The following is a 144,179-nucleotide window of genomic DNA, read 5'->3' as shown; positions in this document are numbered from 1 at the left end:
AGTGGTGTATAGTCCACATGTAGTGGTGAAGAAACCATTTCAAGCAGAGTGCTGCTGTGTGCATCTTTTCTTCCATCCTGGAAATAAATGGGGCATATTCCCATCCAAGAGCTCTAGGAAACAGCTATCTATATTACAGATGAATGGGCCCCAACCACTTGTGCCGGCACAGGAATGTATTGTACAATATATTTGACATTTATGTCTTCCTTCATACAGGCCTGAGGCCTGCTACTCTCCTTTTTGACGCATATTGTGCTTGCTCCATTGCATACATGTGAGATATATATTTACAGCATAATTTTTTGGATTTTTTGATAGGGATTTGCCATTATGGTTACTGTTTAATCCCTTATATCCTTTATTATGGTATGCCCATGGCATAATTTTTGGATACACCTCCCTAGGGAAGTGTTCACCTGTGTGTTTGTGTTGCAGGGACACTAGACTCATGTAGCCATTTTCCCTGCTACACATACATTTAGACCGGTTTTTGTGTCATTTTAAATGGTTTTAGGTCTGTGTGTATTGTCTCATACTGAGGTGATGGTAAACCAGGGCAAATGCCCATATGTCATATTCATTTGTGTGTAATAAAGCATAATTTTTGGAAATTATTCCCTTAGTGTCACGTTCTGTTCATTATGTAGCCGCTTTTCTGTGAATCTCTTTTCACAACCCTCCTTTTTTGTATGCATCTCATGGGGCCCCCTACTGACCCCAGGCCCTCGGGCAGTGCCTGAGTTTCCAAATGGTCAGTCCACACCTGGGCTCATTCTATTACTGTAGAACCTGTCCACTATCTTCTACACAGGGACAACGTTTAGTGTTTCAAGAAGCCAGTGTAGTGTCCTCAGGTATGTTCTAACATGTTATTGGAGTATTCTGCTTTTCCCAATTCCCATCCAGTTCAACCCTTTATTTAAACATCAAAACCACCAACTCATGGGGTCCTGGCCAGTAATTACCCGCTGGCACCTGGTGATTACCGATCATCTCCGACGGCGAGAAAGACTTTTCTGTTTACAAACAGTCTCCCTCCCTGTCGGCTCGGGCACAATGCTCTGGATGGCCGTGCACATCCATCCAGAGCAGTGTGATTACAGCGAAGTACACACATCCGCCCCCTAGTAAAACACTCCCTACACATAGTTAACCCTTTGATCGCCCCTCATATTAATCCCTTCCTGCCCAATGCCATTAGTACAGCGCCAGTGCTTTTTTTATTTAGCACTGATCACTGTATTGGTGTCACTGTGGATGTCACTGACACCAAGTCAGTTCCCCCCCAGTGTCAGAATGTCCGCCACAGTCCCACTAAAAGTTGCTGATCGCCGCCATTACTAGTAGAAAAACAAAATCTCAATATCTATACTGCCATTTGTAAACACTATAACTTTCACGTAAACCAATTAATTTACACGTATTGGGATTTTATTTTAGCAAAGATGTAGCAGAATACATTTTGGCCTAAAGTTATGGTGAAATTTGATTTTTTTACTTTTTTTACTGGACATGTTTAATAGCAAAGTCCAAAATATTTTTTTTCTCAAAATTGTTGTTCTTTTTTTGCTTATAGCGCAAAAAATTAAAAGCGCACAGGCAATTAAATACCACCAAAAGAACGCTCAATTGGTGGGAAAAAAAGGACGTAAATTTATTTTGGGTGCAGCGTTGCATGACCGTGCAATTGTCAGTTAAACTAACACAGCACTGTAACGCAAAAAATGGCCTGGTCAGGAAGGGGGGGGGGGGGTAAATCCTCTGGAGGGCAAGTGGTTCAAATGCCCAGTGTGCATGGAGCCTAAACTGTTGGTAAGGTGGATGAGTCTGGAAGCAGCATTCATTATAGACCGACGAAGGTATAGGCTAAGTAAAGGTTGGCCAACGAAGAGAGAGGCGTAATAGTAGAGGCGAGGGATAGCAAGGAGTGAATGTGGTGTTGTTTAAGTACAGGCAAAACGTTTCTTTTAACTTCGAATAGAGTGGAAATAGATTAGAACCTCTATCAGGTTTCTTTTCTGTCTGTTCCCCCGTTAGCATGGAGGAATAGAGAAGGCATCTTCCAATGGGGACACTAGTTCTGGTGACAACCAGGGATTCCCACACTTTTGAGAGATTTCCTCTCACTTCCTGTTTTGGCTATGGGTCAGGAAGTGAAGGGAAATCTCCCCAATGGGACACTTATTATCATCCCTTACTGTATCCAAAATGAAAAAAAAAACATATCTATACATAAACCTACTTTAAGAATGGGTGTACTTTGGAGATATTAGGAAGGATAAAGTGGTCTCAAACCCAAAATCAATTGTATTATATTTCATCTCACCAATTCTTAGATGTGATGGCTGCATTAGTTTTCTTTTTTAGGCTTCCTTTTTTCTATTTTTATATGGTGATCTGGTCAGTAAGTCTGTTTTTCAAAAGCACAAGCTCTCCAGCAGAATATATCAGTTACAGAGCTGAGACAAATCATTTAGCACTAGCAGGGGTGCTTCCAATGATCAGCTTTTACTTATTTACATAAAACCTTTATTGTAAAAGAAAAAAAAACTGCTGTAACTGCTTTTTAAATAATTAGGTGGAGTTTGGCTTCAAATTGTTAGCATATTTAAACCTGCTGTCTCTACCCTCCCCCCAAAATGACAATGCTGCTGTCCAAAAGTGCTCCCTGTGCTTCTTCATCCAGAGTGAATTCACGCTTGAGCGATTGGTAACTTGAAACTCGAAGCTCCAAAAAACACTTTTTCAATTGTTCTCTAAGGTGCTTATAAACACCTGATCGCATGAACAGGCACCATAGAGAACAATTGATATATTTTTTTTAAGTTTGAGCATTTTTGGAGCTTCAAGTGTGAATCCAGCCTAAAGCTGGCCATACATGGGTCTAATTCTGAAAGAATTTTCTTTCCAAAAACTTTTCTAAGAATTTTCACTTGAATTTCGCACCGTTAGTGGGTCACAGAAACGGCCGATTTTCGTGTGACCATCGAATTTGAGTGATCGGGGCATGTTGGAAATTTTTTGAAAAACGAACAAATTTTGAATCAATGATGGGAGAATCGTGCAAGAAATATAAAGCTGTGACCTGTAAAGAAAAGAAAACTCTTGGCCACTAAAATTATTTTCTGCAGTAACACGAGGCGGAATTGAAGGTTTGGTTGATAGAACTTCTAAATCAATGGTGACGCCATCGCATTACAAAACGCACAAAATGTCTGATTTTCTAAAGAAAATTTGTTCGGAATTCGACCCATGTATGGCCTGCATAATACAGAAGGAGCATTACTGGCCAGATCAACAGATGAAAACTGAAGGAAAAATACTAAAGCTGGCCATACATGGATCAAATTCCAAAAGAATTTTCTTTCGAAAATCTTTTCTAAGAATTTTCGTTTGAATTTCACACCATTAGTGGGCCACAGAAACAGCCAATTTTCATGTAACCATCGAATTTGAGTGATCGGGCATGTTGGAAATTGTTTTTAATACGAACGAATTTCAAATCATTGATGGGAGAATTGTGCAACAAATATGAATGAAAAAGAAATAAACCTGAGCTTTGACCTGGACAGAAAAGAAAATTCTTGGCCACAAATTCTTTTCTGTAGCAACATGAGGTGAAATTGAAAGCTTGGTTGGTGGAATTTCAAAATCAATGGTGGCACCATCGCATTACAAATTGCACAAAAATTCTGATTTTCTAAAGAAAATTTGTTCGAACCCATATATGACCTGAATAAAATAGAAAACAAATGCAACCACCACATCTAATGATTGGTAAACTGCAATACATTTTTGGTTTTGGGCTTAAAACCGTAAGATTTGGACTTTGATTGGATGTAGAGCCAAAAGGAGAGGTCAGAGTCCAGTATCACACCTGGACCCCCTTATCGAGACCTTGGAAGAAAATTTCTCGGGACTGGTCCACCAATGTTAAGGCTCCATGTACACGGGACTTTTGGAAAACACTTCTGAATGATGGAAACTGACTGCTGGAAAACGTAGGTTAAAAAACGTCTGTTTAGCTGCGTTTGCATACCGCGTTTATGTGCGTGAACGTTTTTTTAAGATAACCTCAAGAGACATTCCCAAATGCCCAGAACGCACTGAAAAACAGTAAATACTTAACTATTTCAGACATTTTGAGAGAAATAGAGAGAGCAGAAGCAGAGAGAGCAGTATGGGCAGCACAGTGGCTAAATGGTTGGCACTTCCGCCTGGCAGTACTAGGGTCATTGGTTCAAATTCCAGCCACAGCACCTCCGGCCTGGAGTTTGCATGTTCTCCCTGTGCCGGCGTGGGTTTCCTCCTGGTACTCCGGTTTCCTCCCACACTCCAAAGACATGCTGGTAGGTTAATTGGCTCCTGTCTAAATTGTCCCTAGTATGTGTATGTATGAATGTAAGTTAGGGACCTTAGATTGTACACCCCTTGAGGGTTAGGGACTGATGTGAATGTACAATATACATGTAAAGTGCTGCGTAAATTGATGGTGCTAAAGAAGTACCTGAAATAAATAAATAAATGTGTTGAGATGACCTGTCTTTTCTGGTTGTATTAACTATGGATCCCATCATGAGCATAATGCGGCGCGTTCTACCATTTTTTCCTTCACGCGAAACCTGGAACTGACTGCGCTGGTGTATCCATTTGAATACATGGAAAATGCTTTGCATGCATTTCTGATGATGAAAAAAGGCTCTGGACACCATCTGGACATGGAACAGTTAAAAAACGCTTCTAAACGCAAACGCTTATAAACGAGGTTAGCTGCATTTACATGCGTTTGGCATTTGAAACACTGATAAAATCTAATCCTGAATGCAAGTTTGATGCGTTCAAAAAAATGACTAAACTCAACTGCCTGTAAATGACGATGTGTACATGGACACAGGGGCGGACTAATCATTAGGAAACTCAGGCACTGCCCGAGGGCCCGGAGTCAGTAGGGGGCCACATGAGATGCCCCTGGTACCTTTTTCATAGGCTTTTTTGAGTTTGGGCAAGGACACAGGGGCCCCATGATCCTCTATTTCCCGGGGGCCCCATGAGTTGTCAGTCTGCATGGACACATAGGAAAACATTAGGGAGAGTTCAGGAGCTGCTGAAAAAATGCAGAAAAGCTCCTGAACATCAGTTTATCAGCTGCAGTGTACATTTATTTATTTATGGTACTTATATAGCGCTGTCAATTTACACATATATATTATACATTCACATCAGTCCCTAACCCTCAAGGGGCGTACAATCTAAGGTCCCTAACTTACATTCATACATACACATACTAGGGCCAATTTAGACAGGAGCCAATTAACCTACCAGCATGTCTTTGGAGTGTGGGAGGAAACCAGAACACCCAGAGAAAACCCACACAAGCACAGGGAGAACATGCAAACTCCATGCAGGAGACACCATGATCGGGAATCGAACCCATGACCCATTTACTGCAAGGCAGATGTGCTAACCACTAAGCCACTGTGCCGCCCACTACATGTGGATTGATTAAACTTGCAGGCATCCCAACAACACCTGCCAGCTTTGGATGGACATACACATAAATTATACACTGCAAAACAAATATTTGCTTTCACAAATCCATAGCTAAACTTCACAGTGTCAGTATGACATCCAAGACAAATACCAGCAATTACACGATTGGCTGCTGTGGTTTACAGTTCACTTGCACAAAGGATTCCATGACATTAGCTCAGGCTGCAAAATTCCGAGTCAGCAACCTCCAGAAAAGATGATGATGTGTGTTTTATTTAAATGAGATGGAATGAGTAATCCAATAACTTGAAAGAGAGATATCCTGGGAAAATGCTACAATATGATGTCCATTAAGGTAATAGATGATTAGATTTAATAGATCTTTCCGGTCACGTTCCTAAACAGCGATACAATTTGTTTCCATTCGTTTAGCTTGGTGCATGCATTAACAAGCGCATTTTACTTCTTTGGTCCTCCATCTTTACCATAAAGGCACTTAATAAAAAAAAAAAAAGTTTGGCATTATTTATTTATCGTTTTTCTACCGCTGTTCATGCGCAGCAACCACAGGTGGCCGGTATGCCTATTAAGCAGCCTTAATACCGTCCCTTCAATCATTGTTAAAATAAAGTGATATTAAAACCTTAATCTAATAAGCCTTTTCAGCAGCTGATTTAACCTCTCGAGCTTCGGTAGGATTTACCCCTTTCATGACCAAAGCATTTTTTTGCTGTTCCGCACCAAGCAACTTTAACTGGTAAATGCGCAGTCATGCAACACAATACCCAAAATGAAATTGTTGTCATTTTCTTCACACAAATAGAGCTTTTAGTGGTATTTAATCACTACTGGGTTTTTTATTTTATAGTTATATAAGTGAAAAGAAACTGAAGATTTGAAAAATGTTTTTGTTTATATGTTTTACAAAACATATCCAATAAAAAAAAATTTAAAAATCGAATTTCTTCATAAATGTCGGCCAAAATGTATTCTGCTACATGTATTTGGTAAAAAAAGAATCTCAATAAGTGTATATTGATTGGTTTGTGTGAAAGTTCTAGTGTCTATAAATGATGGTATAGATGCTGGAATTTTTATTTTATTTTTTATACTAGTATTGATGGCGATCGGCAACTTATACCGTGCGGCGGGTAATCTGACACTAACTGAAGCTGGCTGGGAGGTACATTTTTTTTTTCTAAATTTTCAGTATTTTTTCATTTGTTTAGCAAAAAATAAAAAACCCCAGTGGTGATTAAATACCACCAGAAGAAAGCTCTATTTTTGTGAAAAAAAAATAATACAAATGTCATTTGTGTACAGTGTTGCATGACCGCACAATTGTCATTTAAAGTGCGACAGTGCTGAAAGCTGAAAAATTGGCCTGGGCAGGAAGGGGGTAAAAGTGCCCGGTAGGGAAGGGGTTAGTCCAGTGGTGTATTTAGGTTTTGTGCTGCCCTAGGCAACACAAAATTTGGTCCCCGCATGAGACCCTGACACAGACCAACACCCCCCTCCCCCATGAAGAGTGCCTGACATTGACCAACAACACCCCAGCCCCCCCCCCCACAATAGAGCCTTCCACTACCACGTCCTCCCATACCCTAGCAACCCCCCCACCCCGCTGAGAGAGAAAACACTCACTCTCACAGCTCCGGACATCCCCGGGAACAAGAGTCAGGCTCTGCATACACCATCAAGCAACCTGCAGCTTCTATCAGATCCCACCTGGTCCCCATGCTGCTTGTGTCTCTCCTTTCATCCATTCTTTAAGGGAGCAGCATTGCCTCCCTGAACAATGCTGCTGCCCCCCTGAAAGATGCCTCCCTAGGCAAATGCCTTGTTTGCCTTGTGGTAAATACGCCCCTGGGTTCGTCTCTGTGTATCACTTGAGGCCAGTCACTTTGCTATGTGTAAAGGTTTTTCAACCATTTGAAACCTACAAATCCCCCATTCCAGCCCGTTCCAAGGGAGGTCACAAGTACAGAGATGAGAGGATTATGTAGACACTTGGATAAGACCCAGGTCACTGTCTGCGTCCTTACAATACAATACCCTGCTGGAAATAAAAGGGGGAAATGGGTAGACCGGGGTGCACATGTTCTGAGACCAAATACCGATAAAAGGAACGTGCAGAAGAAGCGGAAGACCGAAAACCTGCTCTGCACGGAAGGCTGGGAACATGACTGGCATTGGTTAGTCGCAGACACAAGTGTAGGTTACAATACCAAAGGTGAGCCAAACAACCACAAAAGAGGTATTGCCTAATGCTAGGTTCACACCTATGCAGTTTGCGTTTGATCCATTTCTGCATTGCATTTTGCGTTTTTGCACATGCATTTTTGATGCGTTTTGACGTGTTTTTGATTCGTTTTGCAGGTTTTAAAAAAAAACACAATATCTTGTTGCTAGGCAGATTTAAAACACAAAATGCAAAAACACATCAATAACGCAGCAAAAACGCACTATATATTTTTCTGCAGCATTTCCATTGAAGTCTATAGAACCAAAAACGCAACTTTAAAAAATGTCCCTGACCCTTTCCAAAAAAACGCACCGGGTGAAAATGAAGAGATGTGAACCTGTCCCATAGGAAATCACGTTAAATGGACTGTACTGCGTTTCTGCAAAACGCTACGGAAAACGTTTAGGTGTGAACCTAGTGTAACATTTGGGAATGGGGGGGGGGATGAATTGGAAGATCTTGTTGTACATTGAGATGTATCCCATAGCTGTCCTGCAGATGTAGAATTTAGAGTCTTGAGACAAACCGTTTACCACAGACAGGGTTGCTTACAATGATCAGCTTTTATTCATGTACAACCTTTATCCCAAAAGAAAATAACACAGTTGCTGTAACTGCCTATAAAGTATTAGCTGGAGTTTGGCTTCAATTTGCAAGTGTATTTAAATCTGCTAATCATCTAACACTCCCCTCCCCCCGAGACTGACAAGGCTGCTGTCTGCTGTGCCCCCTCTGCTCTTTCGACCAAAGTGTGGACACTCTAATACAGGAGGTGTGTTACTGGCCAGATCACCAGGTGAAAACAGAGGGGGGGGAGCCTAAAAAAGAAAACTAATACAACCACCACATCTAATGATTGGTAAGCTGCAATATTTTACATTATTTTTGGTTTGGGGTTTGAAAAAATTATCGGCTTCAATATTAAAATACACACTAGAGGGCAGCAAAGACTAATCTATAAATCCTATTCAGGGTTGGCAGTAGGATTGGAGTTGAAGTTAAAGTGGTTGTAAAGGCCAGACGTGCTTTACCTTAATGCATTCCCATTGGTTGTATTGTCCCCTCACCTCCCTTTATACTTACCTGAGTCCGATCTGGATCCAGCACTGTGCCCATTTGCAGCGGAGCTGCTCTCTCTCTCTCTCTCTCCTCACAGGATGAGAGACAGCAGAGGGAGTCATTGGCTCCTGCTCCTGTGAATCAACTCTTGAGAGAAGGGAATGAAGGGCAGGGTTGAGCAGCACTGTGTGTGTCAATGGACGCACACAGCCTGGCTCAGAAGGGTTTGCCACCGTAGAAAGTGGCTTCCTATGAGGGCACACAGAGAAGAGAAGAAGCCAAGAGCGCCGGCAGGGGACCCCAGAAGAGCAGGTTCTGGGCTGCATTGTGCAATACCATTGCACAGGGCAGGTATTTATTATTTTAATAAGAAAAAAAACCTTTCAAATCACTTTGATCCCATAGAATAAAATGTTCAAGTATGCAATTTAGCTGCAAGGACCAGCAATCATAGGCTGCACAATAAATGCATCGCAGAGTGAGCCATAATTGACACATTCAGCAACAAGAACCGAATACAACAATAAAGTAAATATAGTAGAATCATATGTAACTTATACATCATATATGCTCCAGTATAGAGTGCCCAGCTGGTGTCTGCATTAGTGCGAAGATACAGGTATTGATTCCATAACATGAATTAGTAATAACAAAGAATAGCAAAAGAAACCATTCCATAGGATTTACATTGAATGTGTATGGCCTTCCCGAGGTAGACACTCAAGATAGAACAATATAATGTCACTTAGAAGTAAGGCCTCAAGTACTTTTCCATCACTGGAACAAAGGTGTCCAAGAGAGGGAGGAAATGTCCTATGTGTGTGAGGCCTAAAAGTATCCTAGAGATATGCATGACGAAAAAATGTATTTTGAAATTCAGATTCATTTGTTAAGTTAATAATTTTGTTTCTTCATATGTGTTATGTTGGAAAGATTCATTTTCAAAATTCGTTTCATCTATTCTTTATCTTCAAATCAAGTTGAAATTCAAAATCTAATTTGAATTTCGAAATTCATATTCATTTGTTAAGTTAATAATTTGGTTTCTTCATATTTGTTATTTTGGAAAAATTCATTTTCAAAATGTGTTTCATATATTTTTCATCTTCAAATTGAGTCGAAATTCGAAAACTAATTCGAATTTTGAAATTCGAATTTCAGAAGATGGCTATATTCTTTCTATTTTATCCTATTCTATTTTTTCTTCTACTCTTTTATATTCTATTCTTTTATTTTCTTTTATATTCTATTCTTTTCTATTTTTTATTTTCTCTTCTGTTCTATTTTGTTTTATTCTGTTCTTTTATATTCCTTTATTTTCTATTATATTCTATTCTGTTTTATTCTAGTCTATTCTTATCTTTTATATTTCTTTATTTTCTATTATATTATATTCTTTTATTTTTTATTCTATTTTATTCTATTCTGTTCTACTCTGTAAAGCAGCCTAAGTAGAAATGATCATCCTTTTTCACTTTTATACCTTACTGTATTTATTCCAATATGTTTCCATTTCAAATTCGAATTTGGATAATTTGTTTATTTATAGTTTATTTCTGATTCGTTGAAATTCGTCACTATTGTGATTCGGAAATTCAGATACAATAATGTAAATTTTGTCCAAATGTCTATTCATAACGAAACAAATTGCAAACACAGTATCTAAATTATTTTCATTCAGTTAGGGTATAAATGTATTCACAGGGAGAATTATATAGTGATCAAGCGTATCTGTCCATTGTGAACTGGCTCAGACCATTTAATAAAGTGTTAGTAAACTCGTTTTTGTGATTTTTACCTACAGGTAAGCTTATAAAAAGCTTTACATAGTTAGTCTGGCTGAAAAAAGAGAAAAGTCCATCCAGTTCAACCATTAAAAAAAGAAGTTATAATCCTATACCCACAGTTGATCCAGAGGAAGGAAAAAAACCCAACAAAGCGTGATCCAATTTGCTCCTGCAGGGGAAAAAATTCCTTCCTCATCCCCCGAGAGGCAATTGAATATTCCCTGGACCAACTTTACCTATAAATGTTATATCCAGTTATATTCTGTGTATCTAAGAAACAATCCAGGCCTTTTTTGAAGCAATCCACTGAGCTGGCCACAACCAACTCTTGAGGGAGTCTATTCCACATTTTCACAGCTCTCACTGTGAAGAAGCCTTTCCGTGTTTGGAGATTAAATTTCTTTTCCTCCAGACGTAAAGAGTGTCCTCTGTGATGACCTCAGAGTGAATAACTATACACCGAGTTCACTATAGGAAACAACGATTGAATTTATACATGGAGAACATATCCCCCCTTATGTATTAAACATGGAGATCATATCCCCCCTTATGTATTATACATGGAGATCATATCCCCCCTTATGTATTATACATGGAGATCATATCCCCCCTTATGTATTATACATGGAGATCATATCCCCCCCTTATGTATTATACATGTAGATCATATCCCTTCTTATGTATTATACATGGAGATCATATCCCCCCTTATGTATTATACATGGAGATCATATCCCCCTTATGCATTAAACGATTGAATTTATACATGGAGATCATATCCCCCCTTATGTATTAAACATGGAGATCATATCCCCCCTTATGTATTATACATGTTGATCATATCCCCCCTTATGTATTATACATGGTGATCATATCCCCCCTTATGTATTATACATGGAGATCATATCCCCCCTTATGTATTATACATGGAGATCATATCCCCCCTTATGTATTATACATGGAGATCATATCCCCCCTTATGTATTATACATGGAGATCATATCCCCCCTTATGCATTATACATGGTGATCATATCCCCCCTTATGTATTATACATGGAGATCATACCCCCCTTATGTATTATACATGGAGATCATATCCCCCTTATGTATTATACATGGAGATCATATCCCCCCTTATGTATTATACATGGAGATCATATCCACCTTATGTATTATACATGGAGATCATATCCCCCCTTATGTATTATACATGGAGATCATATCCCCCCTTATGTATTATACATGGAGATCATATCCCCCTCCTTATGTATTATACATGGAGATCATATCCCCCTTAATCTCCTCTTCTCAAGAGAGAAGCTTACCTGTAGGTAAAATGAATATCTCCTAAATGTGCACTGTTAAGGAGATATTCCATCGAGCTGCAGTCGTTGGTGTCACGGGTATGCCGTTCCTTCAGAGCTTTGTAGCGGGGCTTCTGTGCGTATGTGCGGGGGTGACGTCACTGCGGCTTGGCCAGTCAGATGGCCAGAGCCCACGGACCCGAAAGGAAGACCAGGTGAAGATGGAAGCCCTGTCATCTGTAACAGCACACCAGGGAGCTTTGTTTTCAGGTAAGTTTTTCAGAATGTGCTTCTATGCCATGCATACTAGGACATTACAATATTACTTTATTACCTTACATGGGGAAAACTTTTTTTTTAAGCATTACTACCGCTTTAACCATTAACAGCATATGCAGTTTCTGGGAAAATGTCATCTGATAAGCAGAAATACAGTCGACATGGTCAACTGACCAAAAGAGACACAAGGACATTGCGCAGGATTGTGACCCGGAATAAGAAAACAACTGCAGCAAAAGTGACTGCAGAGCTCAATCTCAGTCTCCAGAGGACTCAGTCTTCATGGGACTGAGATTGAGCTCTGCAGTCTTTTTTTTCTTTTGTTAATTATATCTTTTATTAAATTTTATTGCAATACATAGATCAACCATATATCATTTATCAAAGCACATACATTCCCAAAAAACAGCTTTAACCCCATTCCCACCCGCCTTATCTCTCCCTTCCCAATACAATCACCCCTGTCCAAATATTTCCTACCATCTCTTTCCTTCCCTGTTTACCAACCTATGTCTACAACCTTATTTTCTGTTACCTAGTTAACCAGTTTGATTCTCCAGCTCTACTACCGGCTCACCCCTCACTTTGACGTATTTTTCGGATGTTTTAAATTCATACTACCTTCTCCAATCCTTTCTATATTTTTCCATTTTGTCCTCCATATGATGTAACTCCTCCATCCTATTTATATATTTGATTCTATCTATCCAGCCCCTTGTTGTTGGAGGGTCTTGTACCTGCCAAGATTTGGAAATTAAACTTTTTGCCGCACTAATCAGATGGTAAAAAATACTCTTTTTATATTGTTTCACTTACATCTCTGACTTATAGGAGAGGCACACCCACGGATCCTTCTGAATAGATATCCCCAAAATCTCCTGTATATATTGAATTATATCTTGCCAGAGCTCTGCAGTCTTTTTTATAGCAGTTGTTTTCTTATTCCGGGTCACAATCTTGCGCAATGTTTTCTTTTGATCAATTGACCGCACTTATGCCTATCAGACGATGCTTTCTGTACATGCCGTCATAACCTTTGATACTGCACCTCGAGATACAGCAAATAAATTGGCAACTTCAGTCACAGAAGCACTAGCTAATGCAGGTCATAGATGAGTCAAAAACCGGCCGTTTTTTTTTTTTTTTTTAAAAACGAAAAATCGGTCGTTCAATAGGCTGACATTACCACCAATGGTAAAAAAAAGGCCGATTTTCGTCCTGTCTACGGCCGGCATTTAATTACTTCTGTCCCTGCAGAGAGCTCCGCTATTATATTTTGACATTAAAAAGTATTGCGGTTGCAACAATGTATCTATTTGTATCCATTTCGGATACACATGTTTTTATTCAGATACAAATAGATACATTGTTGCAACCGCAATACTTTTTCATGTCAAATATAATAGCGAACTGGAATTCTTCTTTTTCTTCTTCTTCATTTTCTTCTTTTTCTCCTTCCTTTTCTTCTTTTTCTCCTTTTCTTCTTCCTTTTCTTCTTTTTCTTCTTCTTCTTCTTGCAGGTCATGGCTCATGCACAGATTATTTATCGGTAAAAAGATCGACCAATTTGCTCATCATTGCCGCGAAAATCGGCCGATCGGCAAAATCAGCCAATTTTTTTCCAACTTTACCAATAAAAAAAATGTGCCAAAATCCAGAAGAACGACCGACCTATTATCCCATTAACAGTGCGAAAATCGGCCAATTCTTTTTTGGGCCGACAAATCAGCCGATTTTCGACCCATCTATGGCCTGCATAAGCAACACCAACAATTTGTCCTCTTTGAAGCTCAGTACGCTCTGACATGACTCCATACTACTAGCAGGGCATGCAGCGAGTAACGAAAGTGAGGCTTCCCACCTGTTAGCTGGGTGTCTCATCACATAGCAAAGGAAGCAAAAGAATGCTACATCACTTCCATTTTCAATGCGAAATATGTTGTCACTTTCACACCTGCAAATCATGTAGTGTTTCCATTTTTGTCTAGCCCCTGTATGTTTACCATAATCAGTCCTGCCTGTACTGTGCTGGTAGAACTTCTTTATCAGTTTTAAACCTGATGTGCACACTGTCTTTCCTAACAAAGGGTTAAAGATACCAAGGCTTGGACAGTAGATTGTATAATATTGCACATTAAAATCTGTCCCGCAATCTGTCCCCAATTGCACATTGGAAGCTATTCTAACAAAACAACAGAAGCTAACTACAGAGCCTGATGCATAAATCTGCTTGAAACTAACTAGAAAAGAGAGAAATATTTTTATTTGATCATTTTTAATGATGCTACGTGAATGGGAACACATACCAAGCATACAGTGGGTGGATCTCAAATTTGGCTGCAAAAGTAGAAATACACTTTAGCAGATCTTCGCTCAAAAGTAACTCTGACTCTTTCAGTTTTGAGGGATTTTTTTATTTTTCCTTCTGGGAAGAAAGTGCCTTTTTTTGAGAAACCACTCCCACTTCCTCAATTCGAGAGTGGCATTGCTCATTCTGCCCAAATCCAAATTCCAAATTCGGGATGGTGGCACCAGGGACCTGCAATGGTAGGAAGATCCAGCTGTGAGAAGACAGAACTGGACTCCAGGGACTGGTAAGCGCCATGTTTTTAAAGGGATAGTTCACCTTTACCAAAAGATTGCCTATGCAGATAAGGGGCATCTGTACATACAGGGCTGCTGTATAGTATGGGGCCCTGTAAAGCCCACCTGAGAGCCCCCCTCCGATGATATTTTGCTAAAATGCCACAGCCGCGATACTATGCTTTCCAGCCATTGCAGAAATGTTACTCTCATTGAAGGGTATTGACCTATTCAAGTGTATAGAGTTACTCTGCAAGCGGTTGCAGTCCATTAGTGCGGGGTTAAAATAGGCAGTGAGGAGGCAAGAGCGATCCAAATGCTGACTATTCTTCAGAGAGCAAAGTCCAATTGGACAGGTCCTTAAAGGATAAGTTCACCTTTGGGAACATGTTACATGTTATTTCCACTCGCCAAATGCGAGAAGGTAAGTGGAAATTTTGAGGCCTGGACTATGTTCTTCCAGACAAACTTCTTAGCAAACACTCAGCTGACCTTCTAACACACAAGAGGGATGGCAGCAGCACTGCAGTGCTCTAGGCAGCAGTCTCTAGGATCTGCAAACATATAGGTTGTGCCACCTCAGTGTTCACAGATCTCTCACCCTATGAAAATGTAAATGCGCTTGTAATGATTGATAAATTAGGGTTCCTCCACTCTTCTAGTCCTCCACCATTTTAGAACCACTGAGGGCCCTCACTCATTTTTCTTTACTTCTGAAGAAGTCACGTGGGTGTGACATAACGCGTAGGGCGTGGCCGTAGGCAGACGTGAATCGGAAGTGACGTACGCGGAAGTGCTGTCTGTGTTTGTTTGGCTCCAAATTATTTTAATGGCATTTTTTATGCATTAAACATGTAAGTGCATTACGTTTAATAAAATCTGTATACTGGAACATACTCCACTATTGGAGATTCCTCTGTTTCCTCTACATGAGTGTAGGAGATTTGATCCCAAGTGACCCTTAAAGGGACCGGTTTCCATTGGGTCCAGAGATTAAGAAAAGGATGGAGGGCCCTCAGTGGTTCTAAAATAGTGGAGGACCAGGAGAGTGGAGAGACCCTAATTTATAAATCCTTACAAGCACATTTAAATTTTCATAAGGTGAGAGTTCTGTCAGCACTGAGGTGGCACAACCTATATGTGTGCAGTACCCTAAGAGATGGTGATGGTTATATGAGCACATGAGGAATCCTATGGAATTGTGAAGGAAGTTGATGTAAAACTCTATCTATGTTCACCGTTCTATTTCAAATTGCACAGACTTTCTTTTGTGGACATTTTGTTTTTATTTTATTCTATTTATATGGTTTATGCATGTTTATATGAATATTTGATGTTTTTCCTTACTAATTGGTTGATGATTTGGTATTTATGCTCTATATTAGCAGCGCAGCATTAAGTTAATTTGTTTTATTTATGTTTATGTTGTCATCAATTTATAGCAATCACTCTGCTTTAAAGTGTTGCTTGTTATACTCCCTGTAGAACCCAAGAGGTTAATCCTCTGCATTGTGTAAAAAGGCTGTTTGATCCTGTCTTTTCTGGTCCTTCCCTTCTTCCACTGGCCCCTGTCCATCTGCTGATGGTACAGAGCCCTAGGAGGCATATGCTCAGTTTCATGTGTATTACTAGAGATTTTTTTTGGAGGGTGCATGTGATCAGCACAGGGCCAATCAGCACTGTCCAGTCAGAGGGTCAGAGGTCATGCAGCCTCATAGGACAGTCAGAGGAAAATGAAAACTCCTCCTACAAGCTGTAACCAGTGCTCAGCTGGACACTGATAGAAGTCCCAAAATTGCTATATACTGCTGATGAGAAAAGGTATTTAGCAGTTTATATTTACTAAAATAATTGCACTTCCATGTTCTGTGTACTGTGGGAGGCCGGATATAGTGGATGCAGGGTCCTGGGTTTAGTGACAATTTAATTTATTTCATTATTTTAATTAGACTACCTTTGCCAACTATTCAAATGGAAGTAATGGAAAAACAATGGATTTGGCTGCTTTTATAACTGAGAATCTATAGCATAAAGCTGCAAGGACTCAGAGCTGATGACTCTGTTGTGCGCCTAGATGCTGGAAAGAATTATTTGCCCAGACTGAGTTATGTATTACGTTGTAGCATTAATCTGGACACTGTCAGAATTGACAAACATGTTACTTTATCTAATTAGTGAATTGTTGCTTAGCCAAGCATTATTTTCTTGGTGACAGATTCCCTTTTACAAAAACAAGGTCTGTGCCGTCATTTGGACAGAAGTAAAATGCCCTCCTGCAGCACAGATCCTCGCTGATCCTAAATTCAAGCATTCCTATATCTTACCACAAGAGGGAGTGAAGTAATAAAACATTTCTAAGCACAGTAGATGGAAAGCAATCGATTTTTTGATTTTTCACTTATTATTATTATTATATTATTATTATTATTATACAGGATTTATATAGCGCCAACAGTTTGCTCAGCACTTTACAATATAAAGGGAGAGAATACAGCAACAACACAGTTCAATACAAGAGGGTTAGAAGGGCCCTGCTCCTTGGAGCTTACAATCTAAGAGGGAGGGGCTGGTGGTACAAAAGGTAAAACTGTGGGAGACGAACTGATAGGAGGAATAGAAGATTTGGTTTTTAGCTGAAGACAGGATAGGCTTCTCTGAAGAGAGAGGTTTTCAGAGATCACCTAAAAGTGGGCAGAGTAGGCGATAGTCGGATAGATTGGGGTAGAGAGTTCCAGAGGATGGGGAGGCTCTGGAGAAGTCCTGGAGACGAGCATGGGAGGAGGAGACAAAGGAGCTAGAGAGTGGGAGGAGCGGAGAGCACGGTTTGGGTGGTATTCGGAGACAAGATTGGTGATGTAATTTGGGGTAGAGTTATAAATGCTTTATATGTTACTTGTTCAATTCACATTATTATTATAATATAGGATTTATATAGCACCAACAGTTTATGCAGCGCTTTACAATATAAAGGGGGGTAGTACAATTACAATACAGTTCAATACAGAAGGAATAGGAGGGCCCTGCTCATGGAGCTTAAAATCTAAAGGGAGGAGGAGGTGGTACAAAAGGTAATGGCTGCAGGGGACAATCTAAAGGAGGTGACTCAAGTACAGTTCTCAGGTAGAGGTGGGGTAGGCTTCCCTGAATAAACGAGTTGTCAAGGATTACCTAAAGGCAGACAGGGTAGGAGCTGACTGGACATACTGGGGTAGTGAGTTCCAGAGGATGAGAGAGGCTCTGGAGAAGTCCTGGAGGCAGGCGTGGGAGGAGGTAACAAGGGAACTAGAGAGCAGGAGGTCTTGGAAAGAGCAGAGAAGATGACTTGGGCGAGATCTGCAGATGAGGTTGGAGATGTAGCTGGGGGTAGAGGTGGGGTAGGCTTCCCTGAATAAATGAGTTGTCAAGGATTACCTAAAGGCAGACAGGGTAGGAGCTGACTGGACATACTGAGGTAGTGAGCTCCAGAGGATGAGAGAGGCTTTGGAGAAGTCCTGGAGGCAGGCGTGGGAGGAGGTAACAAGGGAACTAGAGAGCAGGAGGTCTTGGAAAGAGCAGAGAAGATGACTTGGGCGAGATCTGCAGATGAGGTTGGAGATGTAGCTGGGGGTGATGTTGTGGATGGCTTTGTACGCTGTTGTTAGTATGTTGAATTTTATACGGTGGACTAGTGGAAGCCAGTGAAGAGATTGGCAGCGAGAGGCAGCAGTCATGGATCGGTTAGTAAGGTGTACTTTAACAGAACATTTAAATGGCAATATAAAATAGATCTACAAAAAACAGTGAATTGCTCTGCAGCCAAGGTGACAGCTGGCATCTCTTGGCATGGACTGACTGATTTCATTCCAGGACCACTTGTGAGTTTTAATATGTTGCTCTATTTTGCCATTAAAGCCTACTGTCCTGCAGTAAACAGGGGCCCAGCACTGCTTTCCATTTCCTCCTTCATCTGCAGGGACAATATTATAAATGCCTATGTAAGATACTAAAATAAAAATAATTTTTTGTTTAAAATTCAGGAAGAGCAGACAGAAAGCAAGGATATGATTTGGTACGAGCGTGATGGCAGGAAGGCATGACGTTATTCATCCGACGCACCCAACCCTCCCATTGTGCAACCTTATGCTGCTCAGGGAATAAACCTCCTTCCATATGCTGCACAACCAGCTCAGCTTTCTTTACCTCTCCGATTCTTAATAACCTTGGCTTACTCCAAATTGCCGGGATCCAGGTAGGACAGTCATGATTTCTAGATAGCCAAAGGGCCGTCATGATGCCCTAACAAGTATTAACAAAGACTGGCTTTATAACTTCTTGGGGGTTTTTTTTTAACCACTTTAATTCCAGAAGGTTCTACCTCCTTCATGACCAGGGCATATTTTGCTATTCAGCACTGTGCTACTTTAACTGGCAGTTGCGTGGTCATGCAATGCTGTACCCAAATGAAATGTATATCCTTTTTTTCGCACAAATAGAGCTTTCTTTTGGTGGTATTTATCACCACTGGGTTTTTTTTATTTTTTATGATATAAATGAAACATTTTGAAAAAAAAATGTTCTAGTTTCTGTTATAAAATATATCCTATAAAATTTCTTCACAAATTTAGACCAAAATATATTCTGCTACATGCCTTTGGTGAAATAAATAATCCTAATAAGTGTATATTAATTGGTTTGTGAGAAAGTTATAGCATCTACAAACAATGGCACATATACTTGAATTAACGCAACTATGACGCTGTACTGATAATGGAGGTGATCAGGGACTTATAGTGGGGATGTGATAGTGTGGCGGGCAATCTGGTGCTAGGTGACCCTGGACGGGAGGTACATTAACTGACTAAATGACACTGACATCAATAGTGACACTAGTACTGTGAGCAGTGCTAATACTGTACACTGTCACTGTACTAATGGCACTGGCCATAATGCAGTATTTTCCTGAAGTACCTTAAACAGGAAAATAGTACATTAACAGCCACCAGATAGAACTGATTAAAAAAGTAAAATCCTCCTGCACTAAACAAAAATAATAAAGTGAACCCAAGCAGCTAACACCCTAACCTATACCAAAGGTATAAATAAATAATATTGGTGTAGCGCTATACAAATTAAATTATTATGAAGTAAACATATACAAAAGACCTATATACACATAAATAAGTGATGGATCCTTAAAGGATAAATAAACGTGAATCAACAAGTGATGATGTGTATGCTATACCTGGTCCCAACCTGGACCTACAACACAGTGCCAGAAAACACCCAATCCCAAATTGGGATAAATGAATAAAGTGACGCAGTGAATCCCAATGGGATAATCTATAATCAAAAGTGACTAGTGCTGACACTCCTAATAAATATCAAATGCATATATCAAAAAAACTCATGAACACAGTGATAAATATGGATAAAAAATATATATAAATATGTTGATAAAGTCCAGAAAAACGTGCAAAAATATTGTGCAAAGATACAAATAAAAGCGCTTGGGATTGGGTGTTTTCTGGCACTGTGTTGTAGGTCCAGGTTGGGACCAGGTATAGCATACACATCATCACTTGTTGATTCACGTTTATTTATCCTTTAAGGATCCATCACTTATTTATGTGTATATAGGTCTTTTATATATGTTTACTTCATAATAATTTACTTTGTATAGAGCTACACCAATATTATTTATGTAGATAGAACTGAATGTCAAAGAAAATAAACATACAGGAACATTACAGGGATTATTGGTGATGACTATGTGAATGCTGAGGCATTGGCACAGAGAATTCTTTATAGATGAACCCCATAGCTTTGTGACTTATAATGCTGCTCTTACATTAGGACACATGCAGCTATATGTATGGGATGAGGTCTCTCTATTCCCCCCCCCCCTCTCTCTCCCTCTCCATCTCTCTCTCTCTTCCCTTTCTCCTCCCCCCCCTCTCTCTCTCCTTTTTCTCTCTCTCTTCTCTTTTTCTTTCTCTCCCTCTTCTCTCTCTATTTCTCTCTCTTTCTCTTTCATTCTTTCTCATTCTTTCTCTTTCTTTCTTTCTTTCTTTCTTTCTTTCTTTCTCTCTCTCTTTCTTTCTCTCTTTCTCTCTCTCTCTCTCTTTCTTTCCCTCTCTCTTTCTTTCTTTCCCTCTCTCTTTCTTTCTCTCTCTCTTTCTTTCTCTCTCTCTCTTCCCCTCTCTCTCTTTTTCTCTCTATTTCTTCCTCTCTCTATTTCTTTCTCTCTTCTCTCTCTCTCTCTCTCCCCCCCCTCTCTCTATCCCCCCTCTCTCCCCCCTCTCTCTCTCTTCATCTCTACCCCTCTCTCTCTCTCCCCCCCCCCTCTTTTCCCCTCTCTCTTCCCCCCCCCTCTTTTGCTCTCTCTTTTCCTCTCCCTCCCCCCTCTCTCTTTTCCTCTCTCTCTCTTCATTGTGGGTTGTTATGTTACATAAGTCTGCATTTTAGTCTTTTTTGATGTAAGCTTTGACAAAGGCTGTAGCCGAAACGCGTCAACTTTTATGGATTCCATATTTTCCACTGTGTGCCAATAAAGTCAATATGATAAGGATATGAGTTGCTGGCTACCCTGTCGTATATTTTGGATCTAATTATCAGCCTGAGCACCAGCACCCCACTCACATCTTTTTGATGAGCAGTAGAGCTTTGGTGAGTTGTTGTCTACATCTTGAGTAAAGGCAGATGATTTATGTAGCATTTACTTCCTGGAATCCATCTGCCCTTAGCTCAGACATTGGCTGAGCTGAGAACCCTCCCTCTCCTCCTGAAGACTACTGGGATGTATGACATCATTGGCCAAGGCATGGAAACCAGGAAGTAGCTGAAGAAATGTAAAAGAAAATGTTTAAAACTTGTAAATATGATATACTTTCCTATTTTACTAATGGTAGCAGCATAGTGAACACCTGCCCTCCAGAGGATTTACCCCCCTTCCTGACCAGGCCATTTTTTGCAATATGGTGCTGCGTTACTTTAACTGACAATTGTGCAGTCATGCAATGCTGCACCCAAATGAAATTTGTCTTTTTTTCAACAAATGGAGCTTTCTTTCAGTGGCATTTGATCGCTTGTGCATTTTTATTTTTTGCGCTATAAACAAAAAAAAGCTGACAATTTTGAAAAAAAACCCCAGTAATTTTGACTTTTTAGTATAAAACATATCCAGTAAAAAATTTAAAAAAATATACTGGAATTTTTTTTTGTATACTAGTAATGGCGTCGATTAGCGACTTATAGCGGGACTGGGGCGGGCATTCTGACACTGGAGGGGAACTGACTGCCACTGGCATCCCCAGTGACACTAATACAGTGGTCAGTGCTAATAAAAAGCACTGACACTGTACTAATGACACTGGACAGGAAGGGGTTAACATCCAGGGTGATCAAAGGGTTAACTGTGTGCTCTGTGTTTTTTACTAGGAAGGCATGCTGCTTTGTATTTTTTCTGCTATGCAAAGCAATACAAAGTAGCATGCTGGTGCTGACAGGGGAGAGATCTGTGTTGTTTGCATACAGACACCTCCCCTGTCATTGTTCCTCGGCGATTACCGGGTGCCTGCAGGGAATCTCTGGCTGGGACCTGGTGATTGACAGCTAAAGCTGCCAATGGCGGAACGCCAAGGTAAGGCACGCCCCCTACACGGAACTGCAAAATCACATATATGTGATTTTGCGCAGCCCTGCTGCCCTGTAGCGGTAGTTCTACTATAGGGCAGTAGGGAAGCGATTCATTACAACTAGTAAATGTCATTTGAGAGAGTGAAGTTCCGCTTTATGTGGATTTGTGTATTTTTCACTGACATTTGTGCATTTCCTAAACTGTTGCACTGACACCGTGTGACATGAACAATGATGATAACCACCACTATTTTATTCTGTAAAGTGTCTGCTTTTCGAAAATATAGAATTTTGGGGGGTTTTACGTCATCTTCAGACATAAAATACATTTTTTAAACATGTGAGCACAAAATGTAAATGTGGATCTGGCAGCAGATGGCAGGTTGGGTATCCGTGTACTCGGCGCAATCTCATCTTTTATCATTTCCCAAAGCATTGGGTAATATGTGTCTGTAAAAATTTATTTTAGGGGTTTTTTTTTATTTATTTCAGGTACTTATATAGTGCCGTCAATTTAAATAGCGCTTTACATATACATTGTACATTCACATCAGTCCCTAACACCGTCAAGGGGCGTACAATCTAAGGTCCCTAACTCACATTCATACATATACATACTAGGGCCAATTTAGACAGGAGCCAGTACACCTACCAGCATGTCTTTGGAATGTGGGAGGAAACTGGAGGCAACCCACGCAGGCACAGGGAGAACATGCAAACTCCAAGCAGGTGGTGCTCTGGTTGGGATTCAAACCCACGACCCTAGTACTGCCAGGCAGAAGTGATAATCATTTAGCCACTGTTTATTGAAAGAACATGTGTGTTAAAACCATGTGGCATAAATATAGCAGCTGCTACCATTTTATTCTCCAGAATCTCTGATTTTAGAAAATATTAGGTGCCAAAATGTGCAACTTGTGTGCGAACACCTGAACACGGCTGTGGTAGTGAAGTGGTTGATGATCTCTGACTCTCCCCTCGTGTGATGGATGTCTCCTCTACTATCATACCACGGATCTCTATCATCGGAACAATGTTTCTCTGTGATACAAGGTGACCAATCAGAGCGCTCCTCACCTCCGGAGAGAACAAACTTCCAGCTGAGTTGGGATGACACATTTCCCAGAATCCTCCGCTCCTCCCCCTCCCCTCCTCTGTGTTGTGTCCTGAGACCCAGGAGTCCCCGCCACCTCCCACGGTGAGCCTCTGCTTCTCCCACACCGACCCGCCCCCCACCTCTCATTGGATGCCCCAGCAGACGCCGCTCCCATCTCCCCTTCCTTCTGTGCGGCCATTGGCTGCGCGGCGATGCCAGTCTTCCCAGCCCGCTGTGGGAACTAGTTTGTTTTGTGGTCCGCTCTCATTGTGGGTGATGAGCCCGGAGGAGGAGGAACGGGGCTGTGGGGTAAGTGGAGCCGGGTATGGAGGGGACAACACTGGGGGTACCATACCCGGGGACGGAGGGCAGTGCTGGTGATGGAGGGGCTGACAGTGTGCGGAGGGATGGCTGGGGATCCGAGCCTTCATGACATGGATGGATGGATGGGGGGGAGTCATGTTGTCATCGCAGTGTCAGCATTATAGGGTGACGGTCCCTTTAAGGAGATGGTTCCCCTCCCCTCCTGGTCCCCGAGATCAGAGTGACATTTACTGAACTATACGGAGTATGAGCCCCGGACCCGGGTGACCCCTCCACTCCGAGACCAGGACTGCTCGAGTCTCCTGCAGACACTTTGCGGCCACTTCCCCTCTGTAGACCCATCAATGATTACCGCAGTGTCTTGTCCCAGGGGCAGACTTTCCTGATCGCCACCAACCCCCCCTTCCGCCTCTACGTCTGGGGTCCCCCCTTCCGCCTCTACGTCTGGGGTCCCCCCTTCCGCCTCTACGTCTGGGGTCCCCCCTTCCGCCTCTACGTCTGGGGTCCCCCCTTCCGCCTCTACGTCTGGGGTCCCCCCTTCCGCCTCTACGTCTGGGGTTCTCTTCCCCCCGCCTTGTCTGTGGTCCTCCCCCACCCCACCCCCCCCTTACCTCAAGGGTCCCTATCAGAGTCTTCCCTCCCGCCTTACATCAGGGGTTCTCTCCCCCCGCCTTACATCAGGGGTCCCCCCTTCTGACTTACATCTGGCGTCCTTCCCCCGCCTTACGTCTGGGGTCCTCCCCCCTCTGCCTTACCCCTAGGGTCCCCATCAGAGTCTTCCCCCCCCCCCCCACCTTACATCAGGGGTTCCCCCCGCCTTACATCTGGGGTCCTTCTCTCCCCCCCGCCTTACATCTGGGGTCCTTCTCTCCCCCCCCGCCTTACGTCTGGGGTCCTCCTCCCCCCCCCCCTGCCTTACCTCAAGGGTCCCCATCAGAGTCTTCCCCCCGCCTTACATCTGGGGTCCCCCCCCCCCTTTACGTCAGGGGAACTCCTCCCCCACCCCGCCTTACATCAGGGATCCCCTATTCTGCCTTACACCTGGGGTCCTTCCCCCTCCCCCCCTCCTTACGTCTGGGGTTCTCCTCCCCCCCGCCTTACGTCTGGGGTCCTCCCCCCCCCCCCCCCCCCTCTGCCTTACCTCAAGGGTCCCCATCAGAGTCTTCCCCCCGCCTTACATCTGGGGTCCCCCCCCCCTTTACGTCAGGGGAACTCCTCCCCCGCCCCGCCTTACATCAGGGATCCCCTATTCTGCCTTACACCTGGGATCCTTCCCCCCCCCTCCTTACGTCTGGGGTTCTCCTCCCCCCCGCCTTACGTCTGGGGTCCTCCCCCCCCCCCCCTCTGCCTTACCTCAAGGGTCCCCATCAGAGTCTTCCCCCCTGCCTTACATCAGGGGTTCCCCCCTCCCGCCTTACTACAGGGGTCCTTCCCTCCGCCTTACATCGGCGGTACTGCCCCCCCCCCCCCGGCCTTACATCGGGGGTTCTTCCCCCCCGCCTTACATCGGGGGTTCTTCCCCCCCGCCTTACATCGGGGGTTCTTCCCCCCCCCGCCTTACATCGGGGGTTCTTCCCCCCCCCCCGCCTTACATCGGGGGTTCTTCTCCCCCCCCGCCTTACATCGGGGGTTCTCTCCCCACCTTACATCAGGGGTTCTCCCCCCCCCCCCCGAGTCTCTTCTCCCTGAACATTACAGCCCCTCTTATATCATGGTACGTGCAAAAGTTCCTTTTACATCAGAGTCCCCCCCCCCCCCCACCTTACACTTTTTGGAGCACAGGCAGCCTTGGTCAGGGATAGGTCACGTACCGCAGCTGGGGTCACACTTGTGTGGATCGGGAACACACTAAATCGCTGCTCGTGCCATTCTGCAATTCTGTGCAGCACGATTTTCAAAAAGGGTCGGGGGCTTCCCCCCATGTTCTGCGAGTAGGGGGTCTGTTGAAATGAATTGGCTACCCTACCCACAGGGCGCAGCCCGCACATGTGAACCAAGGTGAAATGGACTGCATCCAGCTGCCCATAGATCCTGGATTTTTAATACATAGGAGTTTTGCAGAAACGCACTATAATCCCATTAAAATGATTCCCTATGGGACACATTCACATCTGTGTTTTTCAGCTGCTGCGTTTTTTTTGGAAAGGGTCAATAGCCTTTAATGGACAGAGTGTAGTGCGTTCTTGATTCATTATTTATTTACTTTTTTTTTTTTTTTTTGGGGGGGGGGGGGGGGGGTGGCCACCAGGAAAGTATTGACTTTGATGCCCCTTTTATGTGACTTTTAATGAGTTTCCCTGTACATCACAGCCCTTCTTGTATCATGGTACCTGCAAAAGCCCTTGTTACATCTGGGTCCCCATGTGGTTTCACATCAGTCCAACCGGACCCCCCCCCCCCCCCCCCGCATTCAGGGCTCCCATCACAGTTACCTCCCCCACACTTACATCAGGTCAGGGACTTGTATAAATGCAACAGCGTGCAGTTTTGGTTCAGTAGACTTCAATGAACAAGCAGCAGAAACACGTAGTGTGTTTTTGATGCTATTTTTGCCATTATTATTATACAGGATTTATATAGCGCCAACAGTTTGCTCAGCACAAAATGAAGGCAGACATTACAGTTACAATACAATTTGGTAGAAGAGGATACAGAAGGCACGGCTCATTAGAGCTTATAATCTAGGAAGAAGGGTTGAGTGATACAAAAGGTAATAGCTGTGGGGGGGTGAGCTGATGAAGGAAATAAATCAGGGGTGGCGAACAAGTTAGACACAAAGAGCCAAAATTTTAAACTTGTGAAAGTCAGAGAGCCACACCACGCAGTGACCTGCCAAAACAGACAAACGCTCACACAAAAACACATTAAAACCATATTATTCACCATAACACTTTCTTCCCCTTACAAAACAACAATGTGTTCATTTCAAGGTAAGTGTCCACCCTCAACACACACATCAAATGCAACTTAGCCAGAGTTAACACATCAACTACCCTGGAGGTTGTTGTGGCACCTGTCTCTCTCTCTCTCCCTTCTCTCTCTCACTCTAACACACAAGTATACAAAAAAAAATTCTGAACTAATGGACTGCGGACACAGTACAGGAGATGACCAGAGACTGCGGACACAGTACAGGAGATGACCAGAGACTGCGGACACAGTACAGGAGATGACCAGAGACTGCGGACACAGTACAGGAGATGACCAGAGACTGCGGACACAGTACAGGAGATGACCAGAGACTGCGGACACAGTACAGGAGATGACCAGAGACTGCGGACACAGTACAGGAGATGACCAGAGACTGCGGACACAGTACAGGAGATGACCAGAGACTGCGGACACAGTACAGGAGATGACCAGAGACTGCGGACACAGTACAGGAGATGACCAGAGACTGCGGACACAGTACAGGAGATGACCAGAGACTGCGGACACAGTACAGGAGATGACCAGAGACTGCGGACACAGTACAGGAGATGACCAGAGACTGCGGACACAGTACAGGAGATGACCAGAGACTGCGGACACAGTACAGGAGATGACTGCTGACCTTTGGGGAGGTGGGGAGCGGGTACCTGAATTTGACAGGTACCCGCTCTTACTTCCGCAGAGTTTTTGTTTGATCTTACCTGTTCCTCGATCCAGCCGCGCGCTGTCTTCCCGGCTTCTGTAATGGCGCTCGGCATGACAGCCGGGTGCCCAGTGCGCATGAGCGAGAAGCACTTGCGCTTTGTGATTGGTCCGGCGGCTTCTGGGATCTGTCATGTGTCCCAGGTACCGCCTTACCATTCACAAAAAGCACCGCTTCTTGCGCATGCGCACTTGGCACCCGGCTGTCATGCCCAGTGCCCACACTACAGAAGCCAGAAGACAGCGCGCCGCTCGATAGAGGAAAAGGTAAAAAATAAGAGAAACATGAAACTTGGCAAGAGCCACAGTATACAAAATATGATAAGAGGCAAAGGGCCGCATTCATTTTGGCCGGGAGCCGTACGCGGTTCTAGAGGCCGCGTGTTTGCCACCCCTGAAATAAATGATCACTAGTTAGAAGCAGGATAGACTTCTTTAAAGAGAGGTTTTCAGGGATTGTCTAAAGGTGGATAGATTAGGAGATAGTCAGACAGATTGGGGTAGGGATTTCCATAGGATGGGAGAAGCTTGGGAGAAGTTCTGGAGGCAAGCGTGGGAGGAGGAGACATTGAAGCTAGAGAGCAGAAGGTCTTGGGAGGATCGAAGAGAGCGGTTTGGTTGATATTGAGACCAGGTTGGTGATGTAGCTGAGGGCAGAGTTGTGGATGGCTTTGCATGTTGTTGTTAGTATTTTGAATTTTATTTGTTGGGCAAATGGAAGCCAGTGGAGGGATTGGCAGAGAGGGATGGAGGCCAGTAGAGCGATTGGCAAAGAGGGGTGGAGGACACTGGAGGCCAGTGGAGGGATTGGCAGAGAGGGGTGGAGGACACAGCACGGAGGCCAGTGGAGGGATTGGCAGAGAGGGGTGGAGGACACTGAATGGAAGGATGGCAGAGAGGGGTGGAGTACACTGCATGGAGGCCAGTGGAGGGATTGGTAGAGAGGGGTGGAGGACACTGCATGGAGGCCAGTGGAGGGATTGGCAGAGAGGGGTAGCAGACACTGAACGGTTGGTAAGGTGGATGAGCCTGGCAGCAGGATTCATGATGGACTGGAGGGGGGATAGCCTATGTACCGGTAAGCAAATGAGGAGGGAGTTGCAGTAGTTGAGGTGAGAGATAACCAGGGAGCGAATTAGGAGCTTTTTGGTATCATTGGTTAAAAAGGGGTGTATTCTGGAGATGTTGCGATTCTGGAGATGTTGCGGAGGTTAAGGCGGCATAATTTGGACAGGGATTGGATGTGGGCCTGAAAGGATAGTTCAGAATTTAGGGTTACCCCTAGCACCCTGGCATGCAGGGATGGGTTGGTGCTATTGATCCTGACCAAGAAACCAGGGGAAGAGGCGCGTGGGGGAGGAAATACGAGCTCAGTTAGATTGAGTTTTAGGAAGTGGTGTGACATCCAGTCTGATATGTCTGTTAGTAAATTGGTGATACGTGAGGAAACTGATGGGCTGAGCTGAGAAGTAGAGAGATTAGTGTGTCATCAGCATAGAAATGGTATTGGAAACCATAGGAAGCTATCAGCTGACCCAGGGAAGAAGTGTAGATTGAGAATAGGAGAGGTCCAAGGACAGAACCTTGAGGGACCCCGACAGTAAGATGAGGAAGTAGAGTTGTCGGTGACACTGAAGGTGCGGTGAGATAGGCAAGATTCAAACCAACGGAGAGTATAGTTACATAGACCAATTAAAATATATATATATATATATATATATATAATAAATATAATTTTTTTTTTTTTGGGAGGAGGGGTTGGTTAACTGTCAAAGGCAGCGGAGAGGTCCAAGAGTAAGAGTACGGAATAGTGACCATTGGTTTTAGTGGTTAGGAGAGCAGTTTCTGTGGAGTGTTGTGGGCGAAATCCAGACTGAAGGGGATCAAGAAGGTTATTCTCAATAAGGTGGCAGCTCAGCTGGTTGTAGACTAGACGTTCAAGGAGTTTGGAGACAAAAGGGAGTAAGGAGATGGGTCTTAGGAAAGTATTGACTTTGATTTGACATTTCATGGGTGTGAAGTAACATCAAAGTCTCATCCAACTCACACCCAATCCGAAGTTGCACCTATTCAAAGTCATATCAAAGTCAATACTTTCCTATTGAGGACAAAAAAAAAAAAACGTGCTGGAAAACACATCAATTGCAACACGCAAAGGTGTGGATCTGGAAGGCTCCTGATGCAGAAGACTGAAAGGACATGGATGGCACAATAATATCTGCTCCATTTTTCTCTGATTCACCCTGGAGCAGGGCGGACTGATCATTTAGTCACTCGGGCACTGCATCAATAGGGGGCTCCATGAGATGCCCCTGGTACCTTTCATAGGCTTTCTTGGGTGTGGTTTGAGTGTGGGAGAGGACACGGCCCGATGCTTTCCTATTGCCCGGGGGCCCCATGAGTTGTCAGTCCGCCCCTGCCCTGGAGTCTCTTCAGATTCCCTTCTGATGGCACCAGACGGCACCCGGCCAAAAGAATTTGATCCATAAATAGTTTTGATTAATATCTGAATCATTGCTGGGGCTCTTGTTACCCAAAATCAGATACAAGGATTGGAAGTTCTAATCTGTTTTCATACAAGAAATTGTCCGTGTGTGGATGAGATACCATCCTGGAAAGTGTAGGTTGTATTTGTATCCTCCAATATCCATCCTTGGTGCTATATCTGGATGGATGTGGTTAGAAGGAAAATAAAGAATTGCTTGATGGTGGAATCATTGATTAACCACTTGAGGTCCAGCCTGTAATACCCCTTCCTTTCTGGGCAATTTTTTCAGTGTGTGATAGTTTGACGGACAATTACTGTCATGTGACACTGTACCAAGATACATTTTAGATCCTATTTGGGACCAATTATTTTTCATTATTTAATATATAATAGGTTTGTATGTAACTCCTTTTTTGGTATTGGTTAAAATGTGGCATTTAGTAATGAAAGGGTTAATAATAAAAATTAACAATAACCTATATTAAGCAACATTCCCCCCCCCCCCCCCCCCCAAGTAAAAGCAGCACACATTACACATTGTTAGGCACACAGTTAACTCCTTGATTGCGCTTAAATGTTAACCCCTTCCCAGCCAGTGTCAGTATAGAGGCAGTGTACATTATTAGCACTGATCACTGTATTCTTGTCACTATTGATATCCGTTAATGTACCTCCCAGCCAGCATCAACTAGTGCCAGATTGCCCTCCACACTATCACAGTCCCACTATAAGTCGCTGATCACCGCCATTACTAGTATAGTGTCATAGCTGTGTAAATTCCAGTAGTTTGTAGGCATCATATCTATGGTACAAACCAATTAATGTACACTTACTGGGATTTTTTATTTTTTCTCCAAAGACATGAGGCAGAACACATTTTGGCCTAAATTTATAAAGGTTTTATATATATTTTGGCCTAAATTTATGAAGGTTTTATATTTTATTCATATATATTTTGGCCTAAATTTATGAAGGTTTTATATTTATTTATTTTTTATTGGATATGTTTTATAACAGTAAAAAGTAAAACATATATATTTGTGTGAAATAAAAGTTTAATTTGGGTTCAGTGTTGCATGACCGCACAATTACCAGTTAAAGTAGCGTAGTGCTGAATGGTGAAAAATGCTCTGGTCATAAAAGGGGTAAAATCTTCTGGAGGTTTAGGTGGTTAAACGGTGATCCAATAAATACCACGTATACCGTGTGTGGGGACAACGCATGAAACGTCATACAACAAGAAAAGCTGGATTGCAAATATAAAATGTGTGCATGTAGTCAGTATTGAATACTAAAACAGAAAACTGCTTTCTGGATCCTGCTGTATACAGCCAGGGCAACAAGAAATATACATGCTAGTCTGAGTTTATAAAGAGATCAGGAAAACAGAAGTACAGTATAAATATTTATACCATTAAAGTAAGCTCGTGCCCTGAAAAGGCGAGCTAAAAGTTTGGGAAATGTATTATTTAAAGTGGTTGTAAACATCAAACATGAAATATGAACCAAGCATATCCCTCTATAGTGTATACTTGTCTCAGTTAATAGCACTGAGTGTCATATCTGTCTGCTGCCTCCTTCCTCTATCAGCATGAACCACTTCTGACAATTTTTCCTGACACCAAGAGAAAAAAGGTGACGGGAGGGATCTCCAGCAGGTTCACAGGCTCAGCTCTGTTTCTGTTTGCTTTGTGGAGGGGGTGTGTCTCCCTTCCCTCCAATCAGCTGTCAGAGCTGTCCTTGCTGAGCTCTGCAAAATGTAATTTCAGCTCTCCGTTCCTTTTTTTTTTTTTTTTTTTTTTTTTTTCTCTTTCTGAACTCTCAGACAAGTTTTATTGTTTTATTCTGAAATTTCTTCTGATGAAGAGAAGACTGCAGATAAACCGGTACAACTTATTTAGGAGGATATAAGTGTAGCAGTTATCACGCACAAAATTTCAGTAACAATACACTTAGCCCCAGTTCACAGCCGTGAGACTTGACTTGTTGGGCACTTATTTAGTAAAAAATTTTTTTTTGATTTGTTTTTTTTTTTCTGTGCCTCTGTTGCATTCAGTGCGCAATGCGGTCTTCCGAATGTTGCGCGTTCAATTGAATGGGGACTCCCTGTAACCACACTCAGTTCAGTCGTGTGGATTTTTAGGGGTTAAAGCAGGTGGTCAGATGCCCTCTGAAGAGCCTTCCACCACGGAAAGCTTTTCACATGGTGATGCCAGCGTGTAGGCGCCCTGAAAATGCCAAAACAGCCTCCGAATTCCTTGGGGTACACTCTGCTCCTGTTCTTCTACCCGGAGCTCAGTTGGGTGTACAGTGAACAGAACCTGACTCTATTGCTTCCATGTTTCTGGACCAGGGGCGGACTGACAACTCATGGGGCCGCCGGGCAATTGGGGATCATGGGGCCCCTGTGTCCTTGCCCACACTCAAAACACACCCAAAAAGTCTATAAAAGGTACCAGGGGCATTTTATGGGGCCCCCTACTGACCCTGGGCCCTCGGGCAGTGCCGGAGTGCTTGAATGGTCAGTCCGCCCCTGTTCTGGACTTCCGAGTACAAGACTTTTTTGCATTTAGTGATCATTCCACAAGTTCATATAAACAGACATGTGGGGTCAGTGAACCCAGAGCCGCATCATTTATTTTGCAGCAGACTGAAATGAGATGAATTCCTGCTACACAAAAAGCAAAATGTCATGAAATAGAAAAGTGTTGTTTTTTTTTTTTTTTTTTTTAAATGCTCTGACTTCTGTTAGAGGGTGGCTACATCTGTTCTCCATGGTCCCACTGTATGTAGGAATGTAGTCACCCTCTCTTGCTCCCTCCTCAAGACTATGTGATTTGTAGAATGCATAGAGCATGATCACAACTCATGTGCCCCGCTCATTCCAATCCAACAGAAGTGTAGGGGAATAGGTGAGGTTCGGGAGTTCACAAAGGACATTACATGGAGGTAGAAAAACTTACAATTTCATTAAAAAAAAAATACAGGGCCATTAAAGTTGTTGTAAACCCTTACTTATACCCAAAGAAGTGACTGGCCTTAGGTGATACACAGAGATGAAACAAATTCTCCTACATAAGTTGTATCTGTTTATCTGTAGCTGCCTGTCCCCTCTACATCCATTCAAAGTGCAGAATTTACACAGGAGCTCTCAGCTCTGAAAAGCAGGAGGCAGGAGCTAAAATGACTTCAGTGAGGAGAGCTCTGAGAGCTGATTGGAGAGAAGGGACCCCCCCTCCCCCCTTCACACAGCACAAAGGAACAGAGCAGAAACTGTCAATCCCCTGTCACCATTATTCTCTTGGTGTCAGGAAAATGTTGGAAGTAACTCATGCTTGCAGGAAACAGAAATTATAGTTAGGCTTCATGTGTGTTTTTTAAGCTAGAAGCGGTTATCAGCATTTTTTTTCTACTCCTAGAATCTGAATAGTGTTACCCTATGTGTCCATGCACACTATTTTAGGCTAGTAGTTTTTTTTTTTTTTTTTTTTTTTTTTTTTTCAAGCTTAGAAGCAGAAGAAAAATGTGTCTGTATAGTTTTTGGGAGTGTTTTTCCCAGAGAAAGTGTTAAACTCTCCTAACAGGTGTAATTTGTTTTTAGTTTTTTGTTTTGTTTTTTCCTACATGTACTGTAAAAACATTATTAAAATGCTGCTAAAAAATGCTATTACCGTTGTTTTTATCCAGCACTTTTTGAGCTTAAAAAAAACAAAAAACAAAAAAAAATGCTAGTGTGCATGGAGCCTTAGTGCTTTGGATTGAGACAAGTACACACTGAAGAGAGATTTGCTTTGTTCATATTTCATGTCTGAGGTTTACTACCATTTTAAGCAGTTGATGTTTATGGATTATTTTTGGTAAATAAGGAGATCATTTAGGCTTCATGTACACATGTTTAGGAGCTTTTGGCAATTTTTATTTATTATAATTATTTTTTTTGCCAAAGCCCCTGAGCTCAACTCAATTGAAGCCTATATATTCATGCACACATAGGCATTCACCAGAGTTTAGGAGCAGTTAAACGTTCCTGCAGCAAAAAAAAAAAAAATGCTAAAAGCAGCAAAAAAAGGTCGTAAATGTGCTTCTTTTAGCTGTTTATTCACTTGATTGGCCAGAGTATTTTCCATTAACATGACAAACCGCGCCTAACGTTTAACCGCGTTTACACACTTGTTTGGCCAAAACATTCCTCTCCTGAACGCAGAAGAATCGCGTTCAGGAGAGGAATGTTTTGGCCAAAAAAGTGTGTAAACGCGGGTAAACGTTAGGCGCGGTTTGTCATGTCAATGGAAAATACTCTGGCCAATCAAATGAATAAACGGCTGAACGCAGCACCACATTTACAACCTTTTTTGCCGCGTTTTTTAGTTTTTTGTTTTTTTTCTTTTGTTTGTTTTTTTCCCCCGCTGCCAGGAGAGCTTTAGTGTCTAGGGGGGAATATGTGTACACAAGGCCTTGGTGTCACTTTAATTCTTCAATAAATTGTGTGTATTTATGAGGTTGTCACTTTTCAGGCTTTAGATTGAAAGCTCAGCTCTTTGAGAGATAAATTAATGATTACTTAAACGGCAAATAAAGCCTTTTGGTTCTGGGAATGGAAATCAATAGGTTCCCAGGTCACTGGATTCTGATTTGGAAGCGTTTTACCTTGGTGAGCCCCCCTTCACTGTACTGCGGGGAAATCTCGGCACCCCCTGAACGGTTGTTTAGTGACACCTCTTGGGTCCAGTAAAAAAAAAAAAAAAAAAAAAAAAAAGATTAGTAGGGTAATCACAGCAGTAATAGGAGTAATTCATTTATCTCTGTATTTATGATCTCGGTGCAGACAGACACATTGATTTCTTTCATCCAGGAGGCTAATTCCAGCAAATCAATATAGACTGCAGCAAATGAAGAGGCAGATCAGATATACTGTATACAGTATTTATGATGGGTTTTTGTAGATATGGTTTCTATAGAAATAAATACTGTAGTGTGTTGGGGCTCATTCACACGGATATATGCATATTTTCCTAATGACAGGTTCTTGCTGGCAGAGTCTAATATGCACATAAAGTACTTGAATTTGTACACATTTATTATGCGTTTATGCGCATAAATTCTGCAGCTGTGTATATTTTTGTATGTAAATGAAACTGTGTGTATGGGCTGATTGATTATTGTAGTGCTGCATTCAGATCCATGCAAAACTATTTGCTGTACACCTCTAAACACAGGTTTTTTGTTTTTTTTTTGGGGGGGGGGGGGGCGCGGTCCATATGTATAAGCTCTTGGGCCTCGTTTTAGACTTGACATCACCAGAAACTCCTCCCAATGCGTTTTGTCCTCAGGAACAGGCTTGTTTAGACTTGCTCTGCTGTCTGAAGTGTGTTCTGCATTCAGGACTGTGCTTCAGACAATGATAGGCAGTGAGGAGGCGTTGGATCACCTCCTCGTTTGCCTGCTTTAACCCCCTAGCTAGGGCCCATTCACACATGTGCAACTTGTCATGGGACTTTCGGGGCCAAAGTCGCATGACAAGTCACACCCCATGTTTCCCAATGAGTACCATTCATGTCTGTTCGACTTCAAGTTGAAATGAGTTCCTGCACTACTTTGGTGCGACTTTCATGTGAACCTGAATGTTGCACCTGAATGATATGCATGCGACTGGTTTATGATTTTGGACAGCACAAACAATCATCCTCGGTCAAAGCCAAAGTTGCATCAAGTCGCAATGAAAATCGCACGATTTTGAAGTTGCACAAACGTAAGTGGAACTGGACAACCGTATACGATGCGCGTGCATGTGTACACCACCAGGCCACTGCCTCAGCAGCAACAGGGGGAGCAGTTGAGGGGCAGTAAAAATGTGGCTCAGCCGTGGGGTTTTACCACCCCTCAATCACAAGTGTAAATGAGGCCTTATAGTAAATATCTTAAGGCTCCATGCACACGGGGCGTTTTAATAACACTGGTAATGTTAGCTGTGTAACATCGCGTTAAAAATGAGTTGTTTTTTTTTTGTTCGCATTTTAGCATTAGCGTTTAGCTGTGTTTTTGTTTTTTTTTGTTTTTTTCTTCTGCGTTTTTTTTTTAGCTTTTTTTTTTTTTTTTTTTTTTTTTTTAAACAAAAAAAATTTTTTTTGCTCAAAAAAAAGTCCAAAAGCTCTGGTTTGCCATGTTTTGCTGCGTTTTTCAGCGTTTATTTCAGGTACTTATATAGCGCTGTCAATTTACGCAGCACTTTACATATATATATTGTACATTCACATCAGTCCCTAACCCTCAAGGAGCGTACAATCTAAAGTGTTAGAATGTTTTTACAGCTAAAAAACTCTAGAACCCACTTTTTTTTTTCCCCCAGCCAAAAACCGCTGATTAGTCTGTGTGCATGGACACATAGGATAACATGCTGGGGAGTTTACTGGCTGTAAAAATGTCCAGTGTGCATGAAGACGTAGAAGTATGCAGAATGTTTGTGTTACTGTCAGAGTTCTTTCTTTCTTTTGCTCTATGTAGGTTAAATAGTGCGGCTTACAAAGTGGTTATAGAGGCTGAATGCTATTTTATCTTCATGAATTCTATGCATGAAGGTACAAAAAGACCTTCAGTATGCAGCTCCTCCCTCGGCTCCCCTAATGCGTACCTGAGCCCCATCTCTCGATCCAGTGATTTGCATGAGAGCCTCGGTTCTCCAGGGACTCTCCATCCTCATTGGTTGAGACCGCAGTGGGAATTACTCTGATCTGTCCCAGAAGAAAAAAGGGGTAAAAGAGCAGCAAATTCATACTGCACACAGCTATACCGGGTGCCTGGGGGGTGGCGAGGGTGTGTGCACTTGAAATAGACAGCATGAAATGGACATCTTTTGACAGCGTCACGGCATAGAATTAATACTTTACCAAAGCTACAGGAAGACTGGAAGGAACAGACCCCATTGGAACCATAATGCACAGGGGGTCGCGGAGAAGCCTTAAACACAACCAATTTGATGAGCCCATATAGCCTTGGCAAACATCCCAGCTTCAGAGCGTCTCCTTGCACATAGGAAGGCTTCCAACTTAAACGCGTTCAGGCCGCTCATTATATAGCCTGTTTCTGGCACTTTCCTGAAAGGTTCCGTTGGTCACACCCAGCCACTTCACTGGCAAACAACGTCTTCTCTCGTAATATCATACTTTTGCCACAAATCGATCACCTTTAGCCTAGAGAAATGATATCAATGTTATTTCTCATGCTTATGGCATCTGGGCAACGATGCTTTATTGTAAAGATTCCCCAAGAAACAAAGGGTCCAAGTCCAAAATATTTCATAGGCATTACACCCCCCCCCCGGTCCTGTCATCTTTTTAGTTGGAGCTCAAGCTCCTGTTTTTAACACCCATCCTTGACGCTCATGTAAAGGAGACATAAATCACTCCCTGGTTATCTCTCACTTTGACTATTGTAACTCCCTCCTCATTCGCCTACCTGATCGCAGGCTATCCCCTCTTTAGTCTATCATGAATACTGCTGCCAGACTCATCCACCTTACCAACTGTTCCATATCTGCCATCCCTCTCTACCAATCCCTCCACTGGCTTCCCATTGCCCAATGAGTAAAATTCAAAACATTAACAATAAAGTATAAAGCCATTTATAACTCTGCCCCAAATTACATCACCGATCTTGTCTCCAAATATCACCCAAACCGTACTCTCCGCTCTACGCACGACCTCCTGCTCTCCAGCTCCCTTGTTTCAGTTGACTCGTACAGGCACAGTCACATACCTGTACGTTGGCAGGGTCTACAGGTTTTAGGGCGCATGCGTTCTTCACTCCCCTCCCCAACTCCTGCTGTGATTGGACACAGCTGGGTTTTGTCAACAGGTGTCAGCCAGTGATCCATGGCTGATACCTGCTGATTGCTTGTGTCCAATCACAGCCCAGAGCCATGTGTTGACAAACACATAGGGCTCTGTACAGAGGGAATGACCATGTATTAAATTAAATAGAAATTCCAGTATATATATACCATAGGTTTTTAAACACTATAGCTTTCACACAAACCAATCCATATACACTTATTGGGATTTTTTTTTTAACTGAAGATTTGTAGCAGAATACACTTTTGGCCCTAATTTTTTTTAAAGAAATTTATTTTTTTATTGGATGTTTTATAGCAGAAAGTTAAAAAAAAAAAATATATATATATACCGTATTTTCCGGCGTATAAGACGACTTTTTTTGACCCTTGAAAATCTTCTCAAAAGTCGGGGGTCGTCTTATACGCCGGTATACGGCATGCTGACACTTTTTAGGGGGGGGCGGTGCGGTAACGCCGCCCCCCCCCCTCCAACGGAAGGGAAACTAAGTACAGGGGTGGGCAGGGGCTTCTGTTTCTTACCTGGCTCCGGTCCCACGACGATCCGGTCCAGGAAACGCGGCTGCTCCTTCCTACAGTTCGGCCACTGGATGTTCGCGCGGCTGCTCGGCTCCGCCTCCTCACCGGTGATTGGCCGCCAGAACTGTAGCTCAGGAAAGGCACACAGGCGGCCAATCACCGGCGAGGAGGCGGAGCCGAGCGGCCCCGCGAAAATCAAGTGAAAGTAAGTGTGCCGTGCACAGGTGCTGCTGCAACCATATATGCTGGCTGCAGCAGCACCATACTGAACAGGGGTCAGCAAGTGTCATTGGTGTCAGTGGGAGGAATAGTGCCCCATCATTGGTGTCGCTGATACCAATGATGGGGCATTATTCCTCCCACCAACACAAACGATGGGGCACTTTTCCTCCCCCCCACTGACACCAATGATGGGGCGCTATTCCCCCCACTGATACTAATGATGGGGCGCTATTCCCGCCACTGATACCAATGATGGGGCACTATTCCTGCCACTGACACCAATGATGGGGCACTATTCCTGCCACTGACACCAATGATGGGGCGCTATTCCTCCCACTGACACCAATGATGGGGCGCTATTCCTCCCACTGACACCAATGATGGGGCGCTATTCCTCCCACTGACACCAATGATGGGGCGCTATTCCTCCCACTGACACCAATGATGGGGCGCTATTCCTCCCACTGACACCAATGATGGGGCGCTATTCCTCCCACTGACACCAATGATGGGGCGCTATTCCTCCCACTGACACCAATGATGGGGCGCTATTCCTCCCACTGACACCAATGATGGGGCGCTATTCCTCCCACTGACACCAATGATGGGGCGCTATTCCTCCCACTGACACCAATGATGGGGCGCTATTCCTCCCACTGACACCAATGATGGGGCGCTATTCCTCCCACTGACACCAATGATGGGGCGCTATTCCTCCCACTGGTGTGCATTGGAAGAGGGGTAGTCTTATACGGCGAGTATAGCCAAAACACTACATTTTAACAGGAAAAACAGGGGGGTCGTCTTATACGCCCAGTCATCTTATACGCCGGAAAATACGGTATATTTTACTTTCTGCTATAAAATAACCATATATAAAAACGAAGACCGAAAATCTTGAGGGAAAAAAAAAAATATAGATTTTTGTCACTTCCTGCTATAAAATATATATATATTTTATAGCAGAAAGTGACATAAATCTATATATTTTTTTTTTTTTCCGTCAAGATTTTCGGTCTTTGTTTTATATGAGAAAATAAGAGCCAGTGGTGATCAAATACCATCAAAAGAAAGCTCTATATGTGTGAAAAATTACATAAATTTAATTTGGGTACAGTGTTGCATGACCGTGCAAATACCAGATAAAGTAGTGCAGTGCTGAATAGAAAAAAAAATGGCCTGAAGGGGGTAAAACCTTCCAGTGGTCAGGTAGTTAACACTCTTTAATATCCTTTTTGTAGCAAATTTTGCCAGCTTTTACCTATATACATAACATGGTAATTTTACGTCCTATTTTCTTTCCTTCTTTTTGAATGCAGTGTTCTAGGATGGTTCTGTAAAATAAAAGAAAACCGGAAGTAAGAGCACAATGCACAAAGAGAAGCATGCTGTCACCCTGGAGGCCGGGATATAAAAGATGTCAAACAGGCAATGAAAATGCAGAACATTCTTTCCCTCAGACCCAAAGAGCAGCACATTCCTGACGTTCCACTGAGGTCTGGACTAAACAGAATGTGCTTGTTGCTACAAATTTATACCTAGTGTAGACAGTCACGGGGAAAATGGGCTCAGCGAAATCGCAGGACTAACTGAACATAAACCAAAGCTCATCTAAAATACCCCGTACAACGCTACAGCGGGTAAGTTTACTATTGGATTTGCAGCAGATGTGTATGAGTGAAGGTGGCGTCTGCTGGCAGAGACAGCACAATGTTTTCCATTGTTTGTACAGCCTAGACATATGAAGCAATCAGTACAAGATCGTTTCTGATGTAGGAAAGATCAGTCTTGGGGGGAGATTTACCAAAACTGCAGAGTGCAGCATGTGTTGCAGCTGTGCATGGTAGCCAATCAGCTTCTAACTTCAGTTTGTTCAATTAAGCTTTGGCAATAAAACCCGAAGCTGATTGGTTTCTATGCAGAGCTGCACCAGATTTTACACTTTCCAGTTTTAGTAAATACACCCCTTCATCTCTTTTTTTTTTTTTTTTTACCACTGGCCCTCCAGAGGATTTATGCGCCCCCCCCCTCCCCTTCCTGAACAGGCCATTTTTTGCGCTATAACACTATGTTTATGTAGCTGACAGTTGCACAGTCATGCAACGTTGCATCCATATTAAATTTGCTCCTTTTTATTTTTTTCCCCCCACAAATAGAGCTTAATTTCGGTGGTATTTGATCACCTCTGCATTTTAAAATTTTTGTGCTAGGAAAAAAAAAAAAAAGCCCGACAATTTTGAAAAATAAAAACCCAATATTTTTGACCTTTTTGCTATAAAACACGTCCAGAATTTCTTCATAAGTCAGTGACTTATAGCGGGACTGCAGCGGGCATTCTGACACTGGGTGGGAACTGACTAACTGCCGTTGACATCCCAATGACACTAAGGCAGTGATCAATGCTAATAAAAAGCACTGACACTGTACTAATGACACTTGGCAGGAAGATGTTGACATCTGGGACAATCAAAGGGTTAACAGTGTGCTGTTTTACATGTGCTATGTGTGTTTGATTAGGGAAACATGCTGCTGTGTATTTCACTGCTGTGCACAGCAGCATGAGAAATACGCAGCAGCATGTCCTTGCTGGCAGGATAAAGACATGTTTACATACAGGTCTTTCCCGTGTCAGCCTTACTCTGCGATCGCCGGGTGCTGGTGGGGAATCTCTGTCCGGGACTCAGTGATTGACATCCCTAGCCGCCAATGGCTTTGCGGGTAGGGAGGCATGCACACACCCCCTACCCGGATATGCAAATTGTGTGTGTGTGTGTGTGTGTGTGTGTGTGTGTATATATACATGATTTTGTGCAGCCCTGCCACCCTGTAGCAGTAGTTCTTCTATAGGGCGGTGGGAAAGCAATTAAACCTGCTTTTATCCCGTATTATTCCTATAGGCTGCTGGTCTGCACCATTATCAGGAACAATGGTAGTGCACCATTTCCCATGCAAGATAATGGGTTTGATTTGCTAATGGCAAGCAGGCTGCACTTTGGAAGCGTAGTTGCTCCAGAGCTTTGCAAAGTGAAGCTTTGCCACATTTTCTAAGAATGCCCAATCACGTGCAACAAAAATGTAAAAAAAAAAATTTTGCTTGCTCATGATTGGATAATGGAAGTCAGAAGAGCTTCCCTACATTTACTAAGCTCGGGAGTAACTGCATTTGCAGAGTGCCCAATCTATTTGCCATTAGTAAATCCACTCCAATATATGAAGAACATAATGAGTTTCTTCCTTCGTATACTGGCAGAATGTCAATTCATGAAGTGTTAGTCCAAGTACAATGATCGTTTAGATGGTGAATTAAATTTTATTTTTAATATCCAAACCAAAATCCCCCCTCAATCCATGTCTCCATGCTTTATTTTGTAGAGAAATCACTTTGAAAACCCCCCCCCTAACAGCTCTAGCCTCGGCCATCTTGAGTAAGGGCAGATGATTCATGTAACAACTTTCTGGATGGGTGAGCTTAGCTTAGAAAGCCCCTTCTTCAGGTAAAGGGGAAAAAAGAAAGCTTTGACTCCTAGGATGAATAACATCATTTTGGCCTAGGCCAGAAACCAGGATGTAACTGAAGAAATGTAAAAAAAAACTTTTAAAGTAAGTAAATTATAATAAATCTTTGTATCTACACTACTCAAAAAAATTAAAGGAACACTTTTTAATCAGAGTATAGCATCAAGTCAATTAGACTCCTTGCATATTGATCTGGTCAGTTAAGTAGCAGGGGGGGATGTTAATCAGTTTCAGTTGCCTTGGTGTTAATGAGAGTAACAGGTGCAGTAGATGGGCAACAATGAGATGGCCCTCAAAACAGGAATAGTTTTACAGGTGGAGACTGTTTTTTCACTAGTTTTGCATTTGGCTAGGGTCAATGTCACTACTAGTAGCATGAGGAGATACCTGGACCCTACAGAGGTTGCTCAGGCAGTCCAACTCCTCCAGGATGGCACATCAATACGTCCCATTGCCAGAAGGTTTGCTGTGTCTCCCAGCACAGTCTCAAGAGCATGGAGGAGATTCCAGGAGAGAGGCAGTTATTCTAGGAGAGCTGGACAGAGCCGTAGAAGGCCCTTAACCCATCAGCAGGACCGGTATCTGCTCCTTTGTGCAAGGAGGAACAGGATGAGCACTGCCAGAGCCCTACAAAATGACCTCCATCAAGCCACTGGTGTGAATGTCTCTGACCAAACAATCAGAAACAGACTTCATGAGGGTGGCCTGAGGGCCCAACATCCTCTAGTAGGCCCTGTGCTCACTGCCCGGTACCATAGAGCTCGAATGGCATATGCCATTGAGAATCAGAATTGGCAGGTCCACCACTGGTACCCTGTGCTTTACAGATGAGAGCAGGTTCACCCTGAGCACATATAACAGACATGGAAGGGTCTGGAGAAGCCATGTAGAATGTTATGCTGCCTGTAACATGGTTCAGCATGACCGTTTTGGTGGTGGGTCAGTGATGGTCTGGGGAGGCATATCCATGGAGGGACGCACAGACCTCTACAGGCTAGACAATGGCACCCTGACTGCCATCAGGTAATGGGATGAAATCCTTGGACCCATTGTCAGACCCTACGCTGGTGCAGGGGGTCCTGGGTTCCTTCCGATGCACGGCAATGCCCGGCCTCATGTGGCGAGAGTATGCAGGCAGTTCCTGGAGGATGAAGGAATTGATACCATTGAATGGCCCCCACACTCGCCTGACCTAAATCCAATAGAACACCTCTGGGATATCATGTTTCCATCCATCTAACGCCACCAGGTTGCACCTCAGACTGTCCAGGAGTTCAGGGATGCCCTGGTCCAGATCTGGGAGGAAATACCCCAGGACACCATCCGTCGTCTCATTAGGAGCATGCCCCAACGTTGTCAGGCATGCATACAAACACGTGGGGCTACACAACAACTGAGGACCATTTTGAGTTGCTGCAATGAAATTTCAGCAAAATGGACTCTTCTGCTGCATCATTTTTTCCCTTTGATTTTTGGGGTGTCTTTGAATTCAGTCCTCTGTAGGTTGATAATTTTCATTTCCATCAAATAATGGGGCATCCTTATGTTCCTAACACATTACCCAGTCCATATCAGTATAGAGATCCAGCATGAGATTTTTCCCCATTGAGATCTGATGTGTTTTCAAAGTGTTTTTTTCAAAGTGTATTTACGAAGGCTAGCAGCATAAGGATTAAAAATAGTTAGTGATTAGTAATTATGTTCTTTAAAAAACAAAAAAGTCATACTGCTCTGTGCAGTGGTTTTGTACCGGGCAGCCATAGCACTCTTGGCTAGTACTCCCCCCCAATAACAAGCCACTTGCTATGGGGGCACTGGTGTGTGATCATTCCCAAACCCCGCTCTGTGTGTCCTTAAGACACATAAAGCCATACCCAAACCAAAGTGTTAGCTGGAGTTTGGTTTCAATTTTGTTAGTGTATCTTAATCTGCTAGTATATCTAACATTCCCCTCCCCTCAGACTGACAGTGCTGCTCTCTGCTGTGTCCCCTGCTCCTTCAACCAGAGTGGGGGCACTTTAATACAGGAGGTGTGTTACTGGCCAGATCACCAGGTGAAAACAGAGGGGGGAATAAAGCCAAAGAAAAGAAATCTCATGCAGCCACCACATCTAATGATTGGTAAGCTGCAATAAAGTACATTTGTGGGTATATCAACATGCATCACACCACAAAAACTATACTGTTCTTGAAAAAGAAAAAAAGGAAGGCAGAAATGTTGGGATTTTTCAGGTGCTACAGAATCATAACATCTACTCAAAAGAAATATCTTGGGTCTAGACATACGTGCAACTTTGTTTGCATGATCATATCATCAATATATTGAGTTTAGTCCAAGACAAATTCTCTACCAAGCTAGTATCCCTCTCATCCTTTATATGTGTCATATGTACACTTTATCATTTTTTCCCACATATAGCCCCATTGTGGATTATGTCTAGACCAGAGGTCTCCAAACTTTCTAAAAGTGCCAGTTTACTGTCCTTCAGACTCTATGTAGCTGGACTGTGGCCTATGGGAATAGAAAATGCTCTGACTTCAGTGGAAGTAAACGGCGCCCCATCATTAGTTTAAGTGGGAGGAATGGCGCCCCATCATTGGTGCCAGTGGGAAGGAATGGTGCCCCATCGTTGGTGCCAGTGGGAAGGAATGGCGCCCCATCGTTGGTGCCAGTGGGAAGGAATGGCGCCCCATCATTGGTGCCAGTGGGAAGGAATGGCGCCCCATCATTGGTGCCAGTGGGAAGGAATGGTGCCCCATCGTTGGTGTCAGTTGTGGATGGAGCCATGCTCTAAGGGGCAGATAGAGGTAAGAAAAGGGCCACAGTTTGGAGTTCACTTTTTTTTAGTTTTGTTTTTTATACAAAAAAAAATTATTTTTAACGAAAGTGATTCTTATGTTAGTGAATAAAGGATTTCTTAGATGTTGCTGTATGTGTTATGATTCTAACCAGCACCTGAAAAGTCCCAAACATTTTCTCCTTTTTTTCTTTTTTTTAAAGCAATGGAACTGTCAATGTTGGTGGGAGCTTGAAAGAGTCTTACTGCCGAGAGATTTTCTTTCACTTGGCATCATCATAATCCTGCTCAGTTGCATGCATCCTGTGATTGCCTTACAGAATAGCTGGTAATCACGCCACCGCACTTAAAAGAAAACTGCGGGAAGCACACTACATATGGTCATAAATATGGAAAATGAGCAATTTATTTATGTAAAAATATTTTTCTCTATCCTTCAAGGAGGGACACGGCTCTATAGATTTTATACCGTGGATTATATTGTACCCTATAGGAGGATTTGGACACAAAGTAAAATTAATGGGGTCAGTGCACTATAGGCTCTAACCACATCCCTACCAAGTGTGTTCACTTCAGCTCTTCTGAATTAAGACTTTTTTGGCTAAGATTTTCTTTATTTAATTGGTAACTCTACTTTTGTGGAAAAAAATATAGCATATACCAGTGGTCTCCAAACTGTTGCCCATGTAGCTCTTTGCCTACCTTATCTGGCCCTTTGGGTACCACTCCCCCCACCGTCGCCAGTGATGGGGCGCTATTCCCCCCACCGTCGCCAGTGATGGGGCGCTATTCCCCCCCACCGTCGCCAGTGATGGGGCGCTATTCCCCCCCACCGTCGCCAGTGATGGGGCGCTATTCCCCCCCACCGTCGCCAGTGATGGGGCGCTATTCCCCCCCACCGTCGCCAGTGATGGGGCGCTATTCCCCCCACCGTCGCCAGTGATGGGGCGCTATTCCCCCCACCGTCGCCAGTGATGGGGCGCTATTCCCCCCACCGTCGCCAGTGATGGGGCGCTATTCCCCCCACCGTCGCCAGTGATGGGGCGCTATTCCCCCCCACCGTCGCCAGTGATGCCAGGATGTTTTCTATTCCCACTGGCCACTGTTCAGCCCCCTTAAAGTTTGAAGAACAGTAAACAGGCCCTTTGGTTAAAAGGTTTGAAGACCCCTAGCATATACAGTTGTGACACAAATCATATTGTAATTGAATGTTATTAAAAATGACCTTTCCTTTTTAATCTGCAGCTCTGTTCTTTTCTGTAAAATGCAATGTTCTCTACACCTTCTGTGTACAGAACTACCCCAGAAATTTCCATTCCCTGCTTGTGTGATTGGCTTACTGCTTTTTCTAGAAATTTGCATGAAGATACAAGTCCGATTTTGAGCATCCCCTGCAACAAAAATGTTGGGGAGATACTCCCAAAGGCACATCGTATCTAAAGGGATGCAGACCCTACCACTTTCCTCATTAGAGCCCTGCATGTGCAGCAGCTGATTGATTATAAATTCACTCCCATTTACATTCATTTTGCACATGGACACAGACAACAGCTAAATCTTCAGAATAACAAAAGGTAGGAATCTGCTACAAAGTTTAAAACCCCCGCAATGTACATAGGACACTCAGAGGGAATGTTTTTGTTTTTTTTTTTTGTTCATTTGTTTTTCTCAACAAAAATTGGGTTTTTTTGTTTTTTTTTTTTAAAGTGAGGCATGACCAAAGCTTAGCTGAGGGACTCTCAAGGGTCACAGGAGTACATTTGCTTTTAATCTCCCATGGCCAAGAATTAGCTGATAAGTCTATTGGCTACTATTAGCTGATGAGGTAGAGCAGTGCCAGGCTCCAAAAGAATCCTGACTGTATTGTCGGGATCCCCCCAGTTGCCAGATTGACAGGCACCTTTCAATGTACAGTTGAGAGTTTGAGCCAGTTATACCCACCCCCTACCCAGTCTGGCGCTTCAGCTGGCCCTGGAAGAATATGAAGTTATTCAAAAAGGTAACTTTTCCAGGTTTAACTTGTATCTGCTTGTGGGGACTGAATTGCCATCTTACCTGCTTGGTGATCAAATACCACCAAAACCTCTATTTCTGTGATTTAAAAAAAAATTCATTTGGGTACAGCGTTGCATGACCACGCAGTTACCAGTTAAAGTAGCTCAGTGCTAAATCGCAAAAAAGGGTCTGATCATGAAGGCGGGGTAAAACCTTCTGTTTATATTACCCGTGTGGGTGTAATAGGCAGGAAAAGGAGTCCCCTATTAAATAAATATGACATTTTCCTAAGCCATCAACAGCCAGATTCTCTACCGGCGAATAAATGGGTTAATTTCAGAAGACTGTTGTGCATGATGTGAGAGAGTTTTGACCTTTTTTCATTTACTTAGCAAATTCAATTTCCTATTGCAGGTCCGATGGAGCATTGCAAATCGGGTTTAGTCATATTATTAGCCTACCACAGTGCCTCTCAGCTGCTGTCTTTGAGTCCCTCTGCAGTTGTAAGTAGATGTTTGAGAACCCCTTAGCAGTTTTCTGCTTATATGGTTCCTAAAATGTGTTGTGATGCTTAGTCCTCATGCACACGGGGAGTTTTTTTTTTTTTTCACCAAAAATATTTTTTTGCTCAAGAAAAATCCAAAAATGCTGGTTTGTGGCATTTTACCACGATTTTCAGCGCTGGAGCCTTTTTGCAGCTAAAAAAACGTTTACAGTCTGTGTGCATGGACACATAGGATAACATGCTGGGTGGTTTACTAGCTGTAGAAAAAAAGGTAAAATAAAAGTCAAAAGCCAAAAACAGCCGCTGTAAAAACGTCCCGTGTGCATGAGGACTAAGTAGCCTTATACTAAACTTACACACATGAAAGACTTTGCTGCTCCTCTTAAAAGTGATCCGAGGTGGATTGCTTTTCAAATGAGTTTGACAGACGATGAGGAGGTGATCTATGGTAGGTGTAGGCCCACTCATTTTGAATGGGTCACATTCGGTGGCCGTACTGCCCACTGTGGAAGGGGGAGGGGTCATTTTGGCCACTGGCCTTTAGCCATCTTAATGGGGTTGTTAAGGGTGGTAAATGCTGCTGAACAGTCTGTTTTTACTTCCCCCCCCCCCCGACTGCAAGTGTAAATAAGCCCTAAATTATACCCCTCAACCTACCCCCCCCCCCTTCTGATCTTCTGATGAAATATCTATTGCCTGTTTTTTCTTGGGGATAGGCTAACACACAGTAATATTGACATGGTCATACTATCATCATTCTGGTGGTTTGGGTTGGAATGGTTTGGGTGGGCGTTACAACTCATGTCCAATTCTAAAGACTTGGCTACTGGTTCTTTTACAGTGATGTTAGTAGGAAGGGCAGCAAGAAGACTGGATGGAGACCAACACGAACAGTGGTTTCAGTTGTGACAACCAGAACAAGAGGAAAGGAAGATGTGGGAGTAGGGTAATTTTTTGCTGTGTTCTAGCTTATGCCCTAGAAAAGTGACCAAGAGATTCTTCAACGGGGGTTATAGTATATCTGATTATGGGACTGAATAGGCAGGTATACAGATCTTTTCTTCATAGGGTTGGATACTTTAGGCTTAGAATGGGGGGTGGGAGTAGAGTTGGCCTTAAAGTGTTACTAAACCCACAATAGTAAAAGCAGTCTGTAGATGCAGTAAAGCATGCTTGTTATACTTACTGTAAAACCTAAGGGGTTAAGCCTCTGCATTGTGTAAAAAGGCTGTTTGATCCTGTCTTCTCCCATCCTCTCCTTTTTACTGTCCCCAATCCATCTATTGATAGCGCAGAGCCCTATGAGGCACTCTGCACTTGCTCAGCTTTGTGTGCATTGCTAGCGGGTTTTTTTTCTTTTGGGAGGGTGCATGTGATCGGCACAGGGCCAATCAGCACTGTGCAGACAGAGGCTCAGGGGTCATGCAGCCTCATAGGACAGTCAGAGGAGAATGAAAACTCCTCCATGATTAACCAGTGCTCGGCCAGACACGATAGAAGTCACAAAGCTGCAATATACTGCTGATGAAAAAGGGTGTTTAGCAGTTTATTTTTACTAAAATAATTGCTTTTCAATGTTGTGTTTACTGTGGGAGAGCGGGTATAGCGAATGCCGGGTCCGGGGAGAGCGGGTATAGCGAATGCCGGGTCCGGGGAGAGCAGGTATAGCGAATGCCGGGTCCGGGGAGAGCGGGTATAGCGAATGCCGGGTCCGGGGAGAGCTGAAGGAATTCCGCATTGAGAGCCAATTTCAAGCCTCAGTCCCACCAAAATTGCTGTGGCATGATCTATAGCAGGTTGTTCACACCAGGCATCTGAAGTATATACAGTTTTAAATACCACCTAATAGCTTCACAGGTATTTATTATTATTATTATTATTATTATACAGGATTTATATAGCACCAACAGTTTGCTCAGCACTTTACAATATAACGGGAGACAATACAGCAACAATACAGTTCAATACAAGAGAGATAGGAGGGCCTGATCCTGGGAGCTTAGCGATCTGATTAACAGATACCGAAAGCATTTGTCTGAAGTTGTTCGCAGTAGAGAAGGTTCCACAGCTTTTTTCTATCAATGATCTTGATTGTTTAAACAAGCTAAGCAGTAAAGATAGGCGGTGAGACAATTTCATTCCAACACCTCTGCATTCTTCAAAAGATAGGATAAAAATTGAAGATGACATTCTTTCTGATCTTCTGTCGAGTTGAGGAACTATCTTTGCGGAAATCTTTCTCATTCCTAAATCCTCTGTTGGAATCTGCCTGTTCATGTTCAATTCTTCTGCCATCATTCATACTCAGTCATGGGAGGAATACAGTGGGGAGTGGGAGTATCAGGCCTCCCCTGGACACTGCAGACCTGTGGGATCATCTATCAGCCCTGCCTCCCCACCACCATCCACTGTAGAGAGCTTCAGGAGCTCCGACCCTCAGAGCAGCCTACAGCCTGGCCGGGCACACTGCATGCTGGGAGTTGTAGTCCTTCCCCGTCCCCGACCTGCCGCCTCCACAGGAGCTGACTACAATCCCGGCAGGCTGTGCGGGGGAAGGACTACCACTCCCAGCATACAGTGCACCCAGCCAGGCTGTAAGCTGCTCTGGGGGTCGGAGCTCTCCGCAGTGGATGGTGGTGGGGAACCAGGGCTGAGAGATGATCCTGGATGACGGCAGTGTGCAGGGGAGGCAGGGATCTCTGTCACAGAGGTGGAAGAGGGAAGGAAAATGCGGCTGCGAGGAGGATACTTACCAGCAGTACATGCCCCCCCCCCCTTCCCTCGGTCTCCACCCCTCCGCCAAGCCTGGCGAGTGATCTCCATCCTTCTACTGTGTATACTATGGGGGGGGGGGGGGGCAAGCTGACAGACTGACCTGAGACTGACCCATACCACTAACTAACCTAGGCACAGCTCATACCACTGACACCTCCTTGCCGCTCGTACCACTAGCTGACGCGGCTCGTACCACTAGCTGACGCGGCTCGTACCACTAGCTGACGCGGCTCGTACCACTAGCTGACGCCTTCACAGAAAGATGTGGCCGACCACTAAGTTCCGCCCAGCAAACGTTGGTGCACTAGAGACAGTGGGGGTGCACTGGGGAGGGGGCGCGGTGATTTCTGTGTTGCCTAGGGCAGCACAATACATAAATACACCGCTGCATTCAGTCTTTGACCTGCACATGTGAGGGTTCGCACTCTTTCCACATTTGCATCTATCCTTTTGCGATTTAGGCTTCCCACCTCTTGCATCATCATGGATATTTTCCCACCCCTCCTTAAACTGCCGATGCCATTTAAAAACACTTTTTTTTTTTTTCCATGGAATGTTTACCATAAGCCTGTTGTGACAGACACACACGTGTTATTTCTTCTACTACAATCCATAAAGACTGAGTCAACTGGTCTACGACCCAGGGCAAGGTAGAACATGCTCGAGTGCGAATAACTTCTGTAGTTCACCACCACAGTGCTATGCCGCAGATAATCCAGGATTACATTCACACCTCGTATAATAAAGTGAGATGTTTTGTGTATTTCATATTCTAACGTTGCATGAAGATCAAGGGAGATATTTACTAAATCTGGAGCAGCTGTGCATGATGGCCAATCCGCTTCTAACATCAAAACAGTGTTGATGAGGGAATCCTTCCCGCAGCACTATTGTGTTCTCCCGGCGGCAAGCCTTCCTGGTCAGCAGAACGCAGTGATGACTGCTAGTGGCTATGGACGCCGGCAGTAATTGCATATAAAAAAAATCCGACTGGTTGGATCAATGGATTGACTTGAGTACAACCAGCCTCTGTGCTAAGCCAACCAAGCTTTGATACATCTGTTGGCAGGTTGATTGTACTCAAGTCAATCCCATCAATCTACTTGGGTACAGCCAACCTGTCAACATTTTTTTTACATTCAATTACTGATGGTGGCTATAGCTGCTAGCAATAATCATTGTGTTTTGCCAGCCAGGAAGGCTCCCCACCAGCAGAATGTAATAATGCTGCTGGAAGGATTCCCCATCAACACTGACTGTTTTGATGGGAGAGTTGAGCGATTTTTTTGTTTCCTTCCATCTCTGGTACACAGAGTAGGTAAGTATGGGATGTTTGTTTCTTTTTAAAAAATAAAAATGTATCCTTGAGTTGCTTTTAAGTAAGCTGAAATATATTAAATATCTGTTCTTGGGTTTGGATACGTGCAAATGGCACATTTGCTATTGTAAAACAACCTAGGGAGCAATCTTTATACAGTGGGTGTAAAAAAGAATTCCCCCCCCCCCCTCCCTTTTTAAAATCATATTTTGTTGCTTGTCAGCCTTCAATGAAGACAGACATAGTTTTTGTTTTTTATCCAGTTGTATTTGCTTAGTGCAACGTCTGACATCCAAGTGAAAGAACACCAACATGTCAGAAATTTTTTTTTTTTTTTTTTAATTCAAAAACAGAATCAATGATTTGGAAACAGGATCGCCCCCTTCCTAAAAATGACTTGTAAACTCAATCAGGTGTAGCTAATCGCCTTCTCAGTGGCACACAAAGCCATCTCACTTTCAGCTGTGGTCATTTTGGTTAGCTCCGCATGAAAAGCGCTTTCCTGGAGCATTTCAGTCCCTGACAGTGCAACTGAAACAAACAAACAATCAATGCGTGATCTCTGGGATAAAGTTGTGGACAGGTACAAGTCAGGAGATGGATACAAAAACATTTCAAAGACTTTGTCAATGCCTAGAAGCACAGTTAAATCTATTATTGTTGAGTGGAGGGTATTTCATATAAAACAGACCCTTCCCTGGATCAAGATGTGGCTCCAAACTGGATGAAAGAGTCAAAGTGGCTACCAAGAGGCCTACAGCAACTCTAGCGGTGTCAAGAATTGATGACAGAGTAGTCATTGTCTGCATGTGACAACGATATCACAAATTCTCCAGAAATGTGGCTTGTATGGGAGGGTTGCAAGAAAAAAAGCTACTTCTCAAGAAAGGCGACAAGCAGTCATGAGTGAGCTTTGCCAAAACGCACCTTGAAGATTCTGAGGCCACATGGAAAAAGGTGTTCTGGTCAGATGAGGTGAAAAATGAATTCTTTGGCCTCAGCATTAAATGACATGTCTGGTGGAAATCCAATACAGCTCACCATCCAGATAATACCATTCCTACAGTAAATCATGGAGGTGGGAATATCCTGATATGGGGGGTTCTCTGCAGTAGGGACTGGAGCACTTGTCAGGACAGAAGGAAAAATGGATGGGGCAAAATACCATCAAATTCTTGAGGAAAATCTGCCCTCTGCCAGAAAGTTACCTATAGCAAGAAGGTTTACCTTCCAACACAACAATGACCCAAATCACACAGCAGAAATGAGCATACAGGGGTTGAAGGAGAAAAAGTTGAGCGTCCTTGCATGGCCAAGTCAGTGCCCAGCCTTGAACCCCATTTGAAAATCTGTGGAATGACTTAAAGACTGCAGTCCACAAATGGTCACCATCAATTTTGTAACTGAACTTGAGCAGTTCTGCAAAGAAGAGCCGGCAAATATTGCAAAGTCTAGATGTGCAAAGTTAGTAGAGAAATATCCCAACAGACTAAATGCTGGAATTAAAGCAAAAGGTGGCTCAACAAAACACTGACACAAAGGGGTGAACCTTTTTTCCAACTCGGTGATTTCTATTTTTGAAAATTCTTTTTTTTATTTTTTTATTTTTTCTTTGTATTGATACACAAACACATTACACCTTCCTCCCACAGGCTCATGCCTTTAGACATCTCTGATTATTTGTATTGTTTGGCTCTTGGCTTTTTCTTTTCTGTTTTTTACTGAGCAGTTCCCTAGTTTTGTGTGTGTGTGTGTTTGGTGTTTTTCTTCTTTTCTTTTTTTTTTTTTTTTTTTTTTTTTTTTTTTTTTTATATATCATTGACTGGAGCATACCACTTAATTTTATAATTTATTAGGTCAACTTGTGCTTTTCACAGGCATCCTGGAGAACTAGCAATGGATATTATTTTCAATTTAGAGCTTGAGAACTTAATTGCAGGAGATTGAGCATGTGTCCATCGTGAGCGCTTTGAATCGGTCATGTCATTTAGGCACATATCATTAGATTGAGGGTATGGTACCGCATTGATCTATCCATGAATTGCAGTGACTCACTCCATTGTCTTTTGCACCGAGTAAGCACAATTTCTAAGTGTTTTCCTTTAAATTATGTCTATATGCGATGATCTCACTAAACAAATACAATTGTGGTAATGAAAGTCTCATGCTGGTTTAGATAATAATTCCCAGAGAAACCACATTAGATGATGTCATGTCAATATATAAAGATTTCTCTTATTTAACTCTTAGATGTACATTGTGGAGCACAGGACATTATATGCGTTCACAAAGACTTTACAACTACATAATTTACCCGCTGGTTAAGAGGTTTATCTAAAAATATTGTAACCACCTAAGTACCTTCCCTTTTTATTTATTTATTTATTTATTTTGGAGTAGTCATATGACCGCCGCCATTCCCCCTCCCCCTGCTCCAGGTGCTGTGGGTGAATATTTAAATAGATGCTCAGCATCATCTTAGGAACACCTTACCTCTATGGGAACTGTTGGATGTACCTAAGGCAGTAGGTGGCTAGGGATGATTGACAATCCCTGCCTACAGCCAAGGAGAGGAAAACACACTAGAATGTAAAGGACACCATTCGCCATGTTGGTACACCAATACATGACCATTGAATTAGACATACTGGAGGATGATTTAGGCACACTGAATCTGGTGCAGCTGTGCATGGTGGCCAATCGGATTGTAACTTCAGCTTGTTCAATTAAGCTTTGACAATAAAACCTGGAAGCTGATTGGTTGCTATGTACAGCTGCACTAGTTTTAGTAAATCTCCCCCAATGTGCTATGGCACGGCATCTTGAAACTCCATAAGGGAATGACTAATCTGCAAAATGACCACGCTAGCATGGATTTGTTTCTGTGCTTGGTATGGTCAAAGAGGGACTGGTGACATCGCCAGGTTTTTCCATGAAAACTACCAAATAAAACTTGCACCAGCTCCAGTAGCACATACAAACAAATACACATGTATGAAATAAAGGGGGAGAAAACTGGTACACTCAGAATCTGGTGCAGCTTTACAGGGTAGCCAATAGGTTTCTACCTTCAGCTTGTTCAATTTGAGCTTTGACAATGAAACCTGGAAGCTGATTGGTTTCTGTGCAGACCTGCACCAGATTTTGTACTCGCCAGTTTTAGTAAATAACATTAGGGGTAACATACACTTTAGGTGAGTGGTTGCATATCTGCAAACCATGCATAAACCTGTGCTTTGTCATGTCCCATGCAAAAAGACATGAAAAGAATACCTGCTGCACATTCCTTAGGATTTTTGGATGGCCTAACACACCATTTGTACTACAGCTACAAGCGAGCCAAGGATCCTGTTGCACATGAACAATTTAATAAGGTATCCTGCCCGCTGTGTCTTCTAAAGAATGGTGCTTGCAGTATCTATTTTTTCTTTTTCTTTTAATGAGCTTTAACCACTTCCAGACCGGACACTTTTACCCCCTTCCTGTCCAGGGCAATTTTCAGCTTTCAGCGCTATCACACTTTGAATGACAATTGCGTGGTCATGCAATACTGTACCCATATGCATTTTTTACCATTTTTTGGAGACAGATAAAGCTTTATTTTGGTGGTATTTATTCACCGCTGGGATTTTTATTTTTTTTGCTATGTAAATGAAAAAGTCCAAAAAGTTTGAAAAAAATTTTTTTTCTTTTTTTTTTTTAAAAAATTTTGCAAAGAAATAACATTTCATCATAAATCTTGGGCAAAATTTATTCAGTTTTTTTATCTTTTTAGTAAAAAAAAAAATCCAAATTAGTTTATAACCAAAAATAGTTTTTAAACATTTTTTTACATTTTTTATAAATTTTTTTTTTTACTTACTGTCACCCTAGCAGTACAGTGTCACCATGGTGACACTGTACTACTTGTAGGGGGTGATGATTTTTTTTTTTTTACACTGATTGCTTTTACACCCATATAGGATGTAAAGGCAATCATTTCTCTTTCTCTCTGTCTGCATTCTTGCAGTCATTGAGAAGTACTGAGTGAGCTGTGATTGGTCACAGCTTGTCACATGGTACAAGGCTGTTGTGAATAGCCTTGTACCATGTGACCTCTGTGATCATTCACAGACTTCACCCGTAGTAAGCAATGATGTCACAAGTGACATCTTGCTTACTACTTTGCATGTGATCACTGATTGGCCAATCAGTGATCACATGATCGGGACCTCGTACAGAGGTCCCGTCCGACGATCGGTGTTTCACTGTGTCCGGAGGACACAGCGGGCACCGGATCGCGGTGCTGCGCGCTCCCAGGGAGCGCACACAAGCAGGGTGTGGGGAGGCCATTTATAAACGGCCACCCGACCCTGCACTGCCACCGTCCGGCCATTTATATACAACGGCCAGACGGGAAGTGGTTAAAGCGGAGCTCCACCCAAAAGGGGAAGTTTCACTTTAAGGACTGCTCCCCATTAAGGATTGGCACCTTGGGGGGGGGGGGGGGGAGCGGGTACCCGGATTTGACAGGTACCCGTTCTACTTCCGGGTCTATCGCCTAGGCGATCAGAAGCAGAATGTGTCCTCCCCCTTCCCTCCCTGTAGTCTTTTGGGACACGTGACAGGTCCCAGAAGATTACAGGACCATTCATGAAGTGCAGCTCTGCTCGTGCATGTGCAGTGGGTACTCGGCTGTGAAGCTGCAAGCTGTCACAGCCGGGTGCCCATACTGAAGATGCCGGCCTCCTGGAATACAAGACGATCGGTGAAATGGGCTGAGGGGGACACACTGAGGGACAGGTAAGTGGCTGTTTTTTTAAAAGTCAGCAGCTCCAGTTTTTTGTAGCTGCTGACTTTTATTTTTTGACCAGGTGAGTGGAACTCGCTTTAAGAACTTGGAAGAGACCTAAATAAATGTAAAGCTGATGCAGGAAATAACTAACACTAGTGTCAGGTTGGCTAAACTACATCGCAAGGTGTGTTATTCATTTTTTTACCTTTTTTTTTGTTTTTTTTTGTTTTTTTTGTTTTACTGTTTATAGGCTTGTTTTATGTTTTTGCAAAATGGATCGCTTTCTACCCAAAGTATCCCCTAAATTTTGAATTACCTTACAGTTAAAGCATATACAGTATTTGAGTTTTGCTTTCTGTGATCCAATATAATATAGATTGGCAATCAAGCATTTACATCAGCCTTTCTCAACCTTTTAAACACAGAGTAACCTTAGAAATAACTTTCTGGTCTCAGGGAGCCCCTGCTAAAAATGTCTATATCTACAACTCATGATACATTTAGTGTGATGGGCAGTGGGAGGAATGCTCCTTACCCTTGTGGACATTGGGAAGGATTACCCCCCCTTACAGATAACAAGATCAATACTGTCAGTGGGAACTTATCTAAAAGGCAAAGCTTTCTCAAGGAGGCCCTGGCAACCTGTGGAGGAGCCTGATTTAGATGCTTCAGAAATCATTCTGAAATTCAATCACCACTATAATGTACAGAGCTGAGCAAACCTTTTAGCGCTATATAAATACTGTATAATAATAATAATCATTCTCAATATGTTGCATTAAACTCTCCAGCATGCTGGAAATGCCTTAGGCATTACATTTGAATGAATGGCATTCAGAAAGGGTATTTTGTTTCTTTTAGGACTAGAACTCTCACTGGATTAGGTGATGCTTAGATATCTTATGATTACTAACCAATAAAATGTTTTCAATCAGTCTCCCCCTCACTGGTGATGAAGATATTCGCTTCCTTTAACCTCTTCGTGCCGACAGTGCGCAGATATTCACTTTTTTCAACGCACTATTTTGAACACAACTGTATATATGCTAAAGTTTTTTTTCTGTAAATATTTCTACTGCATCCTTTTTACCTTTTTTTTAGTACTAAATCTTACTTTCTGAAAGTGTTGAACTATTTCTATAGCTCTTGAATGTAACTTACGCATCCCTGCCACTGAGTGTTTAACCCTCTGTATAACCTGTCCGCGGAGATAGCGGTATACCGACGATTAACCAATCATCCTAGTGTATTGCTGAGTTTCCTCTTTCTCTGTATAAAAAGGAGGTAGTGGCAGTGTGAAGGGTTAATTGCAGAATTAACCTGACCCAGTAACAAACGCTCCCAGGCTGCAGGCATATCGATTGTGGTCCAATTAGCTGGAAAATCATTGTGCAGGGTGCAGCTGGGCGTGGCATTATTATGCACGTGACATCGCGGTGTTGGATTGGCTAGTCCTTCGATCACGAGTTTGGTGAGAAGGTCAGGGGTCTGACCCGCGCCCGTCAGTTAGCACTTCCGCCTGGCAGTACTAGCGTCGTTGTTTTGAATCCCAACCATGGCACCACCTTCCTGGAGTTTGCATGTTCTCCCTCTGCCTGTGTGAGTTTTCTCCGGGTTCTATGGTTTCCTCCCACTCTCCAAAGACATGCTGGTAGGTAATTGGCTCTTGCTTAAATTAACCCTAGTGTCAATTTTAGTGAGTTAGGGACCTTAGATTGTAAGATCCTGGGGACTGTAGTGATGAGGGCAGGGCTGATGTGAATGTAAAAAATAAATACATTTTTTATTTAGCATTGTCAATTTACACATCAAAACTTGTTTTGTATTTTCAATGTATATAGCTTTGTCAATTTACACATCAAAACTTATATAAGTTTTGATGTGTAAATTGACAATGCTATATAAATTGACAATGCTATACAAGTACCTATAATAAACAGAATGGCTTCATTGTATGCTTGGCAGGTATACTTTAAGTTGATAACTATATTGCTTTGGGTTATGTTGGTGTTGCATATGTTATTGTTTGAAAAGTCTACCCATGTTGATGTGTTCAAATACTTGGCCTGAAATGACTGTATAGATTCCCCTGCCACCCTGGCTTTTCAGGGAAGAACTACTGTTTAAGCTTTAAGCAAGAAAGTGTGAAAATACCTTCACAGTAAGAGCTTCCAAACCACAATAACCACTGTAACACTCCATAAATCACAGATCTTCATTTCAAAACTCTTTTGAAATATACATTCTTGGAGCTATTACAAAGCGGCTCTTTGTGGTCACACATTCTCCAGAATTGCAATATCTTAAGAATAGCTTTTTTTTATTAAAGGAACATTAAAGTATTTTTTATAAAACCTGGAAAGAAAAAAGGTCATGAAAATCTGAAATTGTTGTAAATGTTGTAAGGTTACAGAGGTTGGGATTATTTCATGAAACAGGTAAAGAGCAATAATGAGGCTGGAACAAAGGTTGTCAGTTTTTCTATTTACTTTATTACATTTAGCAAATGGTTTGTTACTTCCTGGTACTGCATTTTAATTGCCTTTTTTGTGTTCTATTGAATAAACCTATTAGTATTTGACTATGCATGTACTTTAAAGTGGTTGTAAACCTCAGAATTGAAATATGACCCCCCCCCCATCTGATTGGTTTCTATGCAGAGCTGCCCCAGATTGCACTCTCCTGGTTTCGTAAATCAACCCCAATGGTTCAGGGACAAAATTTATGTTATGCAAGTTAATTGCTCTAGTTCCAACAAAATTTTTTAAAAAAATGTACTAGAAAAGGAGTTTTGCTCCTCAGAGATATTTAATTTTATTTCACAAAAACTTCATGGGAACAGAGATGAACTATAACCTTGTGTGGTCGGATGAAGTGGTCTCCTTTTACAATATCAAAAATTTGCTTGGCTTATGTCAACGTGCTGCTACATTTCACAATGTAACTCAAGTCCTGTTCACACTTGCAAAAAATTCTAACGCATACTAAGAACACCCATTTTTTGATGGTAAAAAACACATCCCCAGATACCCTCCAAGTGATTTTTGGGGGAGGTTTTATTTTATTTTTTTTTTTCTCCACCTCACTGATAATTGATAAATCTTTCTCAAATGTGCTGCACATGTGCTGTAAATGGAATGGATTTGAATGGAAGGAGTTGGCAAGCTTCAACTTCTCCTGGACTTGGCATGTAGCTTCATTTTTTGCAACACAGCGATGAAGAAATGCAAATGTTTTTCAAATGTGAACAGTGACAGCAAGGCTGTTGCGATCTCTACTGGTACAGTAAACCATTAGACAAATGTTTTTAAAGAGGCATGTGAGGCTAATCCAGATTGTGTGAATAGGGGTGTGATGTATACCCTTGCTCCCAGTTTTCTCTTCCATGAGGTCCAGTGTTGACCCTCTTCTTCTCCAAGACCTCCATCAGCCACTTCTTTAGTGTTTTGTACTTCTGTTGTAGCCACTCTGTCTTTTGTTGCACGGACTACAGCTCAGACAGTGTGGTACTGCAGTTCTTGAAAATGGTTTAAAAAGGGGACATTTTGGGTCAACACATCACTAGAATGAGAGCCCAAAGTTTGTTTAAATTTGTACTCTTGAGTTCTAACTCCACCTTCATTATTGACGGGCCTTGGCATCTCATTTAACCACTTGCCTACCGGGCACTTATACTCCCTTCTTTACCAGGCCAATTTTCAGCTTTCAGTGCTGTCGCACTTTGACAATTGTGCGGTCATGCAAGATTGTACCCATATGAAATTTTTATCATTTTTCTCACGAATAGAGCTTTCTTTTGATGGTATTTAATTTCTGCTGGGCGCTTTATTTTTTGCACTATAAACAAAGTGCAAAAAAAAATAAAAAATTGTTTCTATTATAACATTTTTCAAACAGGTAATTTTTCTCCTTCACTGATGTGCGTTGATGGGCACTGATAGGCAGCACTAATGAGGTGGCACGGATAGGCGTGTCTGATAGGCAGCACTAATGAGGTGGCACGGATAGGCGTGTCTGATAGGCAGCACTAACGAGGTGTCACTGATAGGCGGCACTGATGATTAGTACTGATAGACAGCACTGATAGGTGGCACTGACGGGCATCACTGCTGGGCATTGACTGGCCCTGCTAGGCATGGACTGACGCAACCGCTGGGCACTGACTGGCAGCACTGCATTGATGGGCACAGGTGGGTGCCACTGGTGGGCAAAGGTGGCACGTCTGGGTGCACAGGTGGGCGGAGCTGGTGGGTGGCACTGCTGGGCACTGATCATCAGGTGCCGATCCCTGCTCTGACAACTGCCGGTTCTCGGCAGTACTTTCCTCGCGCTCTGACAGCATGAGGAAAGTGCAGCCGAGAACAGGCAACTGCATTTCTCGGTGATCAGTGTGTCATTGGACATGGCTGATCACGTGGTAAAAGGGCGCTGTGATTGGCCTTTTACCACATCATGTGATCAGCTGTGTCTGCAGAGCGCGTTCTGGGAGGACGTCATATGACACCCTCCCAGAACTGGCTGGCCGCTGTGTAGCCATCATTCGGCTGTCTGCGGTTGGCAATTAGTTAAAGAGAAATGGTCTCTTTATAGGGCTTGTTGATTCTGAGACAGGACTGCAAAATGGCTAACTTACATAGTTACATAGTCTGGCTGAAAAAAGACAAAAGTCCATCCAGTTCAACCATTTAAAAAAAAAAGTTATAATCCTATACCCACATGTGACCCAGAAGAAGGCAAAAAAAACCCAGCAAAGCATGATCCTGCAGGGGTAAAAATTCCTTCCTGATCCCCCGAGAGGCAATCGGATATTTCCTGGATCAACTATACCTATAAATGTTTGTAACCAGTTATATTCTGTGTATCCAAGAAAGAATCCAGGACTTTTTTAAATGAACTTGTAATTTAAAAAAAAAAAAGTACAAAAAGGGTTCCCAGGACACATTCAAGCTAGCAAGCAGAAAACCTAACTAAGCTGTTTCAGTTACTCAGGTTATAAACCTGAGGTTTTCATGGCGTACAATAGCAAATATATAGGGAAGCTACATTGCCATGTCAAGGCACCTGTGATAAATATGGTTCCTAACTCTGAACTATTGGAGTTTCCCAAGTATGAGAACATACTCGCCAGCCACTTTTATTAGGTACATCTGTTCAATTGATTGGTAACACAAATTGCTAATCAGCCAATCACATGGCAGCAACTCAATGCATTTAGGCAGTGGTGAAGACGACTTGCTGAAGCTCAAACCTGAATGGGGAAGAAAAGGGATTTGTGACTTTGAACGTGGCATGGTTGTCGTTGCCAGACGGGCTGGTCTGAGTATTTCAAAAACTGCTGATCTACTGGGATTTTCACACACGGCTATCTCTAGGGTTTACTGAGAATAGTCTGAAAAAAGAAAATATCCAGTGAGAGGCAGTTGTGTGGACGAAAATGCCTTGTCGATGTCCAAGGCGAATGGGCAAACTGGTTGCTGCGACATTCAGATGGTAGGGTCAGAATTTGACATAAACAATATGAAAGCATGGATCCATCCTTCCTTGTAACAATGGTTTAGACTGGTAGTGGTGTAATGGTGTGGAGGGGATTTTCTTGGCACTAGCAAAGTGTACTTAAAGTGGCCGGTGAGTGCAGCAATGCAAAAGCAAAGGGCAGGCTTTCCTGGAGACAGTTCTTCATTCTTTTGAAAATCTAGCAACACATCAGAAGCCCAGACCTCTGTATAATGTCCCATTTTTTTGAACATGCCATCCTTAAATTTAGACTATTGGAGACAGCTCAACCTTGGTATCGGATAAAGTATGGACATGTTGGGCACAGTGGATACTTTAAAGGCTTTTTATAACTTTAATTAAACAAATCTGGTAATGAACACTGTGACAAATGTGATATTATAAAATAAGGTTAGTGATGAATACATTTTGTAAGCAAAGTGGAAGATACGCTTTATATATGGCTGTCTGGTGAATGAGGTAATTTTACACTTGAAATTCAATTCACTGACTTTTTTTTTTTTTTCTTCCATTACACATCTAACCTAAAAAATTGCATCTAATGCCTTTAGAATGCTATCCCTGTATAGACACCTATAGTCACCTTGGTGAGCATGGATACCTAAGGATACTCCACTGCATTGTGCATTACATTTTTTGGAAATGCATTAATTTCCTACTGTAGGTAAATATACCGTATTTTCCGGCGTATAAGATGACTGGGCGTATAAGACGACCCCCTACTTTTCCTGTTAAAGTGTAGTGTTTGGGCTATACTCGCCATATAAGAGTACCCCTCTTCCAGTGCACACCAGTGGGAAGAATCGTGCCCCATCATTGGTGTCAGTGGGAGGAATAGTGCCCCATCATTGGTATTAGTGGGAGGAATAATGCCCCATCATTGGTATCAGTGGCTGGAATAGTGCCCCATCATTAGTATCAGTGGGGGGAATAGCACCCCATCATTGGTGTCAGTGGAATAGTGCCCCATCATTGGTGTCAGTGGGAGGAATAGTGTCCCAACATTGGTGTCAGTGGGGGGGGAGGAATAGTGCCCCATCGTTGGTGTCAGTGGGGGGGGGGGAATAGTGCCCCATCATTGGTGTCAGTGGGGGTGGAATAGTGCCCCATCGTTGGTGTCAGTGGGGGGGGGGGTGGAATAGTGCCCAATCGTTGGTGTCAGTGGGGGGGAGGAAAAGTGCCCCATCGTTGGTGTTAGTGGGAGGAATAATGCCCCATCATTGGTATCAGTGACACCAATGATGGGGCACTATTCCTCCCACTGACACTTGCTGACCCCTGTTCCAGTATGGTGCTGCTGCAGCCAGCATATGTGGTTGCAGCAGCACCTAAGCACGACACACTTACCTGCATCTCCTTCACTTGATTTTCGCGGGGCCGCTCAGCTCCGCCTCCTCGCCGGTGATTGGCCTCCTGTGTGCCTTTCCTGAGCTACAGTTCTGGTGGCCAATCACCGGTGAGGAGGCGGAGCCGAGCAGCCGCGCAAACATCCAGTGGACGTACCGAATGAAGAAGCAGCCGCGCTTCCTGGATCGTCGTGGGACCGGAGCCAGGTAAGAGACAGCAGCCCCTGCCCACCCCTGTACTTAGTTTCCCTTCTGTTGGAAGGGGGGAGGGGGCGGCGGCGGCACCGCACCGCCCCCCTAAAAAGTGTCAGCATGCTGTTACCGGCGTATAAGACGACCCCCGACTTTTGAGAAGATTTTCAAGGGGTAAAAAGTCGTCTTATACGCCGGAAAATACGGTATTTATTCCTATCATTCAAATCCACACAGGGTTTCGAGGCAAAGGTCTTGCAGCGGCGGAGATAAGTCAAAGCAAGCAACTTTTCGAAGGAGCTCAATCCATCTTAAGACTTGAAATAGACTGGGCTCCATTGAAAGGTTGAACATAAATTGCTGTTGCTTTGACTTCTCTCCAAACTGTCAAAATGGTAAATATGAGACTTTTTAAGGGTGTTTATAGTCCCATATTTGACACATTTCTTCATTTGGGGACGTGGTGCAGATATCATATCAATAGCCCTGACCGCTATTACTTGACTTATCTCTTGGGCATCTGCCACTTTTCTTGCAAATAGAGAGAGGTGGCTACCTATTGGGACCATTTCTATCAGTCCATGTGGCATAGTTCGGTAATAAATATGGGTATTTGCTTATTTAATTTTTGGAGTTTAAAAGTACATTTAATCCATCACAAATATCAATTCATTATGGGGTTGATATCCTAGAGGGAAATAGACTGTCCACTTTTACAGTTACACTCTGCAAGTGTAGTTGCTTCACAGTTTACTAAATGAGCAGACGCTCTGCTGACTTCCATCATCCAATCATGTGTAAGCAAAAATGCAGTTTTTCTCTTTTTTTTTTTTTTTTTTTTTTAATTGTTTTCTTAAATTTTCTTTGCACGCGATTTGGTATTATTTGTAGAGCTTAGTGAATGAGGTAAAGCTTTACTTTGCCAAGAGCAGTTGCTCCAAAGTGCACAGTCTATTTGTCTTTAGTAAACCAACCCCTTTATAAAAATGTTTAATGCAAGCACTGTTTAAGTTCTTCTTGGATTAATTTTTTTTTTCTCTCCTTTCTCATCTGTCAGTACTAGATGCCATCATGTCGGTCAGCGTGCATGAAAATAGGAAATCCCGTACCAGTAATGGGTCGATGAATATTTCCTTATATCACAAGCTTAGTCATCCAGACTGTGTCCTGAGCCATCTTAACGTCATGCGAAAACAGCAGCTTTTCACCGATGTCACTCTTTGGGCAGGAGACCGCTCTTTTCCATGCCATCGTGTAGTGTTGGCAGCCTGCAGCCAGTACTTTGAGGCCATGTTTAGTAATGGATTGAGGGAAACCCTTGATAACACTGTGAACTTCCATGACAGTCTTCACCCTGAAGTTTTGGAACTTTTGCTTGACTTTGCTTATTCATCTAAAATCATAATTAATGAAGAGAATGCAGAGTCTCTGTTGGAGGCAGGAGATATGCTTCAGTTTCATGATGTACGAGATGCAGCAGCCGAGTTCTTGGAAAAAAATCTCTATCCCTCAAATTGCCTGGGAATGCTGATGCTCTCTGATGCTCATCAATGCCAACGGTTGTACGAATTGTCCTTGCGAATGTGCTTGGTGAATTTTGAAACCGTGCACAGAACAGAAGACTTTAATAATCTATCAAAAGACATTTTGCTTGACTTGGTATCTAGTGATGAACTTGAAATTGAAGATGAGCAAGTGGTTTTTAATGCTGTGCTACAATGGGTGAAGTATGACTTGGAGAAAAGAAAAGACTGTTTTCCCGAACTGTTGAAAAACATTAGGTTGGCTTTGCTTACTTCAGAATCTTTGAAGGAGGCCATCGCCTGTGAGAATTTGGTGGTGGCTGATGAGAGAAGTCAATTGATTATGGAGGAAGCTATTCACTGCAAGCGAAAAATACTGCAGAATGATGGAATAGTGACTAGCCTATGTGCTAAACCTAGGAAAGCCGGACACACTCTGCTCATTCTGGGTGGACAGACTTTTATGTGTGATAAAATTTATCAGGTTGACCACAAAGCTAAAGAAATTATTCCAAAAGCTGACCTACCAAGTCCGAGAAAAGAATTTAGTGCTTGTGCCATTGGTTGCAAAGTCTATGTCACTGGTGGAAGGGGTTCTGAAAATGGAGTGTCCAAAGATGTTTGGGTGTATAATACGGTCCACGAGGAATGGGCGAAGGCTGCACCCATGCTCATAGCAAGGTTTGGGCATGGTTCTGCAGAGTTGCAAAATTGTCTCTATGTTGTTGGAGGACATACAGCAGTTGCTGGCATTTTTCCAGCATCACCTTCAGTTTCTTTAAAGCAAGTGGAGAGATATGACCCTCTGTCAAATAAATGGACAATGGTGGCACCACTGAGAGATGGTGTAAGCAATGCAGCTGTGGTCAGTGCCAAGCTGAAACTGTTTGTCTTTGGAGGTACCAGCATACATAGAGATCGTGTCTCCAAAGTGCAATGTTATGATCCTTTTGAAAACCGTTGGAATATAAAAGCAGAATGTCCACAACCATGGAGGTATACTGCTGCTGCTGTATTGGGGAGCCAGATTTTTATTATGGGAGGGGACACTGAATTTACAGCGGCCTCCGCTTATCGCTTTGACTGTGAAACAAATCAGTGGACTAGAATTGGGGATATGACATCCAAAAGGATGTCTTGTCATGCTCTAGCATCAGGAAATAAACTTTATGTAGTTGGAGGATACTTTGGGACTCAAAGATGTAAAACACTAGACTGTTACGATCCAATCTCAGACTCTTGGAATAGTATCACCACTGTGCCTTACTCTCTTATACCTACTGCTTTTGTCAGCACTTGGAAGCACTTGCCAGCATGAGCAGGTTGACCAAATAAAGGATCTCTTCTCTCAAATAGGTAAACGCAAACACTGTTTTTAATTATATCTTCCTTCTTTATGTGGATGATGGCACTTTAATTTGAAAAAAAATCTGAGTATCGTTTTTTGCTAATTGATATACAGTTGTCACATGACCCAGCTCTTTCTCAGTCTGTCTGCAAGGAAACAGTGGCAGGAGGAGCTTCTAGTCCGCTGCTACTGGTTGCATGTTAAAGAAAAAAAAAAAAAAACCTTTGGGATACAGAGTAAAAAATATCAAACTATTTTAAATTGTCATAAATATATATTTGAAATAAAATCTTTATTTTTGGCAAGAAGATGGAGTGGGTGGATTTTTGCTAGTCACAGGCTTCATTCCTCTCCAGCTTGTGTCTTAGAATAACGGAGGTGAAGCCTCCATTAATCAAGATGGAGGGAAGGAGTGGGCTGTCATTTACCACTGTGTATATGTCCACACAGAGGCATCCCTAGGGTTGGTGTCACTTGGTGCGATAACACTTGGTGACACCCCCTCCGACGATCCCCACAGAATGGATCGGATCTGCGGATTGAGTATAATGGATCAGACTCCAAACCATTATGCTCAATCCACAGATCCGATCCATCCTGCGGAGATCGTCTGTGTGCTTTACAACTTACCTTTTTCGTGGAGCGGGTCTGGTGTCACCCCGTATAGGTTGCATGCCGACAATCCCCGCAGGATGGATGGGATCTGCAGATTGAGCATAATGGATCGGAGTCCGATCCTTTATCCTCTCCAATCCGCAGATCCAATCCATCCTGCGTAGATCGTCAGCATGCTACCTATACGGGGTGACAGATCTGCGGATTGGGGAGCATAATGGATCGGAGTCCGATCCATTATGCTCCCTAATTCCCAGATCCGATCCATCCTGCGGGGATCGTCGGCTTGCTTTACAACTTACCTTTTCGTGGAGCGGGTCCGGTGTCACCCCGTGCGGTAGGTGTCATCAGGCGCAGCGCGCATCCCCCACACCTGCCAAGGGACGCCACTGCGTCCACATGTGTGACTCTATAGTCACATAGGTTGCTCAGATGTGATTGGGGAAAATGTTCATGGTAGAAATATGCTGAAAACTGAGGATGTGCAGTAGCTGCCAACACTGCTCTGCAAAACCCCCAACTGCATTGAAAACATGGACAGGAAGGGGACACAGTGATGGGAGGATCAATCAGGTTTTTTGCAGAATACAGAAAATCCAGTGGTGACTTACGAACCGCATGTAATACAGCATTTTATTGATAGTTTTTAATGTGCTTACACCCTGTTCCAAATTATTATGCAAATGATATTTTTCTCATTTACCTAAATAATTGATGTAAATAACAGTCAGCATAATTCTCATGTTATCAACTATTAAGAGTACAATTCAAATTTTATTGAACAAAGCTACTAATAACAGTATTTTTTTTAAATATAAAAACTTCCAATGCACTGTTCCAAATTATTACGCACAGTAAGTTTCAAAACACTTTATAGCTTGTAAAGAACTGAAAATTGTCAATTGTGTTTGCAGCATATTTACTGAAATCAAAGGCTATTTCAATCAAACGTTTAACAAAATGTAATGTGACCTGTTAAAATGTTAACATAGGACCCCTTATTTGATAGCAGCTTCACAAGTCTTGCATCCATTGCACTTGTGAGTTTTTGGACAGTTTCTGCTTAAATTTTTTTTTGCAAGATGTCAGAATAGCCTCCCAGAGCTGCTGTTTGGATGTAAACTTCCTCCCACCCTCATAGATCTTTTGCTTGAGGATGCTCCAAAGGTTCTCAATAAGATTGAGGTCAGGGGAGAATGGAGGCCACACCATGACTTTCTCTCCTTTTATCCCCATAGCAGCCATTGATGCAGAGGTATTCTTTGCAGCATGAGATGGTGCATTGTCATGCATGAAGCTGATTTTATTACGGAAAGCATAGTTCTTCCTTCTGTACCAGGGAAGAAAGTGGTCAGTCATAAGCTCCACATACTTTGCAGAGGTCATCTTTACACCTTCGGGGGCTCTAAAGGGGCTGACCTGCTCTGTTCCCATGATTCCGGCCCAAAACATGACTCCACCACTGCCCTGCTGACGTCGCAGCCTTGTTGGAACAGGGTGGCCGTCCACCAACCATCCACTACTCCATCCATCTGGACCATCCAGGGTTGCACGGCACTCATCAGTGAACAGGACTGTTTGAAAATTAGTCTTCATGTATTTTTCTGGCCAATGCAGCCGTTTCTGCTTGTGAGCATTGGTTAGTGGTGGCCGAATAGAAGGTTTATGCACAGTTGCAAGATTCTGGGGGACTCTACACCGTGATGTCCGTTGGACTCCAGAGGCACCAGCAGCTTCAAAGATCTGTTTGCTGCTATGTAATGGATGCATGGATCTGGCAGAAATCTTCCTCAATGTGCCTTTATCTGCACAAACCCGTCTGTGCTCTGAATCAGCCACAAATCTCTTAATAGTGCGATGATCACGCTTAAGTTTTCGTGAAATATCTGTTTTCATACCTCGTCCAAGGCATTGAACTATTTCACTCTTTTCGACAGCAGAGAGATTCCTTTTTCTTCCCCATATTGCTTGAAAATGGTGCTCTGCTTAATAATGTGGAACACCCTCCTTTAGTCGTTTTTCCTTAAATTGGGCTCACCTGCCAATCTAATTATCACAGGTGTCCGAGATTGGTTTCAGTGATCAAAAGAGCCCTGACACACAATGCCATCCATGAGTTAAACTGAAAAAATATTTCATCTTTGTGACACTTAAATAGAATTTGCATAATTTGGAACGCGGTGTATACACAAATGCTGCGCTAAATACAAAATTAATAATATAAATGTAATTAAACAGCAAAGGGTGCCACAAAGTGATATGTAGTTCACAATTTGCATTGCAGCAAAGTGATAGGTGCACGGTGATTCTCATAAAAAAAAAAAATTAAATCCCCACATGTCCACCAACAAACACTGAGGCTTACCAAACAAAGTATGACTCTCATAGCAGAAGTCAAAATGTGCATAAGGATTTAGTGGGCCTCTGTGCTTGCTCCCTGGATGACATCAATATCAGCTGAAAATTCTGGGTTTTGTAGTTTTAGACGCAAGTCATGTGCCGTGACATCACAGCTTCTGGTGCCATCCAATGCGTTTCGTCACAAATTTTCAACAAAGGCATAGAAGCCACAAGTCTTATATACTACAGTCAGTTAAAAAAACAGAAAAATCCCAGAACCGAAGTTAACCTTAAAAAAAACCATTTGGGCAAAACTATGCCCGGCGACGTATCCACTACTACAAGACCTCTACCAAGAGAAGTTTCCAGACTGAGTTTTTGATGACGTGCGGTTATGGACATTTTAACCACTTGCCTACCAGGCACTTATACCCCCTTATTTACCAGGCCAAATTTCAGCTTTCAGCACTGTCGCACTTTGACAATTGCGCAGTCATGCAAAATTGTACCCATATGAAATTTTTATCATTTTTTTCTCACAAATAGAGCTTTCTTTTGGTGGTATTTAATCGCTGCTGGGCACTTTACTTTTTGTGCTATAAGCAAAAAAAGTGAAAAATTTTATAATGGAAACAAAAAAAACCTTTTTTTTGTTTCAAAATTTTTTGCAAACAGGTAATTTTTCTCCTTCACTGATGTGCGTTGATGAGGCAGCACTAATGGGCACTGATAGGCAGCACTGAAGGGCACTGATAGGCAGCACTAATGAGGTGTCACGGATAGGTGGCACTGATATGCTGCACTGATTGGTGACACTGATAGGCGACACTGATAATGGATACTGATAGACAGCACTGACTGGCGGCACTGCTGGGCACTGACTGGCGGCACTTCTGGGCACTGACTGGCGGCACTTCTGGGCACTGGCTGGCGGCACTTTTGGGCTGCACTGATGGGCACTGGTGGGTGGCACTGGTGGGCACAGCTGGGTGGCACTACTGGGCACAGGTAGGTGGCACTTCTGGGCACAGGTGGTGGCACTTCTGGGCACAGGTGGTGACACTGCTGGGTGGCACAGGTGGGCGCACTGCTGGGCACAGGTGGGTGCACTGCTGGGCACAGGTGGGCGGAACTTGTGTGTGGCACTGCTGGGCACCGATCATCGGGGCACTGGTGATCAGTGACCCTGACGATCGGTGCCGATCCCCCGCTCTGACAACTGCCGGTTTTCGGCAGTACTTTCCTCACGATCTGACAGCGTGAGGAAAGTGCAGCCGAGAACTGGCATTTGCATTTTCCCGGTGATCAGCGTGTCATTGGACACGGCTGATCACGTGGTAAAAGGCCGCTGTGATTGGCCTTTTAACATGTCACGTGATCAGCTGTGTCCGTAGGACACAGCGATCACGGAGATCGCCGGGTGCGCGCCCATATGACGTCCACCCAAAACTGGCCGGCCGCAGTGCAGTCGTCATTTGGCTATCTGCGGTCGGCAATTAGTTAAGCTGAAATGACCCTCAATTTTAGATGGGGTACAATTAGTTGACCAAAAAAGTAGAAACATAATCTCTATGCAAAGAAAGTATTAGCACCTCAGGATCATAGCATTGTTAGTAGGTAGTGAGGCAAAATATTGATGTGCTTTTATTTTTATAGTGGCCATAAGTGTGTACATAGTTCCCTGACAACAGGTGGCATTTATGTACCTATCTGTGCACCACTTGTTCACACACAGGTACTTGCCTTGATAATTGCCTGTCAGTGACACCCCCACACAATACTTCTGATCCTTCTGTTTTCTGGGCAGAAGATTGTATTATTGGGGGCTGTTTTCCAGGAGCCTGACATTTTTAACCTTTTTTTCCATGAAAGTCTTTACCTAAAAAGAAGAGAGAAAAAAAGGGCTATTTTAATCAATTACCATGTGCGTGTCTGCATCTCCTCTTGTTGGGGTCACTTGACTTGATCGGGCTTATGTAAGAAAAAAAACATTCAACAGGAGTGCATGTGAAAGATTCTTCTGTGCCCCTTCTCAAGATTAGGGATGTGCTGCATGCTGAAAAACCGATCAATTTTATGTTTTTTTTTTGTTTTGTTTTTCCTGAATGCATAGTTCTGTTAGTTTTTATTTATTTGCCATGTCAGTGATTGTAAAAACTGTTTATTTTCATAAAACACAAAACATTACTTAGTTTTGCCCAAAACAGGTTTATTTGATGGTTTCCCTATTTTTTTTCTCAGCTGTCTGTGCATTTACCCCAGGGGCAATGTCATAGAGGTTCAATAGGGTATTTGCGATTTAAGGTGATTTGTTATAGGGTCTCTGGTAAATAATAGATGTTATAAAGTAGTTTGCAGTTCAATATTCTGGCTGCATATGAACATTCTAAACATTTAATATTTAGTAACTAAAAAAAAAAATGCATTAGTATTTATTTATTTCTTTTCTAGACCAGTTCACTGTTCAAAAAAAAAATATATATATATACAGTAAGGTAAAAAAGTATTTAGTCAGCCACCAATTGTGCAAGTTCTCCCACTTAAAAAGATGAGCGAGGCCTGTAATTGGCATCATAGGTAGACCTCAACTATGAGAGACAAAATGAGAAAAAAAATCCAGACAATCACATTGGCTGATTTGGATAGAATTTATTTGCAAATTATGGTGGAAAATAAGTATTTGATCAATATCAAAAGTTCATCTCAATACTTTGTTATATATCCTTTGTTGGCAATGACAGAGGTCAAACGTTTCCTGTAAGTCTTCACAAGGTTGGCACACACTGTTGCTGGTATGTTGGCCTGTCCTCCATGCAGATCTCCTCTAGAGCAGTGATGTTTTGGGGCTGTCGCTGGGCAACACGGACTTTCAACTCCCTCCAAAGGTTTTCTATGGGGTTGAGATCTGGAGACTGGCTAGGCCACTCCAGGACCTTGAAATACTTCTTACGAAGCCACTCCTTCGTTGCCCGGGTGGTATGTTTGGGATCATTGTTATGTTGGAAGACCCAGCCATGTTTCATCTTCAATGCCCTTGCTGATGGAAGGAGGTTGCACTCAAAATCTCACGATATATGGCCCCATTCATTCTTTCCTGTACATGGATCTGTCGTCCTGGTCCCTTTGCGGAGAAACCGCCCCAAAGCATGATGTTGCCACCCCCATGCTTTACAGTAGGAATGGTGTTCTTTGGATGCAACTCAGCATTCTCTCTCCTCCAAACACGACGAGTTGTGTTTCTAGCAAACAGTTGTATTTTGGTTTCATCTGACCATATGACATTCTTCCAATCCTCTTCTGGATCATCCAAATGCTCTCTAGCAAACTTCAGACGGGCCCGGACATGCACTGGCTTAAGCAGGGGGACACATCTGGCACTGCAGGATCTGAGTCCCTGGCGGCGTAGTGTGTTACTTATGGTAGCCTTTGTTACGTTGGTCCCAGCTCTCTGCAGGTCATTCACTAGGTCCCCCCGTGTGGTCCTGGGATTTTTGCTCACCGTTCTTGTGATCATTTTGACCCCACGGGGTGAGATCTTGCATGGAGCCCCAGATCGAGGGAGATTATCAGTGGTCTTGTATGTCTTCCATTTTCTAATTATTGCTCCCACAGTTGATTTGTTTACACCAAGCTGCTTGCCTATTGCAGATTCAGTCTTCCCAGCCTGGTGCAGGTCTACAATTTTGTTTCTGGTGTCCTTCGACAGCTCTTTGGTCTTCACCATAGTGGAGTTTGGAGTGTGACTGTTTGAGGTTGTGGACAGGTGTCTTTTATACTGATAACAAGTTCAAACAGGTGCCATTTATACAGGTAATGAGTGCAGGACAGAGGAGCCTCTTAAAGAAGAAGGTACAGGTCTGTGAGAGCCAGAAATCTTGCTTGTTTGTAGGTTACCAAATATTTATTTTCCACCATAATTTGCAAATAAATTTTTGCCAATGTGATTGTCTGGATTTTTTTTTCTCATTTTGTCTCTCATAGTTGAGGTCTACCTATGATTCCAATTACAGGCCTCTCTCATCTTATTAAGTGGGAGAACTTGGGGGGGGGGGGGGGGGGGTGCGTGTGTCACTTATCTGTTATTTTAAAAAATTTAACAAGTAAAGTATTTTCTTCACCAGAACAGATACTGCCAATGACCCCCTCCTATCGAAGTTTAATTTTATTTACTGCAACCTCCACGTTTGGGCCGAGTCTTGCCTTTTAATGCTAAACTCCACTCACATACCTAAACCCATATGGCGAGGGTTCCTTGCTGGGCAATAAAAGCAGACCAGAGGGTGATGGGTTGGTGGGGCTTACCCTTTAAAAATACATCTGTCATAAGAGAAATATTGTCATTGCTGACCTTCTGCAAATAGTATTTGCCTGGCTGTCTCTGGCTTCAGTACTTTTACTCCCTGAGCAAACATATGACCAGTGAAGTCAGAACCCATCATTTACATAACTGTTCTAGGTCAGTGACTCAAGTTATTTAAAGGTTAAAGCAGAACTACATTGTATCTGAACACCACAAACCAAAAGTGCTATTTTAATCAGGGTGGATTTGATTGAAATCACGATTTAAATCACTAGTCAGTAAGGCTTGATTTAAATCCTAGTTTTCTACATAAAGACTAATTCTTGCTGGTATAACTTTAATATACAAGTAGATGAAGATTTTTAGAATAACAACTTTTCATATTAGTTTTTTTATCCCCAGTTTAATAGGTTAATCATTCATATTTGGACAACTTTTCTGTTGTACTTAGGAAGGAGAAAAATAATCATTACCTTAATAATAACAATTTAAACAGATTTATTCAACTGAAACAATAACATTCCAGCATATGGTATTTGCATCCATGTTTGGTAACTAATTTGGCTAAACAAAATATATATATTTTAAGAAACTTAGACTGTCAGCCCCTTCCTCCTCACACTTAGTTTCACTTTCTTCTTGTACAGATCTATTCCACTCCAAACAATCAGAAAAATATTGTTTCTATTCTATTCACTGAACTTCTTGAAACTTAGCACTGAAGGGGTTGATTCTGTATTCATAGGTTTGTAGAAGTTAGGATGAAGGTCTTTTTCTTAACTCTGTTCATGTTATAACATTTTTGCTGTGAAGAAGAGGCATGTGATCTCCGCTGAGTCAAATTCAGTTTTGAGAACTGCAAAAGTAAACCAACATCTGTGATAATATCTTGTAGGCAGAGAAACTGCCCAATAATCTTACAAAAACCTCTGGAAGAGCATGACATTGTGAATGGATTCATGGCATTTATTTACCAAAAAAATTAAACATATATAGTCTTATTTTACATAATTAAAAAACTAATCTTTATTTCATGATGGAATAACCTTTGGATGGTAATATATTTTCCTCAAAAAGCATTTTATTCAAAAAAATCCGATTTTTTTTTTTTTTTTTTTTTTTTATTTATTTTTCTTTTTTTTATTTATTTATTTATTTTAAAAAAAATCATTTATTTTTATCCACCCTGATTTTAATACTCAAAGCAAACTCCCCCATCCATCCAGCCATGTCTCCATGCTTTATGTTGCTGAGAAATCACTTACAAAACATCCCCCTAGCATTTCCTGCTGTGGACTTCTTAAGTAAGGGCAGATGATTCATGTAGCATTTTCTTCCTACAATCCATCTGCCATTAGCTCAGGCATGCAGACTGGAGCATGTGCTTAGCTTAGAAAGGCTCTCCATCATTTGCCTAGGCCTGTAAACCGGGAAGTAACTGAAGAAATGTAAAAAAATTAAATAAATTAAAACCAGTAAATATGATATACTTTCCACTCTATTTAGTAATGCTGGCAGCATAAGGATTTGAAATAGTCAATGTTGATTGAGATAGTGAAGTTCTATGTAAGTTCACCGTTTTTTAAAAAACAAAAACATTGTTTTGCAGATTAAAAAAAAAAAAAAAGGGGGGGAGTTAATTTAATTACTCTGCAGGTTGTAAAGCATTGCACCCATAAAAAGCAGGTCGTGGGTGCAATGTCAGGCTGCTGCAGACTCTCACTACAGCTGTGTGACCGTACCTCCCATGATATTAAAGGTATACACTTGTTTTTATAAAATAATATGTTATACTTACCTGCTCCGTGCAATGGTTTTTCCCCTTAGCATGCTGCTTGGTAGGGGGTCACTTGTGCGTGCTCGCTCCTGAGTACCGCACTGTGTGGCCATAAGAACCCTGGTCCTTCCTCACTGGTTGTGATTGACAGCAGTGAGAGCCTATGGCTCCTGCTGCTGTGTCTGAGCCAGTGAAGAGTCAGAGAGTCTGGAGAGCCTCGGCTCTCTTGCACAGCGCTGGATTGAGATGGGGCTCATGTATGTATTAGGAGGGTTTGGGGGAAAGCTGCAAATAGAAGGTAAAAAACCTTCAGCCTTTAGAACCCCCAATGCTCAGTATGGCAGCCAGCCTTCTTACATTACTAGAAGGTGGTCAGCAGCGGCAATCTCTCTCTGGTGACAGGTGCCCTTGAAGCTGGTGAAGTCCACATCATAGAAAAGCTAAAAGGCTGACTGACCGAAATGAGTTTCCCTTTCAGAGTTTTTTTTTCCTCCGGTAGACCATCACAGCTAGATCATTGTTAACCTAATTGAGAGGCAGTCTACTGGTCTGTGGACAGATTGTTCCGTGTTATACCCTCTTACATCAGTTGAAAATGTGGAATTAAAAGAGCAGAGATATAAATCACAAAGTCCCTGAGCGGATTGTGGTTCTCATCATTATGGAGGACGTCTGCCAAAAAGACTGGAGGAAAGAGAACTGATTATTTGAAGGGAGACGATCTTACCATTCCCCCCAATTATTTGCAATGGAAATTAGGCATAGTCGTATGATGTGTCGGAAAAGTGAAAGGCTTAGCTGAGACAGCACTCGGGATGATTTTTTTTTTCCCTCTCCATAAACAAAATGCTCAGTGTAATTTGTGGGCTGCTGCTGGCTTCTATTGAGTCGTGGTCATTTTCAGCGATCTGACGGTTTTAAGCTGCTATACCCATAATCAACCAACTACCCCATGACTCCATTAATCCTTTTATAAGGACTGCCAGCTTTTGCAAATCGGGCTTCTAGATTCCAAGAACACTCTGCAATCTCTTTTAAAAAAGAATGTGCAATACAGTTCATTTAGCATTAAGAATTGTTGAAATGTCTTTGTAGTTTATATTACTCCCTTGGTATGTGGATCATGTAGACATTATCCTGTTAATCTTACATAAGCTATGAATTTTTGAATAATATGAAGCCTAATGTATTTAGAATGGGACTCTCTGCTTTTATTCCATCGAAGTGAAAATTACAAGAAACAAGGGACACAATGCTTGACTGCAGCTATTTCATCTGTACTGTGCTTCAGCAGTCTCCAATCCTTCTATATAAAGGGCCAGTTAACTGCCCTTTAGGATTTAGGGGGGGGGGCATGTGGTTGGTGGGAGTAGAAAATGCCTAGCCATCAGTGGGAGTAAGCAGTACCCCATCATTGGTTTTATATTTCAATGGTTTTTATTAATTTTAATCAATATAAAACAGAGGCAACAAAACACGCCCCCACAGGGGCTATCACCCATCATTGGTTTTAATAGGAGGAATAGTGCCCCATCGTTCGTGTCATTGGGAGGAATGCCCCATCATAGGCATCAGTTGGAGGAATTGTGCCCACAGTGCTGGATAAAGGCAGGCAGAAGGCCACAACCAACTGCTGGGCCACAGCTTGAAGACCACCGCTGTACATCATTGTCCAAGATGAGAGCTAGCCACACTGTAATTGGGGAGACAAGAAATTGGCCTGTGGTCATCAGTGGGAGTAATCAGTACCCCATTATTGGTTTTAATGGGAGGAATAGTGCCCCATCGTTCGTGTCATTGGGAGGAATTCCCCATCATAGGCATCAGTTGGAGGAATTGTGCCCAAAGTGCTGGATAAAGGCAGGTAGAAGGCCACAACCAACTGCTGGGCCACAGCTTGAAGACCACTGCTGGACATCATCGTCCAAGATGAGAGCTAGCCACACTGTAATTGGGGAGGCAAGAAATGGGCCTGTGGTCGGTGATGCAGGTATAGATGTTGTCCAGGACTCTTTAAAGGGAACCTTACTCTGTTTTATTCTTTTGGAAGTAAACGTTCTGCCTAAGAGCTGACACACAAATCATCTACTGTGGCTCACGTTGATTTAAGCCCCGTACACAGGATGAGAATATCGGACGAGTGATTGAATTTTTTTTTTGGGGGGGGGTTTGCGTGCTAGTCTCATCAAAACCGAAAAGGTTACTAACGTTACAAAAATTCTTGTAAGACAGAATACAACTTCCCATGATGTATTGTAATATATTTAGTTTCTGAGCATGTGTGGTCTTGGTCACTTGATTTTTTTACGGACGAATACTGTACTGATTAAATTAAAATTGTCCAATTGTTATCGTACGAGAAACATTTTCGTGCTTTTCCATTTTTGGATAATTTCGTATGAACTGTCATGATTTGGCTCTCGAAAGCTGTATACTAATCAGACGATCTCTCCAAAAGTGTTATTTGTAATCCGCTTTTCTCATTGTGTGTCCTAGGCATTCATTTTGCTTTGTTACTGGGGGATTGACTTTCTTTTCATGATTTAATGGCATGGCCCCACCATCTGTCCATCCTATGAGAGTGCCTTTAGTGGTCACTGAGGCATTGGGAGTGGTATTTGGCTGGGTTTAGCCATAAGGGTAGAAGAGGTATTCAGGTCCAGAAGTGAATTCAAACCAAATCACAGAGGAGCACAGAAGATGCTATTTTGGATAATAAAGGTAATAGCTGGTATCTTGTGGTCTTAGATCTTAGACAGCCAGTTCACTTCAAAATTTTAAGGAATACAGGTTCACATTAAACAAGTTGTCATCTGTTTTGAAACCTAGTGTCTCTTTTTCTGTTCCCAAGGTATCTTTTCTTGGTTTCATGTGTAAAGTGGTTGAAAAGCCTGAATGTTTTTTGTGGCTGCTGACCCAGCTGTCTGCATCCTCATTGGTTTAGAGGAAGCAGAGGGAGCCATTGGCTCCTGCTGCTGTCAGCCACAGCCAGTGAGGAGGGGGGGAGGGGCCAAGCCCTGTTCTGTATGTCTTATGGATACACAGAGCAGGGCTTGGCAAGGGGGAGGAGCCCAGAGCACCAGAGGGAGACCCCAGAAGAGGAAGGTCGGGGCTGCTCTGTGCAAAACCTTTGTACAATGCAGGCAAGTATAACATTTTTTTCTTAATAGAGGCCCTTTTGTATCAGTTAAACCAGGACATTGTTCTTCCTTGACTGTCCTGCTGCATGGCATCACAACAAGATCTCCCTCCATTGTCAACAGTACATACTGTTTAAGTGTCTCTCTGCTACATTTTCCTGTGACACTCTATTTATTGTTCCTGAAGGTCTCCATTGGGAAATGCTTGCTTCTTGTTCCACTGGGAAGATTTATCAACTCGTCATTCAAGTGTATAGGCTTAGACAAGGTTCCACTTTTTCCCATCAAAAGCATTCCTTAGATCAGTTAGATACCGGATGCCTAAAAACCCTAGAAGCACTGTTTCTCAGATTTACAGGACTGCAACATGTCTTTTTGGTTAACATGTTCATTAAATTTTTAGGCTTCTTCTGATGTTGGCTTTGGTTGTAGGTTCTTCAGGTGGCTCTGTAGGCCCCGCCTCTCTTAACCTGTGGTTGTTTGTAGGCCTGTTGGCATGTGGTTTTCTGTGCTACCCAATGTTCCTGAACTATTTAAAATGATACTAAAGGCAGTCTTTAATATTTTAATTTAAAAGAAAAAAAAAAAAAAAAGACAATAAAAAAAGTTATGCTCACCTGCTCTGTGCAATGGCAATGCAAGCTGCTTGCTCAGGGGGCACACGTGTGTGCTCAATCTTTATCTGTGTCTGCCTATGGAGCTGCACTCCATAGAACCACATAGCGTAATTTGGAACCCATTCCTTCTTCCACCTCTTCACAGCATTTGATTAACAGCAGTAGGAGTCAATAGCAGCTGCTGCTGCCAGAGTCCCTGTGTGAAAAGAAATAAAGGAGAGATCCAGCCATGCACAGTGCTTAATTAATTGAAGTTTTGAGTAAAGAGCAAGATCACAGGTGCAAGCTCAGGTTCCTGCAGACGGTCAGTGTATCTGTCTGCTTGTACCTCGTACGGGCAGGTAGTTACACAATGACAGGAAGAATCAATTGACTGCTAGAGCGCCCACTAACACCCTGGTAGTTCAGTGGGAGCTACAAGGCATCAGCCGCAAAGGCTGCCGGTACTTTTAGTTCATTCATTCACAGAACTCTTGAGTGTATCCAAAAATAATTGATAATTATATTTTATTTATATATATATATATATATATATATATATAGGTTAAGATAACCAGTAGCTATCCCAAAACTCACAATGTGTTTTGTGGAACAATGTTCACTTTTTCAGGGCTGTTTCAGAGACTGAGCTGTCACTGTATCCATTGTACCGTTGTATTATGCAGTAGGCAAAGTGCTATACTCCTTCACCCCATTCCTGATCCAGTGACATAATGGATATACAACTTGTCGGAATCACCCAGCTGCTCTTGAAAATCCTGTAGGCTGGGCCTGTGATATACACGGTCTTTATTGAATCCTCTGGAAAGTCTATCAGTCTATCTAAAGTGGTAATAAACCCAGGTCCCTGCATACACTAAATCCAGTCTCCCACAGTACACAGAACATGGAAATTCAATTATTGTAGCAAATATAAACTGCAAAATACCTTTTCTCATCAGCAGTATATAGCAGTCTTCTGACTTCGATCAGTGTCTGGTAGAGCACAGTTAACGCTTGTAGGAGGATTTTTCATTCTCTTCTGCTTGTCCTATGACACTACAGGACCCCTGACCCTCTGTCTGGACAGTGCTGATTGGCCCAATTATGTGCGCTTTCCCAAGGGAAAAAAAAAAACTCTCTTGCTATACACACACTGAACTAAGCATGTGCAGCTTTCCCCCAACACTCTGTTCTATCAGCAGATGGATTGGGGACAGTAGATATAAGGGAAGGATCAGAGAAGACAGGATCAAACATCCTTTTTACACAATACAGAGGATTAACCCCTTAGGCTCCACATTGAGTATAAAAAGCATGCTGTACTGCATATACAGACTGATTTTACTGTTGGGGGTTTAGTAATACTTTAATGCACTGGTGGAGAAGGAACTCTGCATAGGTTTCAAAAGTGAAACTGAAATGGTGAAGTTATGCAGAACTCTAGTGTTGAGAAGAAAAATCTCCAGATGGACTAAATACATAACAATTTTTACAATTCTCTGTTACAGATCCTTATTTGCTTTTGGTCTGTAAATCCTGATAATATGCACTGCCAGCACATTTCTTTCTAAAAGTGGGCAGAGGGTGATCTGTCCTTACCATGCCCTCACCATCAGCTCCAATGATAACCATACCCCCCCATTGGTGTGCGTTAGACAGGAGATACCAAACTCTTTAATTCCTAGAAGGTCTAGCACTTGCTGGTAGTAATATAGGCTTTTATGAGGTCCTGTTTATACCCACATCCTCTTACTATGCACATCTGCTTTCTCTAATGCTACAGGGAGTGAAACATGGAGCCCCATCCATCAGTGACCCCTCAGCCTGTCAATGTAATAGGAGTTACTCCAGCATAATGAATCAAAGCTCAGTCTGATTTCATTTTTCACCAATTATTTCCTTTCTTAACTTTTTGCCTCCTTAATTAGTAACATCTTTGTAGTTTTAGAATGTCTTTTCTTACATTGGCTGCTTTTGTAACAGTATGGGTTGTGCCCCAGAAGGTCTGGCAGGTCATGAAATACATTTCCTTTCATAACATGTATTTGTTGGGCAGATGTGCTCACCACACTCGGAACACAAACTCTGAGGCTTTATAATATTTTTTTTTTTTCTCTTCCTCACAGATGTGTCCGTGGCTCCGAATGCTGCATTCGACGTCTCAATTTCAAGATACAGAGCGACTATTGTCATGACTATAAGAGCCTGCTGGGGTTTGAGACTATCCTATGTTTCAGCAACTCGCGTGGCAAAATAAGAGGTCACAGGAGCGGCACATGTGTTGTGTGTATGTTGAGCAGCTTTGTGTAGGTTCTCGCTGTATTGATGAGTTGAACGTCACTGCAGATTAGGAGTCACATTATTTCTGATGAGTGATTGCAGAGGTCTTTATAACTGCATAGAAAGGTAATTACATTAGTCTGAACCGCACCTTGAAGGTTCTGATAGTTAAACAGAGATATTCACTTTTGAAGGACGATTCCCTTACTACTAAAGCTTCCATTTCTCTACGTTTGTGCTTTCCAACCTTCACCCCTTGACACATTTTACAGTCCAAGGCACAATAGTTAGGGGTCATGTACACTGCAGCTCCTACACTGACGTTCAGGAGTTGTTCAGCAGGTTTTTTTAGAAGCCCCTGAACTCTCCCTAATGTTTTCTTATGTGTCCATGTCCACTACGTTGTTTTTTTGAACACACCAAACTTGCGTTCAGGAGTAGATTATAAGCGTTTGTATTTAACAGCATTTTTTAACTTCCATATCCAGATACTGTCCAGGGATTTTTTTCCTCATCAGAAATGCATGCAAAGTGTTTTCCATGTATTCAAATGGACCCGATACACCAACACAGTCAGTTCCATGTTTCAACTTAAGGAAAAAATGGTAGAACGTGCTGCATTATGCTCATAATGGGATCCATAGTGAATACAACCAGAAAAGACAGGTCATCTCAACACATACTGATCTCTGTGCTTCTGCTCTCTCTATTTCTCTCAAAATGTCTGAAATACAGTGGAAAACGAAAGTTTGGGCACCCCAGCCAAAAATTTGTATTAATGTGCATAAAGAAGCCAAGGAAAGATGTAAAAATCTCCAAAAGGCATCAAATTACAGATTAGACATTCTTATAATATGTCAACAAAAGTTAGATTTTATTTCCATCATTTACACTTTCAAAATAACAGAAAACAAAAAAATGGCGTCTGCAAAAGTTTGGGCACCCTGCAGAATTTATAGCATGCACTGCCCCCTTTGCCAAGCTGAGACCTGCCAGTGTCATGGATTGTTCTCAATCATCATCTGGGAAGACCAGGTGATGTCAATCTCAAAGGTTTTAAATGCCCAGACTCATCTGACCTTGCCCCAACAATCAGCACCATGGGTTCTTCTAAGCAGTTGTCTAGAAAACTGAAAATAGTTGACGCTCACAAAGCTGGAGAAGGCTATAAGAAGATAGCAAAGCGTTTTCAGATGTCAATATCCTCTGTTCGGAAGGTAATTAAGAAATGGCAGTCATCAGGAACAGTGGAAGTTAACTAGTTGCCGACCGCAGATAGCCGAATGATGGCTTCACTGCAGCCGGCCAGTTCTGGGTGGACGTCATATGACGTCCCCCCAGAACGCGCTCTCCTGCGCGCCCCAGGGGGCGCGCACCCGGTGATCTCCGTGATCGCTGTGTCCTACGGACACAGCTGATCACGAGATGTGGTAAAAGGCCGATCATACCGGCCTTTTACCACGTGATCAGCGGTGTCCAATGACACACTGATCACAGGGAAATGCAAGTGCCGGTTCTCGGCTGCACTTTCCTCACGCTGTCAGATCGTGAGGAAAGTACTGCCAAGAACCGGCAGTTGTCAGAGCGAGGATCGGCACCGATCATCAGGGCCACTGATGATCAGTGCCCTGATGATCGGTGCCCAGCAGTGCCACCCACAAGTTCCGCCCACCTGTGCCCAGCAGTGCGCCCACTAGCTCCGCCCACCTGTGCCCAGCAGTGCACCCACCTGTGCCCAGCAGTGCACCCACCTGTGCCACTCTGCAGTGTCACACACCTGTGCCCAGAAGTGCCACCTACCTGTGCCCAGCAGTGCCACCCACCTGTGCCCACCCACCTGTGCCCACCAGTGCCACCCACCTGTGCCCACCAGTGCCACCCACCTGTGCCCACCCACCAGTGCCACCCACCAGTGCAGCCCAGCAGTGCCCAGCGGTTGTGCCAGTCAGTGCCATCTATCAGTACCCATCATCAGTGTCGCCTATCAGTGCTGCAAATTAGTGCCGCCTATCCGTGACACCTCATTAGTGCTGCCTATCAGTGCCGCCTATCCGTGCCACCTCATTAGTACTGCCTATCAGTGCCCTTTAGTGCTGCCTATCAGTGCCCATCAGTGCTGCCTCATCAACGCACATCAGTGAAGGAGAAAAAATACCTGTTTGAAAAATTTTATAATAGAAACAAAGAAACTTTTTTTTTTTTCAAATTTTTTGCACTTTTTTAATTTATAGCGCAAAAAGTAAAGTGCCCAGTGGCGATTAAATACCACCAAAAGAAAGCTCTATTTGTGAGAAAAAAATGATCAAAATTTCATATGGGTACAATGTTGCATGACCGCGCAATTGTCAATCAAAGTGCGGCAGCGCTGAAAGCTGAAAATTGGCCTGGTAAGGAAGGGGGTATAAGTGCCCGGTAGGCAAGTGGTTAAAGCAAGATCTGGAAGACCAAGAAAAATATCAGACAGAACAGCTTGCAGGATTGTGAGAAAAACAATTCAAAACCCACGTTTGACTGCACGATCCCTCCAGAAAGATCTGGCAGACACTGGAGTTGTGGTACGCTATTCCACTATAAAGAGATACTTGTACAAATATGGTCTTTATGGAAGAGTCATCAGAAGAAAACCTCTTCTACATCCTCACCACAAAAATCATCGTTTGAACTTTGCAAATGAACATATAGACAAGCCTGATGCATTTTGGAAAGAAGTTCTGTGGACCGATGAGGTTAAAATTGAACTTTTTGGCCGGAATGAGCAAAGGTACGTTTGGAGAAGAAGGGGCACAGAATTTAATGAAAAGAACCTCTGTCCAACTGTTAAGCATAGGGTTGGATCAATCATGCTTTGGGGTTGTGTTGCAGCCAGTGGCACAGGGAACATCTCACGAGTAGAAGGAAAAATGGATTCAATAAAATTTCAGCAAATTTTGGATGGTAACTTGATGCCATCTGTGAAAAAGCTGAAGTTAAAGAGAGGATGGCTTCTACAAATGGATAATGATCCTAAACACACCTCGAAATCCACGGGGGATTACATCAAGAGGCGTAAACTGAAGGTTTTGCCATGGCCTTCATAATCTCCTGACCTCAACATAATTGAAAATCTATGGATAGACCTTAAAAGAGCAGTGCGTGACAGACAGACCAGAAATCTCAAAGAACTGGAAGACTTTTGTAAGGAAGAATGGGCAAAGATACCTCAAACAAGAATTGAAAGACTCTTGGCTGGCTACAAAAAGCGTTTACAAGCTGTGATACTTGCCAAAGGGGGCAGTACAAGATATTAACTCTGCAGGGTGCCCAAACTTTTGCAGACGCCATTTTTTTGTTTTCTGTTATTTGTGTAAAGTGTAAATGATGGAAATAAAATCTAACTTTTGTTGACATATTATAAGAATGTCTAATCTGTAATTTGATGCCTTTTGGAGATTTTTACATCTTTCCTTGGCTTCTTTATGCACATTAATACAAATTTTTAGCTGGGGTGCCTAAACTTTCGATCCCCACTGTAGTTGATTTTTTTTACTGTTTTTCAGTGCATTCTGGGTATTTGGGAAGGTCTCAGAAGGTTATCGTTCAAAAACGCTTCTAAACGCACATAAACACAGTATGCAAACGCGGCTAATCTGATGTTTTTTTTAACCTATGGTTTCCAGCAGTCAGTTCCCATCGTTCAGAAGAGTTTTCCAAACGCCCCGTGTACATGAGCCCTACATGAATAAATGTTGCATATAGTGTTAAAGAAGAATGTTGCGCATGTTTGCATACTTACATTGGCCAGCTCGGACCAGTGTAGCTATACCTGGCCGATGTATAGTGGAAAAATGCAGCGCTAATTAGAACATAACGTCCCATACACAATAATGTAGATGACAGCACAGTCCATGTAGGTTTCCCATATAAAGAGATGAAGAGCCGTGCAAAGGCAAGGAGTTCCAATCCAAAAGAGGGACCACCACCATACACCCAAATAAATTTGGCCTTTTACCAAAAGTGTTTGACTATGCAAGTCAGTCAACATAAGTAGTGTTCTAAATCTAACAGGTGCTGCAACTGGTTCTTGCATAGAAATGCTCACAGGGTCATCCAAGATGTTCCTCCAAAAAGAGCTTCTAATGGCAAACTCCCCATCAGGCCACCAAAGCACCACATGAAAAGAAGAATTGCCCACATAGTGTAGTAAATTCAAAGTTAAAAGCTGATTTATTGAATTACACTTACATAGCAAGCAAAAAAAAAAACAGCATATCAATGACACTGTGATAAGTTTCTAACCGAGAGGATGGCCGCTGTCCCTCCAGAGCACAAAGACATCACACGGTGTGACTCCACCCTACGTGTTTTGTCATCAAGACATTGTCAGAGGGCCACTCCCCCTCATTGAAGAGCGTTCCACAGACCGGAAACGGTGCCTCAGACCGGGAAATGGAGGCAGGAGTTAACCACCTCCACATAACAATGCATTCCACCTACAGGAAGCACAAAACACCAGTGGGGAGTAACAGTGGATCCCATTTTACAGGGATCAAATGAGTATGTTACCAAAATAATGCCAGAAATTGCCATAATAGCAACGAATGGTTAACCTTAATATAAATTTGTACTTTAAAGAACATACCTGGCCGATGCCCCTGGAAGGTTGGAAATCACTGAAGTAGACACCGCTACTCCACTGATCTCCACTTTCTTCTGGGTCTCATACTGAGTGACCAGCCTAATTCCACTGTGAACATAGGAGGTTTACCACTCAACATGTGCACTGTTCAGAGTGCGCTTTGCATTTTCTAAATGAATGCAAAGTATTCTCTGATTGGATGAAGTGGAAATGCAGGGTGGTGATGTCATACTCTCCTCCTCGTTTAATCAGAGAATGCCTTGCATTCATTCTGAAAATGCAAAGCATTCTCTGATACCAGTGCTGACGGACTGATCCCTGTATTTTGTAAACAGCGAGGCAGTCACTCAGCACAGACCCCAGAAGCTAGTGGAGCTCATTTAGGGCAGTGCATCAGGCTGGCCACTCATCATGAGACCTAGAAACAAGTGGAGATGATAGTGGCGTCTACTTCGGTGATTTCCAGCTTCCAGGGGCATAGACCAGTTATGGCATATACTGTACATAGTTACGTTACCAAGCTGGACCAATGTAACTATGTGAAAATATACCATGGCTGGAATTATTTAATTGCCTATCTTATCTGTTCAGCTCTTCGACGAAGACACGTTCATTGATATTTTGCTTGCTTGCCATGAAGTGGTCTTGGCAGACAGCTTGTATGGACAGAATTTTCTGTGTCTCTGTATATTGATCATGGAAACCTCTATAAGTTGAGCTTTCCCCACTGGGCACTATGGATACTGTATTACCCAAGAGTACAAGAATGGTAATACGTAAATACTATTAGCAACATTAACAAATTTTGATACTGCAAAGCAGTACAATAAAACAGACACAGATATGTTAGCTATGCTGTGATAAAAAAATGTATCTTGAGAGATAAAATACCCTTCTATACGCCTCTGTTCTTGTAGTGCACCTGTGATGAGATAAATACAGGGGCTGCCACTGATGACGTTCTTCTGAAAAGTCTAGTCACCTGAATGTTATGCTGGCATACTGAACTGAAATAAATATGCAGATCGGGAAATTTGCTGAAAAGCCAAAAGTCCTCGCTTACACATACTTGAGAGGTCAGCAGCGGCGGCCTCAATGTTATTTCTTAAACCAGCCATAGACGAATCGCTATTTGTCCGGTTGCTATCGCATTTCAGTCCATTTATGGGCAGGCTGGTTGTACTGCAATGATCGCTTCATTAACTTCAGTACATCTTGCCTGTCTTTTTTTTTTTCCTTCGTTCAATCACTGCCGGTGACTATAGCAGCCAGCAGTGATCATTGTATTCTGACAGATGTGAAACCTCCTGCTGTCCTAAAACTAAAGCTCTGCGGGAGGGATTCTGACTGACTGTGTTGATGGGGGAATCGAGAAATTTTCTTTTCTGCAACCCATGGTTTCAGGAAAGAAAATTGCTTAATGTAAGGCGTACTTGATGTTGGGTTTTCTTTACATGCAATGCCAGCTATCCTCTAACTAAGCTATCTTGAGCACACCTCTGCATTGTGCTTCTTTTAAAATTGTTCAGTTTGTTCACTAAGGCTCAATTTGCTCCCCTTTTGGATGCCACCATTTTGCTTAGAGCATGACTTCCTGAGAACATGTTGTTAACCAGTTTCCAGAGGCCATAACCAAAGGCACAAGTCTGTTATGGCTTGATCCTGTCCATGATCTGTAAATTTGCAACAACATTGAGGGCAAGGTGACAGATCCATGTTACCAAACAGAGAGCATGGACAGGGAAGTTTTATGAAGCTTCAATGTCAACTAATTTAAAAAAAAAGGATGAAATTCCCTACACAAAACCATACTTAGAACCTTTTGAAGGATGCTTTCTTTGGGTCAAGAGAGCAAAACATACGAATACACAAAACGGGGTATCATCAATGACGTACAAATACACAAAATAGGGTGCCATAAACTATCTACTTTTAGGAAATGGACCGGTTCGGTTTATATCACATATGTCTTGGCTCTTTGACCGAGAAAATAAAAATATGCATGCATCTGCAGATTGGTCATCTCCTTTCTGGTAGTAGATGACTCGTTCTGCACCACATTTGGCCGGTGATAGCCGTGTCTGATAAGTGGCTTATGGGACAAAAAAAAAATAGACTTTTGCACATGTTACTGTGACCCCCTAATTAGAACAATTTCTGTATAGCTCAAAAAATCTCCAAGTACAACCATAAGTAAGGACTTCAAACCCTTTTTATTGATATTCAGCACTTGTGGTTGCTTCCAGGTCTTTTCTGTATGTAAAGCACATTTTCCTTACAGACGTACTTGGTGTCTATATAATGTACAGCCTTTTGTTACTGAAGGAACCAGATCCACCACTGAGACACAATGTACTAAGGTTTCTGTAAGATTCTCTTGTATAATGACCCCTATGCTGTGTGTAGGTGTTGGGTGCTTTTTTATTCTCTATTCATTAATGGAGAAAAATTGTCTTTCATACAACCTCTGCATCACCTCCTTCACAGCTGCATTGACTGTATGGGCTTCCTTTGAAATTCTGCTTGGTTTTGTGTCTGAAAATTAATTTTCCGGATCAATGAATAAAACAACACGTTGATGCCAATACAACAGCACAAAAACACCTAAACATAATATTGATTAAAATGAATGGTGTGCAAGTTTACAGTGAACATTAAAAAAAACACCAAACAGTGATGGCAATTTTTAAAAGGTTACTAATTGTAATGTAAATTTTGTTAAAATTGCAGTCACTAATAAATATTACATTCATGTGTCCAGACTGTTGGTTTAGTTATGACTTACAAACTCAGTATGAATGTAGTGTTAATTGATGTTTCCTGTGCTAATGAAATAGTAAAAATGGTTTTGCCTAGAATAGTTCTGGTCCCAGTTAGATACGTGTGGTCTTTTAGGCTTTTTATGGTTATATACGAATATTTAATAAGTTCCAGTGTCACTGGAAATTTGGATTTAATTTGTCTGCAATAAATTGCAGTCTATAGCAGTCAGAAGCAAGTTTGCATCCTAATGCCAGCCCATCCTTTTCCCATAGTGGTGGAATTGGTGCTCTAATATCTACAGCATTTTAGAGGCAATAAAACCTTAGATTGTGCGGCCCTTAAGGGTTAGGGACCATGACCACTTTGTCATTATGGGTTACTGAGTGTAGATTATTGAGAAAAAAATAAATTTAAACAATTGTGGTATCAGGCTACAACATAACAAAATGGAAATAAGTGAATGGGGTCTGAATATTCTAAGAATGCACTGTATATACCACCAACAGTTTTTTCAGCACTTTACAACGTGAGAGCAGACAGTACAGTTAAAATACAATATAATATAATACAGGAGGAATCAGAGGGCCTTGCTAGAGCTTAATATCTATAAGGGAGGGGCAAATGATAACTGTGGGGGTGAGTTAATGGAGAAAATAAAACTGCACTTATTGGATAAGGGCAGGATAGGTTTCTGTGATGAAATGGGTGTTGAGGGATCATCTAAAAATGGTCAAAGTAGGAAACAGTCGGACAGATTAGGGTAGGGCGTGCCAGAGGATGGGAGAGGCTCGGGAAAAGCCCTGAAGGTGAGCATAGGAGGAAGTGACAAGGGAGCTAGGGAACAGGAAATCTTGTGTGGAACAAAGAAAATGTTTTGGTTGGTATTTTGAGAGTAGGTTAGTGATGTAGCTGGGGGCAGAGTTGTGGATGGCTTTGTAGGTTTTTGTTAGTATTTTGAATTTCATTTGTTGGGTGAGTGGAAGCCAGTGGAGGGATTGGTAGAGAGGGGTAGCCGACACTGAACAGTTGGTAAGGTAGAAGAGTCTGGTAGTATCAGGGAACAAGAAGATCACCGCAGCGCATGAATTTGTGCAGGCGCAGGATCCCGACAAGGCATATAGGCAGACGGGCACTAGGACCCAGGCGTGCCTGTCGGCGCTGGGCTGGCTATTTAAAGAGCACCTCGGTGCTGATTCAGTGCTGACTGGTCTTCAGCTCCCCCAGTGTCCTGCTTGTTTCCTGTGCGAATCCTTTGGTGCTGACCCGGCTTGTTCCTGACCCGACTCTGAGTTCTCTTCCACCCCCCGGTTCCTGACTTCAGCTCTGTTTCTGACTTTGGCATTTTCCTCCTGATCCTGTACCACGCTGCCCGACTGTTATGACCCTGGCTATCCTACGACTCCTCTCCAGTCCTGTGTCCTGGTTGCAAACCTGGCTCTGCTGTGCAACTGACAATCCACTGTACCTGCCTGGTCTATTTCTACAGTATCCGAATCAGTGGATATCTTGCTTACCAAGGTCATCATCTGCAAGAGCCGCAAGCAAAACCCTGGCGCTCTTGTCCCCCTTGGTCCTTAGAGCCCTCTGTTCCAACCTCAGCGGGCTCAGGATTAGTGACACAAGTGAGGCCAACCTCGTCAATTCATTTTCCCATCAGGTACGTGACAGTACCAGTCAGCCAATGATGGAGTCTGAAAGGGAGGCCTCACAACTGGGGGACATTCGCCAAACTGTGACTTCCTTGTCCAACGTAATACATGACCTGCAGAGAAACTTCCAATACCTGGAGAGCAAACTGCGAACCGACTCTAATGTCCTCTCCGACACAGTAACCTGTGGTACAGCCACTCAAACCGAGATCAGTATGTTCCTTGAAACCTTGGTTCTACCGGAAACCCCGGGTACCTATGCCTGAGCTCTTTACAGGAGATCGCCGGAAGTTCAGGACTTTTCGTAACTCCTGTGAGTTATATTTCTCTCTGCTCCCCAGGACCTTCTCACCAAGTACTAAAGTAGGGTTTGTCATCACCCTTCTTAGAAATGAACCCCAGTCCTGGGCATATCATCTTCATGAACAACATGATCCGGCCCTAACCTCTGTGGATTCATTCATTTCAGCAATGGCGCAAGTTTATGCAGATCCCTTCCAGCGCCAAACTGCGGAGGCTATGATCAGTAAACTACAACATCCTGTGGAGGATTATGTCACTGACTTCCGTATCTGGAGTTCTGACCATGGAACGAGTCTGCTCTCCGTCATCAGTTCTGCCTTGGTCTTTCTGACACCCTCGAGGATGAGCTGGCCTGAGTGGGGGTACCAACAAGACTGGAGACTCTGATAGACCTAATGATCCATATCGATCATCGGATTCGGGAAAAAGTTAAATGAAAGGACCAGTGGGAAACTTCTGTTATGCCCTGAAGTTGGGCCAGCTAAGAATGTTGTCCCGTCTGAGTCACCCACCAATCCAGCTAGAAGGAGCTTTTGGAGACCACAGTTATCCGCAGCAGAACGTCTCCGTTGGTAGAAGTCCAATCTCTGCCTCTACTGTGGTGAAGCGGGACATTTCGTGGCTACCTGCCCGATCAAACCTCACAAATCTTCGCCCAACTGCTTCTACATGATGCATCCACAGGGAACTGACCGAACGCACCTCTCTTTCCAGCTGCAATTACAACTGGCCGAAAGGACTATCATGGTCCCGGCCATCATTGACTCAGGTGCCTGTAGCTGCTTCATAGATTCCCATTTTGCTACTCAGAATCAGATTCCCCTCCACACGAAAACACAGAGGCTTGCAGTTCATCTGGCGGATGGGTCTGGTATTAGTTCTGGTCCGGTCACACAAGAAACCTTGCCAATATTTTGCTATTCTTGGTCGGGACACCAAGAATTCCTATGTCTGGACATTATCACTTCCCCGATTTTTCCAATTATCCTCGGTATGCCTTGGTTAAAAGCACATAATCTAACCATCAACTGGTTGACCGGAGAGATCTCTTTCCCTTCTGAATATTGTCAGAGTCACTGCACCCTCAAAGAGACAGGTGGGACAGCCCCTCTCCTCAGTATTCATTCTGACCCTGAAACCCTGAAGCTTGTCCCTACGGTTTACCACGAATACCTGGATGTGTTCAATAAGAAGAGTGCCAACACCCTTCTTCCACATCATCCTTATGATTGTCCAATTGAGTGTCAGGGCAGGAGCTGGGAAACGGACAGGCAGGCCTAATATCAATGTAACGCACAGGCTGACGACAACCACCACCCAGAGACCGAAGTCCCTCAGGGCGCGGAGTCTAAGTCCCAGGCTGCCCTTCACCAGGGCCCCTGATGGTGGGGATGGACTTGATACAGCCAGGAACCAGGTCGCGGCCCCCGAGGCACCCCAGCTGCGGTAATGGCCGCCGCCAATGGCGTGTAGCTAGTGGTAAAGACAATAGAGTAGTCAGACAGGCCGGGTCAACAACAACGAGACAAAAACAGTACAGGACAGCAGACGAGAATCACAGGTCACGAGCCGGGTTCAGCAACGGAGGGTCAGATTAAAGGAGAACACAAAGAATGGTCAGGTCACAAGCCGAGTCAGATTCCAGGAGAGTCACGAGAGTCAGAACAGAGTAACAGCAACACAAAGACACAAGTGCAAAGAGCATGTGCGGAACACAGGCTTATATGTCATCAGCCACACCCCTCTGGGGGATGGACCTCAGAGACCTGAAGGCATAAAAGATTCCCACCATGCTCTGCAGAAATCCAAGATGGATACCAGCACATGGAGTAACCATAACCTCTGGTAAAAAGGTAGGACCTTGACATTGATCTCCTGCCCGGCGCCGAAATTCCTTTCGGTAGGATTAACCCTCTGTCCGAAGTAGAACTAAAGGTCCTCCGGGGATATATAGATGAAAGCCTGGAAAAAGGGTTTATTCGGCCATCTACTTCACCAGCAGGAGCTGGCATATTCTTCGTGGAGAAGAAGGATGGCACTTTGAGACCTTGTGTAGATTATTGGGACTTGAACAAAATCACGGTCAAAAACCATTATCCTCTTCCTCTGATCCCCAAGTTGTTCCAAAGATTGCGAGGAGCATCCTTTTTCTCAAAGTTGGATCTGAGGGGTGCTTACAATCTAGTAAGAATTCGGGAGGGAGACGAATGGAAGACAGCCTTCCGAACCATATTTGGGCACTTTGAATATCTGGTAATGCCCTTTGGTCTCTGCAACGCCCCAGCAACCTTCCAACACCTGGTAAACAATGTTTTTCGGGACTACCTGGATTGATTTTTAATCGTGTATCTGGATGATATCTTGTTTTTTTCTTGTTCCATCGAAAGTCATCGTGACCATGTAAAAAAGACACTGGAGAGACTACGCCAACACCAGCTCCTCGGGCTGGTGATCACTCCGGAAGGCATCTCCATGGACCCTCAGAAGGTGTCCGCCATCTGGGAATGGCCCGTCCCTGAAGATAGGAAAGCTGTGCAGCGTTTTATAGGCTTTGTGAACTTCTATAGGAAGTTTATCAAGGACTTCTCTGGAATCCTAGCGCCAGTGACACAGCTTACCAGGCAACATGTGCCCTTCAAATGGACTCCTGAGGCCCAAACAGCCTTTGAGCAGCTAAAGATCATGTTCATGGGGCCCGGAAGATCATGTTCACAACCGCACCCATCCTGAAACACCCTGACCCTGCCCTAGCCTTCATCCTTGAAGTTGATGCTTCAGAAAACGCGGTAGGAGCCATCTTGTCACAAAGACAGGGGCCCAAATCCCTTCTGCATCCTGTCGCTTTCTTCTCCCGGAAATTGAACGTCTCTGAGAGAAATTATGATGTGGGAGACAGGGAATTACTAGCCATCAAAGCAGCATTAGAAGAATGGCGTTATTTACTAGAGGGAGCAGCCGATCCTATTCTCATCTTTACTGACCACACGAATCTAGAGTACCTGAGAACTGCAAAACGACTCAGGCCACGACAAGCTAGGTGGGCACTATTTTTCTCACGCTTCGTCTTCCATCTGACCTACCGTCCGGGATCAAAGAATGGTAAACCTGGTGCACTCTCCCGCATGTTTCCTGACCCAGTTGTTCAGTCAGAACCCGATATGATCTTGCCAGCCAAGAACTTTCTACTTCTGCAAATGGATCTCGTAGCTCAGATAAAATAAGCCATGGACAATCTCCCACCTCCTTTAAATATGCATCTACAATTTAAAGATGGCCTGTACTTCCACAAGGGACAGATCTTTGTGCCCGAAGGACTTCGAGCACTTATTCTCCAGAGATGTCATGACCATCCCTCAGCAGGTCACTTTGGGATTTGGGATTCTGAGTTAGTCTCTCGCTCTTTTTGGTGGCCTAACACAGGAAAAGGATTGCCAGGACTATGTAAAATCATGCACAGTCTGTCTGAGGAATAAGTCGGATAGAACCAAGACTTGGGGCCTGCTGGAATCCCTGCCTGTACCAGAAAAACTTTGGAGCATGATCTCCATGGATTTTATTGTGGAACTCCCCCTATCTGAAGAATTCACCACTATTTTAGTAGTAGTTGACCGCTTGTCCAAGATGGCCCACTTCATTCCCTTGAAAGGGACTCCTTCTGCTACAGAAACAGCTTCCGCTTTCATCAAGGAAATTGAAAGGCTACATAGTGTTCCCTTAAATATTGTGTCGGATCGAGGGGTACAATTTACGTCTAAATTTTGGAAGGCTCTGTGTGAGGCATTAGAGATCGAGTTACGCTTCTCCTCTGCTTATCATCCTCAAACAAATAGGCAAACGGAGAGGACAAATCAAACACTGGAGCAATACCTCCGATGCTTCTCTTCGTACTCACACCACTCCTTCCTTTAGCGGAGTTCGCATATAGTAACTCCATACATTCCACCACCAAACAATCCCCCTTTTACTCTAATTACAGATACCACCCCTCCTTTCTTCCAGAAATACCAGTGGAGGCCGCTGTCCTAGCAGTAGAAGAAAGGATAGAGTTCTTCAGGAGGAACGTCAAAATATTACAAAAAACAATTTCTGAGGCCCAAGAGAGTAACAAAAAATTTTTTGATAGAAAAAGAAGGGGCAACTTGAAACTAAAACAAGGGGATAAAGTCTGGCTGCCCACGGCTAATCTGAAATTAAATTGTCCATCAAAAAAGCTGGGTCCGAGATACCTGGGACCATTTTCTGTCAAGAGAAGGGTTAACCCTGTAGCATTTGAATTGGAACTAAGAGCTAACCTAAAGATCCACCCGGTATTTCATTGTTCTTTACTGAAACTTCACGTCCCAAGTGGGTTCCCCAACCGGAATTCTGAGGCAACTGCTCAACTGTTGGTGGATGAAAATGAAGAATAAAAAGTGGAGGCTATCTTGAACTGTAGGAAGAGGGGCAGACAGACCCAGTTCCTCATCAAATGGAAGGGTTATGGACCTGAGAATAACTCCTGGGAACCGTCCACTAATGTCCATGCCCCACGGATACTTCAAGCCTACCTCCGTCGATATCCTGAGAAACGAGCCTTAGTGGGCATCCGGAGGGTGCCCATGGGGGGGCAATATCAGGGAACAAGAAGATCGCCGCAGCGCATGAATCTGCGCAGGCGCAGGATCCCGACAAGGTATACAGACAGACGGGCAGTAGGACCCAGGCGTGCCTGTCACCAATGACGGCACCGGGCAGGCACTAGGACCCAGGCGCGCCTGTCGGCGCTGGGCTGGCTATTTAAAGAGCACCTCGGTGCGGATTCAGTGCTGACTGGTCTTCAGTTCCCCCAGTGTCCTGCTTGTTTCCTGTGCGAATCCTTTGGTGCTGACCCAGCTTGTTCCTGACCCAACTTGTTCATGACCCGATTCTGAGTTCTCTTCCACCCCCCGGTTCCTGACTTCGGCTCTGTTCCTGACTTTGGCATTTTCCTCCTGATCCTGTACCACGCTGCCCGACTGTTATGACCCTGGCTATCCTATGACTCTGCTCCAGTCCTGTGTCCTAGCTGCAAACCTGGCTCTGCTGTGCATCTGACAATTCACTGTACCTGCCTGGTCTATTTCTACAGTATCCGAATCAGTGGATATCCTTCTTACCAAGGTCATCATCTGCAAGAGCCGCAAGCTAAAACCCTGGCGCTCTTGTCCCCCTGGTCCTTAGATGCCCTCTGTTCCAACCTCACCGGGCTCAGGATTAGTGACACAAGTGAGGCCGACCTCGTCAATTCAGTCTCCCATCAGGTACGTGACAGGTCGCAGCATTCATGATGGACTGAAGTGGGGGATAGCCTATGCAAAGGTAATCCAATGACGAGGGCGTTGCAGTAGCCGAGGCGAGAGATAACCAGGGAGTGAAGTAGAAGCTTTGTGGTGTCATTGGTTGGGAAGGAGTGTATTCTGGAGATGTTGCAGAGGTTGAGGCTGCATAATTTGGACAGGGATTGGATGTGGGCCTGAAATGATAGTTCAGAATCCAGGATTACCCCTAGCACCCTGGCATGCAGGGATGGATTGATAGTGGTGCTATTTATCCTGACTGAGAAACCAGGGGAAGAGGCACATGGGGGAGGAAATATTATGTATTTTGATTTTGCGGAGGTTGAGGCGGCAAGCTTTGGAAAGTGATTAGATCTGGGGTCGAAAGGATAGAGTCCAGGATAACACCAAGCACCTTGGCATGCATGTTATTATTACACTATGCAAAATAAACATTTATTATAAGAATGGTGTAAATTGGTAATATAAAGTCCAATATTGGCTCAGGATGGTGTTGTAACTCTGTCACACTAAACTACTATTTGGTAGGTATTGGGAGGATTAGGTGTTATACAATAACTTTCTCTACTTGCAGTGCAAACTTTCAAATTAGGAAAACAAAATCTGCTGCCAAGAATAAAGTGCAAGTGCCCACAGATGCACCTGCAGAAGATTTCCGTAGCTACTGCTTCACCCAAATGCCAGACCATTCTGCCCAGCAAAGCTTTGGCACTTCATCATAGTACTGAACTTGCCCACCCCGTCTGTCCCCTGCCCATTAGGAGCCAATAGGATGGAGCGCAGGACCAGGCATGATCTGTAGGCCCATGGAATGTGTTGTTAAACAAAGACCCATTGCAAAGACAAGCTAAAAATTTCAATGTGCCCAGTTCACACTGTTACGGTCGCCCGATCACCACCCTCAACATGTGACAATCGCGACCAACAATACGTCACGCTCGCGGCGTCAGACCCCAGACCTTCTCACCAAACTCGTGACCGAAGGACCGGCCGATCTAAAACCGCAATGTGATGCGCGTAACAATGCCACACTCAGCTGCACCCTGCAAAACGATTGTCCAGCTAATGGAACGCAATCGACACACCGGCAGCCTGAATGCGCTTGTTACTGGGTCGGGTTAATTACGCAACTAACCCTCTACTGCCACCACCACTTTTTGTACAGAGAAAGGGGAAACTCTCTTTATCAAATATACACTGTAATGGCTGAAAAGTCGCCTGTCCAATACGGTCACCGCAGGCCGATTGGGCAGAGGATTAAACAAACACAGTAGCGTCTCTTCAAAAGGCAGGAATTTGTGAATTGCAAGTAAACGCTTAGAAACAGTTTAACACTTTCAGAAAGAAAGATTTATTACTAAAAGAGTCAAACAGGTGCAATAAAATATTTACAAAGAAAATGTAACTAGGATATATATTTATATATAAAAAGAAAACAGCACAGCACAGCAAAGAGATAACAGAAAGAAGTTAAAAGGTTAAGTTACTTGCCATGTTAAGCCTTAAGGTAAGGAGATCCAACTTGCAGAGCGAAGGGTCTTTGATCTCCTGCTGTTACGATGTTAGAATTGGGAGATGTGTTTAGCTTAACTGTTTAGGCCTGTTAGCCTGAGTTTTTTAAAAGTCCCCCAGCAGGGGGAATGGCTCTGAATAACTGACCAATGCGCTGTTTAGGGAGGGGTCAGTTGGGCGAACTCTGAATTAGAACCAACATCTGTCATAATCCATGATATGAAACATAGGGGAAAACCAGATCTGTTAAAAATGTTATCTTGTTTGTGCTTCTGGGAAATGCCTTGAACTCTTGAGAAGGTTCTGCCATCCTTCCCCGAGGTGTGAAATCACACAGGTCCCTTGGACAGAGTCTGCTGTCTCTATGGGGGGGCTTTGTAGCGCTGGGTCCCCTGCTGCTCCAGCCTGCCAGCAACTTTTAACATTTACACATCTGTCCCTGTGCCTCTCAGGAAGGGAGGGGGTAGGAAATAAAGGATTGAGGAATACTTCTAATAAAAAAGGGGAACTCCGCATCCAACTCTGATGAGCAAGTTTGCTACACACACTAAAGCCCTGCATTGTGAAAATAAAACGTTCTTCATTTAAACACAATGCAGTACCTTACAAACCAACATTGCAACACGTATAAAAAGAAAAAAGTAACCAATCTGGTATATCTCCACTCCCAACATGCCTCAGTTGTTTGCTAGTGTCCTCTGAAGATGGATGACTTTTCTGTACTGAGAAAGTTTAACCATTTCTACTAGCCATTTTTTATTTTTCTCAATCAAGATTTCTCTACACATTGCTTGAGCTAATCTCTTAATGCCATTATCCAGATTGGCTGATCCTCAGCAGTAGTTTTGGAGGTCATATCTTGACACTCTTGCTTTGGATGATTGCTGTGCCTGCCTGGAATATAACCTTCAGCACTGAGCTCTGCGTTGTGGTGCCTTTTACACCTTTTTCTACAGTTTTAGCTATGGAGCATTTTCCTGGTTGAGGGCCATGACACAATCTATTTTCTTAAACGAAAGTGTATGCCTAGGTTGATTTCCCTGGAGGTAGACCAGTGGTGCTCCAAAGCTTGCAGTGTGTTCCAAGCATTTTAAACAGTATGAGAGTATAAGGTGAAGAGCCGGCAACTCATCCCAATAAAACTACTTTATTGATAAAGGGTACAACAGCTTACATGTTTTGGTAAAAAAACTTTATTCATAGACATCATGATTCATGGCTGAGACCTGCTGATCAGCTATGTCCAATCACAGCCCCGAGCCCTGTGCTGACAAACAGATCCTTCCCTCTGTACAGAGAGCCCCCTTCTCAGTCAGTCTCGTTATAACAGTGACAGTGTATAGTATTATCACTGATCACTGTATTGGTGCCACTGGTGATGTCAGTTAACCTCCCTGGCGATATTCCCGAGTGTAAGCGGTAACCCCGAGGTACACTCGGGAATACCCTGCAGCGTTGCTCTGGGATTCCCTCTTGCACCTACCTTGTTCTTCGCTCCCGCGATGTCCCCCCTGCAGCGTCCCCGGCCATCTGATCCGGCCGATGCCAGCATCCGTCATCTGTTCCCTGCGAGCGTCGGGACGTATGGGGGGCCGGAACCGGCGGGAAATTAAAAAATGTTAAATTGTGACATTCACTCAATACAGTAAAATCACATAGTAAAACATTACTGTATCAAACCATTTCACATACATTTTGTCCCGAGTGCTTTGTCCGGCGCCCTGCCTGCATTTTTACTGTTCTTTCTGCCTGGAAACTGAGAAATGTCCATGGAGCCCAAAAAGCGTCCCTTTAGGTCGAAAGCGGTTTTAGACCAGCTAGAGAACAGCGATAGTAAATCAGAACCACTGGAAGAATTGAGTGATAATGATTTGTGGGGAAATTTGTCATCAGACACTGGAAACGATTCTGCGACTTTGCTCAGTGATGTGCGAACTTGGCGCTATATTTCAAATTTCAGTGTTTTTGGTTTGATTACATTATTGAATTAAATTTATTATATTATTTTTTATGATTATTTATTATATTATAATTTATGATTTCGTGTTTCAAATTTTATTATACCCGGGATGTTTACTAGACTCTTGTTTGGACAGATTTCAGTGAGTTATTCCTAAGAATTACAGGCCTACAATAAAAAAAAACAACATTTCCATGCAAGAAAATATACCGCTTTAAACGCAGAAATATTGACATAATCATACTGCTACGGAGGTTAATGTACCTCCCAGCCAGCGTCAGATTGCCTGCCGCACTATCACAGTAGCACTATAAGTTGCCAATCACCGCCATTACTAGTATAAAAAAATAAAATTTCTAGTATACACCATAGTTTGTAGATGCTATAACCTTCGCACAAACCAATCAATATACACTTATTGGAATTATTTATTTTAACCAAAGCATGTAGCGGAATACATTTTGGCCTAAATTTATAAAGAAATTTGATTTTCATTGGATATGCTTTAACAAATTAAAAAAAGTTTTTTTCAAAATGTTTGGTCTTTTATTGTTTATATCATTTAAAAAACCCAGTGGTGATCAAATACCACCAAAAGAAAACTGTGTGAAAAAAATGTTATAAATTTCAGTTGAGTATAGTGTTGCTTTAACATGCAATTACCAGTTAAAGTAGCGCAATGCTAAATAGCAAAAAATGGCCTCGTCATGAAGGGGGTAAAAACCTTCCAGAGCTCAAGTGGTTAATGCACTTTAATGCAAGCTAAAAAGCAATGGGTGTGGTGTGAATTCAGGCGGATGCTACCCAGAAATGTTGGAATTTTGCCTTTCAGAACAGTCTTGTAGCTACACTTGTTTTGGGTGAAAGTCTTTTTGAGTAAGAACACCAGTAAGCTGTTAAACTAGCACGTAGTATAACCCCAGTGCCATTTCAGAAATATAAAAAAAACAAAAAAAAAATTCAGTCTTTTTTGCACCTATCGTTTTGCTTTTATATACACTCACCGCCACTTTATTAGGTACACCTGTTCAATTGCTTGGTAACACAAATTGCTAATCAGCCAATCACATGGCAGCAACTCAGACGTGGTGAAGACGACTTGCTGAAGTTCAAACCGAACATCAGAATGGGGGAAAAAAAAGAGGATTTAGGTGACTTTGAATGTGTCATGGATGTTGGTGCCAGACGTTTCAAAAACTGCTGATCTACTGGGATTTTCACTACCATCTCTAGGGTTTACAGTGAATGGTCCGAAAAAGAAAAAATATCCAGTGAGTGGCAGTTGTGTGGATGAAAATGCCTTGTTGATATCAGAGGTCAGAGGAGAATGGGCAGACTGGTTTGAGATTTTATTTATTTATTTCAAGTACTTATATAGTGCTGTCAATTTACGCAGCGCTTTATATATATATATATATATATATATATATTAAACATTCACATCAGTCCCTAACCCTCAAGGGGCGTGCAATCTAAGGTCCCTAACTTACATTCATACATATACATATTAGGGCCAATTTAGACAGGAGCCAATTCACCTACCAGCATGTCTTTGGAGTTGATGTTAGAAAGAAAACAGTAACTCGTTTCAATATGGACCAAAATCTCTGAGGAATGTTTCCAACACCGTGTTGAACCTATGCCATGAAGAATTGATGCAGTTGTGAAGGCAAAAGGGGATCCAACCCGGTACTAGCAAGGTGGCCCTAATAAAGTAGTCAGTGAGTGTAGATTCCCAATGGCTGCAAGTAAAAGTTCTGCTCTGCTTTTTTTTTTAGTGTGCCAGGCTTTAAATTTCACATCTAATTGCTCACCCAGGAAATGTAGGTACATGGATTAATGGGTACTTGGGGATTTGAACATTGCTAGGTTTAATAGTCGCGAGCTCTTTAGCTTTAGTCTCCATGGGCAGCACAGTGGCTAAATGGTTAGCACTTCCGCCTGGCAGTACTCGGGTCATTGGTTCAAATCCCAGCCACGGCACCTCCTGCCTGGAGTTTGCATGTTCTCCCTGTGCGGGTTTCCTCTGGGTTCTCTGGTTTCCTCCCACACTCCAAAGACATGCTGGTAGGTTAATTGGCTCCTGTCTAAATTGTCCCTAGTATGTGTATGTATGAATGTGAGTTAGGGACCTTAGATTGTACACCCCTTGAGGGTTAGGGACTGATGTGAATGTACAATATATGTGTGTGTGTGTATGATGTAAAGCGCTGCATAAATTGAGGGCACTAAATAAATGCCTGAAATAAATGACATCACCTGCAGCTCTACACTATTCCCACGGGCTGCAGCCTATTACATGGCAGGTGGCTTCTGGATCACAATGTCCTCGCTCCTCCAACACTTGAAGTGAAAAACAGAGACCTGTCTTTGTAGATTGGTTTGAAAATCATAAACTGTATGTAAATGGCCGTCCATTTTATAGATATGCCATTACCGGATATATAATTTGGCAGACCTTTTATATAATCAACGTAACACTGAAATATGAATGAGTTGTATTGTGTGAATGGTGGCAGAAATGTATCGCAAATACAGAAGAGGGGAGTCTAGTCTGTTGGAGATATGATGTGGTCACACAGGAGGAGAACTTGGTGTCGGGTGTATTTTATTGCTTTCACATCTTGCAGTTTAATGCTCAAGCTGGCTTCAGTTCAAGGATGAGAACATCCTTTCTGCAGGGGTGTAATGCCATTACCAATGGAGCTAATCTGTAAAATCACAAACCTGAGCTTAATCTTATGGAAGAGAAAGTATAATGTCTTGGCCAGTTTTATTTTATGAATACAGTACATACTTTGTCTTACTAAGCATTATTCAATACATGACAAAGGATTCCCAGAGCACTGTGGTTTATGTAAAGTACACATATTATTTGTCTCAGGCATTGCTGTCTCTGATACCGGCGATGGAACCATCTGGCAAGGCATGGGCTGCTTCTCTGACTCTTGCTTGTATGTGTAAATCACAACTTGAGCTATTGAACTATGCAGACAGGAATTATAAGATCGAGCAAAGGAGAAAAACTTACAAAGGGAGCCAAGAGCTGCTCCACCTGTTGGCTATATGGGAGACTACCTATGGAATGTTTTCTGTTTACGTGAGTAAAAACAAATGACTTGCGTAGCCACTTGCCTTCCATCCTATAGCAGTTTGACTGCTACAGGGCGGATTCCTGTGCAGAATCACGTAAATAATTGTCATTTTGCACTTCCACCACACTGGGGCAGCCAGAGATCTTCAGCTGCAAAATCTCACAGCACAAAATGATCTGCAAGCCTCGACAAGCAGTTGCTTGTCGGCACCTGCAGATCGTCAGGAAGGAAGAACAGAGCTATGGCTATATTTACATAGTGCCATAGTACTGTTGTAACAGTGGAAAGTCATGAGTCGTGTATCTCTGCAGAGCTGAGAACACGATCCATCACTTCCCATAGAAAAAGCATCACCTGGTGTACAACAAGCACATAGCTAGGCACACACTTAACCCTTTGATCACCCTAGGTGTTAACCCCTTCCCAGCCAGTGTCATTAGTACAGTGTCAGTGCATAGTTTTCGCACTGATCACTGTATTAGTGTCACTGGTTCCCACAAAGTGTCAGTGTAAAAATGTCTGCCGCAATATCGCACTTCTGCTATAAGTTGCTGATCACCATTACTAGTTTAAAAATTCCAGTACATAGACCAGAGATTGTGGACGCTGCAACTTTTGCACAAACTAATCAAAATACAATTGTTGGGACTTTTCTTAACCAAAAAAGTTCCCAGGAGACTGCGGGAGCAAGGAGGGGGCCAAACTTCCAGGTCACTTTGCTGCGGCGAACTGAGCTGAAAGTGGGACTGGGTACTTGTCAAAACCAGGTACCTGCTCTCCCCCAAAAGGTGCCTGTGACGGAAGCGTAGGCAGGACAGAACACACAAAGAAGATGGGGAACACACAAAGCTTTATTGAACTCTGAAAGACAATCAGGACAGTTCATGACACTCCACGACATGCAGCTTGTAGGGACACCCACGGTAAGCGGGCTCACGGGAACTTGGCTGTGGAGTCTGGCCTCAATGCAGCTCCCAAACAGTGTACTAGGAACAGACTCATTGGGACCCAATGGGACTTTGGCTGTGGAGTCTGGCCTCAACACAGCATACTAGGGACAACAGGCTCACGGGGACCCAACGGGACTTTGGCTGTGGAGTCTTGCCTCAACACAGCTCCCGCCCAGCTTTCTAGGGACATCGGGCTCATGGGGACTCAACTGGACTTGGGCTGTGGAGTTTAGCCTCAACACAGTGTGCTAAGGACGACAACTGGCTCACGGGGACTCAACAGGACTTGGGCTGTGGAGTCTGGCCTCAACACAGCGTGCTAGGGATGACATCAGGCTCACGGGGACTCAACGGGACTTTAGCTCTGGAGTCTGGCCTCAGCACAGCCCCCACCCAGCTTTCTAGGGACATCGGGCTCACGGGGACTCAACGGGACTTGGGCTGTGCAGTCTGGCCTCAACACAGCGTGCTAGGGAAATCAGGCTCACGGGGACTCAACAGGACTTTAGCTGTGGGGTCTGGCCTCAGCACAGCTCCCACCCAGCTTTCTAGGGACATCGGGCTCACGGGGACTCAACGGGACTTGGGCTGTGGAGTCTGGCCTCAACACAGCATGCTAGGGATGACATCAGGCTCACGGGGACTCAGCAGGTAGTGATGGCTCAAGCACTCAGGGCCATCATAGGTAGCTATACTTAGGGCACGCCATATAATATAATATAATTATATGTTATAATATAATTACCCTTTCAAGGTGAGATCAAACAGCCTGGGGAGTCCAACTTGACACACCTTCAGAAACTGACACCAGCGGGAATAGAAGTGGGCAGGGACCAGCTTGACTCTTCTATATGCAGCCGCTGGCCAGCTTTATTGTTTGGGAGGTGGGTCTCCCAGGACTCCCACTGGGTGCTGTCGCATGCCACCCCTGGCACTAGTGCCTACCCATGGTGTATAGCATCACTGATCACTGTATTAGTGTCACTGTCACATTGCCTGCTGTACTATCACAGTCCCATTGTCGCTGATCACCGCCATTATTAGTATAAAAAAATAAATAATAATTCCAGTATATACCATAGTTTGTAGACGCTATAACTTTCGCACAAACCAATCAATATACAATTATTGGGATTTTTTTTTTTTATCAGTGTGTTCAAGCAGCGCTATTGGCTGCTACCCTGAGCATGCAGAAACCTGAAGCTGCCAGCTTGCTGGGCCACTCTGTCACAGTGACAGGGCCCGGGCCCCCTACATGAGGCACAGAGGTACCCCCTTATGGGCGGCCCTGGTCACAAGGGATGTTTACATTACTTGTGACAGCAATAAGTGATAAACAAAAAAAAAAGAAGACAGTGTAAAAATAAAATAAATTCAAATAACATGAGTAATAAAAGTGTCCCATTGTACTCACACGGAAAGATTAACACGCATCAGTCCCACACTCATATGTAAACGGTGTTCGCAAAACATGAGAGGTATCACAACGAATGTCAGAGTGAGAGGAGTAATTCTAGCATCAGACTCCTTGTGTAATTCTAAACTGGTAACCTGTAAAGGCTTTTAAAGTGGTGCCAATAGTGATTTTTAGGTACCGTAGTTTTTCACAGGCATACACAGTTTTAAAGCATGACATGTTAGGTATCTATTTGCTCGCCATAACATCTTTTATTTTTACCAAAAATGGGGATTATATTGTGTTTGTATGCACTAAAATTAATTGACGGGCATTTAAAAAAAAAAAAATTGCTTTTAAAAAACTGCTGCACAAATACTGTGTGACATAAACAATTGCAACACCCATCATTTTATTCTCTATAGCGCCTGCTTAAAAAAATATATATAATGTAATTTTCTAGCAAAAAAAAAAAAAATTATGATTTCTGCATGTAGGATAAATGTCAGAATTGGTCTGGGTGGGAAGTGGTTAAAGTCCATAAGGCTTTCATTTCTGACCAATCTGTGACACTCCTCAATGGACATCCTATCTGTCTGGTGGATGAGAAGCTTTCTGGTGAACCAGAAAATGATCTTAACCTTCCTAGCGGTAATCCCGAATGTGGTTTAGGGTTAATTTACAGTACCAAGAGTGGTAACCCCCGAGCCACACTCGGGATTACACTGCAGTGCTTCATCCTTACCTTGTCCTGCGATCTCTTGATGTCCTCCTGCTGTGTCCTTTGGCCATGTCTACCAGCCGATGTCCTCCTGCTGTGTCCTTTGGCCATGTCTACCAGCCGATGTCCTCCTGCTGTGTCCTTTGGCCATGTCTACCAGCCGATGTCCTCCTGCTGTGTCCTTTGGCCATGTCTACCAGCCGATGTCCTCCTGCTGTGTCCTTTGGCCATGTCCTCCGGCCGATGCCGGCATCCGTCTTCCAGTTGATATCATCCCGCTGTGTCCTCTGGCCGATGGCGCCATCTGTCTTCCGGGTTCCGCTCCCTGCAAGCGTCGGTTCGCAGGGGGGCGGAACTGGCAGGAGATTCAAAAAAGTAAAAACATGACATACACACATACATTGTAATCTGTTAGGATTCCATTACTGTACCAAACCATTTCACATACATTTTGTCCCGAGTGCTTTGTCCGGCGCCCTGCCTGTACTTTTACCGTTCTTTCTGCCTGGAAACTGAGAAATGTCCATGGCATCCAAAAAGTGCCCCTTTAGGTCAAAAGCGGATTGAGACCAGTTAGAGAACAGCGATGGTGAATTAGAATCACTTGCAGAATTGAGTGATGATTCGTGGGGAAATTCGTCATCAGACACTGAAAATGATTCTACGACTGAGCTCAGTGATGTGCGAACTTGGCGCTCTGTTTTAAATTTCAGATTTATTGGTTTGATTACATTATTGAATTAAATGTATTATATTATTTTTAATAATTATTTATTATATTATACTTTATGATTTCGTGTTTCAAACTTTATCATACCCGGGATGTTTACTAGACTCTTGTTCAGACAGATTTCAGTGAGTTATTCCTAAGAATTACAGGCCTACAATATAAAACAAAACATTTCCATGCAAAACAATGTACCGCTTTGACATTCAAAAATGTTGATTAGTTAGACCGCCAGGGAGGTTAAAGAAACACATCACCCACCAGGTGCCATGAATGTCCTTCTGTGCAAATGCAGAGGATGGCAATTCGTGACATCAGTTTGCTCCGTATAACATTTTTATGCCACATTCAGCGACGGTGTCACATTGTATAAGCAGCATGAAATGAATCCTGCTATAGTAGGGCGTCTGTAGGAAGCATGAGATGGGAGTCAGAGCTGGGGCTGTAATTACCATGTGAAAAGCATTGGAGAATAGAATAGAGCCCTTCTGTCTCTTCTCAGATACAGATTACTGGGAACCTCTTCACTACCAGACTTCAGAAAGTGGAATAGAAATGCAAATGATATTTAAGATGGTACCTATGGTCTTTTAGTTCTGCAAGTGAGCAGCTTCAAAATATACTTCATATTGTCAGAAATGTTTAACATATTACTGCTTTCTGCCTAATGCTTCACAACGATTGTGCTTTACTGCTCCCTCACCTCAATGCAAGACTGCCAGTCAGGTATGACCAATAGACGATGTACTGTCTGTGACTTAAACCGGCCAAAGATGGATCAAATATTGGCCAGCTCAGCAGGAAGCAGCCTTTGATCCATCTATGGGTAAGGCTGATTGTACCCAAGTGGATCCATTAATAGACTTCAGTACAACTAGCCTGTTGGATTTTTATTTACATGTGATTACTGCCGGCAGCTATATCCAGCAGTAATCATTGTATTCTGACAGCAGGGAAGGCTCCCCGCTGGCAGAACACAATAGAGTTGTGGGAGGGATTTCCCTATCAATACTGACTGTGTAGATGGGAGAATCCAGCCATTTTCTTTTCTTCCACTCATGGTGGAAAGAAGGAAAAGCAATTAATCTGTGGGTTGCTTAAAGCTGGCCATACACTAGAAAGCCTCAGTACATTTGAAGACTCAACAAATGTCGATCAAAAGTAATTAAAAATTTTGTTTGCGGTTTACGTATGCTAGCAGCATTAACCCTAACAGTCCTCTCTGACCAAGCCCCCTATGGGCGGGGTGAAACCCATTAGTGGGTGTGGTCAGAGTGACAACTGAGGCTATCCTACTACATCTTGTTCCTCTGACTCCTGGGGATCGGTTCGAGCGGCGTCCATCCTCATCTATACTTCTAAGTTTCTGGAGTTACTTGGGACGCTGCTCCCATCTTCTTTTCTCTGCCGACGGGGTGATTTGCGTTTGCTGTCAGCTTCAAGTGACACCAGAAGTACACCCACGGTTCTGACTAGGGTCAGTGTCACTACTGGTAGCATGAGGCAATACCTGGGCCCTACAGAGCTTGCAGAGGCAGTCCAGCTCTAGAAGGTTTGCTGTGTCCCCCAACATAGTATGAAGAGCATGGAGGAGATTCCAGGAGACAGGCAGTTACACTCTAGGAGAGCTGGACAGGGCCGTAGAAGGTCCTTAATCCATCAGCAGGACCAGTATCTGTTCCTTTGTGCAAGGAGGAACAGCACGAGCACTACCAGAGCCCTACAAAATGACCTCTAGCAGGCCACTGGTGTGAATGTCTCTGACCAAACAATCAGAAACAGACTTCATGAGAGTGGCCTGAGGGTCCGATGTCCTCTAGTGGGGCTTATGCTCACTGCCCGGCACCATAGAGCTCGATTGGCATTTGCCATTAAACACCCGAATTGGCAGGTCCACCACTGGCGCTCTGTGCTTTTCACAGATGAGAGCAGGTTCACCCTGAGCACATGTGACAGACATGAAAGGGTCTGGAGAAGTCGTGGAGAATGTAATGCTGCCTGTAACATTGTTCAGCATGACCGTTTGGTGGTGCATCAGTGATGGTGTGATGGTCTGGGGAGGCATATCCATGGAGGGAGGCACAGACCTCTACAGGCTAGACAATGGCACCCTGACTGCCATTAGGTATTGGGATGAAATCTTTGGATCCATTGTCAGACCCTACACTGGTGCAGTAGGTCCTGGATTCCTCCTGGTCCACGACAATGCCCGGCCTCATGTGGCGAGAGTATGCAGGCAGTTCCTGAAGAATGAAGGTATAGATACCATTGAATGGCCCCCACGCTTGCCTGACCTAAATCCAATAGAACACTTCTGACATATGTTTTGTTTCATCCGACACCACCAGGTTGCACCTCAGACTGTCCAGGAACTCAGTGATGCCCTGGTCCAGATCTGGGAGGAAATGCTCTAGGGACACCATCCGTCATCTCATGAGGATGCCCCGATGTTGTTATGCACCTGGGTGCCATATAAACTACTGAGTACCATTTTGAGTTGCTGCAATGAAATTTCAGCAAAATGGACTAGTCTGTAGCATAATTTTTTCACTTTAATTTTCGGGGTGTCTTTGAATTCAGTCCTATGTAGGTTGATAATTTTTATTTCCATCAAACGATGGGGCATCCTTACATTCCTAACACATTACCCAGTCCATATCAGTATAGATATCCAGCATGAGCTTTTTTCCCCATTGAGATCTGATGTGTTTTCAAAGTGTTCCTTTAATTTTTTTGAGCAGTGTATATCATATTTACTTTTTACATTTATTTCTTCACATTTCTTCAATTGCTTCCTGATTTCAGTGGATAGGCAAATGATGTCACATATCGCAGGAGTCTTCAGGAGGAGAAGAGAGTTTTTCCCAGCTAAGCACGCCCTCCTGTCTGCATGCTTGAGCCAAGGGCAGACGGATTCCGGGAAGTAAATGCTACATGAATAATCTGCCCTTACTCAAGAGGGCTGCAGCTAGGAATGCTAGTGGGGATGTTTTTCTCAGTGATTTCCCAGCAAAATAAAGCTCGGAGACATGGATTGAGGAGTAAGTTTATTTTGAACATTAAAAAAGAATCAAAGTGTTTTTGGTTTGTGGTCCTCAGATACATGTAGTTCCACTTTAACATTTGATTTTTCAATGAATGGAATTTCCCAAATAAAAAATACATACACTGTTATAAATTTGTTTGTTGGAGGAACATTTTCTTCCTGCTCCTTTGAATTTGGACCTCATTATCAATTAGAACAGTCTTAAAATGAAAAATTTCAAACTAAATTCTATTTATTGTCCTGCCAGCTTTAGATTTAAAGTGTTACTAAACCCACAACAGTAAAATCAGTCTGTATATGCAGTAAAGCACGCTTGTTATACTCACTGCGGAACCTAAGGGGTTAACTTTAAAGGATACATGCTTTCAGGAAATAAGGAGACACTTTCTCAAGTTGGCCATGTATATCAGTAGACATTCTTTCAAAAATTTCAGAACATTCTTTTGATATACGTGAATGTGTGTATGTATAAAAGTACTAACTGGCATAGTCAGGGCTTAGGATATATTTTTATATCCATTTCTATAAAATGTCATTACCTTGTTACGCAGCACTTTTGACAGTTTTTCTGCTCCCCATGGCTCAGTATCTAGCCTGCTCAGGGCATCCATGCAAGAGCTAACACACTCATTGACAATTTAGTCCCCGGTCACACTGGATGCAAATTATGTGATTTGCATATTGCATGCCAAGTTGCATCCTATTTTCCGCAATTAGAGCGGTCATATCGGTGCGGTTCCAACTTGATCGAAGCTGCACCGATTTCTAAAGGAGTACATGCACTACTTTTGGTGCGATTTGCATAGACATCTGTGTCAGATGTCCTACAACTCGCACCTGAAATCGGCATGTCACCCGACTTTGAAATTGTGCAACTTCACTGTAAGTTGCACGATTTCACAGTCGGGTTTGACGTGACTGGGGGGTAATACACAGACACTAATTACTATTTAAAAATCCAAAGATTTTACATGGCCTACTGCTTGGTGGCTGAATTGCTGTTGTTGAATTGCCTGAACGGGCAATGCATTTATATTCTCCGAATTGCAGAAGCTGCAATGCAATTCCCCATCTAAATGGAGATCTTACTAGCAAATGACAAATTCTGTCATTTAGCATAAAGCTCATTTTTTGGGGGAAAATATACCAAAATGGAGTCCATTTTTTTTTTTCTTTTTCTAAAAATCCACAGATTTGACATGGCCTACTGCTTGGTGGCTGAATTGCTGTTGTTCGCAGTTGCTTCCACTTTGTTATAATACCACAAACAGTTGACCGTGGAATATTTAGTAGCCAGGAAATGTCACGGATGGACTTATTGCACAGGTGGCCACCTATCACGGTACCACGCTTGGAGTCACTGAGCTCCTGAGAGCGACCCATTCTTTCACAAATGTTTGTAAAAGCAGTCTGCATGCCTAGGTGCTTGATTTTATACACCGGAGGTGATTGGAACATCTTAATCCATTGATTTGGAGGGCAGGCCCAATACTTTTGGCAATATAGTGTATGTTAAAAAAAAAAAAAAGTGTGGAAACTTTTTGAAGAACCCTTGTATATAGATACACACACACGCTGTAAGAACAAGACACCAATTTCTAGATAAAGAAAGGAATTTATTTAGAGAAAATGTTTTTTTCTTTTATACAGCAAATAACTAAGAAAAAAAAGAGATAAATTAAAGCTAGTTACAAAGAAAACTTGCATATTACGAAAAACAAATCATGACTTGTACAGTTATAACTTTTTACATAAATTACACATTGACATAAAATAATTAAGTTCTCTTTTTTCTGTTTCCATTTCTTTACAGCATTTAGAAAATACAATAGCATTTAGCATAGAGTTTTAGGTAATTTAAAAACTGCAGTATTTACAAAGTGAGCAGCGCCCATGGCACACAATGTGTCGGTCGCCACTTTCTCACCAGTACCCCTCAGACAAGGGGCGAGCCTGTGCTGAGGTCTTTATACGACACCTACATGTACCTCGGTACAGGTATTAATACAACAAAAGCAGAGGTATATACTGTATTATAAACCTCCTGAGCACTTTGTAGTTTACTCTAGTGCAGTCCATGTTAGTACTATATAGCATACCACAACACAAGGCTAGGTTGTCTTTTCCATAATGACAGGATGAAAAGGATGCCATTTATATGTAAATACTTAATATTTGCTCAAGAATGCCCAATTAATGCTCAACACAAAACACATTATCTGCTATGCCTGAATGGGCAATGCATTTATATTCTCCGAATTGCAGAAGCTGCAATGCAATTCCCCATCTAAATGGAGATCTTACTAGCAAATGACAAATTCTGTCATTTAGCATAAAGCTCATTTTTTGGGGGAAAATATACCAAAATGGAGTCCATTTTTTTTTCTTTTACTGATAAGTTGTGAATGGTTCAACCATTGTACCTAAATCCGTAATTGTTTTAGCAATTCACTGGGTTGCAGATTTCAGTTATAGAACTTTACCTGAGGGTTTAACAGGTATATCAAGGTGAGCAACCCAAGTGACTGGCATTATAAGTGGGTGAGCTTCCAAGAAATTCATTGACTAGGCTACGGAAGAAAGCTGAGAGTGCTCAGCTCCAATTCATTTGATCATTTCATTTATTAAACTTTGTGCTCCAGGCCAACTATGAAATGGATGATTCTAGAAATAAAATCTAAAAATGAATTTTAAATACATGACCTATATTGACAGCGCAACTACCACCTTTGGCAACAGCACAGAAATATGGGGTTGCTTTCAGAGTTTGATTAACCTTCAGACCCGTTTTGGATGTCAGCATCAAAAAGAGTGCCAAAGAAAGCCCAAGAAAGAGCACATTGCACATGGCTTTGTTTACACATCTGGGGCCAAAGACACCCAACTGTAGGTGCTGCAAGTCCAGTCTATCCACTAGGAACCCCTAGGGATTTTTAAGGCTGTGGAACTCTGAACTACACATGAAAGCCACAGGTTGGCCTCGCCAGTCCTTGGCACAAGTCTAATGCTAAACTCAACTAGGGCACTCAATGACAAGAGCCAAGATACCAGATCTGAAACTCCCTTTACCCCCATATGAAACTACCTCCAATAATATCAGAAACCAGGGAAATGTATCATTTTATCGTGTCTTAGAAGAGAAAAAAACAAGCAAAGGAAAGCGATTACGGAAAGTGGTGGCGCCTGGCCAGCAGGCTTCATTTCCACAGTCAGTGGAGAAGGAATGTGATGGGGTTTGTTGAAGTAGAAACAGTTCTATTATCTGCCAATGGCACCAAGAGGAGAGGCGGCAACACTAACCTATCATGCATTGTAACATAACTGGGAAATCTAGAGAACACACTGAATACATTTGCGTTGCAGTTACTTCGGTAGTCCAGGAAAATCCTCCGTTTCGATTACAGACCAGTACCGCCTGCTTCTTACACAGGACACCCAATACATTTACTGTGAGATCAGCCCACCCACAACACAAACCTAAGTGCTCGTTTATTCTATAGAAAGCAATGGAGGGGATTCTCAAGCAGCAATAATATAAACATTTAAAGCTTCAATAAAGGTGCTTACACGCATCGGCATCATTCTGCTCTGTACAGTCTATTTGCATTGACCCTCCGTAAGGATTTGTTCTAGAACCACAACTCTATAATATAGAAATACTGTTTTCAACACACAGCTGGACAGAAAACACAGCGTGCATTATAACAGGCATGTATAGGAGCTCTTCACAGAAAAAACAACATTAAACCCCAAAAATCTCTTTGATCCTATGTATCATCTGAAAATATATAGGGATAACCATCATCGCTCATTACATCGTTCCTAGTCTTATCACAATGACTCTCCCAATGTCGGGGGTTGTTTAGCATGGTTGCTGACAATACTGCTTGATATCAAGGCAGCCACCAGAGGAAGACTCTACACATGAAATCAAATAATGACCAACAAGTATGTAAAAGACGCAGTGAAATCACTTTCAGGTACACAATACAACAAATGCAAATACAGCCGTCTCCATCTATGACCTCATGCACGCTGGGGTATGAGATCCTGGTGTTCAGGTGTGTATGGAAGGCACAGGAGCACCGTCCAGCCCCACTGCTGGCAGCCTGTCAGACGATGCGAGGCTGGACGATGCACTGAGCAGTACCAAGGTTTAGGTTAGTATGCGCCCAGGGATGAATGCTCAGAACACAAGCTGTCTTGTCTGGACGATGCGCCTGTGCCTTCCCCCAACACCTAATGTAAATGCCAGGATCTCATGTACCGGGGCTTATTGGCCAATGCGCATGAAGTATAAGATGACTACTGTTCAGTGACGTCATAGAAACAAATACAATCCTCAAAACTGTTGTTCGGCAGCTCCAGTGTGAAGCCTTTCAATGCAGTATTACAAGGAGGGGCGATGGAAACAATGCTTAGGAGGACCCGTTGCTTAGAAGTGTATCTAAACACTGTGATTCATGCAGGTGGTGAGGGGGCTGTAAAAATAGATTTTCTTCATGGTGAATTTAGATAGGCACCACCTGTCAACCTTTCCATTTAAAGAAGTATAGCCAAAGCTTTTTTGGCTTTACTTCCCCTGTAGGTCACAGGAGTGCACTTTGTTCTGCACTCCTGAGATCCAGAGTCATCCAACAGTGGGCTAAAGTCCACTATTGGCTGATGTCATAGAGCTGGTCCAGGCTCTGCAGGGATCCCAACAATAATGTCGGGATCCACCCAGATGCCTGATAGGCAGCTGGCTCAGGCTCTCAGTGGTGCACTGGGAGCCTGAGCCAGCCCCTCCTGCCCCCTCTACAGCCTGGAGCTCCAGTGAGCACTGGAGGAGCACAGCAGAGAGCCGAAGACCGACAGTCACCACTTTGTTCTTAGAGTGAACCCAAGAACTGAGTGATCAGTGGCCTTTGATCAGTCCATTTCTGGTGTAGAGCCAGCAGATTGATGCTGCAGCTATCTAGGCTAGCCTTTCTCAACCAGGGTGCCCTGGCACCCTGGGGCGCCTTGAGGTTTCTTCAGGAGTGCCTTGGCAAAATATCTAAAAATTGCACAAAACTTGTATACAAGCCAGAGGGTGGGACAAGTCTGCCTTTTAGTTACACAAAGCCACAGGTTTTCATTGTGCACCATTACAGCTACTAGCCACCGGCGCCCTGACAACCAATGAAATCATCAGGTGATGAGGATGTCAGCTGCCTGCTGCACAGCATCCTAGTTTGACCCTGCCCTGTCCCTTTCCATCAGTGCTGAGGTCAATATTAGCTCAGTGATGCAGAAAAACTGAAGGAAAAGAGAAACAATGGAATACTAGTCAGTACCAGTGTGCAAAAGTGTATTTGCTTTGGAAGAATAAATCCCCTCCAATGTTGGGTGTCCTACATGTGTGGATGTTGCTGCATTATATAAAAATATTAGAATAGTTTTTCACATTTTAGAATGGGGTGACCTTTTAAAATTGACAGTCTAGAGGCACCCTATTTTAGAATGGGGTGCCTCAAGACTGTCCATAATTTTAAAGGGTGCATTGGGACTGTCCATAATTTTAAAGGATGCCTTGACTGAAAAAAGGTTGAGAAACACTGATCTAGGCCACTACCTAGGTTTGCTTTTTTAAATTCCCACACTTCTCTTTTAAGTCAACAGGATTGCATTGCAACCACAAACCACCTGTATGAAAGTAGCTTAGATAGTATAATAAATCCTAATGCAAACTCTGTGAAGGGGAGATTCTACAGACAACACATATACATTACAAAAGAAACCCAAGTGTTAGCAGTCTGGGATACCTAAGTATCAGGCCAACACTTACAAAACCTCAGGAGATATTCTGCATATTCAGTCCACTAAACCCACCCAATAAATCCCTGCCTCCTCCATTCCTGCAGCAGTGTACTTAGCACATGGTGTGTAGGATAGGAGGAGGATTGCAGGATGGTGCCACTTGGTGTGTGATGCTGTGGGGGACATGGGCCACTCTACAATTGAATTCTCCATCCTGCTGGATGCTCACTCACCTACCTTCATACAGCTTGATTAATTAGCCTCACTGTAATATCCAACAGTTGTAGCAGGTTCTCCTTTCCTATTTCTAGAGCAGAATGGAAGAATCTGATTGGGGCCAGTTGGCAACAAGGACTGTCACTTCTTACACAAGACCAATAGAGTGATGGGTCCTCCTTTCACTCATTCCATCACTCTGCGGTGCCAACCTGACCAGCTTTACACACAGATTAACGGTTTCCTAACTTGCAACAGACCGCTAGACGAGGTGATTGTCATTGCTGGAGGACATTGATAAAGTGCATAGTGGTATTCTACTGCCATGAAGTGTAGAAGGACACCTTGAAAGCTGCATTCATCATTTATCACGTACAAATATCTTCTCATCCTCTATTATTACAAAACCTAATTTATCCAGTCTGTATTTTAAGGAACTTTACCCATACCAACTCGATAATAATTAATGTTCCTTAGGAAGGAACATACATTCCACATGAATAATTATGCTACCAAAATGAGTGTGTGCTCTAAATTGCCTCCAGCATTTTTATGGTTTCCTCTTGCTGGAGGCTGCCATTTTGCTGAAGCCCAGAGCCCCTGAGCAGCAGTAAATGTTTAGGCTGTCAGTGGACTGGTCTCTACAAATTCAGCACAGTGCCTAAACATGTAGAGCAACTGAGCATGTGCAGAGCAGGGCGAGACAGTGTATTACTGGATTATACACAGTATAGGCACTTATATTTCTTGTTTTTTTATAACTATTCCTGTAAAACAGGCCAGCCTGAAGTGATCTAACAAGACTTCCTTTTCTGACTAAAGTTCCACTTTAAGAAAATTGGATCTCTGTGTGCCTGACACAGAATGGGACATTTATTGCAACCCTTTCAGGGCATATTCTGCAATTTATATTTTACTATTCTATTTAAAGCAGTACTAAGGAATCAATAAACCTGATGTCTGCAGGGGAACAATCAAACCACAACAACCTCCTACTGCATAGAGCTCTACCAACATACTCCATAACACACCAGACTCACAGCAGTTCCAGCAATATAAAGAACTCACTTGCCAAAACCACCTTCATTTTTTTCTTAAAAAGGACAATTGTACTTTTAGGCTGGCCATAGACCGTTCATTTATTTTTTTTCTCTGATCAGTCAGCAGGCTGATGGAGAAAAACAAAAACGAATGGATTTCCTCATTCATACATGCTGGGTGGATAGAGGAATCCTCCTCATTATGCTATTGTATTCTGACAGCGGGGATTCCTCCACTGTCAGCATTCACTGATCAGAGGCTGCAGCTGATTGGCTCCAAGCTGCTGACTGATCAAAGTTTTCCAACAATCGAGTTTGACAGAGGTTGATCATTTGACCGACTTCTGTCAAGCAGGAACGGCTATTGACGGATCAAAATTCAGCCAATCCCTGCTGAACAGGTCACATCTGGATCCATTTATAGGCAGTTTTAGACAAGGTGCACTGATCCTTTTTACCCTGGAATAAACCACCCTCCCCCTCCACAGATGTGCATTTACTATGATCTGACAGACGTGGCCTCTGGTAGTTGCTGGCTGTGCCTGCCAATTACAGCCCTATAGACTTCTATAGGGCTGTATTTCCCACTGTCTCTAGCCTTGGAACACATCCCCATACGAGTCTATAGAGCTGCAATCATGGCCAGAAGAGTGAGGCCTGTGGCTCTGGATGTAAACAATCACTGGAGGCCACGGCCATCAGATCTCAGTAAGTATACATCTATGGAAAGGGAAGGTAGGGATGGATTAGTTCAGGACTAAAGGGGCAAAACGAAAAAGTGCATTGCTGTCTGCACTTAGTCTTTCAAGTTTTAATTAAAAATATCCATTTATTTTCAGGTTATCCCAAATATTCTTAAAAAGCCCTCTTTGTTTTAAAATTTTCTTTGGCATTCTAATAGTAAAATGCTCGGTTTTAAAAAACACACACAAAGGATCTCATACAACATGAAGTGAAAACAACCAACAGCGTTCAGTAAGGCAAAGGTGATGTAAGAAACGCTATAACCAATGACCAACCAACCCAAAAAATCTTAACTGACCACAAATGTCCAATGTGATTGCTTTGTTCTTTGTTAATACACTCAACACTGCCTTCAAGGTCCCCAGAGACCGAATCAGATACCCACTAACACAACAGAGACTTTTTTCCATGTAGCATTTTCAGCTGAAAAGAGCCTATTGTATGGTGGTGACAGCTATTCCTGCATGAGAGAGGGCTGAGGGTCCTTTCACATCATACTGCACATAAAAATTCAACACATTGCCCCAAAAATGTATGTACTTTGATGTGCATGTGTATGAATTATCATGTGATCTGCATTTGTTGCATTTTTTTATGGGCATTGTGATGTGTCAGATTCCTGGAAGGGTCAAAATTTTAATTTATTCTTTATATCTTCTCTTTTGTGTTTCCATGCGTTTCACTGAAATGCACAAGTACACAACATTATGGTGTGAACTGTGCCCATAGAAATCACTCCACCAAAATACTGTGTGCTATATGCCCTCATCCCTAAATTCAAGGTATAAACCGCGTACACGGGTAGCCATGGACTTTTTTGGAGGAGCATGTAGATGAAAAAAAACACTGTATATATAAAACCATAAAGTTTATACAAAACATAGAAACATATAGTAGAAAAAACACCGGCATTAAGAAGTGTCTAATTTGGGGTGTACACAGGTATTGAGATCCAGTACAATCCACAAGTAGACTCAACGCATTTCAAATGATCTTCTTCAGACGTACATGTGAATAATATCCATATGATAAAACCTTTAATTTCTCTGAATAAAATCAAAAATGCATAGATAATCTGGGATCCACAAACTGTGAAGCATCTTCCTCCCCTGGACGGGGTGTGGGGTTGGAGGAACATTTTGGTGGTGTAAGTGGCATACATCAAAAAACATCACGAAAAAAAATTGTGATATATGTAGAAAACATTATCGAACATCCATCACCCTCAAACGACATAGAGGGTTGTCTCTACCAAATGTACATTGGAAAGTCACTACATAGGACCGCTCATGTATTACTAAAGCAAAGAAAATGCCAAGCTTCTCCTTATAGTTTGACCAAATACATATATATATATATATATATATATATATATATATATATATAAATATATATCAAAAGCTTTTCTATGCATTTTTGCTTTACAGAGAGATTAAAGGTTTCAGCATACGGATTTTATCCTCATGCAGATCATCTGAAACGCGCTGATTCTACATGTGAATTGTATTGGATTCCCAATACCTGTGTAATCCTCAAATCAGACACTTCTTATTGAAGGTGTTTTTTTTACTATATGTTTTTATGTGATGTATAAATACATTTTATGGCTTTTTTTATCTATCAAAAAATTTCCATGGCTACAAATGTACAATGTTTCTGTGCATATAGGAAGCCATTGTTTCCTCTGTGCTCTTACGGTGACCTGCAGTGATCCAGTGTGGTGAATGAACTCGCCCCAAGCGGTCATGGACTGGGGTGACCCTCAGCAGAATTGCTAAACATAAAGTAATTCATGTGTGAGAACAATCACAATTGTCATAAATACGCTGAGAACAAACTATTGACATTTCACACCGGTTGTCTAAATATCATTAACCTTTCTGTTGCACTTATATTTGGTTTTACGGATTTCTCAAAGTGAAAAAACTGCCCCCCCCCCCCTCCTTAATCCATGGCGACAAAGTTCATCAGAGTCATTGATTTGTGCATGATGCAAGAAAAGTACTGCAGCCGAAACCAAAATGGTTATACAAGAGGGACTGCAGCTCCAGCAATTAACATCTGTAACAGCACAGAAAGAAAGCCAGTAAAATGTTAACGCTAATCCGCATTGAGGAAAAATAAGCTATTTTCTTCTACAAGGTCTGACAGCTGACATGAAAGAGAATTCCCGCATAACAGGATCTTCTAATGAAGAGCGAACGAAATGTGAAAAGAATGTCTACAATGCCCTCTACTGGCAAACAGCAGAGCTGCCACTCCAGGCTCTGCTGATGTGACACCAAGCACAGGAAGATATGCCAAGAGGAGAACCTCATCAATTCTTCATCCGATGTAAACGCAGACCGCAAATTAACCACTTTTAGTTGGGAGATCCAGAAATCAGGTGAACACATTAACAAGGAAAGAGCAATAATAACCACATAGGTGATTGTGATGAGGAGCAGCAATAATACCATTCCATAGGCGTATGATGTGGTGCGATCCCAGAAGTGGATGTAGTTCCCAAAATAAAGTACCAGCAGTGATCTCGCAGGCCCCAGGCACATTCATTGCATGAGTTTGGATGTAATGTGAAAACATGTCTTCTTGTGTCTTCTAGGGTCATAGTGCCGTCACTGTGTGCAGTGAAGACCGGATGGAACATGGAAGGTCCATAGAGTAGACGTCTGTGTAGATGACAATGGCAGCGATCAGTACAGCAAATGGGGAAATGGATCGGAGGAGTTTTTCTCATGTGACACATATTGTCTATTGTGGCTTCCCAGTGCAGAATGAGAACAAACAGTAAGTCCTCTAACAGAAGATTTCTTCCTCCTCTGCTCCTTCTATAGGGTGGGAATCTAAAACAGAAAAAAGAGATCATCAATAAACCAGTCTAAAACTCCTAATGCTGGCCACATGCATACTTCTCACTATGCATCACTTAGTCTGTGTGCTCCTTTTCCTGACCTAACCTGTCCTGGTATTTATCATACAGAGGACGTGTGTCACGGGATGCAAACCATCCCTGAAGAACGTCTGATCGAGGTAGGCAAGCCTCTTTTGGGGGCCTGAGAGGAAATCGTTAGGTCAGCTTAATAGGCCAAACAAGATATGTACAATTTCCCTGAAAGGGCACTTATCCTTTAACACTGAGCCGCCACATATACAACGCATTCATAATGTATTCAGACCCCCTTCACTTTTGTCAATGTTGTTATGTTGCAGCCTGACACCACAGTTGTTTACATAATTTTTTTTCTCATTATTCTACACTCACTACCCCATAATGACAAAGCGAATACAGAATTTTAAAAATGCTTGCAAATGTATGAAAAAAAAAAAAACTGAAATATCACATTAGCATAAGTATTCAGACCCTTTGCAATTCCACTTGAAATTTAGCTCACGTGCCTCCCATTTTTCTTGAGCGGTGCGGAGATGTTTCTACACCTTGATTGGAGTCCCCTGTGGTAAATTAAATTGATTGGACAAGATTTGGAAAGGTGCACACCTCCCTATAAAAGGCCCCACAGCTGACAATCCATACTGTATCAGAGCAAAAGCCATGAGGTCAAAGGACTTCCATGCAGAGCTCAGAGACAGGATTATTGTAAGGCACAGATCTGGGGAAGGCTATAAAACCTTTCTGCTGCACTGAAGTATTCCCAAGAGCACAGCGGCCTCCATACTTCTCACATAGAAAAAGTTTGGCACAACCAAGACTCTTCCAAGAGTTGGTCTCCCGGCCAAACTGAGCAATAGGGGGAGAAAGGCCTTAGTAAGTGTAGTGACTTAGATCCTGATGATCACTCAGAACAAGCTCCAGAGATCCTGTTTGGAGATGGGACAAAGTTCCAGAAGGACAACCATCACTGCAGCCCTCCACTGATCTGAGCTATATGGCAGAGGGGCTAGACAGAAGCCTCTCCTCTGTGCAAAACACATGAAAGCCCACTTGGAGTTTGCAAGAAAGCACATAAAGGACTCTCAGACTGAGGAACAAGATTCTCTGGTCTGCTGAAACCAAGATTGAACTGTTTGGCCTCAATTCTAAATGTTATGTGTGGAGGAAACCAGGCACTGCTCATCACCTGCCCAATACCATCCCAACAATAAAGCATGGTGGTGGCAGCATCATGCTGTGGGGGTGTTTTCAGCAGCAAGGACTGGGAGACTGGTCAGAGTTGAGAAAAAGCTGAATAAAGCAAAGTACAGAGATATCCTCAATGAAAACCTGTTCCACAGCACTCAGGACCTCAGTCTGGACAGAAGCTTCCCCTTCCAACATGATAATGATCCTAAGCACACAGCCAAGACAACATAGGAGTGGCTTAGGGACAACTCTGTGAATGCTCTAGAGTGGCCCGGCCAGAGCCCTGACTTGAACCCTAATGAACACTTCTGGAGAGACCTGAAAACGGTTGTCCACTGACTGTCCCCATCCAACCTGACTGAGCTTGAGATGATTTGCAAAGAAGAATGACAGAAAATCCCCCAATCCAGGTGTGCAAAGCTTGTTGTGTCATACCCAAAAAGACTCAAGGTTGGAATTGCTGCCAAAAGTGCTTCACCAAAGTACTGAGTACAGGGTCTGAATACATAAGTACATGTGATATTTCAGTTTCTCTTTTTAATAAATTCACAGTCATTTCTAAAATTCTGTTTTCACTTTGTCATTATGGGGTACTGAGTGTAGATACATCAGAAAAAATGAATTTAAATATCTGTAGTATAAGGCTGCAACATAACACTGAAAAAGTGACGAAGGTCTGATTACTTTAGGAATGCACTGAATGTATCCGGCCAGTGTCCCTCGTTTCTGATTACAGCAGCCTCATTCAGCAACCACAGCACAGTGACTGCACTGTCACTGACAGCTCTGGTGGATCGAGCTCCCAATCACATGATCACCGCGACAGTCGGAGTGATTGCCCATGTAACTCCAACGCTACAAACTTTTAAAGGGTTGGCACCAACCAACTGTATATGGTTATAGCGGCTGTACCAAGCCATTTTTTACATTTTGGACAGAGTATGGAATAGTTGCAAATGTAATATACACAATGATAAAAGAAAAGTAAAATATAATAAAAATTTTAAAAAACAGCTTAAAAAAACCCCAAAGTTTATAAATAACAGGGCACCGATAAAAGATAAACAAAATTAAAAGAAAAAAAAAAAAACTACTGAAATGTTTAGATATTACTGTGCATAAAGCTTATTACCATCTATAAATCACTGGTCCAAAAAAATTGGTTTTTAATTTTATATGTATTTTCCTTGAATAAAGTTGTAGTTCATCAATGTATAAGCTGATATTTAATAGGATAGTAACTAAAATGTTCCATGAACAGGGGCGGACTGACCATTTGGAAACTCGGGCACTGCCCGAGGGCCTGGGGTCAGTAGGGGGCCCCATGAGATGCCCCTGGTACCTTTTTCATAGGCTTTTTTGAGTTTGGGCAAGGACACAGGGGCCTCATGATCCCCTATTGCCCGGGGCCCCATGAGTTGTCAGTCTACCCCTGTCCAGGAATAACAACTATCACACAGATCTAACATATACAGCGGGTAAAAGTACTGAACATGTCACCCTTTTTCTCAGTAAATATACTGCTAAAGGTGCTATTGCCATGAAAATTTCAGCACGTCGGTAACAACCCATGCCCTCCATACATACTAAGAAACCAAAACAAGTTCAGAAATTTAGCTATGTGTAATAAAATGGAATGACACAGCAAAAAATATTGAACACGCCAACTGAAATGTATTTAATACTTTGTACAAAATCCTCTGTTGGTAATGACAGCTTCAAGTCGACTTCTGTATGGAGAAACTAGTGGCATGCATTGCTCAGGTGGGATTTTGGCCCATTCTTCCACACAGTCTTCAAATCCTGAAGGTTCCGTGGGCCTCTTCTATGAACTCTGATCCTTAGTTCTTTCCAAAGATTTACTATTGGGTTCAAGTCAGGTGATTGGCTGGGCTATTCTAGCAGCTTTATTTTCCTTTCTTTGAAAGCAATTGAGAGTCTCCTTGGCTTTGTGTTTAGGATCATTGTCTTGCTGACATGTCCACCCTCGTTTCATCGTCAGCTTCCTGATAGATGGCAGCAGATTTTTATCAGGAATGTCTTGGTACATTCTTTCATTCATCCTTCCTTCAATGACATGAAATTTGCCAGTACAGTATGCTCAAAATCAGCCCCATCCCATGATGTTCCCAACTCCAAACTTCACTGTTGGGATGGTGTTTTTGGGGTGATGTGCAGTGCCATTTGATCTCCAACCATGGTGTGTATTATGGCATCCAGCGAGTTCAGTTTTGGTCTCATCTGACCAGACTATATTCTTCCAGTATTTTACAGGTTTGTCTAAATGTTGTGCAGCAAACTTTAAAAGAACTTCAACATGCTTTTTCTTCAGCAATGGAGTCTTGTGTACTGAATGTGCATACAGGCCATGGTGGTTGAGTGCATTGCTTATTGTTTTCTTTGAAACAATTGTACGTGCTAATTTCAGGTCTTTCTGAAGCTCTCCACAAGTGGTCCTTGGTTCTTGGACAACACTTCTGATAATTCTTTTCACTCTTCTGTCAGAAATCTTGCGAGAAACACCTGGTCGTGGCCGGTTTATGGTGAAATGATGATCTTTCCACTTCTGAATTGTGGCCCCAACAGTGCTCACTGGAACATTCAGCAGTTTAGAAATCCTTCTGTAACCAATGCCATCAGTATGTTTTGAAACAAAAAGGTTGCGAAGGTGTTGAGAGAGCTCTTTGCTTTTACCCATCATGAGATGTTTCTGCTAATTAGACATTTTTTTTATAGGCCATCAGTTGAGACTGAACCAGTTGATATTAATTTGCACTGACAAGAGGCAGGACTTCTTTCTAATTACTGATAGATTACAGCTGGTGTCTTGGCTTTCCATGCCTTTTTGCACCTCCCTTTCTTCATGTAATAATACTGTCATTCCATTTTATTGCACATAACTTAATTTCAGAATTTGTCTGGTTTCTTTGTATGTATGGATTGCATGGGTTGTTACCGACGTGGTGACAATTTCATATCACTAGCACCTTTAGAAATAGATTTACTGAGAAAACTGGTGACGTGTTCAATACTTATTTTACCCGCTGCACGCGTTCACGCTTGAACCTTCATAAACCATGTGCACACATGAAAAGATATATGCAGACTAGACATTCAAATACTGAAATCCGTGTTGTGTTTGATGAAATTACTCGTATAGCATGACTCACCAGTCCAGATATACTGTAAATATAAATGTCAATCCTAGAAAGAAAAAAAAAAAGAAAAAAAAGACACTTCCGATATATATGCAAATGTTCCATAAATCCAGATGGGATAATGGTTTTTACAGTCCATAGGTGCTGAATATCATCGGTAATGATAATTCATCTTAAAGAACAAATGCATATAACATGGAACTCTACACTGCACAGCAAGAGCAGAACAGTTGGAGGTACGTTGGTACAAGACATCCAAGACCAAAACTATATACAACATTGTACTATGCCACTCCATTGCTAAAAATGTGATATCCGTTAATGTTAGACACACTTCATTAATAGATTGTTTTCACTTACTTCAGATTTTATTTCCTTTGTGTATATTTTTGTCCATGGATATATATTTAGTTAACCCATAGTTTTGGACCAGAGTCTTTAACCCTTTGAGGACCGTAAGATTTTGGAACGCCAAAAGAATAATTTTTTTGTTTTTAAAGTTCGTACACTTCAGTTGCTGTAACTAAGCCATTTCATGAAATAATTGGCAAAAAGCTAGATCCATTTGTTGTTTGTTGATAAGAACTAATATTTTGACTCAAACCAAAAAAAAAAAAAAGTTTTAAGTTCTTAATCAGATGATACACGCAATTAAAAACATGGGACAAATACGTCCCTTGGTCCTCAAAGGGTTAAAGATAGCATAATCACCAAAGCCATAAAGATTTGCAGATTTCAGCAATAATATATTTTATTTAAGCAGGGCCCTGCTAAAATGTTTAAGCTTTTTAGGCTCCTACGCAGGTGAAGCGTGCACATGCGTGTCTGCACACCGCATTTAGGGCAACCCATTCATTTCAATAGGCTGCCCTAGGCACAAGAAACACAACAAATAAGTGCCCGACCTTTTTAAAAATTACGCCGCACCAAAATGCATGGTACTTTATCATGCATTTCGGCTTTCAGGTTAGCAAGATGCATGGGGTAGCCATTAGGAATTAAGGATTTATAAAGAATGAATTAGGAATTGATGGCACAGCCATGCGCCTGCAAAAGAGCTGCGTGTTTTTGTGGATTGTGGGAAAGAATACGATTTCTCATAGCAAGCAAAGTACAATGTTCATTACTTGCATTTAGTAATTTCAACAACTCAATGTTTTTAATGACATCTGGATTTTTTTTTTTTTTTTTTAAGTATAATAAAGCGGTTCTTCTGTTGAAAAAAAATAAATAAAAATAAAAGTCAGCATCTACAATTACTTTTAACTTTTAATAAAAGGACGCTCACCTGTCCAGGGATCCAGCACTATCCTCACCTAAACCGGTTTCTGGACGGTCTTCAGGTCTCCAGCATGTTTACATAGCACTTTGTGAATGGTCCTGCAGACTTCTGGGACCTGTGACATGTTCCAAAAGGTTGCAGGCAGGGGGTGGGGGAGGAGAACTTCCAGGTGGATCTGCTGCAACTATCCAGCTGGAAACTGGAAGCAGGTACCTGTCAAAACCAGGTACCCACTCTCTCACTCCCCCCCCCAAAAAAAAGTGCCAAATAGAAGGAGGAGGAGGAGGGCATGAAGCGGAACTTCCACTTTATGGTGAAAATTTGTTTTAATAATTTTGTGATCAATTATGTGATCTCCACCTTAAACTGTCTCCCTGATATGCACTGACTTTCTGCAAACTAAAAGTAAATGCAGTTTTCTGCTGGAGTGCAAAACAGCAGTTGAACACAGCAGTTTAACTAAAGCAGGATAGCTCAAGCAGCAGGAAGATACAACAAAGAACTCTACTGCACACTGGATGGACTGCAAGCAAACACCCTGGGAAACCTCTCCTACAAGTTTGATTCCCACTCCATGTACCTTTTAAAATGCCCCCTCTACTCCTCCTATTCATAGTACTATCCTCTGCTCTCAAAATCTCCTTTCCTTACCCCTCTGCTCCACCCCAAAGCTCATACATCTCCCCCTCACTTCTACCATCTCCCTACTACTGCTCTCATCACCTCCTGCTGATACTTTACTCACCCTGCTGACCCAAACACCAGGACTGGAAGGCATGTGCACTCATATACATCCCACTTCCATCTTTCTTTCCTCACCTCTGGGAATATCTCCCCAAACCCTGGTCCTTCAGTATCTCACCCCCACACCAGGCACCCTCCTTCCTCCAGGAATAGCCGCAATCCAGTCAGTTTAATCTCAATCCCCATGCTCCTTAAAACCACCCTCCCTTTTTCATGTGCACTCTGGAATGCCCGCTCTGTCTGTAATAAGCTCACCTCTGTCCATGACCTTTTTGTCTCCCGCTCCCTTAACTTACCAGCAATTACAGAAACCTGGCTTCAAGCAGCAGATTCTTCTTCTCTCGCAGCACTTTCCTATGGAGGCCTTCTCTGGACTCACTCACCCAGTGGTCGGAAAGGAGGTGGTTTGCTTCTATCCCCACTGAGCACCTTTCAAGTCCTCCATAACCCTCCCTCTCTATCCTTCTCTTCTTTTGAGACTCACTGCATTCGGCTGTTTTCTCCTAGTTCTCTGAGGATTGCAATGATCTACTGGCCTCCTGGACCAGAGTCGCACTCTTGATGACTTCTCTGCCTGGCTTCTACTTTCTCTCCTCTGAAATACCCACTATCATTCTTGGAGATTTTAACATCCCCATTAATGTGAACAACCCAGCTACATCCAAACTCTTCAACCTAACCTCATCTTTTGCCTTAGCACAATGTCCTTGTCTTCAAACACCTATCCCTCCGAACAACAAACAATTACCTGCAGAAGCTTTCACAACTTAAACCCTTCTCTTTTTCACTCTGCAACTGACTGCCTCTATGACAGAATCTCTCCCCTGTCCTGCCCTGACCTGGCCACTGCTGTCTACAACAGTTCACTTTCATCCAGATTAGACTCACTTTCTCCTTTAACAACACGAAGGATCAGGCCCCGACCATTACAACCATGGCAGACTGACAACACCAGAAATCTTAAGTGACATAGTCGTACACTGGAGCGATTGTGGCATAAAACCAAATCTCATCAAGCATTCACTCTATATAAATCTGCTTTCTTAACATACAATTCCTCCCTCCATGCTGCCAAACAAGCCTACTTTGTCACTACTATTAATACCTTGTCATCCAGTCCTCGTCTTTTCTCTACTTTTAACTCTCTACTTTCTCCACCTCCACCCAGTAACTCACTCACAGCTTACAAGATTGCAAATCATTTCAAAAACAAGATTGATGCAATTCGTAGGGGCATCTCCGCTACACAGACATCCATCCCACTTAGCATACCTTATACTAAACCTCCCTCAACACTTTCCTCTTTTGACCTTGTGAAGAGGTCATTAAAGTTTTCTCAGAAGCACGTCTCACCACGTGCCCCCTGGATCCTGCCCCCTATCAACTACTACGGTCACCCTCTTCTTCCATCCTATGCTCCCTCATTCACATCTTCAATCTCTCCCTCTCTAACGGTGCCTTCTCCACCCCTCTAAAGCATGCACAGATCACTCCCATACTTAAAAAGCCCTCCCTGGACCCCACCAACCTGAACAACTTAAGACTCATCTCCCTGCTCCCATTTACCTCTACCCTCTTAGAACGCTTAGTCTACAATCGCCTGAGCTCCTACCTCACTGACAACATCCTTCTTGACCCTTTACAGTCTGGCTTTACACTCCACTGAAACTGTCCCACTAAAACTCACTAATGATTTACTAACTGCTAAAACCAATGGCCATTACTCCATACTCTTACTACTTGATCTCTCTGCAGCTTTTGATACTGTTGACCATTCCCTCCTCCTCAAAAATCTCCACTCTCTTGGCCTCCGAGACTCTGCTCTCTCCTGGTTCTCCTCCTACCTATCGCAGCGATCCTTCAGCGTTACCTATACCTCTGGCTCCTCCTCTCCACTTCCTCACTTTCTGTAGGGGTCCTTCAAGGTTCTGTCCTTGGACCCCTTCTCTTCTCCATTTACACCTCCTGCCCTGGTCGCTTGATAAACTCCCATGGCTTTAAGTACCATCTCTATGCTGATGACACACAAATCTATCTTTCTACTCCTCCCCTCACCCCTTCAGTCTCCTCTCGCATTACTAACCTACTAAGTGACATACAGTTGTGACCAAAATTATTCAACCCCCAATGCTGTAAAGGGGTTTAGGGACTATAGTGTACATTTGGAATTGTATTCAGAATCAAATCCTACAAGGACGTTGTAACTACCCAAATGCAACTAAAATGACATCAATTGTTTATGTAATACAGTAGTAAATGGTTCTTATGTGGTTTCTTCATTGCCACAATTATTCAACCCCTTAAAGACTACCACTCTGAAGAACAGAGGTTCATACAGGTGCTTTCCATCAGGTATTGAAAACACCTGTGGATGTCACCGAGCAGCAATCAAGCATAATAAGCACCAATTAGGCAGCTTTAAAATGACTGTGATACTCAGCTCCTTCTAGACATTTACTGGTGTGGTTACAAACATGGTGAAGGCAAGAGAATGGTCCAGGAAGACAAGAGAAGAGGTGATTTCTCTTCACAGGAAGGGCAATGGCTATAAGAAGATTGCAAAGATGTTAAACATACCAAGAGACACCTTAGGAAGCATCATTCGCAAATTCAAGGCAAAGGGCACTGTTGAAACGCTACCTGGTCGTGGCAGAAAGAAGATGCTGACTTCGACTGCTGTGCGCTACCTGAAGCGTAGAGTGGAGAGAAGTCCCCGTGTGACTGCTGAGGAACTGAGAAAAGATTTGTCAGATGTGGGTACAGAAGTTTCAGCCCAGACAATAAGACGCACACTGCGTAATGAAGGCCTCCGTGCCAGAACTCCCAGGCGTACCCCCTTGCTGTCTCCAAAGAATAAGAAGAGTCGACTGCAGTATGCCAAAAGCCATGTGGACAAACCACAAAAGTTGTGGGATAGTGTTCTGTGGACTGATGAAACAAAATTAGAACTGTTTGGGCCCATGGATCAACGCTATGTTTGGAGGAGGAAGAACAAGGCCTATGATGAAAAGAACACCTTGCCTACTGTGAAGCATGGTGGAGGGTCAATCATGCTTTGGGGCTGTTTTGCTTCTGCAGGTACAGGGAAGCTTCAGCGTGTGCAAGGTACCATGAATTCTCTTCAGTACCAGGAGATATTGGATGGAAACGTGATGCAGTCCGTCACACACCTGAGGCTTGGGAGACGTTGGACCTTTCAACAGGACAATGATCCCAAGCATACCTCCAAGTCCACTAGAGCATGGTTGCAGAGGAAAGGCTGGAACATTTTGGAGTGGCCATCGCAGTCACCAGACTTAAATCCGATTGAGAACCTCTGGTGGGACTTAAAGAAAGCAGTTGCAGTGCGCAAGCCTAAGAATGTGACTGAACTGGAGGCCTTTGCCCATGAAGAATGGGCGAAGATACCCGTAGATCGCTGCAAGACACTTGTGTCAAGCTATGCTTCACGTTTAAAAGCTGTTATAACTGTAAAAGGATGCTGTACTAAGTACTAAGATTGAATGTCACTTGGGGGTTGAATAAAACTGATAATGCTGTGAGCACAGAAAAGACATTTGTGGTTATTTCATTATAACTGTTATGTTATATTTGTCTGACCTACAAGTGCCTCTTTAATGTAAATGTAAGCAAGATGACTGAATGATCAAAAGCAATGTCAAACTGGCCAAAACACTCAATTTCAGTGGGGGTTGAATAATTTTGGTCACAACTGTATCAGCATGGATGTCACTCCACTTCCTCAAACTCAATCTTTCCAAAACAGAGCTCATACTATTCCCTCCAGCCCGTGCCCCCTCCCCTGACTTCTCCATCAAGATCAATAATACAACCATCAGTTCCTCCCCTCATGCCAGGGTACTAGGTGCAATCCTAGATTCCCATCTGTCCTTTCAGCCCCAAATCCAATCACTGTCAAAATCTTGTAGACTTCACCTCCGCAACATCTCCAAGATATGGCCGTTCTTAACCCCTGAAACCACTAAGCAACTTATTCACTCCCTGGTTATCTCTCGCCTTGACTATTGGAACTCCCTCACCAGTGGCCGACCTCATCGCATGCTATTCCCTCTTCAGTCTATCATGAATGCTGCTGCCGACTTATCCACCTTACTAACCGTTCTGTATCAGCCACCACTCTCTGCCAATCACTCCACTGGCTTCCCATTGCCCAACGAAAAAAATTCAAAACATCAACAACAACATAGCCAGTTATAACTTTGCCCCAAATTACATCACCAATCTTGTCTCCAAATATCACCCAAACCATCCTCTCCACTCCTCACAATACCTCCTGCTCTCTAATTCCCTTGTCTCATCCTCCCATGCTCAACTCCAGGACTTCTCCAGAGCCTCTCCCATCCTCTCGAACCCTCCACCCCAATCTATCCGCCTATCGCCTACTCTGCCCACTTTTAGGCGACCTCTCTCTTCAGGGAAGCCTATCCTACCTTCAGCTAATAACGGAATCTTCTATTTCTCCTTTCAGTTCATCACCCATAGTCATTACCTTTTGTACCACCAGTCCCTCCCTCTTAGATTGTAAGCTCCAAAGAGAAGGATCCTCCTAACCCTCTTGTATTGAACTGTATTGTTGTTGTATTGTCTCCCTTTATATTGTAAAGCACTGAGCAAACTGTTGGTGCTATAAAAATCCTGTATAATAAGGACTATCAGACTTGAAAAGCTCTCCCATAGGTCAAATGAATTTCAGCCCATTCCTGCTGAATCCCTGCAAGCACCACTTGGCTCAACAAAAGTAAAATCAAAGAAGTATGGCCAGAGCTTTTTTTGGGCTTACACCTATGGATCACAAGAGTGCAGTGACGTGACTCAGCTTGTCCAAGCTCTGGACTTGTCCTAACTTTACAGTCAGGATCCACCCAAATAATGCCTGGGATGGCAGCTGACTCTGGGCCACTCCCGCCCCTCCACAGCCCAGCGCTCCATGAGTGCTGGATGGGCACAGCAGAGAGCTGGTGACTGACCATGACCGGCTGTCTGCTCCCTGCATACTGAGAACAAAGCGATCAGACGTCTTAGAAGTGGCGGGGTACATTTGCAGCATCAGATCGATGTTGCATCTACCTAGGTGAGTATAATTTTTTTTTTTCTCCAAAAACCTGAACTTCTCTTTTAAAAATCAATAAAGTTAGGTGGAATATTAACATCCTATCAGATACAGTCTTGTTCAGCATTGTAAAGCAATAGGTCTATCAATGAAGTTAATTGGCACTGACAAGTACAGTTATACGATATGGTGTAACTAAACTATAGCGACTCAGTAAAATTGTAACAACCTTTTTGATTTCACTTACCTGAGGGTACAGGGCTGGCTCCTTTGCTCTTCTTCTTCTTGTCCTTTTTTTCCTTTGGTTTTGACAAGTTAAAGAGGCGATTGGAGGAATGGCCCTCTGCTGATTTATTAGACTGGCTCCCAAGTAAGTTGAAGTGGCCTTTTCCTTTTTGCTTACTGTCAGTCCGTAGTAAACTGTCCTTTTTAGGTGATGTAGATGCCTCTGATTGTAACTGTTCCTGTTTGGTCGAGTCACACCATTTCGAGGCGTCCATGCCAACAGGGAGTGAGGGAACCCTATTCAACTTGTCATGTTGAAAAGATACCTATTGAAAATAATCCACATCAAAAGGTATTATTTCACAAGCACTGTTATTCTACCGATTGGCTATAAATGCACTACAAGCTTTCTATAATCTGTCTACAGCTTTCATCATTAAAGCAGGATTTTCAGGAGTATTAATATTTCACTGCTTAAAAGACAATGCCTAGTCCTTAGGTGAGATTTCAAAGCTTTTTCTTGTGTATAAAACACAGATCCCATTTATCTGTTAGGCTCCATTCACACTTATGCGACTTGTCATGCGACTTTGGAAATAAAGTCACATGACAAGTCGCAGCCCGTTGTTTTCAATGGTACCCGGTCAAATCTATGCGATTTAAAATCTCAGCGACTTTGAAAAGGTGGCTTCACTGCTTTAATGAGACTTTGATGTGAGCCAGAGAGTGTAAAGTCAGATCAAAGTCACACTGGAAATCGTTTGGTGTAGCACAGTGTGAATGGAGCCTAACAGATGAGATCAACTCTTGTCTGCACAATTTCCCATTTCTTTCTTTGACTTCAGAACTGCAATACTGTAGACAATCCAACTCCAAGTACCAGTTAACATTAGGCAGCAGTCATTGGTACTTGGGACCATTCAGGCATTGAACTACAGTGCAGATACTGGACAACTAGATGTAACCTGCATAACAATACACTCAAGAGTTTTTTCTATATAGTGGTGATCCAATGTGTGTCTTCAAAAATCCAACTTCAGAGAATGCAGGGTCTAGGAAATAGGCTTCATAGGTGTAAAAGCAGAAATCCAATGGTAACTTTGCTTTATGCATAGATGACAAGACTTAATTTTGTCACTTGAACTTGAAATAAGAACAATTATGTCCATTAGATTGGTACAAAATTATATATAAAGATGTTTAACATAATCTAATAAAACAGTAATATGCCAGAGAGCAGTTTGGCATCTTAGACTGCTTGTTCTGGGCAGTATAGGCAACATCACTCCTATTTGACTATATATCCATTTTAAGACCATGCCTTATCTGACACTTTTTTACATGTAAAAATCAGCTAATTTTGCTAGAAAATGTACTTAGAAACCCCAAACATTATATATACATTTTTAGCAGAGGCGCTAGAGAATAAAATGGTGGGTTTTACAAATTTTTTTTATGTCACACGGAGTTTGCGCAGTAGTTTTTCAAATGCAAATTAAAAAAAAAAAAAACACTTTTTAGCTAATGCACACAGACACAATATAATACCCATTTTTAAATTTTTTTTGCAAAATAAACAAAAAAAGAAAAAAAAAAGAAAAAAAAAAAAAGATTGTGTTATCTCGAATAAATGCCCAACATGCTTTTAAAATTGCACGCGCTCATGGAATGGTGCCAAGCTGCGGTATTTAAAAATCTCCATAGGCGATGCTTTTACAAGTTTACCAGTAGAGAGTTACACAGGCGGTTTGGAGCTAGAAATATTGCTCTCGCTCTGGTGTTTGTGGAAATACCACACGTGTTGTGCGATCGCCATTTACATATGCGTGCGGGACCATCATGTGTGTTTGCTTCTGCATGCAAGCTTGGGGGAGCAGAGAGGTTTTTTTTTTTAATCACAATGTAAACATTCCTTGTGACAGCAATAGGTAGTGAAAGGTACTGGAGTCTACTAGAACCCAGATGTCTCCTCTGCCCTCAAGAGCATCTGATCACACCAAGATCATTGTGATCAGATGCTTTCCTAATTTAGAAATGGCACTAATTACATCTGGAGAAACCGAAAGTGACAAAGTACTAGTCGCTTCTGGTTTCCTCTACCATAGAGCTGATCGGGGACCTTCCAGGTACGTGGAAAGCTCTATGGTAAACTGGCGGAATTTCAGTTCCAGGTTCTCTGGTGGGATGGAGAGCACACAAAGGCACCGACGAGTGGCAGCGACCCCTCCTGCCACCTGTAAAAGCATGGCTTTTACAAAAAAGCTGATCATTTCCGGAAAAAAACAATATTGGGCTGATGTCTACAGCTGCAGGCATCATCCCGGTATAACCACTTGTAGTCAGTCTCTTTCGCGCGCGCACACACACACACACACACACACACACACACACACACACACACACACACACTTTCTATAACAAATGGAACATTTTTATTTCTCCTACAATTGTAGAAAACCAAGATGGTTTATATTTGAAAATGGGACCAAAACCAGACCACATGCACACTAAAGTCATTACATTGGGTAGAAGGGATCTTTTCAAGGAGGAAAACTGCTGTAACCATAAATTATACCTGTTTAAGCTCTTTGTTCCGCTGGTCTTGGATCTTCCCTTGCCGTGGATCCTCTTCTATGCCGTCTACATCACATTGGCCAAGGGCTTTCATGATCTCCAGGCGATGCTTCTTCTGCTCCATTTCTTGCATGCTCTTCTTTATGTCTTCATCCATCCTTGAAGACCATTCTTTCCACTCTGCAAACTTTTTTTCTCGGTATTCCCATTGCCATTCATTTTTCAGCTTCTCTTCCCTATGCTGTGCTTGCTGCTTTTCCAAGCTGGAGATCTCCTGACGCAGCTTTTCTAGACTGCGCTGCTTCTCCTGATCGTTTAAGGAGCTCGGCCTTGATTTGCGGTTGGGGGCTCCTTTGCTCAGCATCATTTTTTGATCCTCAATGTAGGTGTCTTGCTGTACGACCACAGCCTGTTGTATAAAAAAAAAAAAAAACTTATTAGAGTACAGATCACACAGCAGGCAATCTATTTAATGCAACTATAATCTTCAACAACTGACCTGCAAAGACTTCAGGCATTTATGAAGGTTGCTGACAGACATAAGAACTTGCTGCAGTGAAAGAAAAGGAAGTCGTGAATACAAATATATTATTTATACAAATGTCTTCAACACAACAGCGAATATTACTATAGATATTTAAAAAACTAGTAAAAACTCTTACCATGCCATTTCGTTTCACCACAACACTGGGGCTTACTCCCTGCAGATGTGAGAAGAAAAACACAGTTATTCTACAAATTATTCTCTCTCTATTTTGTCTTTTTCACTTTCAAGTTCTAGGAGGCTTACATAGTTAGAATACATCAAAAAGAAATCCTCACCACCTTCAAAGCTTCCAGGTTGTGTAACAAAACTGTTGCACAATGAAAGCTGACCTCTCAAAGAATCAGAGGGGACTCTTACAATATATGACTTCCGCAGCAGCTTGCATCCTATATCAGAGACCACCTGCAGATCTATGATACAGGAACCTGACTCTTATAGTGGAGCTGCTAAGAAAGGTATCACTTTGGCATGTATTCACATTGCCCTCCAACTGAACAGCAGGGAATTGCAGGACTAGCCTACTGCCTTTTATGCTTCTTTATAGTACGGTAAGTTGGCCATAAACTTGTAAATTCTGGAAGTTTTAACTCATTGGTGCTGGCATCACACAAGGGCCTTCCTTTGTGGTGTGTTCCCAGCACACAGACTGTGCTGCTCCAGACCTTGTATTAATGATTGGTAGCCAGGACTCCGATCACATGATAGTTATGATAGCCAGTGATTGGTTATCACAGTGATCACTCTGGTTGCCTACATTCACACCCTTGTGGGTTTGTGGCCACGTTTGCACGGGCACAGCAGCACACTAATTTGAATGGGCTGCCGTGCCCGCTTTTCCAGCTAAAAAGAAAGGTGCTTGCATCTCTATCAAAATGACGAAGCCGGGAAATCGCATGGTGCTTATGCACCATGCGATTTCCCTGTGGTTCTAACACCCGCAAACATGCTGCAGGTTGAGATGCATGGGGGTGCCATTAAGAATGAACGGCAGCCTTGTGTGTATCTATAGAGCAGCGCATTTTATCTGCGGGTGCAGGAACAGCTGCAATTCCCACACCAGCAACCACCCGCCACAGTGTGAACCTAGCCTAAAACCCAACACAAACTTTTTTCTTTTTTTTATTACTCTGGATTAGAGAAAAGTATACATTGCATCTTTTTCACCTAGCCAGAGGCGCAGAACATAAACAAAAGGAATAATGAAAAATAAAAGACTAAATAGCTAGACCAGGGCTTTACCTAGGTTGGTGCCAGTTCAAAGGTCAGAGTAAAAGTCATCATATTGTCAGTATGTTCAGGTAAGAACAAAAAATACTCACTATTGTTTCTTGGCCTCACTACAGGTACAAACATCAACTAGGCATGTATTTGCTATCACCATGAACATCGGGAATAGGAGAATTTATTTCATGGGTTATGGTAGCAAACAATATACAGCTACATTTTAAAAAGTTATAATTTTTTTTTACTATTTTGGGAAAGTTTTTTTTAGAATACAAATTCAGGATATATTCATGAATATTTACCACCAAATGAAGGTCCAATTTGTACTGAACAAAACAATGTATATTTCACCTGGATATGATTAGAAATGTACAGTTTCATCAATACGTGCCAATTTTGCTAAAGATTAGTTTTACCTTCTGACATTATAGTGTTTATTGCATACTCTGCATTAAGGTAGAAAACCTTTTAGGTGCAGCGCCCCCCCCCCCCCCTAAATACTTACCTGAGCCCAGTTTTGGTCATTGCTATGCGGCGCTGCTTTCTCTCTCCCTCCTTACTGCACTTAGCTAGAACCACTGGCTCCTGCTACTGTCAATCAAACCTAATGAGGAGGGAGTGGTGGCCAGGCCAATACACACTGCATGTGTCAACGGACACACACAGTGCAGCTAATAATTGAGCTTGCACAAATTATCCCATAGCAAGTGGCTTGCTATGGGGGCACTTAGAAGGCAGGAGGAACAAGGAGTGCCATTTGGGGGACCACAGATAGGAGAATAACATGTTTGTTAATTTAAAAAAAAAAAAAAAAAAAAAAAAAAAAAAAGGACTTTATAATCATTTTAAGGGGATAACATGGAAAAGAAAAATATACTAATTCCCATAATTTGGCTGGCTGAAACTGGAGAGGTAAGTGGTAGACAGCTGTGAACTAATAATTAAAATAAAGTGCAGCGTTAAGTATTAGCAGTAAATGTAAGAAGTATAAATGAATAATAAAATGTCCCATAAAATATATAAACGCACGAATAAACAGTTCGTAAAATATATAAGATGATCCACTTGATGTAGCAGTATACCAAGGCAAGTTGTCACAGGAACAAATGATAAAAGTGCGCACTCACCGGAAGAGCATAGATATTGCGCATGTAATCAGTATCCACCCAGATCACTTAGGTGATCACGTAGGTATGAGGTTTGCTGTGATTACCTTGAGTGCATTGGCTGCTGATTTTAGAGCGCTCACTTTTCAAATATTTTTAGCTGTGAACTAATGAATACCACGCTTTTTTCTCCGCTAAAAACCTGAAGGGAGGCTTCTAAAAATGCCAACTGCTATATATGCACGGTATGCGATCAGGAAAACTCGTTTAATTCTAAGTATGAGAAAATTATAACTACATTATTGCTATTCATACACTAACTGCCCTGACAAGCCAATCTCAACATCTCTCCATCAGCCATCTTTTCTGAGATTCAAGTACTTAAGCAGTGCAGCAATCTACAGAAACCAAAAGTGGGTAGAGATGCATCGAAATTCAACTGGTTCAGTTTTGATCTGTGTGTTCCTTCTATTTCTGTTTATCAGAAATCAGTCAGTAAATCTGCTTCTGTTGAACGACTACGCTGGAAAACTTCCATTGAATCAGTGGCTGCAGGTGCTGACCGCTGTATTCCAACAGGGGAGAGTTCACACTGTCAGAATACAATGCCACAGTGGGAAACATTCCTACATCCACCTCACTTATGTGGATAGGGGGTGCTTGGAGGAAAAAGAAAAAAAAAGGCAATCGTGTACACCCAGCAAAAAGCAGAACTATACTCACCTCGTCTCCAGCAATGCAGCATCCCCGTGCTTCCTGCCCGGCTGCGGACATCTTCGGGCTGCCGGCTTCTGGGTCTCGATTGCTGGCCACTTTCATTGGCTGGGCGGGGATGACGTCACTCCCACATGATTCAGCAGGTAAGTAGCTTTAATGCAGAAGAGACAAAGTATGTCTCTTCTGTATTAAAATTCCGGCCAGTTTGCCCATTTTTAATGTTCCACTTTAATGGTCTCTCAACCTGTTCTGATCTGATCCCTGAGCCTCCTGGCCAAAGTTTGGAGACCACTGGTCTACAAACCACCTCTTTATGAACACAAGATGACTGGTAGAGATACTTTGGTAAAGTACTTGTATGTACTTGACAAACCTCGCCCCACCAGGCAGAACAGTTTGAAATCATTCTATGAAGATGCCTACTGCACAGGACCATGGCCACCTAAATGTCAGTGCAAACAGTACCTTTTTGAGAACACTGTCAGACTCAGTTCTTCGGAGATCCTGTGCATCCTCCGCTTCATCTTTTTCTCCACCTTTAAGTGCAAAACAAGAATAATCAATAAAGTGTCTATCATATTATTGCAGTTCTTGTTGGTAAATTTGCTGTTCTTGGTAAAGGTAAACAAGGGCTAGTTATAGAACAGAAAAAGCTGTACTGCATCTACAATAAAAAGGGCAACAAGATCGGACACTTACATTTAGAAGCACTGAGTTGATGGCTGTCAAACCCTCCAAATGTTTCTGCTCTTCGGGGAAGAGAAACTGGACCAACTCCATTTTCGATATCGCCAGACTCCTGTGCTACCAGGCTACTCCACAGATACTGGTTCACCAGAACTTCAAGTGTCTCCACTGCAACACAGAGAACACTAAGACAATGGAGAAAACCTAACCATTCAAAACAATAAATATCTACTGAATGATTCATACTCCCAGTCATGAAAAGGAACATTTTATTTTTATTATCTTAAAGGATATGAAATAATTTGGATGAAACTAGGGTCTACAGGAGCTTGCAACCACCCGCATACAAAACACGGGACCCACGGGCGGATGCCTTTAATCTTAATTGCATTGGGAACTGCACTGTTCCTGTGCGGGCTGCGATGCTGAAAAGGTGCAGGGACCGTTTTCCTGCATTTTGCAAGGCACGGCATCCCATTTACATGCAAAGGTGTGAACCTTGGCTAAGAATGTCCAGTCATAATTCTCTAGAACAGTGGTCATCTTACATGATTTAGGGGGCCACAAGTTCAGCCCCAGACATCGCACATAATGTTCATTGTATCTAATGTTACAGCAAAGATAAACTGGACATGCAGTAGATGGTCAGAAACTGCAAGCATGCTACAGAAGATGGTTAAGCCAGCCATAGATGAGTCAAAAACCGAAGGAAAATTCTTGTTGATTGCAGAATCGTTCTCTTTACTCATTATTACTGTGCCAGTTGCAACACACAATTTCCGTTTGGAAACAAAGGATGGCACAATCGTAAGAGCTATTTTTGTTTTTCAGTCGACAGAACATTTGATTTTTTTTACTCATCTATGGCCGACTTTAGAGTGCAGACAACACAGAAAAACAAGTGTGACTTTAAGAGAAACCAGATTGATGAAGATATTCCTTCACTGTCTCTGAGGAAGTACCCAGGCAAGGAAAATACTGACTACTGTTTGCAGGGTCAAAGAGCTACAAGCTTCAGATGTCCCAGTGCAATTCTCAGGAGAAGCCATTGGCTCCCACGGCTGTCAATTATAGCCAGTGATGAGGATAGGGAGGCCTGTTCTGTGTGTCTTACGGACACACAGAGTAAGGCTCGAGAGCGAATACGTATGAGTGCCCCCTGAGCAAGTGGCTTGCTCTGGGGCACTTGGTGGGGTGGGTGGAGCCAGGAGCACGAATGGGGAACCAAAGAAGGAGTATCAGATGTGTTCTGAGCAAAACCACTACACAGAGCAGAGAAGTATAAAATGGTTATTTTAATTTAAAAAAAACCTTCATTTGTCAGCAACCCCCACCACAAAATACTTACCCAATCTCGATCTAGCACTGTGCACAAAAATAATGGTGCTGCTCTCTCTCACCCTCCTCACTGGCTAGTGGCTCCTGCTGCTGTCAATCAAATCCAGTGACAAGGGAGTGGGGCTGAGCTGCACCTTGTACGTCGATAGACACACAGAGAGGGGCATGTGTGCCACCATAGATAGTGGCTTCCTATAATGTCACAAGAATAAGAGGCGGAGCCAGGAGCCCTGGTGGGGGACCCCAGTAGAGAGGGATTGGGGCTGCTCTGTGCAAAATCATTGCACAGAGCAGGAAAGTGTAATATGTTTGATATTTAAAAAAATAAATAAACATTTTAATTTTACAATCGCTTTAAATTCTAAACCTGTAACAGTTCCAAGAGATTATCATAGTCTCTTAGAACTAAATGTAAAAGTGGGGAGAATAATGTAGATTTAATTTAACAATCAAACACACAGCCTAATGATATTGCAATGTAAACTATGGACTGTTTATTAAGTTTTACTTCTCACTTTGCCCAACATGGCAGCAAACACAGAGCAACAGGTTGCAAACATAAAATGACTAAGATCTCAAATGGCTCATGTATACAGCCTATTAAGAGGCAGTCTGGGACACCTGTATCAGGCTGTTTTGCTTAGCACAATACAAAAAATATAAATAGGTTTTTATACGGATGGCTGGTACCATGTTTGGGTGAACAGCCAAGCACACAGTGGTAGTGCTGCTCAGTGAACCCTGAGGGCAGCAGGTGTGCGGGGAAAGCTGCTGTGCCTACACTGAGGACTACCAGATATGAACAAAGTTTTGCCTCCAGCAGGGAAATTCAACCTGTAATATTAAATGTGGCCACTAGATGGAGCCTAGAATATATTCACTGTTTTCAGAAGTGAAAGACTGTTCAGCTGTAATGAAAGGCTCCCACCATCTTCCAGTATGGGAAAGGGAGGCAAATGCATCTTGGGAGCTCAGACTTCATCTAAAGAACTGAGGGAAAGGAATTAGCCATAATTCTCTGCAGCACATGTCATGCACTGACCTTACATCTCCCTACAGGCATCAGCGCTGGTGAGCATGGACTTATCACCATCTGCAGCCTAAATATTTAATTGCATTTGTATATTTCATACATTGATTACTTCTTATCTGTTTTTTCAACAGTTTCACCCACCCTGCTTTGTTAATAAAGCTTCAAGATTGCATTAATTCTGGCTTATTGCAGAATAGGAGGGTTTAGCTGCAAGTCGAGTTACACATAAGGAAAACGTGTAGCGAGGACAGAATAGCTGGGCTCAACACAAACCTATGTTTTATGCACGCATGGGCCTATTACATACACAGACGTGAGTAAGTAGCGCTTTCACATAAAGATTGCTTTTCATTACTATATATGTAAAAAATTAAGATATTTCCTACCTTCTTTGATTGCACTTTTAATGAGTGGCTCTCCTCGGGGAGCCTCTTCTGTGTTTGCTCTGAAGAGCGTTCTGCCCAGTACTGATGGGGAATTCTCTTCCTGCCCACTGCAAAGTGTCAATGCCTGAAAGAGCTTCTCTTTCTCTTCAAGTAAGGTTAATATTTGTTCATCTTTTTGATACAGTTGCCCTGCAAATGAAAAATGCTTTACAATTAGGATCTGTGTCAATGTGCATTTGTTTGCTTCAAGGGGTTTGGCATTCCCAAATATGTCTATGGGTATGCAAAACTTGCTTCAAGAAGGTTGAATGTGAGTCAGCTGGTCAACCGTGGGAAAAAAAAAAGGCAGCTGCACTCCAAAGTTAAAGTTTTAGCTAAAGGTTTAATGAATGGTTCAGTGCAAGAAAGAGCCCCAGAGCCTAGGAGGTTTGCCTTGTACTGGACCATGAATATTCTGACATCTTATAATACAATAGCCCAGCAGGGAAGATTCATTCATCCACATAATTTTCTTTGGATAGATGAAATGAGATTGCGCTTAGATAGACATCACTACTGTGTCCCAAGCAAAACTGTATAAGGAGGTGGAGATGATTTATTTATTACAGGTACTTATATAGCGCCGTCAATCTACTTGCTTTACACATACATACAAACACACATATATATATATATTTATTACATTAACACCAGTCCTTAACCCTCAAGGGGCATACAATCTAAGGTCCCTAACTCACATTCATACATACGCATACTATCGCCAATTTAGACAGGAGCCAATTAACCTACCAGCATGTCTTTGGAGTGTGGGAGGAAACCGGAGTACCTGGAGGAAACCCATGCAGGCACAGGGAGAACATGCAAATTCCAGGCAGGTGGTGCCATGGTTGGGATTTGAACCGATGACCCTAGTGCTACCAGGTGGAAGTGCTAACCATTTAGCCTACTGACTTCATTGTGCAGCTACCCGCTCAGCACCCCCCTTATACCTACCTGAGCACAATTTCAATCCAACTCTGTGCACGAGAGAAGAGGCTCTCCTTCCTCATTGGCTCAGAGACAGCAGCTGGAGTCCTAAGAGAGCCCTGACAAACATTTGAGCATCGCTGGGTACCCAGCCATCTGCGCGCGCACATGCGCACACACACTAAGACCACTATTAAAGAAGTCCAAAACAATCCGTCTTTGTGCATGTACAGATGGACTCTGCCAGGACCCAGAGGATGTGTATGGAATACTTTTGAAGAATGAGGATATCATTTAGTGTCGCTTTAAGCTTAGTGTAAGTAAACCGTGGGATCGAATGGATCCATTCAGTGCTCCCTTTTCATGGAAATATGTTTTTTTTTATTTTTTAAAAATGGCAGTATAAAATATGATGAGAACTGTGAAAAGCCAATTTTCTGTACCTCTCAATTCTCTGGCTTTGGTATCCCAGTTCTTCTTTTCCTCCTCTGACTCAGATGGAACACCTTCATCCTCATCTTTATCCCTAGAATATTACACAAGATAGATTAGAGGAATATTAGAACAAAAGGAATTAGCTCTTACTGAAGCAGTACAGACAATACTGCTACATACATTGTAGTCATCGTGTCCTGGATGGTGTCAATCCAGCTGTCCCGCTCTTCTTTAGTATTGGTGAGAACCTCCACCATTTCTGGGTCCTTCCCTCCCATGCTGATAAGGAACAGTCCCTTTTCATCATGTGCCACTTTCCTTACGATCAGCTTCTTCAGGGAAACCACTGTAGATTTCTGTTCCTTAAGAAACACAAATAAAATTATTTAAAGAGATATATATATATATATATATATATATATACACACACATACACACACTCATCCACTCCCTATGATCAAATGTAAGTTTATGGGTTCATCGAGTGCATCATCCTCCAGGACAGCGGTCGCCAAACTTTCTAAACAAAGGTCACATTTACGGCCCTATAGACTTTAGAAGTTAAAATTGCCCTATTTTAGTTATTAGAGACATAGTGCCCCATCATTGGAATTCGTGGAAGGAATAGTTCTCCATCATTGGTATTCATGGAAGGAATAGTGCCCCATCATTGGTATTCGTGGAAGGAATAGTGCCCCATCATTGGTATTAGCGGGAGGAATAGTACCGTATCATTGGTGTGAGTGGGAGGAATAGTACCACATAATTTTTGTCAGTGGGAGGAATAGTGCCCCATCATTGACATCAGTGGCAGGAATAGTGCCCCGTCATTGGCATCAGTGGCAGGAATAGTGTCCCATCATTGGTGTCAGTAGGAGGAATAGTGCCCCATCATTGGCATCAGTGGCAGGAATAGTTCCCCATCATTGGTGTCAGTGGGAAGAATAGTGCCAAATCATTGATATTAGTGGGAGAAATATTGCCACATCATTGGTATCGGCGGGAGGAATATTGCCGCATGTGTCAGTGGGAAGAATAGTGCCACATCATTGGTGTCAGTGGGAAGAATAGTGCCACATCATTGGTGTCAGTGGAAGGAATAGTGACCCATAATTGGTATTAGTGGGAGGAATAGTGACCCATCATTGGTATTAGTGGGAGGAATACAATATAAAATGTACAATAACCTTAATGGCATGTATATGGTTATAAAGCATATTTTGTGTTATCCACCCACGATTGGTTTAAGTGGGAGGAATAGTGCCAAATCATTGGTATCAGTGGGAGGAATAGGGCCACATCACTGGGGTCAGTGGAAGAATAGTACCCCATCATTGGTGTCAGTGAAGGAATAGTGCCCCAAGGGCTGTATAGTTTGGAGACCATTGCTCTAGGCCTAGGGGGTATACCAACAACCCATTTTAATATTAACCCATATTTAATAGACCATAAAAAGATTTTTGTACTTTTTAGGTGAGTGAACAATGCCCTATTTTTGCCATTAGAGAGAGAGTGTTCCACCACTGATGTCAGGAGGAGGAATAGTGTCCCATCACTGATATCAGTAAGAGGAATAGTGCCTCACTGTTGGTGTCAGTAGGAGGAATAGTGCCTCATTCTTGGTGTC

General features: G+C 42.8%; 2 protein-coding genes across 4 annotated transcripts in view; one reads left to right on the top strand and one right to left on the bottom strand.

Moving 5' to 3' along the window:
• The first annotated feature begins 23,656 nt into the window (after positions 1-23,656).
• KLHL25 (kelch like family member 25) lies at positions 23,657-81,907 on the top strand. Of its 2 annotated transcripts, XM_089687657.1 has the most exons (5): positions 23,657-23,770; positions 39,813-40,133; positions 47,217-47,305; positions 64,284-66,105; positions 80,995-81,907. In XM_089687657.1, exon 4 carries the CDS (start codon positions 64,298-64,300, stop codon positions 66,065-66,067), a length of 1,770 nt encoding a protein of 589 aa, XP_089543783.1. In that variant the 5' UTR covers positions 23,657-23,770; positions 39,813-40,133; positions 47,217-47,305; positions 64,284-64,297; the 3' UTR covers positions 66,068-66,105; positions 80,995-81,907. The 2 variants fall into 2 exon arrangements, with proteins under 2 accessions (XP_089543783.1, XP_089543784.1); XM_089687658.1 differs by lacking the exon at positions 47,217-47,305.
• A 36,601-nt stretch (positions 81,908-118,508) lies between these two features.
• Positions 118,509-144,179, bottom strand: part of AKAP13 (A-kinase anchoring protein 13) — a 425,147-nt gene continuing 399,476 nt past the window's right edge. For both annotated transcript variants that reach the window (XM_089687654.1, XM_089687655.1), the window contains 10 exons: positions 142,733-142,914; positions 142,561-142,643; positions 141,152-141,340; positions 138,407-138,562; positions 138,173-138,243; positions 134,776-134,814; positions 134,613-134,663; positions 134,115-134,522; positions 131,562-131,865; positions 118,509-119,824 (listed from right to left, as the gene is read on the bottom strand). In XM_089687654.1, coding sequence (XP_089543780.1) covers positions 119,778-119,824; positions 131,562-131,865; positions 134,115-134,522; positions 134,613-134,663; positions 134,776-134,814; positions 138,173-138,243; positions 138,407-138,562; positions 141,152-141,340; positions 142,561-142,643; positions 142,733-142,914 — 1,530 coding nt within the window. In that variant the 3' untranslated portion in view covers positions 118,509-119,777. The remainder of the gene's footprint in view (positions 119,825-131,561; positions 131,866-134,114; positions 134,523-134,612; positions 134,664-134,775; positions 134,815-138,172; positions 138,244-138,406; positions 138,563-141,151; positions 141,341-142,560; positions 142,644-142,732; positions 142,915-144,179) is intronic.

The sequence above is a fragment of the Staurois parvus genome, unplaced genomic scaffold, assembly GCF_062004578.1.
Source record: "Staurois parvus isolate SC_StPar_1 unplaced genomic scaffold, SC_StPar_1.0 ptg000432l, whole genome shotgun sequence".
Classification (NCBI taxonomy): Eukaryota; Metazoa; Chordata; class Amphibia; order Anura; family Ranidae; genus Staurois; species Staurois parvus.
The sequence above is the reverse complement of the archived record's forward strand: the minus strand, read 5'-3'. Positions and strand labels throughout refer to the sequence as shown.

Coding starts and splice junctions, on each gene's coding strand:
- KLHL25 (XM_089687658.1), top strand. CDS start 64,298: ATGTCGGTCAGCGTGCATGAAAATAGGAAATCCCGTACCAGTAATGGG.